Below are 144179 nucleotides of genomic sequence, written 5' to 3'. Positions count from 1 at the left end.
TGACCCATCATATGCATGTAGAACAATGAAGAAATAGATAAACACCACTGTCCTGAATATGCTTTAATAGAATTGTTACAAATAATGGACCTGATTTTTCCTCTCAACGATGCGGCTTTTACAGTATAAGTCCATTGGCTTCAGTGCAGTCCCTCCAGGTTTACACTAGTGTAAGCAAGTGCAGAATCAGGCCCATGAAGCAATAAAGAGCATTGTTGCTACTAGAATCACTTCAAGCTGTTTCGGTGGTCAGAGGAATTGTACTTGAGCAATAAGCTGTGTAAGAATCTGTACCATACGGTTGCTTTTCTGCATATGCAGTTCCTACAAGCAATTGCAAAAGGGAGGGATAGTGCATTGGGCAACAGTCTCTCCAATAAGATGTGGCCTATACTGGAAAGAGAGTGTGAGAACCCCAGATCTCAAATAGTTGAAAATGGTGTCCCCCAGATTGGACTGATCTGGACAGGAATTCTTGGGGGTACCTTCATCCCAGGTTAGCTCTGTGACAGTAACTTGTATTCAAACAGAGAGAACACCCAGGGTTGTCTTTGAGAAGGCAGGACTGAAATGATCACAGATGTTGCAAACAGGATGTTCCCACTTGCCTTAGTGCCGAGTATGTGTCACTGCAGCATGAACACACAGGCATGTGAATGGGAATAAAGTGGGTGTACTCCGGCAGCCTCTATCTGTCATCAGCAGAGCAAAGGACCCCTACAATTAAGAGCACAGGATCTGTCTAGTTTTGGCATCATTCATTCCTAATGGCTGCTGCCACACTGAGTATACAGACGTAGGTGAAATAAAACCTGCACTCAGCATGATATATCGTTTTTATGCAAACTGCTGAGAAGAGAGGTATGCTGCACTGGAATGTGACAAAGTGTCACTCCTGTAAATCTTCAAAAGCTTTGGCAGTTGGAATGAGACTGCCCCAGATTGCTTTGCTGTTAGGGTTTATTTATTTATTTAAAGTAATGAAAATAGCTTTGGAGGGTGAACAGTAAAGATAGCCACAGCTCAGATGGCTAAGATGACAAACTCTGGGGTCCTTATCTATTCCTCTTCACCCTGCAAAGCTGGGCCGGCAATCCTGCAAGAACGGCTACATGTAATATTTTAGCAGATCTGGTCCTGGCCCCAGGAGATCAGAGACGAAAGAACATGGAGAGTGAAAAAGTAACTGATATGAATAAGTTCATGTCTAAAAATTTGGCAAAGGTTTGTTTGTTTGTTTTTTTATACAGGCGAAGAGAAGCTCTTATTTTATCCAGGCTCAGTGGGTCTCTCCACTATGGGTCGTGCAAAGAGTTGGCCTCCTCCGGATAAAGGCAACCCTCATTTGCGTAGTACCTGAGCACCTCCCATTACTCACAAATCAGTCTCTTCTCTCTTCGACACCAGCTCCTTCAGACATGGGCCTTGCAAATAATAGGTGGTGGGAGATATTTCAGTCATACCTCAAAATATAATTATCCCCCCAGCCTAGAACATTCATCCTAACAGGGTTTCTAGGAGTCTGAGCAAAGGGGCTTTTTAAAATTTAAATGTGTGTCAGAAGGTCCCACATCCAAGGACAGGATGAAAGTGGGTCCAAAAAAAAAGCATCCCGGGAGCACCGTTGTCATGTGCAAATACAGGAAAAGTATTCCCTAGTCACATGTCCTGTAGCTGTGGACAGAGTGTCCTGCAAAGAGCCTATTCTCCACTCCCCATGCAGCTAGTTACTCCTTTGACACAGCATTTAGTTAATCATAGATAGGAAGCAAACCAAACCCCTTTGCTGAAGCCCTGCAAGTAGAAGAGATTATTCAGGCACCCTGTGAACACTACTTGCATTTACTGTGCTCTAATTAGGGCCAAACTCCCCTCTCATTTACTTCCAATTAGAGTTGCACCAGACCAGTGTAACAGAGAATAACTTGGCCCTCAGCATACATTATTGGCAGCTGTGTCTTGCCCCACTTCCAGACACATGTACCAGGCCACATTCCCTGGTGAAGGGACAAAGCTGCAGCTCCATTCACTTCAGTGAAGTCGAGCCCCTTATACCGTGAGCTATTAAGGAAAGCTGCAGATACCCAAAGTATTAGATGGCCCACACTACTGTAACGTCTCATAGCCTTTAATGTAGTCAAATGCCAAGGAAGCGCTATTAGATCCATTTTAGAGATGGGGTGTGGAGGCACAGGGAGAACTGAGCTGCCCAAGGCAACACAAGGTGTCTGTGGCAAAGAAGGGTATTGAACCTGGGACTCCTGAGTCACACTTTGGTACCCTAATCAGTGAACCACCCTTCTTCTGTATGCCTGCTCTAATATATGCCCATGACAGCAGGGGCATGGAGTCCGGCAGATTAAGCGCTATACTAGGAGCCTGGAGGCCTTTATTATTTGTTAAGCACTTACAGTGGGCTCAGTCCTGTACACTCCGAACCCAAAAAGCTTCCAGTCCAGAGGAGACCGAACCAAGCAGAGTTCTTGGGCAAGTCACTGCAGCTCCCTGCACCTCAGTTTTGCCATCTGATGCTTACTCACCTTTGGGATGTGCTTTGAGATGTGCAGATGAAGGGCTCTACGTAAGTGCTACGGACAATTTGATATGATTTTGTTCAGCCATCTTGTCAAATCTCTATTAAAGGCCACCAGCATCAAAACAATCAATGGCTCCTCAGACCCAGGCCAGTTCTTGGCAAGACTTAAAGAAAGGATTTATCATCTTAGTTCAAGCAGCAGGGATTGGAGGAGCAGGGTCTGAACCTCGGCTTGGCTTTACAAATGGCCTCAGGCAACCCAGAGTGGGCTGAATCACCAGCATCCCAAAACCCACAATGGAGATCTATATCAGCACAGGGGCAGAATTCCAAAACACACAACCACACTCAAAATCAGTTAATATCATGGGAAAATACACCACCGAGCCCTGTGGGAATAGTGAGCTCATGTCCCTAGCAGGAGGCACAGAACAGATTCATCCCACTTAGAAGTATCTCAAAGGACACCTTCATTTGTACCGAAGATACTTAATTACTGAGGCTGTGAAATGTTTAAGCATTCGTTGACCATAACAATGCAACATATTACACAAATCCTAATCATCAATAAATATGCACTAACCTGTTTAATTAGCCCACAGCACTCCTTTGCAATTGCAACAAGTAGCTAACAGCTTTAGATCTTCGAAAGCTTCTATTCTAACCATGTACTCTATTGGAAACATTGGGAGTTGTGAAGTAATCTCTCTCCTGTTGACATGGCCAAAAGGAGACCTTGGAGGGGTGGGTGAGTCCTTAGCACTGGGTATGTGTACTTGGCAACACTCAAGTCCCCTGCATGTAGGGGAATCCCTGGGTGGAGTAAGGCTGCCAAAGCTGGTTTTGTATCATCTAGTTCCCTCCTGGCCTATGTAAGCACCTACAGGGCATTCCTGGTCAGGCTGGGGATGGAAGGGAGTGCTCTGCTCTGGCAATCCTAGGTGGGTGTCATGGTCTCTAGGGGAACCCTGCAGCTGGGGTGTTGGTGAACACAATGTGAATATTATCATAGGACCCTTCAAAAATGACGTCCGAGGTGCAGGACCACACTCTAACCCATAGTACTGCCACCCCAAAGTGTTTAAAAAAATCATGACTTGAGTCCCAAAAGTCATCAGATTGGTTTAAGAATCATGAGATTAAAACCAAACAAACTCTGGAGCCTTTTTATTTACCTTTTGGGTTTTGAGCTTTAGGGTGCACTCTGGTCACGTTTTCAAGCTTTTCTCCACAACTGTGAGGACACGAAACTTACTTTTAAAAAATGGACGCTGAGAATCTCATATAATCATGGGGCTCCAGGAGCTGGGGCTTAAAAAAAAAAAAAAGACAAATCCCAAATATCACAAGATGTGTGATAAAATCACGAGCATTGGCACCCCTGGCAGGCTGCTTCCTCTTCCCCTGCTGATCAGTTGAGGCTAAGCCTCCTTGTGAATTAGCTTTTTTTCCCCACTACGGATTCACTCTAGTGGTCTCACACACCAAAAATTAAACCCGATTTGGCCATAGGGCCTTTGGCTCCTGGCCAGGACATATATAGCATTTCTCCTTCATTCACTCTTCCTTTCTCTGTTTCCCTCCCCTCAGGGAGAGCCGGCTGTTTCTTTTTTCTTTTAATTCTAGATTTTAACTGATTACAATCATCTTCTTTCAAGTTGTTACATTGTGGCCTTAGGGATCAGAGAAAAGTACAAATTATTTAAGAGAGCGGGGATGGCTGGGGTGGGGAGGGACATTTTAAGGTGCTTTGTTCGGTTGAGACATGAGAAGCAAGATTAGCCTAGCAAGGACTTGGAGGGTGGGGAAGAGGGGGAATTGATATTTGGATACAATGGGTAGGGCCCTACCAAATTTATGGTCCATTTTGGTCAATTTCACGGTCATAGGATTAAAAAATTCGTAAATTACACTATTTCAGCTATTTAAACCTGAAATGTCATGGTGTTGTAATTTTAGGGGTCTTGACATAAAAGAAGCTCTGGGCAGGTCACAAGGTTATTGTAGCAGGGGTTGCGGTACTGGCACCCTTACTTCTGCTCTCCTGCTGGCGGCGGTGCTGCCTTCAGAGCTGGGCAGCTGGAGAGCGGCCTCAGCTGGCGGGGAGCCCAGCTGTGAACTCAGAGCCGCCACCAGCAGCAGCGCAGAAGTAAGGGTGGCACGGTGTGGGATCGCCACTCTTAATTCTGCGCGGCCGCCAGCGGGGCGCTGCCTTCAGAGCTGGGCGCCCGGCCAACAGCCGCGGCTCTCCAGCCACCCAGCTCTGAAGGCAGCGCAGAAGGGTGGCAATATCGTGACCCCCCCCCGAAACTCCCCTTTGGGTCAGGACCTCCCATTGGAGAAATGCTGGTCTCCCCCATGAAATCTGTATAGTATAGAGTAAAAGCACACAAAAGACCAGATTTCACGATCCACGGCGCGTTTTTCATGGCTGTGAATTTGGTAGGGCCCTAACAATAGGAAAGCCCATGATTTTGGGGTCTAGGCTGAGTCCCGGGCAGGTGCCATAGTGCTATCTGAGGAGCTGATAGTGTAAGCGACCCCACGGCAGGGACAGGCTGCGAGGGCTATGGGACACTGGGCCCCTAGATGGCTGGTATGGGGCTGGCCGTACCATCCGCTCAGAAGCTGTGCTGTGCGTGCTCCATACATTAGGCCCTTCTGCTGCTAGCCCTGAGTGGGGTCCCAGCAATGCTCTCGAGGGGATGACTGACTAACGGTTGCAATTACCCTCAGCAGGGTGGCTTCAAAGGTACTAACCGAAGAGATAAACCAAACCTATGGGCAGGCCCAGGCAGGGGCTGTTCCTAAATTACACTGTGCAGTAGGGGGTGGGTGGGTCCTTAATTCTGTGCGTTTGTTTCAGTGTTACCAGGGCAGGTGGGTCTTGAACATCACCCTAAAGTGTGTGATGTAATTTATGGGCAGCCCCTATGAAGGTGGAGCTTTTCAGGCCTAGGGCCAGGGATAAAAACACTAAGCCACCCCGTCCCCAGAGGCAATAGCATGCCTGCGTGCAGACCCATGGCTAGAATCCAGTCCCTTTGGCCGGCACCCATCTCCTTCAGGCCAACCCACATGGTCCCCCTATTTGCAGGCCATTCCCAGCTATCACCTTGCTGCAGGAGGCTGCTTCCCAGCCCAGTTTTCAGCCTCTCTGTCTCAGTTCCGAAGCTGCCTGGCCTCCACTCCACAACCATCCCGCAGGCTCCTACCTCCAGCTCCCATAACACCCACCTTGGCAGCACTTCCCTTCCCGGTACTAGGGATTATGGAGCTCTCTGCTAGCTGGCTGTTAACAGTATCCGGTAAAGAGCCCTTCAGCTGGAGATGGTCCACACAGGGTCACCAGAGCCAATCCCCCTCACAGCCCCACCTTTGAGAAAGTTGGGCTCTGAAGCTCAGACTTCTCTCTCAAAAGGCCTTGAACCAGAACGAGGTGTCTGAACACAGCCCAGCACTGGGGAATTTTGGATTCAGATTGAAATCCACCCCTGCACTCCACAGCATGGGATAAACAAAGAGCTCCTCGCACACCGAGCTCTGCTGAGATGAAAGACATTTCTGGTGACTAAAGGGAGAGGTGTTAATGTGTACCCACTACAGGGGTTAATGGAGAAGAGGTTACTGTACCCAGAACTATCACCACAGGACTGGCTTCTCAAATCATTTAGGGTATGCCTACATGGCAATAAAACACCCATGGCTTGCCCATGTGAGCTGACTGAAGCTGCAGGGCTATAAAACTGCAATGTCGATGAGCAGGCTTGGGCTGGTCCCCAGGCTCTGGGACCCTCCCCACTTCCAGGGTTTCAAAGCCCAGGCTCCAGCCTGAGCCCAACCGTCTACACTGCCAGAATGCTCCCCATAAATCACAGAGCTTCCTCCTCAAGCTTCTAGGAGCCTCTCAGATGAGGCCGTGTTCTGCTTGTTATCAAATCCAGTCAAGTCTCCTTTACATTGTACCTACATTGACATCTAATAAGGCCCGCTGCCCGGCATAAATGAATTGCCCAAAAAACTCAGCCATTTCCTTGAAAAGCTGGCAAGGGAGGAACTCCTTCCTACCCAGCCACCCTTCAGGAGTTCTGCTCCCGGGGACCCAACAGATCCACTGGACCAGGATGCCTCATGGGCCCTGTTGGTTTCTGGGAACTGGCCAGTAACCTGTAACCATCCTAACATATTACAGGTGGTCTGACCCCCTATCAAACACCCCCTTCTCAGTCACACCTCCAGCAAGCAGCGGGAATCTCATGGCTGGTGCTATCTCCACTGGACTCTGACTTGTCATTTTCAAATGGCACAACTTCAGGTCCCTGGCTGGATGGCAGCCCCAGAACACATTGCTAGCAAAAGGCCTTGTCATAAATATAAAGGGAAGGGTAACCACCTTTCTGTATACAGTGCTATAAAATCCCTCCTGGCCAGAGGCAACATCCTGTTACCTGTAAAGGGTTAAGAAGCTCAGCTAACCTGGCTGGCCCCTGACCCAAAGGACCAATAAGGGGACAAGATACTTTCAAATCTTGGGGGGGGGGGGGGGGGGGCTTTTGTTTGTGCTCTTTGTTTACATGGTTGTTCTCTCTTGGGACTGAGAGAGGCCAGACAGAAATCCATCTTCTCCAACCCATCCTAATCCAAGTCTCCAATATTGCAACCAGTATAGGTAAGCCAGGCAAGGCGGATTAGTTTATCTTTTGTTTTATGTGAATTTTCCCTGTGTTAAGAGGGAGGTTTATTCCTGTTTTCTGTAACTTTAAGGTTTTGCCCAGAGAGGGATCCTCTCTGTTTTGAATCTGAATACCCTGTAAAGTATTTTCCATCCTGATTTTACAGAGACGATTTTTACCTTTCTTTCTTTCTTTTTTTTTTTAAATAAAATCCTTCTTTTAAGAACCTGACTGATTTTTCCATTGTTCCAAGATCCAGGGGTTTGGGTCTTTGATGATTTTGTAACCAAATGGTTAGGATATTATTCTCAAGCCTCCCCAGGAAAGGGGGTGTGTAGGGCTTGGGGGGATATTTTGGGGGAAGATGTCTCCAAGTGGGCTTTTTTCCTGTTCTTTGTTTAGAACGCTTGGTGGTGGCAGCATACTGTTTAAGGACAAGGCAAAATTTGTACCGTGTGGAAGTTTTTAACCTAAGCTGGTAAGAATAAGCTTAGGGGGTCTTTCATGCAGGTCCCCACATCTGTACCCTAGAGATCAGAGTAGGGAAGGAACCCTGACAGGTCTAGAACCTGTGGCATTTGATAACAGCCCAGCATAAATAGTCACGCCTGTGAAGACCCCAAGATAAATCTCAGCAGAGGAGGGAAGAAAGATTTGCAGGGGTGGATGGGAGGCAGCTAGAGGAACAGAGTTACTTTTGCAAACCTAAAGGCTTGGGTCCAGCCCAAATAACGTTGAAGCATGCCCCCTCTCTCCCCCAATTGCCTCCAGAGTTGTTCAGCACATTCCTAATCCCAGGGAACACTTCCTGACCCCCGTACATTTCCTGGTCCCACGGAGGCTGTGGAATGGTCTTCTCCCCACCACTGCTGCTGTGGGGCACGTACTGGGTGATTTATCACAGCAGAATATGCCTGGGGAAGGGACTCCCGTGACTAGGGTTTATTAGGGCCAATTAAACAAAACCAACCTTTCCAACAAAGGAGAGGAGATTAAAAAGTGCTGTGATGACTCCGAATGACTCCTTTTCCTTCCTGTCTGTGCCTGCCAGTCCCTCAGGAGCTCCCTGCATTATTAACAGAGACGCCCAATTAGAGCTGCTTGAAAAAAACCAAACCAAAACAATAATCATTTTACAAAACTTGTCTCCCTGTTTTGCAGTGACATTTCACTGCACTGGACATTTTCTGACTAGCTCGGCTGTTAAGCCTTAAAACTAACCTCCATAGGAAGTTGTCCCGAATGGGAGATCTGACCCTAGGGATTCCAACACTCCATTGAGAGCAGCTGATTTGGTTTCTGCATTGGTTTAGTTCATGCATTAAGTCTGAGATTTGTTCTTTGAAATCTACCACAGCTGGAAAGCTCAGATTAACAAATAGGATGGCCCTGATGTTCAGAATTTCATGCGCATTCATGATGATTGCGTGGCATTTACAATTTACAGGTGGAAGCGCACATCTCTTGGTGCTTGCATAATTGCCTGCACACTGTTCTGAAAGTCTGGGCCACAGAGTATAAATATTCTACCGGCGTAGGAAACACCTAAAGCTTTCATAAGTCAGGTTTCAGAGGACGCAGCTGCGGAGATCACTTTAACGTCACCCAGTCTGTAAAGCTGGCTAGCATCCTTCTCCTTCTGTACTCCATGGCTGGGAAACCCAGGGTGCATTCTCCCCATCAGTGTCAGCCAGCCTTGGGCAAGACAGCTGGCATTTTCACTGCATTCGGGACCAGGAGATAACTGGACGAAATGGGAGGGAGGAGAGAACAGTCCCTACAAGCCTCCAAATTTATCATCACAGCAGGGATTGACTGCGGGGGTGATTCCCCGCGGGGATGGGTGGCGATGTGACAGTCAAACCGTATTCAAAATTGCCTTCTTGACAGGGTTCTGAAAGTCTCCATGAACTCATTCCATCTGTCCTTATATTCCCCTACACCCCAGTCTACTCTCCCAACTAGCTTCCATCACCTCCCAGGGACTCCCCACAATAGGCAGGCTCTCTTTCAGCAGGCAACAATTCCTCTCTCCGATCCCAGCATAGCCTTCCTTGGAAATTTAGCCTACAGCTGTTTCCAATGCTACAGATCACTGCCCCTCCCCCTCCACTCCAGAAACTAGCCTGCAAGCATGTTTCCATTTTTGCTGCTTTTCTACTTCTACAAAAGTGGAGCACCATCCCTCAAGTCACAGATAGAGAAACCGAGGCACAGATTGGTTAATTGACTTGTCCAAGAACATGCAGCAAGTCAGCAGCACAAGGGGGATTAGGCCTCCGGCCTCTACCCATCTACTGGGCCACATCTCTTCACATCTCACCTCTCTTGTGTACTGTTATGCTCCTGCCCCTTTCTGGCTGCAGAAAGGGCTATATCCAGCCATAGTGCACCCCCTCTTCTTCTCTTCCCACAGTGTGTTTTGATACTGGGTAGGAAGCTCAGCATATCGCAGCGGACTTTGTATTACACGACTCTGGGACCACTTGAAAGGAAGATCGCAGGCTCCGTGTTTATGTAAGCAGCGCAGGCCAGCCTGGTGAGGAGGGTTGCTATCTGACCCACCACTCACCCCGATCTCAGCACTGAGCACATTTTTGTCCGCTTCTTCCTTTCAAAGAGCAATGACGTTTTACAACATTAAACACCCTCCTGCCCCCCAGGTCAATAATTCTTTCCCTTTCATCACAGTTCCCATCAACCCCTCCCTACCCCGAAACCCGGGACCCTTCCACTCTTCAATAGCACAGTTGGCTGGTGCTGCAGCATTCCTGTTAGCATGGAGCTGTATAATAGGGTCGCTGTTTACGGCCCTTCTCCAAATCAGTCTTAAAAAGTGCAAGCTGCCTGCCTGTGCAGAGCAGCCACAGCTATTGCAAACCGGTTCCCGCAGCGAGGAAGCCAGGGACACAGTCTCATACACTTCTGAAAGTTGGGAATGGGTGTCATAATTAGGGTAGCCATGGCGGTCACGGGGCGAACGCCTCCTGGTAGCCTGGTGCCAAAGGAGCAGTCTGCCTTGACATCACATTGGAGGATTAGGTTTGAGCCTCTCTGTGGGGTGAGAAGGTCTCATTTTATGGGCTCCTCCAGAATGTCATGTCCTTCAGAGTTAATCCCAGCATCCTGTTCTGTGCAATTATCCCAGCAGCCTGCAACATGGTGTTTTCCCAATGCCATATTTTATGGGGTCATTCCATCAACTGGTCCTTGTTCTATGCGGTCATCTGAAAGTCAGGATTTAGAGGGTCTCATCCTGCTCCAGATGTTGGGCTGGGAACAGCAGTATCTCCAGGGGAAAAGAGGAGACAAAACTCAGCTTCAGTAAATGCAAAACAGGTTCTTCCTTGTGGCTGCTGGACAATGGCACATGTTGTGATTCTCCCTGCCTCTCTAGCTTGCACCCGACACACTACCTGTTGCTTAGTGTCCCCACACAGGCATCCCTATGTCCTGGCCTAGACAACAGGCTGCTGGAACAGATGGCTGACCACAATACAAGAACCACGAAGATTAATTTTCCTTTCACCTGGCTGAGAGAAGCTGGCTACTATGTTTGCCCTCTTTTCAAACAGTGGAAACACCATGGAGGGAGAGGAATTGTTTAGGGGATTAACACAAGGGTAACAGAGTCATGGGATGAAAACTTTAAGCCGAAGATTTTGCTTGAATATCAGGGAAAGCTTCATAACGAGGCAATCTCTGTGTGCAGAATTAGCCTCCCAAACGAAATGATGGAAGCGACTTTGCTTTGGCCATGTAAACGTGTACTGGACAATGCACAAGAAGAGAGATGGTGGGGAGCAGAACCATCCTGCAGTGGCCAAGGGAAGAGGGTGGGGGAAGATGGACTAGGTCCTTTAATTGGCCTTTTCCATCCCTCACAGGTTTTTTGACAGAAAATCGGGTTCTTCACTAACATTTGTCCATGAAACATAAGATTTTAGCCTAAACTAGAAATATTTCCTTTCGTACATGCCCTTGTGGAGCCTCATGGGAGTCGTAGTTCAGTTGCCTCATATCTCCATTCTCTTCTAAGGACTGGGCTCCGCAGCTGAACTTCATCTCCCATGGTGCCCATAGGATGTGGGACTCAGGATGATACACTACTTCCCCTCAGAGAGGGAGACCATGATGCATCATGGGAGATGTAGTCTGACCCATAAGCCCACCCTATAGAGAATGGGAGCATGAGGCACCACAGCAGTGGTTTCCAGCTGATGTATTTTGATCTTCGGTTTTTCAGTAAAAAAAAAAAAAAAAAAAAAAAAAAAAAATCAAAATTTTTCTTGGGGGAAAAAACACCATTTTTCTAGCCAGCTCCCTTATCTGATTCATTTTGTTTTATTCATTAAACTGATTGTTTCCTCCTCCAAGTGCTGCCAGGCAGTAGCTAGGGAGTCTGTCAGTACAACATGTCCCACGACTGTTTACAAAGGCAGTGGCAAAGCTTGGAGTCAGCACCCGGCCAAACGATGCAGGAAATGCTGTTTTTTGCAAACCTGAATGGTTGGGAATGGAATGGAAGCCGTTGATCCAAACAAGCAGCTGTGCTTGCCTGAAGGGCTCTGAAGCTACATCTGATGCAGAAATGAATGCTGCGTGACACTGTTTAAATCCGGGGGGATTTATGAGGTTCTCTGATAAAGATTTTATCTCCAGTTGGAATCAGTTACCACCCCCTTTGCTGGAATTTCACTTGGGTTGGTCTGGCTGTTCCCAGCTTTGTTTGCTTCTGGATAGTGTATGGGGTGGCTTTGGTACAGTGTTTTGTAAACATGTGGAGATGGGTCTAATGTTATCTTGTTAATTTATGTTTAAAACGCCACTGAATTGCGAGGGGCTGGTAACTCCCTAGCAGGGGCTACTGGTAGGTAGGAACAAGGAAAGAATAAGACATTAGCCTTCTCCCCCACCGCCATCACGAGCAAGAATGCCACTTTAGCAGTGGTAGCAACACCAGTGTTGGCAATCACTCCAGGTAGCCACCACTGTGTGCTCTAGATACTCAAGGTTACATCATATCAAGTCCATTCCTCTGGGCTTGGTTAGTTGTCAGTCACAGATTTCCAGCATGGGTTCCAGCTATTTTAATATCAACAAAGAAATAAAAGAATTGAAAATAGAGCAAGTGCATATTCCCCATTAGTACAATTAATTCCACATCGGATTTTCAAAATATCAGAGGCACTTCCTCCAGCTGTGTGAATTGTAAATTGACCACAGAAACACAGGCCCTGTCAATTTCAATGGATTGCTCCTAGGGTGACCAGATGTCCCAGTTTTATAGGGACCGTCCTGATCTTTTTCTTATATAGGCTCCTATTACCCCCTACCCCTGTCCCAATCTTTCACATTTGTTGTCTGGTCACCCAAGTTGCTCCTTCCAGCACAATTAATTCCGATAGGACCTTATATACACCATTAGTTTCTCTTTCATTGCCTATCCCATCTCAGCAAGCAAAAAAAAAATCTCGGCTAGAAGGGAAAAAACCACCCAGATTACTTTACGCGTGTGTCCAGCAATTCAAAGATAGTGTAATCTCCAGTAAAATCCTGATGGGCATATAATTATTTACCATTCAGTCAATACAAAGGAACAGAATATAAATGGCTAAATAAATGACTCAGGACCCTGGCCATAGCTGGTGAAACTCTGCTGACTTCATGACAGTTACAGAAGAATCAGATTCATCCCAGATTTTGTTTTTATCAATCCATTTCTTGTCCAGGTAAGAATCTAAACAACAGCAGCTCACTCTTATATAGAACTTTCTGACCACAGATCTCAAAGTGCTTTTCAAAGGAGACAAATATCACGCCGATTTTACAGAACGGGAAACTTCAGCACAGGGAGTCACAATGAAGTGTCCAGGCCCTAAACTGGCCAGGCCAGTTCAGTTCCCTGCCTCTTCAGGATGGCGGTGAGATTTATTTAAAGGGCCAGCATGCCAAGGAACAGCTCTTTAATCAGCAGAAAGTGACAGCACCTTTTAAAGAAGTCAGCCATCAAACTAGATGAAGGCTGGACAATGGAACAAACAAAATGCATTCAGTTAAGTGATACTGTTTGAAGATTACACATTAGCATGTACAGAAAGAGTTCTACGTATCGGTTTATCAGCACTGCTTTAAATTAAAGGTTTCCAGTTGCATTGTCTGTGTGTACTGAGACATGATAGTGATGGAACATTGCAAATTACTTCCAACCGACCGTTCAGAACTGAGAATTAACCCTTTGAGGTAAACTATTGGGAAAGTAGCGCACCGGTCTCTGCGGACAGGAATCAAAACCCTGCAACAATGGCGCCCAGCAACACAGCCTAAATCAGGATAAGCCAGGCCCTGCCATAGCCAAGATCACCTTGCGGTGACTGCCAAGACATCACGGACACACACAAGCACACCTCTCCAGCAGCCGACAGTTCTCTAGGACCACTCGGTGGCCAAGATGAATAATGCAAAGCTGAGCACATTTCGGGAGAGAAGAACTGGAAACTCCAAAGGGGCAAAGCTGCTACTGGAAAGTGAATCACCCTCTCCATTACTGACCAGGACTCTGTGCTAGGTGCATCTTTGGGGAATATATTCAATTATTGCCATTCATACCTTTCACCAAGCCCAGACCGAAAATATTAAGGTTTTTTGTACTTAACATAGACATGCCTATACTGTTTGCACAGAAATTAGAGAGCAGATGACCTAACCGGGGGGATGCTATTCCAGCTCCCTCCATTGCAGGTCATTCCCTACACTGTGAGCCAAGTCGAGGCTAGCGAACCAAATTTCAACTCACCGTCCTTTTGTGTTGGGGGTGCGGAATTAATCCCTACATGAAATGGACAGGGGACTGGCTCATCCATCCAAACCCACCCCAGTCCCAAGATGCTTCCCCCAAGGTAGCAGAACTCCCTCTGCAGCCTTGCTTCCAAGATCTCAGCAGGCCACTACCCTAGCTGCCTCATGCTGGAGGCGTCACTAGGCACATGCTGGGTTAGGCTTCCCTTTGCTCACAATCAGGAGGGGAGCATGTTGATTTCAGATTCTTGGGGTGGCCCAGGTAGAAACAATTCAAAGCAAGACGCTTCTCCTGCTCTTATGATGGTGGATTTCTAACATTTTGGAGAGCAAGTACAACAAGGTGAGAGGGGAAATGACCCATTGGAAGACAGTGAAGATAACTGCAGTGTCAGCTTTTTTACGGTCTGTTCATCAGCACAAAGGATCTCTGGGGCCGTACAGTCAGATCTGGCTTCTGTGCAGGGCTGAGTAATCCAGCACAAACGAGCCTATTCTCCTACAAATGCTCAGGGAGTTAGTCATGTGCTTGGGACCCATTAGTCAGAATGGAGTCATGTGTATCAGCCTCCCGGAGAACTAAATGCACCACCTTTGCTTGCCCTTCTCCAGGTGTGAGCTGGGGAAGACGGTGAAGGAAGCAGAGAGAGGAGGAGAATGATTTGCTGCAACTCGCAAGGGCGCGGCTGGATTTATTTTTAAAAGGTCTTTTTATTAAACGATAAAGACACAAATCCCTCTTCTCGCAGCGTAAAATATCACATTTCCCAGCTCAAGAAAGAGTCAGGGTTGTCAATCTCCACAAGCGAAGAGCTGTGCCAAATATGAACAGATTTTATGCAAAGCCTGCAGATTCTCACTGTTTTTGCTCCACGCCGTTTGAGTGGCAATAGACTCGTTGCTGCTCACTGAGTGTGCCAACTGCCATATTTTCTAATGGCGGTCATGCGAAGATCAAGTTTTTGTTTTTAAAACACTGAAACCTTGTTTGCTGTATTTCACAGAAAAGATAAAACTTTACAGCCAGTACAGAGATGGCAAAAGCAATCCTGAAAGTACCTGTTAGTGCAGCCCTAGTATTATATCTAGATAAACGACATCAGCGTAACAGTTTCCCCTACTGATAAGGTTTGGGAGATGAAACAAAACCAGGGTTCCTCTTCTAGGACTTGATCCAATGCCCGTTGCAGCTGGTGGAAAGACTCCCATTGAGTTCAATGAGCGTAGGATCAAGCCCTCATACCAGGAGCAGCCACTGTTTCACAGAATCTGGCACGTTTCAGCTCTGAGCTTCTGATCAACACATCAAGATTGCAAAATGAAAAGTGAGACTTTTTAAAAAAACCCTCCAGTGGGTTACAACCCACTTTTCTCTCTACTCAGATGACAGTCTCAGATCTACACCCTGCATTCTTAGACCTAGTCTACACCAGCATTTTCCCTAAAACTTGTCTTAAAAGGGGAAGCAGTGGACTCAGGAGACCTGGCTTCTAGTCCTGACTCTGCTACTAGCTTGCTGGGTGACCTTGGGCACGTCACTGCACCCGTGCCTCAGTTTCCTTTTACAAATGGAGATAATGATATTGACCTCCTTTGTAAATCCCTTTAAGTTCTACTGATGAAAAGCACGAGATGAGAGACAGGTAATATTATTATTAGAATCTCCCACAAGTGCTAGCAGCGGTAGAAGTGCTAGTGTAGACAAGGCACAGGTGGCAACTGGTATTTTTATCACCACGTCGCATACACCTCTTGAGCAGGGTTAGTGGGCAAAAATCAGTGGAGTCCTGTCTACATTAGAGCTCCCAGATGTTGCCACCACTAGTGGGGGATTTGCAAAAAAGGCTAGTGTAGACAAAGCCTATGAAAAACCCTTCTTCCTCCCCCTAGCCTCCACCAGCAATATACCTATACCCTGGATATCCAGCTACAAACATACAGAGAGCACAATCACTATTCACAGTCCCAAACTCAGGCCTCCAAATTATCATGGAAGAAGCAGAAAAGTTCCTTTAAACTTGAAGCCAAATAAATAAGACGTCAGAACAAAATGTCCAGAAAGACTAGAGTGCTACCGTGTGTCCTGGAAAACAATATTCAGTTATAATTCAGTCTCTTCACATTTGCTTGATTTTCTAATAGCCACAATCATCGGATGCCAGAGTGATTAAAAACTGCCATTTCTTTGCAATATGTCTAAAAACCTCCTGTTGATCTTGATAATAGCCCTCTTATTCAGCTCAGCGCTTATAGTTCCGCTTGGGGATTTAGGCAGGGGGAACTCCTGCCTGCTATTAAACAATAGTTTACTTCCTAGCAGGAAACGGGTGTGTAATTGGTTTGCCATTGTTTACTCTTGGCTGATTAGTCCTAGATGTAAGTGGGTTGCTTGTTCTCCCTGGGATGCTAAAAGGCAAGCTGTTTCCATCACTAGTGGATTCACTGAATCCTGAATCCCTTCACTTGCCACCCAGATGCGAAGGATGCACATGAGCTGGGAATGTTCTCCCCTTAGTGCCCTGGGATTAACCCTGCTGAGAATTACACACATGGAACAGGCAGCTTTCCCAGCTGGCAGAAAGAAAAACAAAAAACACTGCCAGGCCAAGCTCAATGGTTTGGTCCAAATACCTACCTAGGGAGTCAACGACTCCCATTGCCACCGTAGCTGTGGGCCTCAACATGCACTCAGAAGCTTCACTGAACTATCCCAACGTCCTGAGACTGTTGGAAGTGTCCCAGACGCAGCCTCCCTCCTGAGATTTCTGCCGTGTCCCGCTTTCAGCTGGGCCAGAAACGCCAGCAGAACAGCCCCTGCCATATTCTGCACCTCTGCTCCATACCCCAGAGTTGTATCCCTTTCTACGCCTTCAGCCCCCAACCCTACCTCAGCTGCGGCCACTAAAGCCGCAGCGTCCTCCTGAATCTGTGCCTCTGACCACAGGACATTTATGGCCACGATCCTCCCAGCAGCTCGTTCACACAAATCGCACCGTCGCATACTGGGAGAGTAACAAGCTCCTCGCAAGGAGCGAGGTGCATTGAAACGTGAGCAGCTAGCCTCTGCCAAGGCAGAAACATTCTGGACACAGATACTGAAGTAGCCTCGTTAACACAGATGTCTTTAGGATGCCACTGCCAAGTCCTTGTAAGTAACAGCAAAGAATTTCACAACTTGGTGCAATGTAACCATGTAAGGGCAACCCCGTCCGTCTCGTACAGTACAAGTACAGTTCATTCCCTTTCATGGCTCTGTGGGATCTGAACTATTCTTGTCGCCAGACAACAGAAGGCATTTTACTCTGTTACTGATACTAGAAAGTGCCTTAAGATGTCTCTCTAAAGGGATGCTGTCAAGTACTTCAGGCCCCATATTATGGTTCGGCAGAATAAAATTTTACAGACAAAATTTTACTAACAAACGTCGTCCCCAAACGAAGAGATAGTTAGTGAATGGGGTTTGGATTTAAACATCTCTCTGTCGTAGTGACAGAGTCGTTCTAGTGTTTTAAGTTTCACTTTCTGGTTCGGATTAGAAACAAAAGTGAAAATGATTTGTCTGATTTCATCATGGGAGCTGAGGAAATGCAGGTACAGACACCAGCAAACAGCATAAGTAGTGGAGAATAAATGTTAAGAGTTTTCAGTTTTAGTAATTTCAGATATCGAGAGGAAAGGGCAATTTTGAAAGCATGCATTTCAATTAATTGATACACAGATAGCGGAGAGCCCATGCTGTCTCACATGTACAATTCACAGAGCCATGTGTATAAAGAAGCAGACAATGGGACTTGTTTCCATTAGTCTGTTGCAGCGAGCAGCCTTGCTGTTGTTCATGTTCCCCAAAGTTTATGCACAGAGCTGCCCCCCGTCGGGGCCAAGCCACCTCGTTACCCCACCTAGCTGCAAATTCTCACCTCTGGTCAGCCATCACATTCCAACCGCCACAGAACCTTTGGACTCAGTCTGGTTCCCCGAGGGCCCAGCAATGACTGAAGTTGGTGATATTCTCAACAAAAAGGGCTCTCGGCCATACTTGTAGCTGTTTCCATCACTTTGCACTGACTCAGGTTTCAAGGTAGAGTTGCCAATTTTGGTTGCATGTATTCCTGGAGGTTCATCCCATGACAATCTTTAATTAAAGATTAAGCTTTAATTCCTGGAGACTCCAGGACAATCCTGGAGGATTGGCAACCCTACTTCAAGGTGACAATAACAATCCTGGAAGACTTGTGTTGATGGCAAATGAGGGGTGTGTGGTGTCATGAGGGGCTGTGCGCTTGGGGTTATTGTGCGTGCTAGCTGTGCTGTTTCTGGGTTCTGTTGCACTGGGAGAGTTGTGCAGGTTGCAAATGAGGTGTGTGCTATAGTGAGGGGCTGGGAGTGTGTATGCCGATTGTGTTGCTTTGTGTCTAGGGGGGTTGTGCTGGGAGATTTGTGCAGGTGGCAGTTGGGCCAAGCGTTCCACCATTTGTGCAATTGCCCTTATAAAACCAATAAAATTGTTGCATGCAAATAATCTGCAGAGTTGGGGCGATTGGCTGAGTTACCTATGATATCACAATAGTCTAGGACTCTTGGCATGGCACAGATACATGACTTACTGTAGTTGCACACCATACAGCTGTAATTCGTAAAGTTAAAATGACTGAGAACTTAAAAATTGGATAGTAACAGACCATGAAACCCAGCAATGAATCAACATGGCAATATTCTGAACATGCTTGTAGCTGCTTCCATTGCTTCGCACTGGCTGTACGGACATTTTAGGCTTCTAAGTGACACACAGAGTGACATTTCTGGGATTGTACAGATTAATTAAAATATTAATTTTTATCTGCTTTAAAAAGATAACATATAGGAGACCTCAAGTCTGTCATGGGCTTTTATGTGCCCAGTTCATTTTCCTGGGGGGGGGGGGGGGGGTGTATCTCAGTAAACATGAGATTCTCAGTGGATTAAAATTCATCTCGCTCTTATTAGGTTCAAAAGAAAGTTGTTAATGAAGACTGGGATGGGCCAAGACTAAATCTTTGCTTCAGAGACCGTATTTATCTTTCTGAAGAGTGATTTCTGAAATTGGTCTGCTTGAGTATCTTAAAAAAATATGTAAGATGAAAGCCTATTTGAGCAATTTCTAACCATTCTAAGGGTGCTTCCAGAGCTCAAGGTTCGTGCTGTGTGCTTTAATACATCCATGCAATAGCATATTCTGGGGATCCTATCACATTTTAGTGAGTTCAAAGGTCATATTGAATATACAGTATATCACTGGGGTCCTGTAACGAAACAATCTGCTTTACCTTCCTTAGTACGAGTTCAACTGGAGAGTCTCTGACTGCTACTATAAATACAAGTAAAAAAAGTATCCCACACAAAAAAACCCCCCCATGCCAATTCAGGCTTTCTAAAAAATACAGATGAGCAGCAAGATATCACGTATATTCTGCCAATGTAGACAATCCTTTACAAACAAAATAACGAGACAAGTTCCTTTCTCCAGATTGCCTGAGAAGAGTCCTAGGCTTCAGTTTCCCACACCCACATGAATCCTCAGCAATCTACAAACACACAAGCAGTCTCAATATACAGCTAGATACTAAATGTAAACAGCAGAACACCCCCAGAGAGCTGCTTATAAAACCTGGGAAAACGGCAAACAAACAGTTTTGAATGGCACGATGTGCAGAATCAACATTCTGAAGCACAAAGGGCGCAAGTCTAAAGGAAACACTTAAAAAAGCCCACATGCTATAAAAAATACATCGAAATCTAACTATGCTGGGAAATGCACAAAACAGAAGGTGACCCACGTAGGATCTGGATGTGTTCCACCTTAATTTCTGGAAATACACTCAGCACAACAGGAGCCTTAATGAAACCTGAAATAATAATGAAGATGTTGTCTTCCCTTACACACACTGCACTGGTAGAAGATGGGAAACAATGGATATAAAAACACCTATAATGCCAAATATGACAACACCCGGAAATTATAGCAATACCAGCCATCAGAGAATGGATGGCAAACAACTCCTGTATAGCACTTCTCACTGTTGTAACTGACCTATAGTAATAGGATTACCGTTATGCAACACCAGATTGAAAGTTGAGAGAAATTTTGTCCATGGGGTTTTAAACCTTCCACTCAGTAATATAACAGCACATCTGCAAATGATGGCAGAGCTATTTCTTCCTGATCCCCTTCTGCAAGTTAAATTTTTTTTCCTTGTTGCTTGGAACAAGCCTTGATGGTAAAGAGCTATTCAACCGCTACACCAGCTTTCGTGCTTACAGCTTCCTATGGGGTTATAGCCAAAGTAAACCAGAGTCCAGAGATCAGATTTTTCAGTACATTTGATATTCACTTTAGGTGGATATTCTTCAGCTGGCACCTATCAAATTTCCCAAGCCCCACACAGATTCCTTGGCCCAATTCACCTTCCAACCCTGTTTCCAGCACTCTAGCTCGAGATTTTAGACATGTGGTATTTGAAAGGAAGTAGGCCACTTTTAATCCCCATTATCCCTCCCCCTTCCTAATTTATCCACATTCTTCATTCCTTTCAGTGGCTACTTTTGTAGTAACCATCTATCTTGGTATAATTCAGTATTTCTCAAACTTGCCAGGTTGGTGACCCCTCATTTGAAGTCAACATTTTGCAAGAACCCCTTACATTTAAAAGGTTTCAACGATAAATGATCTAATTTTATCTGTATGTTTCATGGGACAGACTGAATATGGATCCTGAAGGGGAAGGGTGTGCAAGTAATGGGGGAGCAAGATTTTCTTTCCTTTAAGATGTAATCAAATTTTCAATGCCTCACAACTCCTTGATTGCTTTTCATAATTCCCCCCCGCCCTTCCCGGGGTTGAGAAACTGATGTCGTTTATTCGCCGTGAGGGCTCATGTTATACAAGGCAGGGTATGAAACTTGCTTTTTTAGGAACACTGACGGAAGTATTGGCTACTATTTTGATACTAGCATTACAGATACTAGTGAGCAGGGCCAGAATCTAGGTGGATTTACTTTCTGTTTGGTATTTCATTTCTCTACCATCCTTTGTGGCAACAGTACTTCACAGATAAATACCATACTAAGCCCTTACCCCCCAGATCTTATAAATTAAGATTATCTGGATCAATAGGAGAAAGTAAAGTTGTATCTAATCTTTAAAAAGTGCAGTGCATTAAGGTACATGAGGATGGAGCAACTTCAGACACCTGAGAACCATGGCTATCTTGTAAGACTGCATTTATCTTAGTGTATAAAGCAGTTTTGCTGTACTTCTATGATTTCAGATTTGCAGAACAACATTAGAAACTAGACTGGACGTAGGGTTTTGCTGTAGCCTAATACCCCACCCCTCTATCTTGGACCCAAACTGCGAAGTCTGCTTCTATAGCCATCAGATATCTGTACAGTCTGAACCTCAGCCAGCCAATCTCCTTTCACAATGCCAATTTCATCAACCGAGTATTGAGTTTGCATGCTTGCCAGCCATTTGCCATTGAAATAAAACACCTGAGGTATGATAAATAAAACTTGGAAACAATTCTTTCAAAACCTAAAGGCAAGAACAGCTGTGAGCTTCAGGTCAAAAGTGCGATGGGGTGGATATTAGCCAGAGACAGGGAACTGACAGATAACAGAGGCAGTGTCAGCATGTGTATTCTCATTCCAACTGGCTGCACTCCCTATGGGCTCTGTTAGTGAGATAGCTAAAAATAACATGTCAGCAGGTAAAAAATTTAATAGGCCATTAAAGGACCTGTATGCTATGTATTAAAATATTGTTTAGATATTTTAAATGAGTTTCTCAGACAGCATAATGCCCTACTTTTTAACATCTGAGGTCATATGAAAAGTGAAGTTTTCCTGAATATTTTGTCTCTTACAGAGTAATTAATACAGGCAAAGCATGTTAAGAAAATGTAAGCATTTCCTATAAGGACACACGATAAGCTTTCAACAGAAGAGCCAAGATATGAGCACATCAGTGGCAGAAACACATACGGCACCAATATTAGCAGAAGAAAGCTGAGCCTAGACTTTAATAGTCTCAGTCAAATTAACCCACAAGGGCATATCCTACAAAAGCTTTCCTTCTGAAACACATTTCGATGGCAGAGGCAAAATCAAACAATTTCTAAGTGTTTTCAGACTGCTATGCCTGCAAAACATTCAACTCTTGATCTATGTTGTAGAAAGTTAAAGCAAGGGTAATACCACGAGCTAAATTTGCAACATATACTAAATTTGGATGAGAAAGTTTTAAGTTAACAAAAATGCAGACCCAAATTTTCAAATGAGGCACAGTTCTATATATTGGGTTATTAAAAGGTTTCATCTCTAGGTCCTCAGAATTAGTCAGTTCTGTAACTTTCCTGCACAAACATTTGAAGATATTTTAGGCAACTTTAAAAAAACCCACTGGCATTTACGGTTCTGAACTAAAATAAAACACTGCACATCAAATACGTTTAAGCTGTTTATTTTACAACAAAATGTTCCATATCAGAGAGCCTCTTCAGTTAGAAATTCCTGGAAAAGAAAACCAAACAAAATTGTTACAAAATCATAATCTGTTTCAGCAGCTTTAATAAATATTTTTGTGAAACTTCATAAACAGCCTGTAAATCCAGAATACATGTTTTCATCAAGACCCAGAACTTCAGAACCTGGAAAGGAAATCACATTGATAACCTTTGCAAAGATGAGATAAACATACTTACTTGGAAACAATCCCATCATTTTTTGCCAGACGCAGAATAGAATCATCAGATTCACCCTTAAATAGAAAAAAAAATGGAGTTCTGAAACAGTCTATAATCCCTGGTTTCTCATTTTTAAATGTAAAACGAGAGATGTGAGGTGCTCAGCTACTTAACGACATTTCTGGAAGCATCAAAGGTTTCAAGATGTATAAATCTGTTGATGGAATGCTATTTGTGAGAATCAGCTTTTCCAAAAGTATTCAAAATATTCATCAACTTTTTGGCCATCTTGCAGTACCAGAAAGTGTTTTTAACGTCATACATTATGTCACTTGATGCTCAGTGATATATCTTGTTATTACAAACACACAGCGTCCTGATAAAAAAGTGCAGAAAAAGCCTCAGACTGTGTTGGTTTAAAGAAATCTTAGAAGCTGGATTTTTGTGTTGCTTACGAACACCACAGATCCAACACTGCTCTAGAAATTGGTCACTTAGTACACTGGTTGCCACAAAAAAAAAAACAAAAACAAACCCTTCAACTATTTATTTTACTGATTTCATTAGTACAGATTATTGGACAATTCAATTATACATGTTTTAACCAGAAAAAAATATCAGAACAAATAAGTGGAGAAGTTGATTCGGTAATGGAATTTGTTTGTGAAATTCACCTCTCAAATCTAAACAGAATGAATACAAGCTAGGTTTTTGTTTTACATTTAAAACTGATTAAGGTCTCATGAAAGGTACTGGACTGAGAACTTTAGAAACAGAAATCCTCTATCCAGTGAGTAGCACAGGAAGCAACAATACTAACATCCTTACATTCCCCCGACAGTGTGCCTCAGATATGTTCTGGAGGAAGAACAACTTGTGGATAAAGAATAGCAGTGTTTCTATGATGGACTGGCCCTGTACAAACTCCCATTAAAGTCAAGAGTTTTTTTTTCCATTTAAAAAGAAGTTGGATGGGGTCCACTGTCTTTGTTCCCTTTACTGAGTCTGCCAAACAGTGTTCCACATGAGAGGTATGGTTTTTGTGATAGACACAGTAGTCAACTAGGAGTTGGACTGAGATCACAAACTTTTCACAAAGGCCAAACATGAATCACAAGGGGATAAACAGTCCAACCAATCTAAGATGGAGTAAACACATTTCCTAATTTTCAAGAAAATATTCTTACCATCCTACGAATTGCTCCACATATGGCATAAGTTTTGAACTGGCCATTGACTCTGCCTGTGACCTTGTCAACCTACAATTATAATTAGATCATTTTGATTAAGTAGACATGATGGTAGACACACAATTCTTGTAATGCTTTACCCTCTAAAAAAGATCAAGTTTGCAAACAAGAGGTGTCAAAAGGTAAATTGTTTGCAGAGAAATGGATCCAATGGTCAGAATGTCATGAATCACAAAACCTGAGCCAAATGTCCACATTAAAAATGAGAGGTTAGTTTCTCCACTTACATAAAAGGTCCATAGAGTCTGATGGATTTAGGATCAGACAACATAATAGGAATACAATAACCAGTAACAAACTGGTGTATTAACAAAGGTCTGGATAGAAGATAAAGTCAAAGTCTCTTTTGGGACACAAGTACATGTCCAATTTAAAAGTAAGTTTGTGGATTTAGCTGCCTTAATGACAAGCGTGCTCCTCTGGATTTAGTACCATATCAAATTTGGAAGAAACAGTCTTGTTCTGCAGCCAGATAAATGCACAAGAAAAAGGACACAAATGATCTCACTTTTTCAAGTTGTAGGGAAGCTTTCCAGAAAGAGAATGTTGAGCAGTGTAAGATTAAACCCTGCAGAGACCCTTAAAATAGCACAAGGATTTGTTTTTCATTTCTGCTGATCCCCAATCCTTGAATAATGAAATATGGTAAACAAGAGAATTTTTCTCAACATTTAATGGGAAATAAAATCACTTAAAAATGTTCATATTATGGTGATGTAAAAATAAAGTAATTTGCCCAAATCCACACAGTAAGCAAACTGCAGAGACAAAATTGCAAGACTTCCAATTATCAGTCCCATACTTTAACTACTAAGCCACATTTCCTCCATGAATATTAAAAAATGACAAATCCTGTACAAAGCACAACAGAGGCAGATTTGCCAAAACAAGCTGCCAAGATAAACTACATCCAATGCTCTTGAGATGGTATTAGATGTACTTGGAGATATAATACAACAATCACACTGAGCACTTCATAAATGTTAGTGAAACTGAAGGTTCTAAATTTCACAAATAGTTAAAACTCTCTAATTAGATCTACATCTGTCATGAGTTATCTTACCTCAGAAATATTCATTTGAATGGAAGCATGGTCCTTCGCACCGATTATTCGGTTGCTAGCAGAGCTGAGGAAAGAGGTAATATGAAGTTAAAATAAGAAGCATACCAGGAGGGTATTATACTACTCAAAGCCTATTAAAGGCCTATCCACGGTATGGGTGCAGCTGGGCTAGCAGTTTGATGGCGATAGTCAAGGCATCAGACAGCTCAATGATCATACAGTTAAAAATAGGCCTGACACTGGATTTAAACCTGGCTCTTATTTGGCAGTATTGCACTTAGCTATGGCAGTAAATAATCATAATGCTGGTCTATTTCATTATTTTTAGAATGTATTTAGCGCTATGTTCACTGCATGTAAATGAAGATAACGCTCACACTGGAAATATGCATTCATACCTGCTCTGGAAAGCAACTATAAGAAACTGAAATGTAGCTGCCTATGATGTCTGAGAGGAATGCTACTTATTTAGTAACACAGCAGTGGTGGTGATGGAATAGAATCAACTAGCCCTTCCAATAGCATCCAGGTTTATCGGAATTTCTTATTAAAAAAACCTCCCTGTACTTCTGTTTAATTCTTTGCCTATCTTAATCCTAAAAAAGACTAAACATTGTGGAATCCAGATACAGTGAGTAATCATGAGTTCATGGTAAAAACTCTTAAGAACCCAGAAGGAGCTCACGAAACCACTACTGTAGGAAATAAACACATACTCACAAATGAGCAGTTAACTTTATAAGTTTTTGCTCCCCCTTGAAGAAGGTCAGAACAAAATGACACTCAACACCAATCTGGCCACTTGCTAATGTCTATGTGCTTTTGTGAAAGTTACGTTCTTTTCTCTTAAACAGTGAAGGTAACTAACCACTGGAACACTATCAATTGTTGTGGTGAAATCTCCATCAGTGACAAGTTTTAAGTCAAGATTGGATGTTTTTCTAAAAGATATTCTCTAGTTCAATAAAGGAATTATTTTGGAGAAATTTTATGGCCTGTGTTACCCAGGTCAGATTAGATGATCACAATGGTCCTTTCTGACTTTGGAATCTAAGAGGAAGCAGTCATTCAACTAAATTAACCCCTTCATAGAATATAGTGAACTGGTGCTTTGGTTAGCAAGTTTCACGCTTCAGGGCATAAATTGATCCTCACACAGGAACTGCCTTTCACATAGCATCATATACCAGTGAGGTTTATTATGGGGATACTGACACTGTTGGATCCAGGAGGCTGCACAAGACTGACCATTTGAGTCAGCCTAGAAAAACCCATATCCCTATACAACAGCACCAAGAAAAGGCACTCACCATTTACGAGGCACATACAGGTCCACAAATTCCCCAGCGTCGTTCTGCATCTTATTTTTCTATATGCTACCACACAGGGATGTGCAAGAGAAGATACCTAAGGGGACATAAATCACAGAATCATACCCTACCAATCAAGTACTCACATACATGTTCTAACAGCCTAGCCCACTGAGAGCTGTCCAGCTCAGCTTGAGCACACCTCGGTCTATCCATCTTACATTTTATCCTGTAGTATCGGTGTGCCTTCCTCATAAGGTCAATGGCAATAACAAAGCCCCTTGTGAGCTTAATGCAGTCTCTTTCTCCCTTTTTGCAACACATACCACTCTGCTTGCGGTCAAGTCTGCTTTTTGAGCATCTTGCTAGTTTTTGTGGGGATGGATTTTGTGGGCATGTCAGTGTTGTGTGATTCTTCTGGTGGAAAGGCCTTTTCAAAAGGGAAGGTTTTGCAGCGTTTCCCAGAGACAAGCAGGCGTATTTGCCTGCTCTAACAACCAGGGCCCCATGACAAATGCTTCGCCCTCAACCCTCGTGCGCTTCGCCCTGGGCTCGGTGATCTGCGCGGTCCCAACCCGTCAGCCTCATGCACGGGGGCGGATTCTCTGATGTCACTGGGGCCGGAGCCATTAAATCCCCAGCTCCAACCTGGGACCAACGGGCCCAAACCCGGCCCCAGGCACCTCAGCGAGGCGCGAGGCGCGAGACACGGGCCGGGGGGGGGGGCAGGAAAAGCCGGGCCGCCCCACGTGGCTGGGCTCGGGACGGGAAGACAAGCCCCGGTTCGTCTCCCTTGTGCTGGGGGAGGGGGCTTTCTCCGCTGACGGCCGGCCCGGGGCGTGGGACAAGGCGGGAGACCCGACCCCGGGCCGGACCGGGCCGGGCCGGGTCAGGCGGCGGCGGCGGCGGCGGCGGCCGGGGCCGCCCCTCCTCACCCCCAGGGCCGGAAGACGGGCAGGGAACCCAGCGCCGCCGCCCACCGGTATCTCCACAGCCCCCGCGGCCTACAGCCCCACCAGCCCGGCCGCCCCTCGCCTCCTACCTCGCCGCCAGCCCAGACCGGAAAGGGCGGGACCCGCCGCCCGGAAGCGATAACACACAGCGGGGAAAGACACGAGCGCTTCCGGGGCAGCGTCCTTGACGTCACTGGCGGGATGCGGGGCCCGGCGGGGGGCGCGAGGCGCGGTTAGCTGGCGGCCGCTCCAGCCCGCCGGCGGAATCCACCCGCCCCCGCTACCGGGGGGGTTAATAAATCTGAACAGAGCCGAGACCTGAGCTGCCGAGACCAGGGCCGTGTAGCTTCGAGCCGTAGGTGGCAGGAACAGCCTCCCCCACCCCCCCAATATCAGCAGAGCTGGGCGGGGAAGGGGATTTCCGACTGGCGGGAAATCCCAACATAACAACCCCCCCACCCCCAAAATAATAACCTGCCCCTCGAGCTGCACTGTCCGGTTCTGAGACTTCCCCGCTGAAACGCCGACAGACCCCGGTTGTCGGCGGGCGGGATCGAACCAAGGACCTCAGGAGCCTAGTGCATGAGCCTCTACAGCACGAGCTAAAAGCCAACAGGTTCTGAGTAAGGCCCGTCCCAGTGCTGTGGAAACACGAACCCCACGTTGAACCGGCTCCTTCCCTGAGCTCCTGCCATGGCCCTGGCGGGTCGGGTCTTCCGCTCCTCGGTCTCAGGTTCTCACCCTAGCACAGCGGCTCTCCCACGCCGTGGCACGGCGGCCCCCTTCCAACAGCGAACATCACTATACGACCCCAGGCCAGGGGGCAAGCCTGAGCCCAAGGGCTTCAGCCCCAGGCAGTGGGCTTTGGCCCTGGGCCCCAGAAAGTCTGAGCCAGCCCTGATGACCCCATTCAAATGGGGGTGGTGACCCACTTTGGGGTCCTGCTTCACGGTTTGAGAACCGCTGTCCTAGAACAGAACTGCAGTTGTTTGTCTACAGCCAACATAGTTCAAGGCCCTGTATTAGGACGACATTTACTCCAGCTTGAATGGGAGAGCTCCTGTCACTGCTCCCCCTTCTCGCTCCCTAGTGATTGGGAGAAAGCCTGGAAGTGATCTTGAAAATTAGCAGTATGAAATCAATGGGGATTGTGAGGGCTGAGCACCCCTCTGACTCCAACGATACATTCGTGATTGCTTGCCCTTACCTAACTCTCCCCCACCCCTTTTCATACTGGAAACAGTATCTTAGTGGGAGCTGCTTGATAGTGGGACAGCCTTTTAACTAAGCTAAAAACTGTGTCACTGTAGCAATGGAAAATAAGAGTGGGGGAAAGCCTTAGGTGGACATGTGCCTGGCTGCATGGTCCAGGGCCAATAGAACAGGACTGGGACTTGTGCACACTTGTTTTAATCCCATTTCCATCAGTAACTTGAGGTATGATCTTGGGACATCTCAACCTTCTGCCCCTCATTTCCTTTACATCTGTAAAACATTGTAAAGTACTTTGAGATGCACCGGTATGGATGAAAGTACTCTTGAGTGCTGCACATTTATATGAATGACAAGAATGTCTCAGCTTTCTTACTGGACAGCATGAATGCCTTAGCTTTTGGCCTTTACCTCAGTGGATAAGAAACAAGAACAATTAAAACGAAGGGGTAGCTGTTCTGAGGCTTGTTCTGTCTGTCCAATTCCCACACCTATGTTTTTCAGAGAGCATTAGCTATTGTAACTAGCTTTAATCAAGGCAAAAATCCATATGGGATAAAGGAAAAGGGTAGCTTGGAACAACTGCTGCACTCTGCAAATAGTAATGGATGCATCAGAAGTCTAAAGGAAGCTGCCTTGTGTGCCCCCGCCTCTGTTGGGCTGAAGCATGTCTGGATGCTGGTGATTACTTACGTTGGTGGATTAGGCTGTGATCCTAGAGAAGGCTGCAGTACAGAAATCTCAATTCCTGACACGTTAGGATTAATTCTTTTAAAATGTGAGCTGCTGTTAGGATATAGATATTCAGGCCTGTCTGTAAAGGCCTATACTTTAAGAATTTAGGTGTATTCTTATCTTAGCTAGTTATAGAGGTATAAAAGAAAGAATTAAAATCACTGTCTGCCGGCGTAAGGGCCTTTTCTTACTGTGACAGTCTGAGGCCCTGTTCTTAGGCTAAGATCTTTGGCTAAGCAGCAGAGGCAGCCATAAGCTGGGAAGCGTATGGTCACATCCTCCCATTCCAAACTAGTCACATTGAAATAAGGTGCTATTGGGCTGTTAGGAATACACTCCTGTCCTGATAATGCCTATCACCTCCAGAGAAAGAGAAGTGTCTAGAAAATTAAAAGAAAACTTAGTTTAATAGCATTCTGTCTGGCAAGAACTTACTTATTAATAGCTGGGATGTGAAATCCTCATTTTTGTGTTGTTCTATTATTGTAGTCCCCATTTCCCTATTGTCTGTATGAATCTCTGTCTGGTTCTGAGATTGTTTTTGTTTACTGCATATTAATTTTGCTGGGTGTAAACTAATTAAGGTGGTGAGATATAATTGGTTAAATAATCATGTTACAATATGTTAGGATTGGTTAGTTAAATTTTAGTAAAATGATAGGTTAAGGTATAGCTAAGCAGAACTCAAGTTTTACTAGATAGTCTGAAGTTAATCAGGAAGTAAGGGGTGGGGAATAGGAACAGGGACAGAGGTAAGGCTCTGTGGTGTCAGAGCTGGGAAGGGGGATACTAAGGAAGGAAACTGGAATCATGCTTGCTGGAAGTTTACCTCAATAAACATCAAATTATTTGCACCTTTGGACTTCGGGTATTGTTGCTCTCTGTTCATGCGAGAAGGACCAGGGAAGTAAGTGGGTAAAGGAATAAACCCCCTAACAGCTGCTATTAAAAGTAAGGCATTGAAACAAGTGTCTAATTTGACCTGATTAGATTTAGAACTTCACTTTGGAGCCATTTGTGGATTGTTTCTTGTTTTAGCAATTGGCGATCAGCTTGCCGCTGGCTCAAATTCAGAGGCCATGTCTGTGAAACTAAATTAACATTCTACATTATCTATAGTGGGTATATAGTTATGGCTGCCTTTTATTTAACTTACTCATTTGCTGCATGAGTCAAAAGCAGTATTTGAGGCTGCCAGACACGGTAAAAGTTGATTCAAACAGCAATAGCAAAAACCATTATGGACCACACATGACCATTTGATGTCTCTGGATCCGGCCAGGGAATGGCAAAGTGTCTGGACCCCACTTACCATTCCAAGCAAGCACATTATTACTGACCCAAAAAGCCGCTCTCCTGGTTTCGACCTGCTATGCAAACCTTGGACCACTTTCAACTGCATCCAAACAAACCCTGGAAGATGTGGCTACTCAATGCAAAGTGGAAAATCAAAAATTCCCCTTCATGCAACTGGAGTGAGAACATCCAAACCAAACAACACAGTGCCCCAAATACAGATTCAAAGGTGAATTGGATGATATCCACAATGTCACAGAGGAGGGCTTGAAATTCTTGCCTTATGGACATACAACTGCATCTATAGTATGTTGCTCTGCAGATGCCATATACATGTGAAAGTGAGCAAGCAGTAGTTTAGGAAGCAGTTCAGTTTTGGGGACCGGCGGGGAGCGGGGGAGACACACAGAAATAGCAGTCCTTACTTTAAATAGTAGGGGCATGGACAGGAAACTGGAACAACCTTCCAGGGAGAGTAGTGGGGGTAGAAAACTCAACTGGCTTCAAGACTGAGCTTGATAAGTTTATGGAGAAGATGGTACGATGAGACTGCCTGCAATAGCAGGTCTTTGGCAATCACTCCATGCGAGGAGGGTATTTGCTGAGGGGGTTCATTGGTAGGTTTTTTAAGTGTCTGAGGAGCCCAATTCATGCCTTGCAGATTTTCCCACAGAAGTGACAGGTGTAATCTTGGAAGAGACAGTTGTTGGCTGAACTCTTGGGCCCTTTCTTTCCTCCTTTGTCGCTTCTCTGTCTCACAAGCACGTCTGTTCTCAAAGTGAGCTGTGGCACCACTGTTAGTCTCTAAGGTGCCACAAGTACTCCTTTTCTTTTTGTGGCACCACTGTGTTCTGTTCTGTGTGGAGTCCTCCCAGTTTGTACTTTCAGGTGACATATCTCCAATGACCAGTGATCGGACACTAGATATGGAGGACTGCGTTACTACAGAGAATTCTTTCCCAGGTGTCTGGCTGCTGGGTCTTGTCCACATGCTCGGGGGCTAACTGATCACACTATTTGGGATCAGGAAGGAATTTTTTCCAGGGTCAGATTGGCAGAGACCCAGGGTTTTTTTGCCTTCCTTTTTGGGTCAGTTGCAGGTTGAAATGAGTGTAAATGGTGGATTCTCTGTAACAAAGTTTTTAAATCACAATTTGAGGACTTCAGTAACTCAGCCAGAGATTATGGGTCTATTACAGGAGTGTGTGGGCAAGGTTCTGTGGCCTGCAATGAGCAGGTCAGACTAGATCTGTGGTTCTCAACTAGGCGTCCAGGGCACCCTGTGGGGCCACAAGCAGATTTCAGGGGGTCCGCTAAGCAGGGCCTGCGTTAGATTTGCGGGGTGGGGACCCAGGGCAGAAAGCTGAAGCCCCATCGTCTGGGGCTGAAGCCTAGGGCCCTGAGCATTGCCACCCAAGGCTGAAGCTGAAGCTTGAGCAACTTAGCAACATGGCACCCACTGTGCCATGGGCCCTAGGCAGTTGCCCTGCTTGCGACCCTCCAACACTGGCTCTGGCTTTTATATGCAGAAAATAATAGTTGTAGCACAAGGGGGCCGTGGAGTTTTTACAGGATGTTGGGATGGCCTCAGAAAGAAAAAGATTGAGAACCCCTGGACTAGATGATCATGATGGGCCCCTGTGGCCTTAAAGTCTATGAGGTAGTAAGTATCTGCCTTGTTAAATGAATTTGTCCTAGAGCTAAAAGATGTATTAAATGAAGCCTGCCATATAATCACATTTCAGTGTGAAATTTTCCTAGGATTGCTGTAACTGAAAGACTAAATTAATTAGACAGCAATAGTTTCCATGTATGTTTAGTCAGCTTCTCCAGTTTGTGTGGTCCTTTCACACAGTATTTTTTTTTTTTTTTTTTTTTTATATAGGGCATTATTGAAAACCCACAGACATGGGATAAGGATTCAGGGGCAAGTGTAGTACATGAAACTATCCTGAATAGTTTTTTTGCAAACTGACTTGGATTGTCTTTCTGCCAGGAATTTAGAAGGAGGCAAAGGAAAGACTCTTACGGCTAGACTGTTCTTAAAGGAATATTTTCCAGACACAAGCCAAAATATATGTCAAACTTGACTGGTTACAAAATATGTATCAAAACAAATTTTATTTCACAGCTTCTCAATCCCACAATTTCATCAAAAGATTAGACAAATTACAAACAAGAGACTTTAATTTAATTTACCAAGACACAAAACTATAACAGCTTACATAAAAATGTACAGGCTCCTATCAAGAGTCTTTTTGTTGTGCTGAATCTAAGCAGCACCATATTTACATGTGATACATAATTAAACCACACCCCCACATGTAAGAGACCAGCATTTCTCTTTAAAGGAAAAAACGTTTTGTTTTTGCATGAAAAAGTGCAACATCTCTCTTAGAATGTTATGTTGGGTCCCATTTTGGTTTAGACATTGATAATGTTGCAGTAATATTTTCTACCACACAGTGGCAGCTTTTCTATAACCAGATAAATATATCACAATAAGGCTTAACTGAATAGAACTCTAAGCCAATTTAGGGAAGAGAATGCTAACTCCTATAAAACATTACACACACACACGTATGTACGTCACTGCCTTTGCCAAGAGGATCACTATTTCTGTACAGATAAGTCACAGAAAAAGGTACCCAACATACAAGTTGTAGATGGTTGGTTAAAATGACTATTTGGGATCAATAACCCATCTTCAGACTTGAAACAAGATTTCTATAGTGTTACAGAAGAGTTTTCTTCTATTTCTTATAGAAATTTACACAGTGAACACTGTATATAATAGACCATTCCCATGATACAATTTTGAGCCATAATATCTAGGACTTTAGCGCTCAGAGCTTTGGATGTGCACATGCAGAGGTTTAAAATGAGCACCTATTACGGTAAAGCCTTAAAACACGGCTCTGAAGAATACATGCTCTATCTTAGGAAGGTGTCATTTTACATTTTGCTGGTAGAATAAAACCAGCTTGCCCATTTACACACTGACGCAACAACCTGCATCCTTATTCAGGCACAGCTTCCATTCCAGTCTACAATGTCTGAGGAAGGATTGCAGGATTAGACTTTAATGTTTACATTTCAGTCAGAGCATCTTTTCTCTGTTACATATTAGTTTAAAGCAATTTAACTCCTATAATTAAAAACAGGAGCACAAGTTGTCTGGGAGCACTACATTTTTAGACATATTTACAGTAACATGACAAATGATATTATATTTTTTTGGACAAATACCCTGTGAGAAGTTTTACATTTACCACTTCCCCAAACACTTAAGTTCCATATTAAGTTTGTCCATACTTAGATAAAGAAAAGGTACCGCCTGAGAAATCTGTAGCAGATAGTGGACCATTATTAATTGAGTGCACTGTGTTATTTCTTAAAAAAAAAAAAAAAAAGCTAAGTTGGCAAACCATAAGTGTTCGTCTAATACTTTAGTAAAATAGAACTTATAAAACCGGCACTAATTATTCAGTATAGAACATTAGCAAATAACTGAATTTTCTAACCTCTCTTCTGGAAAATAAATTCAATTGGCAAGTTGGATGTTAGCTATCTTCCAATTTGAAAAGTTTGTAAAATTCTCCCAGATTAATAAATCATGCATGTTAAACTTTACAGAGAAGCAGCGTTATAAAATTCATGTCCTGCGCATTGACCAGAAGGTGCATATTTACTTGCACTAAAGTTGTTGTTAAATAGAAGCTACTAGGTTTAGGACTTGAGTGGTATTACTGCAGTTAGATGTATAAAATACCTTTCAAGTGCTGCTTAAGAGAAAGGCTCTACTAAGTTTGCTTCAATTTCACTGAAGTCAAACTGGCCATAGATAAAATGTAGTTGAATAGCAAGACGCCAGTTTTATGTTTGTTCTTATTTAGTGGCCACAACAAACACACAAGGAGCTGAAATTTACAGTACTCCATGTATCAGAGACCAGGTAGCCTTTTTACCTCAGGAAGAGGTCTAGTATCTAAGTTAGTCACAAACAAAGAAATTTTGTATTATTTTTGTCCCTTGGAAACACACACAAACACTTATTTGTATCATAATATTGCTTAGAAAAAAACCCAAGAGCAACTAACTGTATTACTAAAAGTACAACATGTTTCAGAACTGTTTAAACCAAATGTCTGGGCAACAGTGGAAGAAGTTATTTAACCTTTGCATAAACATCAGAGTGCTGCTGAACATTAACCTCTAACTGAATGGCTGATCAAACGTACAACAAATGCCAGTTTCATGAGGGCCATCACACTGGCACAATGCTTGGAAGAACTGAGTAAAAAGTAGCAATTTAACAACTGGACATACTTTGTTTCATTGGCTTAGTTTGGAAGCGATAACAGTACTGGCTGAAACACTTGTGTACAAAGCAGAGAAAGATCACTCATGATAGACATGGTCATGTTTAAAAAGGTGCTTAGTTTCAGACTATAGTAAACAAATCAAAATTATAAATGATAATGCGGTGATTCTCTCACATGTAAGTCAATTTCTTATCTCCAATTGAACAATGAACTACAAGCTGCTTTGCCGCAGCTAACGTGTTCAACAAGTGTGATATTTCACGATAGATTTCCAAACACAATCTTCCTTTCCTTTTTTAAAATAAAACCTTTATTCAGGTATTAATAGTTAAAGAAGTTGAACTAGAATAGTTTCAACTTGCTACCTATAGATCTATAGTACAAATCCCCTCTGTAATATTAGTGCAGATATACTGGAATTGTTTTCACTATATGCAAGGCAAATGCAGGTAAAGGATACATTGCTATTTAAATTCAGGATTCACTATTATGCAACATAAGTAACGTAAAAAGTACTGGTACCAGACCAGTCAGTTTTAGGCACATCTTTAAAAAAATAAAGTATGCATTTTATTAATGTAAAAATGCAAGAAAATTCTCAGATATTCTATTTGAAGTTTATGATTTTTTTGAATGGGAATGATGCTCCCTTTAGTTTCAAGGAAGAAAATAAAGGTTGAAACAATCTAAGAGAATAATAGTGTAGCATCCATTGTAGGGAAGAACTGACCATTTCCTAGTAAAACTGAAAAGGAAAATACAGAATAACCAGCAGCCACAAAGGCAGCTAGTTTGTGACTCATTTGTGCTTTAATGTCCAAAGGAAAATAAAGTTCAAGACAACCCTTTCTGTACCATCTCCTGATACAGATTTGGCACCTGTATCGTTAATGTACATCTTGACTGTTTAAAAATCATGCTGCAGTCTTCAAACTAGCTGTAGGCATGATCTGATGCACACTGTGACATAGAAAAGGTCAGTGGCAAGTGTCAAATTCAGGAGCAAAGTGTTCAGTAATGCTGTTAATCCCCAGAGCCACTGGTGAGCAGCTGGAATGTAGCTTTGGTTAGGCTTGCTGTGTGAGACGCCTATAATGAGGTAAAACTTGGTTTTCAGGAAGGTAGAGGACCAGCTCCAAAGCTACAAGCACGGTAAATTCAAATCCAATGAGATCTCGTCTGTTGAATCTGAATCTTTCTTCTAGTTTCTGCAATGGCATTTTTTGAGAGGGGAGTGGGGAGGGGGAAAAGAGAAGAGGAGAAAATCGGATCAGCAGTTATCCTCAGGATAGCCACTAGATTGTCACAGATCATACCAGCATAAGAAAGAAAAGTAATCATGTTATGGTCTGAGCTGTACATACATACACAATCAAATATGCAGTTGGCTTCCAAAACTAGAAACAGACCAATTTATGGGTTCAACTCTGGTAACTGGGAGCCAAATTACCCAGTTTATGCAAACACACAGGTTTTTGCATACTGAAAGGGACAAGTCCACAAGCTTTACAGGTGCTGTTTGGAGATCAAATAAAGACAAGCCATTCCCCTCCCAAAACAGGCGACTGATTTTAGGATGGGAGCCTAAATTTGGATACTCATTTTTGAAAAAGTCTTGGTCTTAGCTCTTAAAATACAAGATCACAATCTTAATAAAAAGGCAGAGCTTATTTATGACAGTGTATGAAATAATTCAAACTATACTTACATCAAGAAGGTGTTTAACTTCATGTTTCCTGAGATCACTGCTGATCTTGGCTGCAAGCAGCACACAAGCACCAGCACACAGTTTGCGGTTCTGTTTGTTGAGCTTGCCTTGGAGAACAAGCTTCTCGAAGTAAACATACGCCATTGACACAGTAACTGGCTCTAGATTGCACTCTTCACTCAGGTTCCGCATCTCTCTCTTTAAGCTGTGTAGGGACAAAATACCTTTATCACATGAAATGGTTTCTAAAAGACATTAGAAACTCTGCAGTGTGAAGGAATCAAGGATTGGTAAAGGGACTGGAGCCCTGAATTTATGAATCTGTTCATATCTAATCCAGACTAGTTCTCAACAATGCTGTTACCATCTGAAGGCTGTTTGGACAGTGGACAGGCCTGCACAATGCAGAAACGACCATGATTGCTGGCATTAACTGGCACTTTCAGAGGCCAAGGAGACAACCTCCCTGTCTCATGGAGATGGTCCCTCTATATCAGTTTTAAGGCAAATTAGCAGGGCAGTGTGGCAAGCTTGTGGTGCTATTGGTCATGCTGTATCTGTGAAAGATTTCTCTCTAAACATGCAAGAATAGGGAGTAGGAGCTATTGAGGAGAAGAGGGGAACAGGACTTCAGGGCAGGGTGTCTGCATGCAAATACAATACTAGATTTTTCAAATTTAACATCCTCATCTGTAATTCTCCACATCCAAGACACTGTATATTAAATAAAAACTGATGTAATATCTCTGATTGTAAAGAGCTGCAGTGGTTGTACTAAGAAAATTAAGTCCCTAAGAAAATATTCAGTGTGTAAATATAAGAATTAATAGCCAAACAGGAAACTGCCACCTTGACAACTTCATGAAACAGATTAGGGCAGAGAAAATAAGAATTCAAGTCCCAATAAAAATCAGTTCCAAATTTTTTTAGTTAACTGAAAACTCTGTTAAAAGTTTTTTTAAGCAATTTTAAGTGGTGTCTGAATTTCCATAGGGCTCAATTCCGCCAACCCGCCATTCACGGGACTCCTATCGAAATTGATGCTAATGCACAGTCCCACTGAAGTGAATAGGATTAAAGCGCATAAGGGTTTGCAGAGTCAGGGCCTAAGTTTGCTATTTACAGAAGACAGTCTTCCCACTGGGAAGTACAGCACTGTATCATCAAAACTACACCCCTATAAAGAGGGGCTACAGTACCCCTCCCTGAAGACAGAAGTTAATGTGTTCATAGGATATTTCTAAAAATATCTGAAATTATATTTTGAATATCTGTATTTCTTATCACTATTTCACTAAAAGCTACTATAACAAATCACTAGTTCTCTTTAAAGATAATTGCCATATTGTGGCACAGAAAGGTGAAGTTGCCTAGATTTTTTCTTCGTTCTGCAGTTTTCTACAACAATTCAAGACAACAGGATAGTTTCTTGTTACTCAAATAGAAACAGATAGCCATGTGGTCCCAGATGGAGGCACAGACTGCTTATAGAAAAGGTGGAGCACATTGTAGGCTCTGAAGTCCACTTATGTTTTGATCCATAGTTCGCAGAAGGATTGCTGAGTCAGTTGTAATTTGCTAACATTATATTAGTACTAAGTTAACAAGGAAGCAGTATTTGTCTGAAAATAACTTTTTAGGTTGAATTATATGAGGACCATTCCCAGCATCTTAAGTATTCCTGTAATGGCTGCCATTCCACAGCCAGCTTAACTGGTAATAAGAGATCATCAGTATTTAATCATATACACTATTAATAGAATTAATACTTAATTCCATACAAGTGTTAGAGGAAGCAGCTTGTACAAGAGGCTTCAAGGCCATTCACTCTCCCCTTTCTGTTCTCAAGTGCTTGTTTCTTACCTTCTAATTTTGCTCAGTGTTAGCTTGATGTGAGGAAACTTCTCTTTAAAAGTTTCATTCATGTCCTTTTTAAGGTCTGAGGGTTTCACATATTCTATTACTGTGGTCTGAAACAAAAGAGGCAAAATTTTCTATAACATTTGTGGTTTCACGTTCAACAATGCATTATAGGTGCCCTTTAAGCATACCCTCTGTTTGATACAAAGGCAAGACAGACACGTCTTTAATAATATTTTGCACTCCTATAGTGCACACCCAGTGCTTACACAATATTAAAAAAAACTCAGCAATTTGCAAGACAGAATTATCCCCATTTTACAGACTCAAACTGAAACTGGGAGGGTCAGCGACTTGCCCAGTAGATCAGGCTCCCTTTCTAGTATAAGCTTCTCAGAGCCTGACATACAGGCTTCATTAGCTACCCAATGCTTTACCTTCAACAAACAGAGGGCAGTGTGGGGACACTCCTGTGAAGCTAGAACTCAACTGTCAGTGACACCGCTCATCATGAGAACTTCCCTACTAAACTATCACAACAGAGTCATGCCAGTGACCAGTATGGAATGTTAGACACTGTTATAGATGCCTGTTACAGGCCACAACGCCATCAATCTGCTATTAGTCTGTCCACCTCTTCAGAGCATTGTAAAGCTTGTGTATTTAAGAGCCAAGTATTATTTCATGGCCTATATAATGAGAGAGGAAAGAGTTCACTTCTTCCTCAAAGCATTCAGGGTCAATAAATATATGTGAGCAGGGCTATGTGGTCTCATGACAAAGAGGTGCCAGAGAATGAAGTTTGTGCAGGGTAAAGTAAGTCTTCTGGCCTTAAGAGTCGTAACCTGCTGTTACAAACATCAGCATTACATGTGATGCACATAAAGTTAGTGGAGCAGAGTAACTGCTAGACAACCAGTTGAAATAAGGCCATGTCAAGGGAAAGTTGTAGTAATCCCAATCTCACTGCGATGCTTTGAAAAAAATAAAGGAGCCAAAGTGTGGCAAAATGAAGAAATCCTAATTCTAAGACGTGGAGTAGACCATAGCTCCCAAATGACCCAACTACTGTCTTGTTGCTTTGAGTCAGTTTCTCTTGAGGGAAGTGGCAGAGAATCCTACAGCTCCAGTGGACAGCATTCCTGGGAACAGACATCAACAATCCTGAAATCAGTTCTCTCTTTTGTTGTTGGATCTACTCTTTGACCTTTATGCTGTTTCTCTCTATGTAACTAGCATCCATTGTTTTGCAAGATTTCCATGCTCTAAGAGTGCCTTCTAATTTAATAAAATAGAGTTCACTCCTGGAACAAACGGTCAGGAAGACTAATTGCTTTAATGTGTTAAGCAAAGTAGCTGCGTGTAAACTAATCCCAGAGGCTCACAAAATTAACTTTTTGTAGCTGTCACTGATCAACGGTTATAGGTAACAGACAAAATGTTCTAAATGACTGGTATCCAGTCATTTCCACACAGTTCTAATAGACAAGCTTTTGCTGCAACATCTTTAAAATGTGCCTTTGTCCATAATATTGTTTAGGAATAAATTAACTAATTTATGCACGACTGAACATACATTCCTTGCATATTCACTGCAATAGAGTCTATGCTTAACTGGGTCATCACCATCCAATCTCAAACAGAAGTTTAATCTTCCTGAGGACAGAAGATCCTTAGTGCTCTCTGGTAATCTATTACTAATGTAGTGTTTGGCACTGCTCTCTAACTCAGTAGTGCTCAAGTTCAATGCACAACTATGCCTATTTATAGCTTTCCCAATAAGTACTCAAACAGGGCATATTTTATCCAAGGTAGTTCTTTACTGACACTGAGCATCTATGCTCTGAGTACGTATGCATGAAGAGCCAGACAGCTGCTCAGTTAAAATATACCAATTTCTTACCATGTAAGATGCAAAGATGAGGACACGCTTGTGTTTCCCACAGGGCCACTGAGGATCATCCAGGAGATTTGGATTATACTCGGACGACTCACCAACTTCGTTTACTGGAAGAATTAAATACAAAATGAGTTGTAAGATAAACAAAAAAATTAGCTTTAAAGAAAGACTCCTGATGCATCTCTAAGATTAGAGGCAATCTGCAAATGGGAGGAGAAAATTCATTTAACTACACTACTCAATGCCCCAAATTCTTGGGTCTGCAAACTCAAAAGCTGCATGTCACCTACTCATGCTCCAGGAGACACTACAGTACATAATATTCTGACCACAAAGACAGTACTTGTAAGGGGGTGACAACAGGAAACAAAATGCAAGTGCTTTTTTTTTTTTTTTTAAAATAGGTTTGCAATTTTTTTTTTTGCTGCTTAAAAGTAATGCATTGTATGTGGCATACAGCTGTGAAAAAGCATATAAGATCTACCATGAACCAAGTACTCATCCATAGTGCAGACTGAAAAGGAGGATGAGGCACTCACACATTGTTTATAAACATTACGATACCCCATGATCTGAATCGAAAAATACTCAGTCCATAGATATTACAAGGGTTCTAGTGAGAAGAATGAGGAGTGAGAAGACAACCTTATCTCCAACTGTCCAAGTCAAAGATTTCAATGGGATCAGGATCTCTTTTTGCACCTCCCATATTCTGGCTTTAACCAGGGACCTGGCATTTAGCGCAGTCTTGGAGCTGCTTTTTGTTGTGCTGTCTTGTAACAGCCTCTTAGTGGCTATTACACCAGATGAGCATAGCTCGAGTGCACAATACTCTGGCCACACCCTTTCCTTCCTACTTATGCTAGGGCAGGGGCGTGGTAGAAACAGAAGAGAAAAAGAACTCTGCACTATCTAGGAACATGTTACACCAGGATTATTCTGCAAAGGCCACTTCCAGAGTGGCATAAAGGGGCTGGAGCACAAGAAAGAATCTGGCCCCATCTCTACATTTAGAAAGAAGGTGAGCAGTTGTGTGGGGTAGAGGAGTCAGCTGGATGTTTTCATCATTAGTCCTTACACTGCTGAGTTAAAAGGATGCAGTTATTTTTGCCTACTGGCATTCTGCTGCACCTGGTGTTCTATTGTCATGCTACTTATGCTCCACTGAAGTCAGCAGACTGTCCGAGAACACCTCAGGTACATTAGCAGCACAGCAGGTTCCTTCTACCTGGAACATTCAAGCAGCAGAGGTAAAGGCCTGAAAGAAAGTTCCTTTTATAAAAAATGTTATTTATGGGTGTTGCGTAAGGATGCCAGAAATGGCACAGCATTGGAGATTCTAGTTTAGTGGCGGGTGAGAGTAAAGTGGTTACATATGTTGGCCAGAAATACAAAAGTCTATTTTATGTTCTCCCGTTAGAATATTGCTTTCACGTGTGATTATAATCTGAAAAATGACTAAAAATGATATCCATATCATTCCATATTTATATCTGTCCATGGTTCCAAATGTGCTCTTTTAGCAAGCAGAAAGATGAACACTTCAATAGCCAGTCATGCAGCCTTAAATCCGGATCTGAAAGTTCAGCTGAGTTCTTGCCAGCTCATGCATTACCACACGATAAAAGATTCCGCACTTAGAATCACTGATGCATGAGCCAAAACAGAACCCAACTCACTTTCAGAAAGATGTATTGACTCTACAGTATGAACAAGAAGAACACATTTGTTTTGTAAAGCATGTACAGGTAGCAGAGCTGTTGAATTAGCTGTGTCACATTTACACAGTTGCCTTTTTACCACTGAAGCACTGTAAGGTATATTGGTTTCTGGTTTGAACAGCAAGAGCTGGTGAGTTGGGGTGTTTAATTGCTGAGAAAGGGACACTGGAAACATCTTCTGCAAGTAAGATGTCACTTAAATATCAGCGTTGAATAATTTAAATGCTGCTACTTTAGGGAATCTGATACTCCGGTAATTTGTTTCTCTATTTTGAGCAAAACTGACTAGATCTCTTATTCTGTAAGTGTGCAGAAGTTTATTCCCCTCCCTACCTCCGGCACGACCAAAACTTGCACATGTCAAAATTGCAACAGCACCTCCTCACAGATGGCAGAGACAAAATGAACTTGTTTATACTCTTAAAAAATAAAATCTTTTGGGCAGTCAGTTGGACACATGAAGTCTATGGTATTTAGTCTGAATTTAAGAAAATCACTTATCAGTGTTCCTTTAGGTTAGGCCTTGTCACAATACTGGAAGGGCAGGGAGAGTTCTCTTACATTTCCATGTGTTCCAAGTGTTCAAGTAATTCTTCAAAAGTGTTGGGGGGGTGGGGGGGAAGAAACCTATCTTTTACAAAGCCTAGTGTTGTCTCTCCTGATAGGAAATGTAACTAAACTGATTACTCAGAAACAGGTAATAAAATAGCAATTCCAAAGATCAGTGCTGTTCTGTTGTGCAGCCCTTTATCTCCCCTGAGCTTTTCTCTCCTTTGTGCTTAGCTATCTCTAGTCTACTCATTTGATCCTTTCACTAGTCTTTGGCCACAGCTTTAGGGAATGGCCTCCTGAAGAATTCTCAACTTTATCAAATCCTTCCTAAAAGTGCTTTTTGCTGACAGCCTTCAGTTCCTACTGTAATCTAGCCTTGTTCCAGGCAAATGTATTCCTGCCATTTTATAGCATCTTACAAGGAAAAAGGGTATTGCAGTTCCCCTTGCATGCAAGCAGTGCAAAGCCATATGGAGTTTTTACCTATTTCTGTTCCTGATGGTATTGTTTTAGCTGTTACAGTTTTATGTCTTGACCCCATAAGACTCCGTGAAGCACCGAATCGACATGGAGGAACAGCACCATGATTATCAATTTTGCGGCCAACAAGGGCATTGGTTGGATACAAGAACTTTGCATAGGACACAACCTAAATAAAGACAACATGTGTTAGTAATTATAGGAGGGGCTGTGAATTACCTCTATATTTAGGCTAACACTTTCCATTCTAAAAAAAAATGCTTGCAACTGTTTTTGAGTAGCTTCCATTGTTTGCAGCAGGCCTTGGGAAATTCAACAGGGAGAAAGCCAGGGGCCAGAAAAGTATTATTTCTTTGTCCCATTAAATTTCATTTAGGTTTGGCACAAATATAAACTGTTGAGGAGTCACTATTTCTCTTCCAACACTTGCATTGTCAGCTGAATTTTGGCAGCATGCCAAATAACTGAACATGAATATTCTAATCTGAGGCTGGGCCCATATCTGCACCAAAGCAGCAGCATCAGTACACTGCTCTGGGAACCCCAGGAGAAGACATCTTCTCTGTCACTGGGGAGAATGAACTGCACAGGGGCCTCCCCACCAGTCTCACCAGACCCAGCATGATGCTTGTGGCCCATCAGTGCCACACGGGGAAGGTAGCTCTTCTCCACCTCCCGGGACACCTCTCATGAAAAGATCTCAAAGTGCTTTATACACAATAATTAAGCTTCAGCACCTCTGGTGGGATGGACAAGTAAGGCAGGTCACTTAATGTCTATGCCTCATGGTAATATAGTGACAGAGCAGGGAACACCACTTTGAGACCCACCAATCCTCAATTCTCTATTCCACCCGCAGCTCCATTCATTAGCATGGTGGGCTCTACAACAAACAAAATATTTCCTTACCTTGCCATCAGCTCCAAGCTCCACTCCTTCCAATCCAAGAACCATCTCTGAAGAGACTGAAACACCACCAGAAGGATGTCGCTGTTTCTGCCCTTCCATTTTTAGATCACTGTAAATGAAGACGGATACTGAACCGTACTACAAGAAACTGCATTACAAGTCTAATTTCCTCTACAGTAAACACTAGACATGCCATAGCACCGACATTACCACCACTGGAAAAAATTCCACTCTGTCTTCCCATTCCCCCTTTCAAGCAAGCATTAATTTTTAAATACCCTACTCAAAATGTAAGAGATTCACTTAACTAGAGAACAATCTAACAGGACAGAAACTGGTTATTTTTAATTCAACTCAGTATTATTATGCTTACTATCATTTAAACTGAGCCATATGTAATCTTTCTTCACAAGTGTACAACCCATACTGCACTAACAAATGTACAAGTTTTGGGTAGCAAACCCAAGCAGCAAATATGTTTTACATTACTAATTCCCCTCCACTATCAGCTTACTTTTCAGTTGCAGTTTACTGACTTGAGCCCACATTCATAAAGAACACACTGACCGTAAATAGAGATTTCTAGCAGAACTGTACTTTAATAACAATATTCTACATTGCCACCTACTACAGTCTTAAAAAAAAAGTTACTGTATTTTGGTCAAACCATCATCGTCTGACAAAGAAAAGCTGAAAGAAGTGGTACGCTAGTAGCCAGCTATAGAATCCAACTCTTTCAAGTGACCTTGCTGCTTTCCCATCAAGTGAGAGAAACGTTTCCCATTGCCTATTTTTGTAGAAAGTATGTTTGCATACAATACAATTTCCACCACTAAACATCCGTTTCCTTCTTCCATAAGTTATGCACAGGACACAAGTGACAACACAATTGTTTTAGCAAAAGGTGGATTAAAAGTAAATACAATACTTTCTGTAGACTGTGTATGTCAAATGTCCACAGAGCTAACTCAAAGTTCACAAGAGATTCCTACATGGATTTTCCTCTAGTTCTCATCACTTATTATTCCTCATGTGAGTATTTGCAACTGTATTGTGTACATTTTGAACACATTATTACATTTCCAAAATACATTGCATATAGTTTGCCATAAATGGAGTTTTCAGTTCTTGGCAGTAGGCAAAGTCACAGTGGCATGCAGCATTTAATGTTATTTTCAGGGCTTAATATCTTTTTTTTAAAAAAAGAGCATCTTGAAGTATTAATTTATGGCTGAGTTACAAATCCCTGAAAACGAGTCAGGAAAGATAGCAGCTGCCTTTACCTCTAGTGGTACATCAGCTCTAAGGGCAAAATAACGAACAGTATGACCAAAATATTTAAAAAAAAAAAAAAAAAAAAAAGCTAATAGAGCACTGAGCACTACCGCAAACCTTTGAAGAGAACCAACTGCAAACAGTGCAATAAGGCAGGCCAGGATGACCAACCCAATGGAGTTATCCAGTTTCTCTTATCAGGACTGGCAAGTTTACATTTCCTTTAACTTAATAAAGGACTGAAACTTCCCAACTCAAGTTGTTGCTTTTGGTGATAGCTGGCCAAGGTGGTAGCAAATGCGCTTATCACATTATATAAAGGAAAAAACCATTAAAAAAAAACAACCCACTGAAAGCCCAAACAAAAGCACAATTGGTGACAAATACTTAGTGCACTCCATCTTTCCCGATTATTTTTTTGGCCAAGAAAAGTAAACTCAAGGCTCCTGGCTTCAATCTTTTACTATTACTATTAGAGTGGCAGCAAAAGGAGGAAGGAGAGGTAGTTTGACTTTTTGTTTTGAATAAAAAGATTCAAATATTGTGTAAAACCCCTAAAAGTGTAGCATAACTGGTTACCTTGAAAAAAAAAAAGTTTCTGTCCTAACACCACCACCCTTATTCATAATGTCAGGTTTTTGCGACAAGCAAGATGTCTTAGGCCTTGATATTGCAAACATTTAGGCACTTGCTAACCCTGCACACATGAGTAGTCTCATCATAGAATGGTTTCACAAACATGAAGTTAAGCATGTGCGTAAGTGTCTCCAGGAACAGGGCCCCATTTCCCTTTTAAATCCCAAAGCATATACCTCATAAGAACATAACAAGAACATAAGAATGGCCATACTGGGTCAGACCAATGGTCCATCTAGCCCAGTATCCTGTCTTCAAACAGAGCCTGGTGACATGCTTCAGAGGGAATGAACAGAACAGGGCAATTTATTTTTTTATCCTGTCATCCAGTCCCAGCTTCTAGCAGTCAGAAGTCTAGGAACACCCATAGTACAGGGTTGCATTCCTGACCATCTTGGCTAATAGCCATTGATGGATCTTTTCTCTATGAACTTATCTAATTATTTTTTGAACCCAGCTATACTTCTCGCCTTCACAACATTCCCTGGCAATGAATTCCACAGGTTGACTGTGTGTTCTGTGAAGAAATATTTCCTTCTGTTTGTTTTAAACCTGCTGCCTATTAATTTCATTGTGTGACCCTTGTTCAGGTATTATGTGAAGGGGTAAATAACACTTTCTTATTCACTTTCTCCACACCATTCTTGATTTCACTGACCTCTATCTTTCCCCCCCTTATTTGTCTCTTTCCCCAGCTGAATGGTCTCAGTCTTTTTAATCTCTCCTCACATGGAAGCAGTTCCATACCCCTAATCATTTTGTTGCCCTTCTCTGTACTTTTTTCCAGTTCTAATATATTTTTTGAGATGGGACAAATGGAACTCCATGTAGTATTAGCAATGTAGGTGTGCAATGGATCTATATAGTGGCAGTTTGATTGTTTCTGTCTTATCTGTCCCTTTTCTAATGGGTCCTTACATTGTTTGGTTTTTGGTCTGCTGCTGCACACTGAGCGGATGTTTTCAGAGAACTGTCCAGGATGACTCAAGATCTCTTTCTTGAGTGGTAGCAGCTAATTTAGACCCCATCATTTTGTATGCATAGTTGTGATTATGTTTTCCAATGTGCATTACTTTAGATTTATCAACACTGAATTTCATCTGCCATTTTGTTGCCCAGTCACCCAGTTTTGTGAGATCCCTTTGTAACTCTTTGCAGTCAGCTTTGGACTTAACTATCTTGAATACTTTTTTATCATCTATAAACTTTGCTACCTCTCGGTTTACTACTTTTTCCAGATCATTTATAAATATGTTGAACAGCACTAGTCCCTGTATAAATCCTTGGGGGACTCTGCTAGTTACCTCTCCACTGTGAAAACTGACAGTTTATTCCTAACCTTTGTTTCCTATCTTTTAACCAGTTACTGATCCATGAGAGGACATTCCCTCTTATCCCATAACTTCTTACTTTGCTCGAGAGCCTTTGGTGAGGGACCTTGTCAAAGGTTTTCTGAAAGTCCATGTACACTATATCCACTGGATTGTTTGTTGACACCCTCAAATAATTCTAATAGATTGGCGAGGCATGATTTCCTTATACAAAACCAGTGCTGACTCTTCCCCAACACATCGTGTTCATCTCTGTGTCTGATGATTCGGTTTTTTAATTTCAACCAGTCTGCCTGATACTGAAGTTTGGCTCACCAGCCTGTAATTGCTACGACTGCGTTTTGACCCTTTTTTAAAAACACAAGTAGTTCTGCAATTTCGCATCTGAATTCCTTCAGAACTCTTGGTGAATACATTCTGGTCCTGGTGAATTATTACTGTTTAATATATCAATTTATTCCAAAACCTCCTCTACTGATACCTCAATCTGGGACAGCTCCTAAAAAGAATGGCTCAAGTGTGGGAGTCTCCCTCACATTCTCTGCAGTGAAGACTGACACAAAGAATTCATTTGGCTTTTCTGCAACAGTCTTGTCTTACTTGAATGCTCCTTTAGCAGCTTGATCATCCAGTGGCCCCAGTGATTGCTTGGCAGGCTTCCTGCTTCTGATGTACTGAAAAATTTTGCTGTTACTTTGTGTGTCTTTCACTAGTTGCTCTTCAAATTCTTTTTGGCTTGCCTAATTATACGTTTACACTTGACTACCATGCATTGGCTTTTGGCTGATGAAGGGGGTGGGGGGAATTTTACTGACTCTCTATGGGAAGCCTGGTTGAATACTTTAATTGACATTGAATCAATTTGATTTTTATATTTTACTACTCAATGAGTGCACTGCTATTTTGTGCATGCCTTAAGTCTGATAAGCACATTTAAAATATACCCTGAAATAAAAGAAAATGCATACTAAAATGGGCTATGGTATATTACAGCTACATTCACTTATGAGGCTACCTCATTTAATAAATTAGGCTGTTGTATATGGTAACGGACTGGACACTTCAGAGCAGTGCAGATATGTCAAGTTAAAAGTAGAGACTCACCTGATTCGTAAGCTCTCCCCATACGGCAGGATAGAAAAAGCCACACATAAGGTTCGTTTAGCACAGATTAATACTATCCTGAAAGCAGACAAGAAAAGATTAAAGTGAGAACTGAAACAAAAGTTTTCTGCAGCTATAAAACATCAGCCTTGCTAGCAACCCTGTAGTTTCCTATGAAGTGTGCACACAAAGCTTTTTCTTAAATGGCTTCTCTAAAGAACCTAGGATGGTTGTGGAGTTTATATTAAAGAAAGCAACACAAAACCAGAGGGCATTCATATAAGGCTGAGGCCCCACAGGATCAAGGTGTGTAAAGTTCTCAGGAGAGCCAAGAGTGACTCCCATCTTGCAAAAACAACAAGGAGTCCGGTGGCACCTTAAAGACTAACAGATTTATTTGAGCATAAGCTTCCGTGGGTACAAACCCCACTTCTTCAGATGTTGCATCTGAAGAATTGGGGTTTTTACCCACAAAAGCTTATGCTCAAATAAATCTGTTATGGTCTTTAAGGTGCCACCAGACACCTTGTTGTTTTTGTGGATACAGACTAACACGGCTACCCCCTGATACTTGTTCCCATCTTGCAGCTGCTCAGAGTGTTTAGCAGCATAAGTCAGCCACTGTACATGGACTTTTAAAATAGGAAGATAATTTTGTAAACAATATTTGTAGTCATGCATGCTGAGGTAGTGGTAGCAAGCCTATACTTCAGGACCTATGCCGAGCACCTGCTGTTGTCAGGAAACAATCCATCCTCACATAAAGCATCACACAACAGGCCTTCCTCCCACCCCCGTCAGCCATTAGACATTAATTAAGTAATAGCCAACATGGATTTGTTGAGAACAAATCATGCCAAACCAACCTAATGTCCTCCTTTGACTGGGTTACTGGCCTAGTGGAAGGGAGGAAAGCAGTATGTGAGACATCTCTTGATTTTAATAAGGCCCGCAGTACCGCATGACATGCTCTTAACTCAATTAGGGAAATGTGGTCTAGATGAAATAACTATAAAGTGGGTGCATGACTGGTTAAGAGACCATACTCAAAGAGTCGTTATCAATGGTTCACTGTTGAACTGGTGGGATGTGCATAGTGGGGTCCTGCAGGGATCTGTCTTGGGCCCGGTAATATTCGATATTTTCATGAATGATTTGGATAATGGAGTGGAGGGTATGCTTATAAAATGGGTGGATGACATAACACTGGATGAGGCTGTAAGCACTTTGGAGGACAAGCATAGAATTCAGGATGGCCTTGACAAATTAGAGAATTGGTACAAAATCAACAGAATTAAGTAAAGAATATTACACTTAGGAAGGAAAAAAAAATCAAATGTATAGATACAAAGTGGGAAATAAATGGCTAGGTGGAAGTACTGCTAAAAAAGGATCAGGGGGGTATAGTGGATCACAAACTGAATGAGTAAACAGTATGATGCACCTGTATGAAAGACTAATATTCTGGGGTGTATTAACAGGAGTGTTGTATGTACTACACAGGTGGATATTTCTCCCACTCTGTTTGGCACTGGTGAGGCCTCAGCAGGAGTACAGTGTCCAGTTTGGGCACCACACTGTAAGAAAGATGGGGACAAACTGAAGAGAGTCCATAGGAGAACAACAAAAATGCTCAAAAGGTTTAGAGAAAAGCTGACCTAAAAAACTGGTATGTTTAGTTTTGAGAAAAGATGGCTGATGGGGGACTCAACCATAGCCTTCCAATGTGTTAAGATCTGTTATAAAGAGGACGATGATCAATTGTCCTCTATGTCCCCTAAAGGTATGACAAGAAGTAAAATGGCTAAATTTGCAGCAAGGGAGATTTAGATTAGATATTAGAATTTTTTTTCTAACTCTAAGGATAGTTAAGCACAGAAATAGGCTTCCAAGGGAGGTTGTGGAATCCCTGTCATTGGAGGTTTTTAAGATGAGGGTTGGACAAAACATTTGTAAGGGTTGGTATAGGTATACTTGGTCCTGCCTCTGTGCAGGGGGCTGGACTAGATGACCTCTTGAGGTCCCTTCCAACTCTACATTTCTATGGTTCTATTGATAGGGGATACTTGGCTCCTACATAAATCACTTTTCCACCCCCCAGTTCTCATAGAGCTTTACAAGAAGTGGGTACAGATCATCATCTTCATTTTACTGCCCAGGAAACTCAGACACAGAGAGGTTACGTGACTTGCACAAGATCATACAACAAACTGATGAAACAGCCAGGAGCACAACTCAGGTCTCCAGACTTCCATTCCATTCCCTACCCCCTGGAGCATACAGCCTCTCTAATTAGCTGGAGCTAAGGACTACAGTCTAGTATTAAATCTATTAAATAGAAGTAAATAGAACCGTTGAGTTTACTCAAATTTCACAAATAAGAACGATCAGATTTTTTTTTGCATTCATTCTCTCCACTTCAAGAGCTGAAGTCACTAAGTTCTTTTCCGACCCAAACAATTCCCAAGTGTCACATTGCTCAACTATCTGAGGGTCCATGTTGGCTTTTACCCTCACATATCTTAGCAGGCAAACTTGTACGGGTACATTTTACACTTAGAAATAGATGTATATAAAATTTTATAAAAATCTTATTCCCCCGCCCACTATATTTTAGATGATACTGCAGTGTCCAAGAATCATATCTTTGGATAAACCAGCCTATTTCCCCGACTCCAACATTCCTGTGTGTTAAGCTATAATTATTTGTGACCCAAATCTGCCAGCCTTACACATGTAAACTGGTACTTATTCACATATATAGCCCAGCTGAACTCAGAAAGACTACTCACATGAGTTAAGTCCTACTTCATGCAAATAAGGGTGTCAGAGTCAGATCCCAAGTGAATATAAAACATTACCTGCTATTCTTTGTATCATATTGTCTCATATTCTTGATGAAGTGCATCTTCTTCAAGCTTTTGTGTCTTGGAGATCCAGACGTGTGCTTGGTTCTGCAATTAAAAAGAGTTATAAAGTGATCTAAAACAAAGGTGTAGATGTTATGATCAGATGGCGGCACTAGCATGCAGGACCTCAGATATTCAGCTTTGAGGAGGGTGGAGGGAGGAGAGGACTTGCATGCAACGAGTTAAGATTAATGCTGCTTTTGAAAAAGTACCTTCGTACACTGGCACATTCCACTATGTCTTCTAAAAATTCTAGAGAGCAGCGCTGGGAGATAAAACGCCTTCTGTAAAAATGTACAACACCATGAAGAGTGAACAATATTAGTTCATGGCCTTTGAGATAGGAAACTGCAACAGAGAGCTATGAAGTCTTAAGATATTGTACTTCTCACAAAAGATAGCTGAAATATTCAAACCTCAGCATCTTTAAACTTCTGAAGAGGCCAAGAAACTTAGAGTTCCCAAAGCAAGCAGTTTATACTGAGTAAAGGGGTTCATCTTTTTAACAAGTTGGTTCTCTTAACAAAAGGTGTCATTTGACTAATCAAAATACGTAATATATTCTGTAGAACAGAAAAGCCTGCCTGCAAGTTACCACTCTTCAGGAATCTTTGCAATACAAGTTTAAAAGACCCAGTGAGAGGTGTGGGGAAAATCCCTCACCTGGGGTGGGAGAGGGAAAATAAAATTTATCTCATAGCTTGTGTGCTTTTCCTCAATTCAGCAAATAGGACTAGTTACTTTCCCTGTGATACGAGTTTAGATAAACTAAAAAAGCCTTCTTAAACAACAGGTCTGGCTCAATAAAAGCAACAGAAGTACTTTAAGAAAACTATAGAAAGGGCTATTAAAGAGGAAGCTTGGGGTACTTCATGCCCATGTAAAATTCTAAAATGGAAACATGGGGGAAAAAAAATCCACAAGAAACTGAGATGGTGTAATGTTAATGGTGTATCACATTAACATGGGGAAAATGGACCTTGCCCAGAGGAATAGATTCCTATTGTCAAACGCTTAGATCATTCATTAACCAGTGAAAATGAAAACGTGATCAAAGATTTTGAAGCTATATACTCCATAAGAATGATGTGTTCAGACCCAAATGGCACTAAGAAGCCACCTCCAAGTAATAGTACTTCACTGTAACTATTAATATTCTACATCTTCTCCCTCTGTCTTAGTAGCCATAAACACCCCGTGTACTCAGATATTTGAGTTTTTCTTCTGTTCTTCTTGAGAAGGTGTCTGTTAATTCTGTAACATGCACGGTCAGAACTGGATTAATTATATCAAGAGAAGCCAGTTTAGAGACTGTACTAGACAAGTAAGGGGACACTGGTTTAAAAAAAGTTTGGTAAGATTTTAAAGACAGAAAGACAATGGAGTTTCTTTAAAGTATAAGCAAATATCCCTGCATCCCAGGGGAAACAAAATGACAGCAGTGTTTACGTTAAGAACTATGAGAAACAGCAACTGATTTTCTTCTATCAAGACTAATTCTGTAATTGGACATACAGAAGCTAGATATTCTCTTGCACAGCTGGCTCTTATTGACTAAGTATTTTCAGTTAGTCTACTTTTAGGAATTCCATCAAGCACTTAAAAAATAAGCAGCTACACACGTTGGTAAATAAACCAGAAAAAAAGACTAAAGGTCAAAATTGAAAGACAGGAAAAACCCCCAAAAAACCAACAAAACAAAAGAAAAACTACGTCAGCCTGCATTATTATTTGGGTGCCTGAATAGATGTATAGATAAGGCCAGAAGGGACTACTGTGGTCATCTAGTCTGACCTCCTGTACAACAGGCCAAAGGACTTCCCCAAATTAAAAACTACAGCATATGTTTTAGAAAGACATCCAATCTTGATTTTAAAATTGCCAGTCAGAGATGTCATCACAGCCCTGGGTAAATTGTTCCAATGATTAATTACCCTCATTTAAAAATGTGCACTCTATCTTCCATTGAATCTTGCACTCTATCTAGCCATTGAATCTGTCTGCTAGACTGAAGAACCCATCATCAATTTTTTGTTCCCTATCTAGGTATTTACTGATTGTAATAAAGTCACCTTTAAGCCTTCAGTTTGCTAAGATGAATACGTTTAGCTACTTGAATCTATTACTATAAAGGGCTTTTTCCAATCCTTTAATCGTTCTTGTGGCTCTTCTCGGAAATCTCTCCAATTTTTCAACATCCGTCTTGAATTGTGGACACCAGAACTGGACATGGTATTCCAGTAGCCATCGGACCAAGTGCCAAAGACAGAAGTAATATAACCTCCTTACTCATACTTGAGATTCCCATTTATACATCCAAATATGGCTTTAGGTGTCTAACTTTAGGCACTTAACTTTGGAAGTAAAAATGTACTTTTAGAGAATTATAAAAAGATTAAGACGACAAATTTTGATTTCCTCCTCCCCACCCTTGTAGTTACTTTTCTCAACTTCTTTAAAGATACTGTCAGAGCTGCTGATAAAAATGTTAGTCCAGTCACACTTTAAAGTAGTAAATAATCATGTAAAAGTTGCAACTATACAGTGCTTTTCCTGCAAATGCAAGATCTGCAATTTGCATGGTAAGCAAAGACCCTTTATGATGAGAATATCTGCATTTCTATGTTAAATCCTTACCAGTTTTTCCTACTGGAGTTAAAGTAAAAAAAAAGTGTCACTTTTAATAACTGTACAAAGAGAAAGTCTCCAGGAATAGCTCTGCCTACATATTAAGATACCCTGGATAAAGATTTGAAAATTAGACTATTTTCTGTAGTAAGAATTCCAATTAGTAGTTTGCACTTCACTATAAAATGCATCCATCCACTTTGTCCAAATTATTAGAAAACTAAATGCCTTCATACATTGCTGAAACCCAGTTAAAAAAATAATAATCATGATTTACCATTCGTATCTACTTTTTGTAAGAGAGCGTCAAGAGACCCAAGACAAACTACATTACTGTATGCATTTTTCTCCCTTGGCAGTAAAGGGCATCAAAAGCAAATGTGATTAACAACTAATTATGGCTTAAGGAAATATGTAATGACATTCTCCAATACAGAACTTGGCATTTTCACTAGAAAGCAAATCTGACATCTCGAACAACTCCACTAAGAGAAATTAAGGTGTTCTCTGGAAAGAGCAAAGCTCAAGCAAGCACTCAGCTGAAAAATTTGAGTCGCTCCTTGTATACAAGAATGGAAAGAATGTTAAATCTTCTCATGTGTGAGTTAATCAATGTTAGAAACGGTCTTTCTAGCCAGTCAAATGGCTAGAAACTTGGTACATCCACAGGGAATGGATCACCTGTAGTCCCCAAGGTCCTCTGCCAAAATTGCAGTTTTAAAACATTTCTTTGTATAACTCTTTTTAAAGTAGTTTCAATCCTACTCATGGTTATTTTGGAGCCATCACAACCACAAACATGGCTACTGCAGTGGTATTTCAGCATGCAACATCATCCAAGATAGACAGGTGTCCACATAAATCAAACAATTCCTGGTGTGCTGAGAAGGCCATTACACATGATGCAACATTCTCAGATCTGGAATTCAGCCCCTGACCTAAGTTTAGGAAACGTCACAGGACTCACGCTGTAGGGTCTACAGCAGCGGTACTCAAACTGTGGGTCAGAACCCCAAAGTGGGTTGCGGCCCCATTTTAATGGGTTACCAGCGCTGGCATTAGACTTGCTGCGGCCCTGGGCCGAAACTGAAGCCTGAGCCCCACTGCCCAGGGACAAAGCCCAAAGGCTTCAGCCTTGGGTGGCAGGGCTCAGGTTACAGGCCCCCCACCTGGGGCAGGCTCAGGCTTCAGTCCACCCTTGTGGGGTCATGTAGTAATTTTTATTGTCAGAAGGGTGTAACAGTGCAATGCAGTTTGAAAACTCCTTGGGTCTACAGCATCAAGCCCATCAGGATGTGATGAAACACGATTAGCCCCGTCCCCCATTAATTTGGTTTTCTCCATGTCTAACAAAACTCGTACAGACGTAGATTGCTGATTCTATCTGTGTGTGTGTGCACATGCAGGTGCACGTGTGGTGGTGGTGGGGGAATAGTTGCATAAAAGGGTGTTGGTTTAGCCAATTAATACAGGAAGACACAATCCCCACCTGTAGGAATCTATGGCCAAAGCCACCTTGGTGAAAGTGTAGAGTACCACAGGGATATGCAAATACAAGTTCTCCTTGCTTGGCTGCATGAAGCCCACTTAAAAGGCGGGCACCAGGAAGGAAAGAGCTTGTTCTTTATTCCAGGAAGGTCTGTAAAATTAACTCTCTAGGATTATGAAGTACAGCGAGAATATCTGCTTCCTGGAGATAGCACCTGTACTTATTGCTCTGAACATTATGGAAAGATTCAAGGTTTTGGTGTGTGTGATATATTCAGCATGTTTAGGAGGGTAGCACTAAGTCCTCTGTATTATTTTTTAAAACATCAATAGATGTTGGTTAGAATCAGCAAGTCTAAGGGTCTCCAAAACCTATTTATTTGGATGCTTAGTGAGAGGTATTCTCCATCACTAGTTATGCTAGGGCAGAGCAAAAAGGTCTTGGGCTCACTTTTGGATTGTCTACTTGCATTCATGTCCAAGTGGTGGCTAGGGAGCAAATGCTAGTCCCACTTGCCATGCCCAACTCCAGCCAGAAGAGGAAAACCACCTGTTTGGAAGCAGCCAGCCCACCTTGGAAGGTGCATTTTCGGAGCCTGTGCAGGATAACAGGAAGCATTACGATAGTGAAGCATACTGCTCTGGGAAAAGCTGGCCAAGTCCACTGATGTTTAGATGTTGAAAGGAGAAGGGCCTCACACTCACTGTCTGAAATTGGACCATATAATTCACAGGAAATCAGATCTGCTGACAGCCTGCTTCTGCACTAGGAGCAAAAACCCAGACACTACAATAAGAATTTCTAGTCAGATTTGCTTGGTTCAGTCTTCCAAACCTCTGGCTTCTGCCCTTAGCCCATACTTCAGTTTGCTGGGCTTGCTCGGAGCTCATGTTTGCTGCTTGACACATTAAATGTGAAAATTAAAGCAAGAGGAACCTCACTTTAGGGCCAGGGGAAGCTTACACAACTGAAGTTTATTTTTTCCTAAATAAAATAATCAATCTCAGTCCATTTGACTCAATGTTAAGCATGGAGAGAGCACGTGTCTAGGTGATCCACTTTAAAAGACTGCATTTTGACAAGAAATGAAAAAGGTGTTTGCATTAATACCTTCCTCTGTCCCTCCCAAGCTCAGGAACTTGATGATGTGCTTTGCCTGCACATTGAAGAGGTGTCAGGAATACTACCCATTCTTGAATATCACAAAGCTTTACTTCCCACAGTTGCAGTTTCTTGAAGTTGAGAAGGTCAGGAAGAGATATCTGAACCAGTACACACAGAGAAACACTACAGCATAGGAAGATCCCACCCCATACTCTGAACCACAAACAATACAACCCGAGTACTGAGGTGGAGGAACAGATGGAATGCCTACCACTGTTCTAAGTGCAAGATCAAGGACTGGGTTAGTCACTGCAGACAATTACTGCCTCAAATCTACACCCAACTCACCTGAGCAAGGAGGGAAGAGGTCAGTGGGGGTGTGAAAAGAAGCTAGTTAAGGACAGATCAAAAGGTGGAAACCCAACTCTCTTCAGCTCTTATTCTTAAAGTAGCAGGAACACATCTCCTCCCATTCCCTTTCATTTTAAGGATGCGTGTATTTACGTTGAAGATTCAGTTTGTTCTTTAAGCTGTAGATTTCTGATGACCAAATCATGTTTAAGCTGGTGAATGCAGCTGTCATCTTGACAATTCACGACATTATTTCCTTCCCGGTATCTCCATTGGCTTGCATATTACTGCCAAGGTATGTGAATTGATTCACTTCCTGTATTCCTTTGCCTTCCAGTGTAATGTCTCAATTGAGTTGGGAGTTGTTGGGGATCTCATTGGATTTGTTTTTTTGTAACCGATTATTAACCCCATCTTTCTTGCAATGCTGTTCAGCCTTCAGTCTTTGTTTGCATGTTAGTTCAAGTGTCACTTAGAAGGGTGTTATATCAGCAGAAGTATACTAAAAGATTTAGATTCTGTTAAACCATGGCCATGTTGGATCCATCTACACTTGTTCTCATAATGAAGTCAATAGCAAAGCTAAACAGGAGAGGTTCCTTGTTTGACATCAGTGTCCATGTTAAACTATTCCCTCAAGTCTGTGTTCACTTTAACTGTGTATGCTGCACCTTGATATGCAGGCTTGATGATGATAATTATTTCTATTGCCATACGATAATACAGATGTGCCAGAGTGAATAGCAATGGAGGTTGTCAAATCCTCCCTTAAAAATCTATGATGACAGGTTTCAGAGTGGTAGCCATGTTAGTCTGTATCAGCAGAAAGAACGAGTACGTGCCACAAGTAGTCCTCGTTCGTTCTTTAAAAAAAAAAAATCTATGAAGTTTATGCGAAGTGCATTTTGCCACTTGATGCTCTCCTTCAATGATTATTCTTAGGGTGAAAATGTGGTTAAGACATGATCTTCTGGGTGGAAATCCAGCCTGCTCTTCCCTTAGCTTTGCCTCAACTGCTTCCTTTATTCTGCAGAAGCCTTTGCCTGTCATTGAAAGGGAGTACAATATCTTGCCAGATACTGAAGTCGCCTAGCTTTGGTATTTTGAATATACAGCCATTTTTCCATTGTTTTTGAGCCTCTTCTCGATTCCACACGTTGTTGAAAAATTCAGTGATTTTATCAATGGTTGTATCACATTGTCACTTCCCCAGTGACTTGATCCTCACCTTCTGCTTTAAAATTTTTTTACTGCATCTTTTATTTCTTTGTTTGTGATGCAAGATGGTCTAGTTCTGGGTGTTCAATTTCTTTGTCAAAATCACCAATAGCTTCCTGTAGTGCTGGTTAGCACTTCTTAGAAGTGCTCTGTCCATCACAGCTGTTCTCGTTTTGTGTTAGGGTTTTTCCTCTGGCTGGAGTAAACTTGCCAGTTAGAACACCGCTGAGTTGATTTACTACCACCTTTTTTAGCAGTTGCTTCAGCATTGTTGGTGATGACAGGTTTCAGAGCAGCAGCCGTGTTAGTCTGTATCCGCAAAAAGAAAAGGAGGACTGTGGCACCTTAGAGACTAACCAATTTATTTGAGCATAAGCTTTCGTGAGCTACAGCTCACTGCATCCGATGAAGTGAGCTATAGCTCACAAAAGCTTATGCTCAAATTTGTTAGTCTAAGGTGCCACAAGTCCTCCTTTTCTTATTGTTGGTGATGTTATCTAAATAGTTCCTCGTCTCTTCTCATACTGCTTTTTACTGCTGTAACTTTTGTTTTATACCAATGTTGTGTTTATTCTTTTTCTGAAAGTGTGTGAGAAGTTTGCTTTATCTTGTTAAAAAAGGTTACAATATATTTACTGGGGAAAAGGTTACATGCTCTCATGTTCAGCACGGGCTGATGAGAATTTCAGGGGGAGATTAATGCTTGCACCTCTCCTGATATATGGTGTTTCCCACAGCAGTAGCAAAGTGAAACAGTTTGTACAGGAGCTAGTACAATGAGTTCCCAAGCACTACTAGAATTTAGGCATGATACAGGATCCTTGCCAGTTTCATGGAGCTTCTCCTGTGGGGAGGGGAAGAGAGCAAGAAAGAAAAGGGGGAAGCATAAGTCCGATACTATAGTGGGGGGGAGGGAAGAATAGTTTCCCTTACTTATAGTCTCCCTCCTGCACCAAGCAGTAAGAGAATTATGTTTACCTATCTGCTCTCACACATACTGTAGCACTTCAAAAGCAGGAGCAGTGGAGTCAAACTCACTAGGACCAACATTAGTTTAACTCTGTGGGTCTGTTGGAGAAGAGCTCCTTTGTATTCAGCATTGGCACAGAATAATGCTTTGTCTACACTACAGAGTTTTGTTGACAAAACAGTGGAGGTGTACACACTACAATGCTCCTTCCCCCGACAAAACTCTCCTACTTTGCAGACAAAATAAAACCACCTTGACAGAGACAGAGCTTTTTGCAGAAAAGTTATATCAACAAAGTGTCAGCACAGACACTGCGCTTGGTTATGTCACTGTAAATGGCCTCCAGGAGGTGTCCCACAATGCCCATCTGGACCACTCTGGTCAGCAGTTTGAACTCCACTGCCTAGCACCCAAGTACACAGGCATCTTCCCTTCCCCCTTTAAAGACTGGGAATTTTTGAAATTCCACTTCCTGTTTCCTCAGCCTGGAGAGCTCACATCGCATCTTCTCAGCTGACCACAGCAGCTCCACGCAGCAAATACTCTCCTGCTTGGAGTACACCTGAGTTGCTGGATCTGCTGGTGCTGTGGGGAGAGGAGGTTGTGCAGTCCTAGCTCTACTCTAGCCGTAGGAACTTTTCTCGTGGCATGTTGGATAAGGGCTACGAACGGGGCACAAATCAGTGCTGTGTGAAGATAAAGGAGCTGAGGCAGGTGTACCAGAAGGCAAGGAAGTCAAACCTTCACTCTGGTGCTGTGCCAAAGACCTGCTGCTTCTAAGGTGCCATTCTCAGTGGCAGCCCCACCTCCAGACCTCCAAAAGCCCCCTGGATACTTCCCATTGATGCTCGGTTATATGAGGTAGAGCTGTCCTTGGCTTTGTATATTCTAGAAGTGGGTGAAGGGATAGAAATGTACAAGACTATCCGTGTTTGTGTGTCTTCACAATCCTCTGTGCAGATAACCACAGCACACCAAGATTTTCACGGGCATCCTCCAGAGAGATCTCTAGAAAACTCTTCTGGAGGTACCTGCCAGTCCTCTCCAAAGGTTCCTTGGCACAGCTGCTTTGTTCCTTCCCCCATTGTAGGAAGCGTTCCCACACCAATCAGCAACCACTTGTGCAGGGACCAAAGCAGCACACAGGCGAGGAACATAGGGACCTGGTCTGAAGCCACACGCATGCAGGAGATGCACCCTTGCATACTCTCAGGAGTGAAATATCGACTTCAATGACCCACGCCTGTGAAAAATTGCGGCAGAATTTACAATATTGTCTTTAATCACCAGCAGTGATCCCCTTAAAAAACCAGAGACTCTTTGCCCCATCTTGAGCACCCCCCAGATTGCTGTATAGAATGACACATGGCTCTCATTGTCAAAATGGTGCCTCAAAGCCTCCCTGATTCAAATAGCCCCCCCGTTGCGCCCTCTAATAGCCCTGGTATCGGCTGCTCAAAAAATCAGTCGCCAGGTGATCCACCTCTGCGCTCCACCCCAGGAGAAACTTTTCACCTTTAGCATCACAAATATGGGGTACACAGCAGGCTACTACAACCATGGGAATATTTTTCTCATTTAGGTCTAACCTCCCATAAAGGCAACGCCAGCATGCTTTTAATCTGCCAAAGGCACATTTATGGTCATTCTGCACTTGCTCAGCCTATTGTTGAAGCGCTCCTTGCTGCTGTCCAGATTTCCTGTGTAAGGCTTCATGAGCCACGGACGTAAAGGATATGCTGGGTCTCCTAGGATCACTATGGGCATTTCAATATCCCCTACTGGAATTTTCTGGTCTGGAAAGAAAGTCCCTGCTTGCAGCTTTCTCTAAAGGCCAGTGTTCCTGAAGATGCGTGCATCATGCACCTTCCCAGATCACCCTGCGTTATGTCATTGAAACAGCTGTCGTGATCCACAAGTGCCTGTAATACCAGAGAAGCACCCCTTTCCATTGATGTACTCAATTGCAAGATGGTCCAGGGCCAGAATTGGGATATATGTGCCATCTATCGCCCCGCTGCAGTTAGGGAATCCTATTGCCACAAAGCCACCCACTATTTTACGCACACTGACAAAAGTCACAGTCCTTCATAACAGGATGCGATTAATGGCCCTGCACATTTGTGTTAACGCAGCCCCAACGGTGGACTTCCCGACTCTGAACTGATTTGCAACCAAGCAGTAGCAGTCTAGAGTCACCAGCTTCCACACAGCCATCGCCACGCGATTCTACACCGAGAGGGCAGCTCTCATTTTGGTGTCCTTGCGTCATAGTGCTGGGGCGAGCTCCACATATAGTTCCAGAAAGGTGGCTTTTTTTTTTTTTTTTTTAAAACATCCGAAAACTCTGCAGACACTGCTTGTCATACCAGACCTACATAATGATACAATCCCACCACTCAGCGCTTGTTTCCCAAGCCCAAAAGCAACAGTCCACTGTGTGCAGCTGCTCCTTGAATGCCAAAAGTAATGTGGTGTTTCTTTCCATGGCACACAACAGGCCAGGTATCTCTGATTTCTGTTCATATTGGGTGCTCATGATATACTGCATCACCAGCCATGGTGTGTTCATAAGAGTGACCACAGCAGTGCAGGATCCATCCATTCAGACATAGCTGGTGGGCGCACAGTAAATAGGGGCCATTGAAAAATGCCACGAAACGCAGTTGGAAGGCAATTAACTTAGGAGGAAAAGCTTTCTGGCACATTGCCTAGATATTAATTGCTTTGTTCAACATTGTTCCTCCTTGAAGAGCAGTAGACTTTTCACTTTAATCATCAAAGAAGATGCATCAAATTAGCACAAAGGAATGAACTATAAGTTTCTGTACAAAGTAGAAAACTGGATTAGAAACTAGTGTTAAAATGAATAATAAAGGGTAAGAGGGACTGAACTGGTTATAGGAGATATGCTATTTTTATTTCTATATATACACACATGCGTGCCCTACAACTAACAATTCCAGTTTGGCATGTGCTGTTAGGCTCTTGTCAACACAGCAATGACACGGACCATATAATCTGACAGCTATTTTTGAGGGGTAAATTGGGGAAGAGAATGAGGGCAAATGGGTAAATGTATTAATTAGTGCTGTGAGATGCTATATTTAAATCATGGTTATTACTATAAAAAGTTCTGACAAGTGCATCATTAAAATGAACATATAGATTTTCTAGGACATAGAAATCCACATATATAATGAAGACTTAGCCCATGAAATTTAATGGCATATTATACATTGGATATAAATGTCTAACTTCAGGAAAAATAAGGCTTCAACAGTAGTTCAGTATCAGCCAAGACCAGCTACCAACAATTTTTGAGATTCAAAAGGTTGAAGCTACCCCTCACTTTTAAAAAAAGGGTCCCCACATAGCCCTTCAAAAACATGTCTAGTACAGAGAAACAGTTAACTTCATTTAAGAGTGTTATAGTCAGAAGCCAATGTGTAGTTCAACTATTTTGGAAGTCACTTCTTAGCGTTACCGTACAGTTATATACCGGTTAGGGTATCTTTTATAAACTCTTTGCTAAGGATGTGCTGATGGAGCAAGTTCTCTTGAGTTACTACTATTGTGAGGGGCATATCATTGGTAGAGACCAGTGGAATGGCAATAATTTGAGATGCTGCAGCTCCATGATCATACAGTTTCTAGAATCTGAACTGCACCAGATTCTTGACTTCCTCCCATGTTCAGTGTGACATTAGCTTTTAGTTTATCATGCCATGTATTGGAGAGACACTGTTCAAAGGATAAGGACAGAGGGGGCTCATCCACTATCCTAGAAGAATATTAAATGCTAATGCAGCCAATATTTCATCACCTCTCTAACATGCCAGACCCTTTTTGAGGATGCTCTAACGAATTTGTATTCCGAAAACCCATTTGTGGCTAATTTACTTATTATCTGGTCAGAATTAATCTACATTTAAACATGTATTCCACACAAGAATTCAGCTTCTTAGATAACACTACAAATTAACTGCCATAAAAGGAAAGCAAATTATTAGTTTGTTCTTGCTTCCATCACCGTGGAAGCTTAACTTGTGACAAATTAATGTTTGACATTTTTAAACCATCCATAACAGACAGGAGAAAGTCCAAATAGAACTTCATAGGATTGTAGGACTGGAAGGGCCCTCATCATCTAGTCCAGTCCCCTGCACTCATGGCAGGACTACGTATTATCTAATTATAATATCCACCAACTATAATAATTTAGCAAAGTTTCATCAACCACCAAATGCTTTATCAAAGAGATGGTTTGCATTACAACAGGAAGTTCAACAAACTCGGTGTCTGGTGAACCATCAGATGGCAACTTCTACAGTCATGGACTCTACTACAAAGATACCCTTACTTCAGTTCAGAAAATTACTTTCCTTCTGAGTTCTTCAGTGATACAGCGAAAGGATTTAAACGCACACTCTCCCTATCTCCTCCAAACCATGATTACCTTTCAACTGTTTGACAGAACCTAAGGCAGGATTATCACGATATTAAGGTGTGAAATTACCATCATTATGCATTCACGGACAAAAAATTGACCTAGTTGTTTGTGCCTGTGATTGCTCAATTCTGTCTGTCTATTTAGATTGGCCAAATCACCTTGGTAACCAAGCACAATTTGTACAGCTAACTATGGTAACTGCAAGCTCAAGTCATGTAACCAATGGAACGCCCAGTTTTAAATTCTGCACACAATAACATAGTGAAGAAATCAATTTTAGTGACCATATTGACATTCACTAAGTCAAGTTTCACTAACTGTTTACAACTCAATATTTGCATCATACGCCATTCAAACTGGATGTACAACACTGAGAACCAGACCAACCATGTATATCTCAACCTCTATTATTACGAGACTGATTACAGCCTTCACAGGCAACCTTTAAAATTGTACGAATGATATAAATTGGTTCACACAGACAGCGATGTATTTAAATAGTCAAACTTCTCTCTTCACCATGTCTTTTCTGCTTATCTTCAGTTATTCACATAGCTGAAGTTGCGTAATTTAGATCGATCCCGCCCCGTAGTGTAGACCAGCCCTAAAGCTCTGACAATCATTTGCTCCAAATACAAGAAAAAAGTTACAGCGCACACCAAGACCACATTTCACAACTACATAAGGCCTAATGCTTAGAAATAACATGCTCAAAGTTCACTGCATTTCATATATCATGCAGTTTTGGTGCTGAGTGTGTAGACAATTCAAGGATTAAATAATGCTTTGCAAGTAAGTATTATGAAAGCCATCTGTTGTAACAAAACCACCAAAATGGCTGTCTGCAGTCCTCTAAAGCATGCCTAGTGTTCTGAGAATTCCAACTATTCCTCAGAGAGCCACCATCACATGCTGGGAGAGATATAACTTATCACTAAAACTCCATTAAAATGCCGTGTGCTTTTTCTGCCTTTCCTTTCCCATTTCTGCCAATTTCCATATATATATGCATAACTGAAAATTCTCAAAAAGAAAAGGAGTACTTGTGGCACCTTAGAGACTAACAAATTTATTTGAGCATAAGCTTTCGTGGGCTACAGCTCACTTCATCGGATGCTCAAATAAATTTGTTAATCTCTAAGGTGCCACAAGTCCTCCTTTTCTTTTTGCAGATACAGACTAACAAGGCTGCTACTCTGAAACCTGAAAATTCTCAGATTGACTCCTCCTCTACAGTACAATCCATTCAGTCTGTGTTGAAGACACAGAAATGAGGCATCTTTGACCAAAACAAGCAGCAGCAAGTCAGTTATAAGAGGAAAGTCTTGTGGTCAGGTGGCAGTGACAGTAAATGAAATACAAAGAAAACATTCTTTTTTAGTGAAATGCATATTTGCCAGAATGGATATTTGTTTTGGTTACCAGAGACAATTCACATGAATACACTACTGTGAAAGCCAACTTGCACTCCGCTGGTAGAATAAATGGTTGCTCATTCACATCTCATTAAAACAAAAGCACCCAATACAGTAGAACTGCAGCATCTCCAAGCATTTGACTGAGAAAGGCACTTGTACGCAACACATTTGTAAAGAGATTTCATTCTAGTTGTTTTATACACAACCCCACCATCTTTCCATCAAACCAATATCCCCTACCCTCTAGACCAGAGGTGGGCAAACTACGGCCCGCAGGACCATCCCGCCCGGCCCCTGAGAGGAGGTTCGGGGGGGGGGAGGGTCGGGGGGGAACAAGGGGGGTTAGATAGGCATGGGAGTCCCAGGGGGCCTGTCAGGGGGGCTTGGATAGGGGGTGGGGTCCTAGGGGGCGGGGGTGTGGATAGGGGTTGGGGCAGTGAGGGGACAGGGAGCAGGGGGAGGTTGGATGGGGCAGAGGTTCTGGGGGGGGAGGGTCAGGGGACGGGGAACAGGGGAGGTTGGATAGTCATGGGAGTCCCGGGGGGCCTGTCAGGAGTGTGGATAGGGGGTGGGGTCCCGAGGGGCGGTAGGGGACAAGGAGCATGGGGGGTTGGATGGGTCAGGGGTTCTGAGGGGGGCAGTCAGGGGGCAGGAAGTGGAAGGGAGTGGCTAGGGGGTGGGGACCAGGCTGTGTGGGGAGGCACAGCCTTCCCTACCCAGCCCTCAATACAGTTTTGCACCCCGATGTGGCCCTCAGGCCAAAAAGTTTGCCCACCCCTGCTCTAGACCAGCGGCTCTCAAACTTTAACAAGCCAAGGACCCCCATTTTGATTTTAAATTTTTTGTGAACCCCCAAGCCCCACCCCCACTCTACCTCTTCTGCCAAGGACCCGACCCACCCCACCTCTTCCTACCCCCCGCTCATTCCATCTCTCCCTTCCTCAGTTGCTTGCTCTCCCCCACCCTCACTCACTTTTACCAGGCTGGAGCAGAGGTTTGCAGGAGGGAGTGCGGGCTCTGGGAGGGAGTTTGGGTGTGGGCTCTGGGCTGGGGTGCAGGCTCTGGCCAGGCAGCACTTACCTTGGGCAGCTCCCAAAAGCGACCGGCACATCTCTCTGGCAGCGGCTCCTAGGTGGGGGGAGGAGGAGGGAGTCTCTGCATGCTGCCTCAGCGCATAAGAACTGCCCCCACAGCTCCCATTGGCCGCAGTTCCTGGCCAATGGGAGCTGCGGAGTCGGGGCAGGGGCAGTGCATGGAAACGCTCTGGCCCACCCCTAGGGGCCACAGAGACATGCCAGCCACTTCCGAGAGCAGCACGAAGCCAGGGCAGACAGGGAGCCTGCCTTAGCCCCGCTGCACTGCCAGACTTTTAGTGCCTAAAATCTCCCAGTTTGGCTTCAGTAGCCTCCAGGAGATACAGGAAGGGGGAGGAGTTGATCAGCGGGGCTTGCAGACCCCCTGGAGTCCCCTCGGGGACCTCAAGGGTTCCACAGACCCCAGTTTGAGAAATGCTGCTCTAGACCCACACAAACACAAGGTTCTAGCCTCACCACCAACCCTGGTTCTTTTCAAACTCAAGTCCAGATGCCACCTTTTACCTGCTAGCACCTAGAAAGATTGCTGGGAGCCAGTATTTCCTCAGGCTAACACTGGGCATTGGTGCACTTGCAAAAATTGTTCTTGCACCGGTGCAATTGCAAAAATGGGATTTACAAAGCTATTTAGATTGCACTGATTCCTCTAAACAGCACTGGATGAAAGACAATAATGTTAGAACCTTCTCTCCAAACCCCACTGCACCCCACACTGGCATCTATGTAGGTCTGTCCATACACAAAGCATAGAACACATATTGTCACATTATTTGGGTCACTCAAAATACAGACTACATTTAGAAATAAAACTTAAAAAACAAAACAAAAAACAATTTAGGGCCTCAGCGTGGGACACACTGAGAATAGCGCTTGACGTATGTGTCACATTAAAAAACTATGTTAAAAGGATGTTATTTAGGATTATGGTTGCATGGAAACCGTACTTCTGACATTTCCCCAACTTTCAAATACTCGGGGGTTGGACTAGATGACCTTCTGGGGTCCCTTCCAACCCTGATATTCTATGATTCTATGACCTTCTTTTCAACCTAAATATTCTTTTAGCTTGTTCTGAATGCAATTTCCTAGGGTTTGTTTTTTTTTTTTTAAATGAAGGAAAATGATTAAAAACAAGGTTATATACAATTGTAACAATCTTCCCATCATGCAGCATAAGCAGCATTTGAACTCTGAATCCTGCAACTGAGGGTTGATCTTCACTACGGGGAGATGGACACTGCTGCAGCAGGGCTCAATTTAGCGGGTCTAGTGAAGACCCAGTAAATTGACAGCAGAGCTCTCTCTCTGGTCGACCCTGGTACTCCAGCTCTCCAAGAGGAATAGGGGAAATCGACTGGAGAGCGTCTCCCGTCGACGCACCCTGGTGTCTTCACTGCGCTAAGTCGACCTAAGCTACATCGACTCCAACTACCTTATTCACGTAGCTAGAGTAGAGTAACTTAGGTTGACTTACCCCCATAATAGTGAAGACAAGTCCAGAGACTTCTACCACTTAAGCCATAGGACTATCCATGTCCACTAGAAGCTGGAGAATGTTGCTTTCTCAGAGGTGGAAATGGGCTGCTGTGATCATGTGCTGGGTCTGAGGAGGGGTGCATCCAGCCCAACTCTTCCCCCACTACCGTGCCAGCAGCTCCCAATGAAATGTGCGCTACTGCTTTGGCAGCAGTGCGAGCCAGGCCTCAGAATGTTAAGCTCAGTTATCACCTTGGCTTGTTGTTAAAGCTTTCTAGAGGAACACACACCACACAAGTGTTGTTTTAAAACACAAATTTACCTCTCACCCAAACCTGAATGGAATTTAACAGGACAAAGAAAAAGCACTTCTCTAACCCTTGCTGGATTTTGAAGGCCTGCTGAAAACAACGACTGTGTTAAAACTTCTCAGGAAAAGATTACCAGAATCTTTTATAATGAAAAGAGTTAGGCAACCTAAATATAGGGATTGTTACCAGTGCCCCCAGTGGCTCACTAACGCATGGGCCCTGGCCAATTTGGGAGCCCCCACAGGAGCACTGGGCCCTGGGTAAAGGGGGGGGGGGGGAAGGAGGAAAAAGGGGGGCGCACCGGTGCCGGAACTGCGGCCCTGCCTCTGGCCAGGCTGGAAACTGGAGTCAGGAAGTGGTGCCTGAGGGAGCCCAGCCCACTGTGTAGAGCCCCAGATCCTCTTCCTGCCCTAGATGGGGGTCAGGGTGCCCAAGAGCAGCCCCCAGACTGTGTCCCCGCTCCCCAGGGCATGCCGCTGCTGTTGGGACTGAAGGGCAAGGGATCCAGTCCGGCTTCCTGCCCTGCCCTTCGGGCCTGCAGACACGCTCTGCGGGTAGAGGAGGCCCTGCCCCAGCTGGGAGGTTCACTGGCTGCGAGGAGCCGGGCAGGGAGGACTCCTCCAGTGCAGCTCCTATTGCTCCTGGCCCAGCCTCAGTGGCTACTGCATTCTCCCCAGGCTCACTCAGAGCTTGCACCCAGCTCCAAGACTACCCCCGCTATCACCTGGGCTTTGTGCCCGAGGCAACAACCATGCGTGGCACTGCTTCTCCTGTCACCTCTAGCCCAAGGCTTGCAGTTTGTGGGGGCAACACCCCTCGGCCCCCCCCCCACAAACTAAGCCCATGTCGCTGCTGCTCTGCCCGATGCTACTACGCCCATGTTAAAGAGTGGGGGGGATGACCCCCTACCTTTTAAAAAGTGTGGGGAGGCATGGCCCCCCTAACCCCTCCGGTTCTGGCCCCCCTGAGTCCCGCAGAGTGTTTTTTTTGTGCCTAGGGCCATAATAAATCTTAATCCACTTCTGAGCGCACCCTATAATTTTTTAAGGGCACGGATTTGGGGGGGATGAGTGTCCCTCTACTATAATTACTTTGTTTACAAGGTAACAATTAAAGATCTTCAATTTAACATCTGCTTTCTGAGGGTAAAACTGTAATAGCAGTTTACAATAGACCATAAACTCAATAGCTAGAAGCCAAAGATTAGCTATGTAGGAGTTTAAGAGCTCTACATTTGAAGAATGCCAGAATGTTTTTAGCTCAGGGCAATCAGTACGTAGTTACCTGCTTTATCAGAAATACTCCACGTTTGTTACACAATCTAAATTTCATTATGTTTGCTTATGTGACTGAGGACAAAGCATTTTTAAACTCTGAATAAACCACAGAGCCAAAATATTTCTATGAAGGATCACAGGCATCTCCAGGCATGCTTAGCTTGACAGTTTCACAGCTTTAACTATTTGGGAAAGATATACAGGGTAGATGCTGAAGTTTTATTCCAGCTAACCAAACAATAAAACCATTTATTCAGGGGAAGTTTATAGAGCTACAGAAAAGACACTGGCTAGCTGATACTCTTATTGCAAAAGAGGTCAGAGAGCCAATTCATATTTGTAATTTGAAGGAGCTCTCTGAACTGGTGGTAAATAACCTGCACTACCTGCCTCATCTCCGTATTAGTGAATAGCTTGCAACAAATGGAAATACACATCCCAGTGCTATTAAGCTAACACTTCACATGGACTGGTTTTATGATTACCCACAATAACTTCCCATATCCTATGTCAACAGTATACAGCAGCACTGGGGCATGCAATTCAAATATAGACAAGGTGGAATGGCCATCAGTTCAATCAGCTTAGCAGTTGTAAGTCTGAACAGTCCACTTATCTGCAGTTATTGAGAAGAGAGACTCCTGCTCTAAAACTTGTTTTGGTAAAAAGCATCTGACAGTCTAAACATTGACTCATCACACACACAAACACAGTTCTCAGAAATGGTACAACTGTTGCGTACCAGGAAGACACTAGTTCACCACCTCAGGTTTCTTGGGAAAAGATATTCTTTTAAAGGTGAATTGAATAGATTTTGTTTTAAAAAAATAAACAGATCCCGAACAGATTTCAAAGCTAGAGGATACATTTTAAAACACAATGCAGTAAAAACCTCACTAGTTTGCTGAGTAGGGATGGGGGAAGAACACTGAAAATCACTGAATGCTGTAAGTTCTCAAGTAAGCTGTTAACCTCCCCACGAATACTGCAACACTACATATATATTGGACAATTATAATTTATGGTATTTCAACAAGTATATTTATAGCAGACTACCGTGAAAATAATGAAGTCCTGGTCACATGAGACTTTGCTACAGAATCTGCTAGGATATTTTTGCTGAGAAATTGGGATGAAATTTTTTGTTGTAAATTATAAAGTGTTTAGATTAATATTGCTCATGAGTACATATCAATTGGCAGGGTTCATTTTTTATTGTCTCAGAAAAGGGCAAGGATTTCACTTGTATTGGTTTCACTTCTAGCAGTGGTTTCTCCAGAACAGGGATGATGCCCTGCCTGTAACTTGCATGTGGGGTAAAAAATGATATAAAAGGCACGGCTGTGTCTTTTCTAGCATATACTTGATTCTAATGTACTTGTCAATGACATTTTCAAAAGCAATTAATTGCTTTGAAAAATTACAGCAACTGCATGCAGATAAGAACAATTGCAAGTATAATTAAGTCTACACATAGATTTCCCGTGATTGGGATCTTAAAATATATTTTTAAAAGCTGCTGGTCCCCTTTAGAAGATGTCAAATGATCTCATAGGTCAGTCACAATGGAAATTTTGCCAAAGGACTCTTTGACTAGAGTGCAGAGCACATCAAGGCATATTTTTTTCTGCAGGCTAGCTTCTCTTTTATAGACATATGTTACACAGTGGGTTTTTGTTGTTTTGTTTGGCGAATTGTGAACATGAATATTAGGATGATTGGTGGGCACAACGGACGCTAGCCATGCAAACATTAATCTTTATACCCGCAATTTGTTTGCTGCTGCAAAGAAGGCAGGCACAAGTTATGTGCGTGAAAATGGTACTTGCTAAACGGGGACTGGGCTAATGCCTAGCTAACATTTAGACAAACGAACAAAGTGTAAATTGTGAATTTATTCATTTCAGCTATACAACGCACATGCCACTACTGTACTTGTGCTGGCAGATTGCAAGCTCTGCAAAAGCTGGGGACTTTGTTCTTTGTTTGGAACCATAAACTCACTGAACATTAAATCGCACCAAATGAGGGTAAACCCATCCTCATCATCATATCCACTCACTATACTCCACACGTGAACATAGCCATTATATGAACAACATACCCCCATATCTCAATGTCTGTACTTTGACCCGTTAACCTTTTACCCCCAATCGGGGATATTGCAGATTATGTATTCCTTACGCCACCCAATCCTAAACAAAACTTTGCACCCCTTAATAATCTGTACCTTATTCCCCGATAACCAGAAACTTCTACGCTTAAACTCTGTACCATTTTTTAAATTTTAACATCTTAATAAAGTTATTAAATCTTTTGCTTCTTGTAAAATACTGTGTGTGCTCAGTGCACTATCAAAATATATCTGAAGTCTTACAAAATTAAAACTAAACAACATAGACTGCTTTCTATGCCATGATTTTAATATCTGCTTGGGTCTCAGTCATGACCTCATTTGAAACATTTTTCAAAAGATTTTTAACAAAATGTTGCCCCATCCATATGGATCAAACATGTATGTTTGCAGAAATGGCTTAAAGATAAAACGTTTCTTCAATACGAATGATGGTGCTGCAAAGCACGACATCAACAGTCACAGATATAGATGCTTGGTGGGATATTTCTGCCCTTTTACATACTGAATTAATTTTATGGTGACTATCAATATGACACACAATTAATAGCAGCTATTTAGAAAAACCTGTCAGCCTTAACTATAAATCATATATTGATATCATCCACCTATAAAGATGATCTAAATCAATTTAAGACATTTCTCATTTATCAGCAATCACACACCGCACATCAGCATTTTGAACAGTTCCCCCAATTGCTAAGACAAAGACAGCTTAATTTGGGAAAGAAAGAAAGTGACTGCATGCAGAATGTGAAATGGAATTGACTGCTGAGGCTTTAATCTGGCCAGATATTTGTTTGCAGGCTAAACTAAATGCACAGCAGATATATTTGACTGTTATTCCCTGCATTGGTGCCATACCAAAACCTCACAAGTGCATAATAAACAATGTCATGTATACTTTTTGCTCCCATTCTTCACACTTTCATAACTTGGCTATTTTCAGAGCCCTCAGTTATCTGCTTCCACGGCAAACTGTCAATTTGAGGCCCAGCTGCAGAAATTCAATAAGATCTGGCAATGCTGCTCTATTCACCTCCTCCCTCTCGTTAGCCTTATTCTTTGAAAGAACAAAAGAACAGAGTAAGACGGAGAAACAGAGAGGGAGGAGGGATGACCAACAGAAAAAGGAAGGTGGTGAAAAAGCGTGTTTGTAATTTTAGATATTCTACCAGACCACATGCACAAAAGACAAAGGCTTTCAACCTTCAATCTTTCTTTTAAATGTACCATGTATAGACAGCAGCATTTTAAAATTGGGTATTGAGATCTATAAAGCAGCTCAAGAAAGAAAACTCTATTAGCGTATTCTGTCAGGCTAAATATTAATAAGCGGTATGTGTTGGAACTTTCCACCCTACCGGCTTGTCCTTACTAGACAACTGTACAGCAACTGTGAGTAACTGAACATCGTATCACTGACCAGTCAACTAGGACCTGAGCAAACTGTGTTCAGCATAATGTTAGCCAATATTCATTAAACCCTTCATCTAGTAGAGTTTAATCATGATTTGCCCCAGTCTATACTGATCAGACATGTCAGCTATCTTCTGTTTGCCAGAAGCTGGGAATGCGCAACAGGGGATGGATCACTTGAGGATTACCTATTCTGTTAATTCCCTCTGAAGCACCTGGCATTGGCCACTGTTGGAAGACAGGATACTGGGTAGATGGACCTTTGGTCTGACCCAGTATGGCCATTCTTATGTTCTTACCTTGGCTCTTCTCAATAGCATCCAAACATTAACAAGTTCTTGAGGGAAGCCACATTCTAGTTAGCAACACTGTACAAATACATTTAGAATGTTCTCTGTAATTATATGGGTGACAGTGCCATGGAATCAACAGCTGTGCCACAATATTACAGGGGCATTGGATGTGTTATGAATACATCGATTTGGAGCTTATTTACATGACATAAATAGTTTAATCCATTTGAGTGAGCACCACCATATAGCAAAAACTGATTATGTAATGTGTTACACAGAATATCTACTATTTAAATTCCAGAGTCCCACTAAAATGACCACAATTGTTTTCCCCATTGTTTTGCAGAAGATTGGGATGCTAGAAAAAACATGCAACTATTGTGAAATATTTTCTGTTCCATATTATACAGAGGATACAGTGGCTGGTGCATATGATGGAATAAAAAAACCCATTCTACGTGGATAATAGAAACCTGTTCCACTGAAAACATACAGCAGAAATTTTCATTCTTTGCAGACACACGGACTACTTCTCAAGACGCAAGGCTGAACCTAGTTATTTAGTACAACACCGTAGATGTGCATGGTGCCGTACAGACAAACAATGTGACCAGTCACTGACCTAAGAAGATTACCATCTGAATTAGATACTGAATAGGGAGAAATGACCTCAGACAAGAGGAGGGAGATGTGATAAGGAAAGGAATGTTTACATACTATAAGGTCACATGGCTGTTTGTGTAATACATATTGTGTTAGTTCCTTATAATTAACTTGGCACATGAAGGGGAGGAGTCACCGAACAGTTAATTTACATATCCAGTTGTATTTCTTCAGCCTCCATTGGCGTACATATGCAAAACTTCATGCACACAATTTTGCTCCTGTGTCTGTAGCATGCAAGACACCTACAGGTACATAGGGCTCTATACCTACAAAGTGCAGGGGCACGTTAGTGCTTATACAAGCAGAGAGCCAGGTGGAAATTTCCCTCAAGAGATTTAGCTATGATTTTAAAAGTCAAAAGGAAGTGCACACAACCAGAACATCTCCTGTTACTTGTATCTTCCTTGAAAAATGAAGAACTGCTTGTTATTAATGTGCACCTGCGAGAAAAATACTGTTGATCAACACTGTTGTTTCTAGAGAGCTAACATGGAGAGGGCAGCCTGGTCCTGCATATAAAGACTTTGTGGACAACACATGGTCTACAGGTGTGTTGTGCAGGAAGATGTTGCGGAGCAACATTGTTTCTTTAGATCTTATGCAATAACAATATTTTGTACAGTAATCTGCAGTGTGTAAAAAGCCAAACATGACAGTTGGGCCTTCTCTCCCTCTTCCTAAGGGAACTGAGATAGGACCTGTCACTACTTTATTGGGGGCAGAGGAGATAGGAAAGTGGGAGTGGAGGAGTAAAGAAAGGACAGGACAGGACAACTGACGTGGGTCACTCATCCTAAAAGGACTTGTGTAGCCATCTTCATTGATGCTGGAGCCTTCATGTGTCCTGGTAACACTGTCCTATGGATCATAGGACATATCCATTACTTTCAGCTGCACTGAACAAGTACATTGGTCAGATGCGTCAGAGAAGCTGTCTGGCATTACAGCTTGAGTAACAACATTCCTATTTAAGCACTGCAATCAACTTCTGAAGTTAGCAAACCACTGACCATGACTAAGGGGCTCATATCTCTTTGTACTATTGTTTCCGCCACTCCGTAGACTAAGTGGGACAGTTAACACTGTATGGCTATTTGTGTGAGCAAGATGACTAGAATAATCATTAATTAGATCATCAATAATTAGATAATCCAAATTTCAGAACAGTAAGAGTTCTCCTAAACACAGTCCAGTCATATTTCTTTACTGAAACACAATGTACCCATCTCTGAAGTTCACCCAAGGGCGCCTATAGCATACCAGCCATTGATTAATATTGCTCATTAAATAATAGTGTAAACAAGAAGTAGACAATTAAAACAAGGTACAAAGAACTGAGATTAAGGGGAGCAAATTATAGCTCTATCTAGGACACATTCACTGGCACAAAGTTGTGCTTAATTAATTGTATCAGCATGATCTGAGGGGGGAAAAAAACATGTTTCTGAACAGTTGAAAACCTATGATCACTAAAAACATAATACAGGATTTGCATTACTTCAAACTCTAACAGCTTGTTTTCTGATTGAAATATGTTGCAAAACAACCCCTTACCCCGCAAAAATGCTTTTTAAGAGCCTGACCACTCATTGCATCTGTATCACTGTGCTATCAAATAACTAAGCATTAGCCACTTACAGACTTTTGTAAGGCTTAAAGGAAAAAAAAAGCTTTTCTGCAAGGAGCATGCCTGCTAGTATCAACATATCAAGTCAGTTAAGAGTACAGAAACACAGACCAGCTGGTTTGTGCCCAGCCTTAAAGAAGACAGATGTCAAAAGGACCTCCTAGATCTCAGGCTGATAAGGAACCCCCCCCCAAAGTTCACTGGCTGGCTCTGATGGAGAGAGAGAGAGAGAGAGAGAGAGAGAGAGAGAAAGAAAGGGAAAGAAAGGGAAACAGGCTCCCACTCCCATACCAATAAGCATGAGGACAAAGGGATCAGTAGTCTTGAACCAAACCAAACCCCCCAACACACTTCCTATCGCTTTTATGAAGACAAGCCACTCAGCTAAGAGCTTTCTCCTAACGAACCTCAACAAAAGACAGAGGGATACGATCTAGGAACTATTCGGGTACCGGCATAGGAAGGCGCCAGACCTTTGGCGCACCCCCTTCCCCCATCTCTCCCCCGCACCCCCGGGAGGTGCTCCCAACTTTCCCAGGCTGGCTCTCAGCCCCCTCTCACCCCGTGATTTCCATAGCACTGACATGCCTCCTGCTTGCTCTGAGGCTGGAGATTAGCTCGCGGGGTGGGGAGGGACCGGGGAACAGGGTCTCAGCTAAGCCCCCCTTCGGGACGGGACTCTCCCAGGCCCGTGCCTTGGCCAGGGGTGAGCGCCGGGCTGGGGGGTGGTGCTAGGGGCTCACCCCACATTCTCCTTCGGGGGGGGATGAGGTGTCCCCTGCGCGGTCTCAGCCCAGAGACCCGGGGGGCGGGGAGGGGGGGTCCCGCCTGCTCCGACCCTCCGTCCAGGGCAGGCGAGCGCGGCGGGGACACGGCCACCCCCCACACTGGGGGAGGGACCCAGGAGTCCAGGACCCCCCCCGCCGGGCGCTCACCTTTGCCGCTGCACCTCCAGCGTGAATCCGCCGCCGCCGCCTCCTGGGACCAGCTGCGTGGGGCTGAGCAGCCCCGGGGGGCCAGCGGGCGGCGTGGGGGGCGGGGGCCCGAGCTGGCCGCCCAGGAGCAGCTGGGGCAGGAACGGGGGCAGCCCGGCCGGCTCCGCCTCGCCCTTGGCCCCGCTGGGAGGCAGCGGGGCGGGAAGGAGCCGGGTGAGGGCTCCGGCCGGCTCCGCCGCCGCCTCCTCCCCGGCCGGGGCCGAGGGGGGCGGCGGCGGCTTGTGCGGGGCCAGGCCGGGGGGCCGCCCGTCGAGGGAGATGTTGTTGAGGAAGTAGAGGGCTGCCTGCCTGCGCCGGGAGTCGCCCCGCTTCCGCGGCGGGGGCTGCTCCCGGGACGGGCGGCTGGCGGGGGACCCGCACGCCGCGGCCGCCGCCATCCTCTTCCTCCGCCGCTGGCTGCGCGGCCGCCTCAGCCAGCCGCCGCCCCCATTGGCCGCTTCGCGCCGGTATGCAAATGAGGAACGGGCCGCGGCGTGCGCTCATTGGCTCAGCCTGTCCGCCGGTTCCCATTGTCGATCCCGCCCCACTGGCCCTGCGGGCTCTACTGGGTCCTAAAGCCGGCGATAGCGCAGGGCGCATAAAGGGGGAGCCAAGGGGAGTCACAAGGGACAGCGGCCCTAGGGGCGGGGGCACACGGCGACCAGCCCCCCCGGGGTGGGGGCACAAGGAAACACTCCCCAAGTATGGGAGACAAAGAGACACATCCCCGGGGGTCCAAGGGGTCCCACCCCTGGGGATGGAGGTACAAGGAGACACACTGCTGGGGGGGAGCACAGAAAGCACCTGCCCCCTGGGGCCAGACACACAAAGGGCACCATCTCCATGAGGAGCCAGAGGGATGTGTCGTGCAGATGGGGGCAGGGATAGCTCAGTGGTTTGAGCATTGGCCTGCTCAGTCCCAGGGTTGTGAGCTCAATCCTTGAGGGGGCCATTTAGGGATCAGGGGCTAAAGGTCCCTTCCAACCCTGATATTCTATGACCTGTTGTAACTAGGGCTGGCTGTGGGTCCTTTTGCAAGTCTCCTACCCTCCCTGTATCTGAGCTTCTCCCGCATGGAACCGTGATTCTAATCTGCCCCCCCAAGCAGGGAGTTGAAGGGCTAATGCATTAACATGCCTGCTGTGCTTTGAAAGTAGCAGTATTTTTCCTATGTTATTTATTTATTTATTAGCTAGATCCCTTGATGTGCTCAGAACTGTAGGTGGTGCTTAAATTGGGGAAGGGGGGGTTTCAAGGGGGTCAGAGACCTGGTTTAAAATAAATAAAAATAAATAAAAAAAAATCAAGCTGGTTTGCGAAGGAGTGAACTTTAAACTCAGTTTCACCAAAGCTGCTGCTCCCAGTCTATTATAGCCCACCTCCCCCCACACTATACACACACTTTTTCCAGAACACTTTCAGCACTGAGGGCAGGTGACAGAAACAAATGCAGCCTCTGCTCAGAGGGTTTTACAGCGTCCAGTTGCGTTCAAGGGGGTTTGGTTATTTTGTTTGACATGTTTTCTCCATCACTGGACATTTTAAAATCAAGGTTGGCTGTTTTTGTTTTTGTTTTTACAAGATGTCTAGGAATTATTTTGGGGGAGTTATATTGCCGGTATTATACAGGAGGTCAGACTAGATAGTCACAATGGTCCCTTCTTGCCTGGGAATCTGTGTATCTGTAACTATGTGGTTCTTGTGTTTCCCCAAATAAACAACATTTGGGGTCCACATTCCTAAGGATTCCTGAGTGCTTGTAAGTGGGGTAGAAACACCTGTAAAGGTGACTGGGCTGTGTTTGTGTGTTAGGTTGTTAGTTCCTTTAACCTGGGAGTGGGTAAGGTTTCAGACAGGGTCTCATTTTTTGTTTTAATCAGAGCCCCTAGACAGCACTGAACATGGCCCTTCTTACTGCTATATCACCAGGCAGAAGGATAACATTTTGGGGACTTGTCCGGCAGTTGAACCTAGGACCACTGGATCTAAAAGCACGCAGTGTTACGCTTTAGCTGAAAGACTCACCTCTGCTTGCATGAAAGCTGTAGCAGACTCATAAACCTCTATGTGTTCCAGCCGCTTGGGGGGCAGCGAAGAGTAACGCAGTGGAGTGTGGGTTACATGTTGAGAAGACTCACTGGGAGACTTAAAAGGGTGAAGACTTAGGCCCTAGTACCACAAATGCAGAATGCCAGTTGTTCCATTAAGGTCAGTGGAATTACTCAGATGCTTAAAATTAAGCAGGTACATAAGTATTCACAGGATCAAGGCCTTGGAATGTTGAATTTCATTTTCCAATAATACCAAACAGGGCCACATTTTTAAAGAGGCTTCACACCAACTTTTAATACCATGCCTGCAACTGTGCACCTGCAATCAAATCGATGTCTAACTACATGATTTGTAGATGCTAAACTATGGGCACAAGATTAAAGGCAGATTTTTTTTATATGGCCCATAAACCACTATATAAACACTAAATATTATTATCGTAGATCTTTCATAAACTCTATTTTTTGCATACTGTCCTAAATAAAACATTTGTGTTATAAAATTAATAGCATTTAATAATAACAAAGGAAACACAAGGCACAAAACATCTATTTTTTAAAAAAAGCCATTGCAAAAAAAATCACTAATACGGTGTTATAAAAAAAAATCAGAGAATCAAGAGAAAACTCCCTATTATTTATGACAGTCAGTGTAGGTCAGGTTTTGGCCTAAATCATTTGGCAGCATACTTTATCAGGAAAGATACCAAAAACATAATTTGGGTTAAAAATAATTTCAAGCTCCATTGTTATCAATCTCATCAATGAAGCCAAGGGATGAATGGGCACGGAGACTCAGCTAGCCTTTCTCTGCCGTACTCCAGAGCCTAAGATGTGAATTAAAATGGAAATAATTTTTCTTGTCTTCTGTTGGCAAAAACAGCTGTACAATGTAACCAGTCCCACGGAGTCAACCGAAAGACTGAAACAATAGCACAGAGAGAAATGAACTTCCACAGTTACCTTGATGGGTTGCTATCTTCAAAGCCCAATTAAAGAGTTTGAATGCCAATGCTGTTAAAGCTTTAATACCAGGGAGCTTTCCTGATCCACCCAACAAGTGTGCTCCTTCAGTGTGGATGAATGTAGCATGTATGCCCTCATGTTTCATTCAGGTTGTTACTAGAACACAGGGGCATTCCATCAGCAGTGAAGGCATTTACACAAATGAGGATAACTGGATCCACCCCATGTCAGTCTTCCCTTCCTTGGCCTCCCTACTTCCATCCCCCAAACAAGGAGTCACAGTGGACTTGGAAAGGGGAAGGGACACCCCAGTTTCAGTGGATTTGGGAAGGGACACCCCAGTTTCAATTTAACCTATCAGTACAATATTACTTAAGTACAAGATAGTGTTATGGCAAAAAGCCCAACAGACTATGTTGCTGAGCAGTATGCTCCAGTTCTGACTTCAGGCACATTTGACTCTTAAGTGCCACAGAGTCTCTATGATGAACACTAGGGCTGGCTGATTTATATTTACAAGAGCATAGATGTAAAGTGCCATTTTTAAAATGCATCTTAAAGTGCCTCTTTTGCACTTTGCCCACTAATCCATCTCCCTGGCACTTACTCTTATATCCAAAACCTTTGAGCCAGCCATGACTGATTGGCAGCTTTCAGCTTTCACTGGTGCATTAATCACATGACCTGAAGTGATGTTCCTGTGATCTTGTCTGACTACAGTCACTTTCACTTGGGAGTTGTGTTCCCTCTTGACACCTACCGGAGCAGAACGGACATTTCCCCCAGAACCCTAACTGAGATGCATTCATCAATGCAGGTATTTTTTTATGCTTTTCGGTCACTGCTAGTTTCCAGTTAGAAGCATAATGACAGGCCAGCCTCAGGGGAAAATGTTACGGAGTGGACCACAGTGCCAATTGCGGTATGCCTTGGAAAATGATTCAAGCTTTCACTGCAACAGAAAGTGTTTAAAAAAGGCTGAGCTGATTGATTTAATCATATAACTCTCCACCAGGGAGGGTTATGTGCTCACTTCATGCAAAATGTATGTGGCACTTACGTGAGGATTTGTGACTGAATGAATCAAAACCTTTACTTAACCGCATGGCACAGGAACTGCAATATGGATTGTTACTAACAGACCAGTAACTTTCTTGGGGCGATCTTGTAAAATTTGTCTTCTGAATAAGTAGCAAAAAAATCAGCATTCAGAATAGATATTCAGTGTTCAGCATAGACATTGGCCCGCTTGGTAAAGAGCAGGACACAATCAGGGCAGGGATGGGGAAGTCAGAAAGGCACTGAGGGAGAGAAGAAAACAGAGTGCCCAGGGGTGCGTGGGGAAGACCAGTGTAGGTTGCCTCAAGAAGCCTGATATGATGACCCCCCAGGTCAAGGACCACATCAGAGTAACTCACTAACTAATCGCCTTCCCAGATCTACCCAAATCCATGCTACCATCAATTATCCCCCCACAATCCATCGATCACATCATAATATATCTCACTTCCAGCCCTGTCCCATCTTTCCTCCTCTCCAGCACATCACTGATCCAGTCCCTTTCAGTCCACCAATTCTCCTTGTTCACCTTCAGCATCTTGACAGGCTGCTGTTCCCATCCTCACTCAGTGCCAGCCTCCTCTTCACAGCAGGGGCTGCCTCATCTTCCCTCCCAGGTGCATCACTGTGTGGGAAAATGGAGCTGCCCTTCTGGCAGCACAGGGATTCTCTGCTTCCAATCCCCATATCTTCTCCCCACAGCTCTGTGGGGTGACATGGACAAGGAGCAAGAAATGGCAGGAGACAGAGAACCTATTGCAGGGCTGGAAGGAGTCTGCCTGGCAGATCTGTCTTCTGCTCACCCAGCAGCTGAGAAATCCCAGTGACAGGCAGGAGCTGAAGACTAAAAATGCTAGTTGATCTGCTAGGAGAGCTGGAGATGCTGGGGGTGTTGGCTAAGGAGCAGGGTGAAGGTTTGCTTCTCCACTCAAAAGCTGGGCACTGGGAAGTCCGGTGAGGGGTGAGTTGTTCTCATGGCTCATTACAGTTGTGCATTACACTTCTTGGGTTAGCTAAAAAGCCTCATAATATGATCAACATTTTGAATTCATGAACCAAAATTTCAAAACCAGCCTCTACATTTGCACATGTAGATTAGTATACACAATGCGTCTGTGTCTGAAAAATACAGGCCTTGTGCCTGGAAGCAGCCTTTGTGCCATGCTGCTCAGGGAGGCAGACAACTGCTTGATCTGCATGCACACATGAATTGTGTCTTGGGGGGTGGGCACTCGATTTGTGCACACAGAACTGCAGCCACAGAGTTAAAGATGGGGAGGAGCCCTTTTGAAAACTTGGACCTGGCTACATTTTTGAAAACTAGACACCCAAGATGAGATTGTCAAGAGTGACGAGTGAGGCTGGGTGTCTTGACATCTGGGTACTCAATAAACATCTTCAAGGGGGCTGATTTTCCAAAAGTGCTGAGCACCTGCCCTCTCGAGTACAAACCCCTTTGCAATTGGGCACCCCAAAAGCAAGGCATTCAAAATCACTAGTCACTGCTGAAAATCTTGCCCCCAAATTTTTGCTAATAATATACTATATGTGCCCACACATGCAAACCATCCCATCCAAATGTGCAGCTGCACACGTAGAACCAGCAATTGGATACTGCAATTTTGACTTTTTATGCAGGTACTTGTTTGTATGTGCAAGTACATACTTGTGCGCACAGGGTGAAATTCACCCTGAGCAGAGCTCCTGCACAAGGCCTAGGTATCACTCACATCCCACTGAAATCCTTAACACTTAAGTGGCATTTAAACATTGCATAGATTGCATGCCAGCCCTCTGCACAGGATGAATTGCACCTGCAGTGAACCAGTGAATGAGGCTGCATTCTTATTATTTGCAGGCATTACTGACTGAATCAGACCCAATTTAAATGAGAAAGTTCCTCTTTATGGAGGAATCGGTGATCAGCATGATGAAAAAAGGCATGTGTTAAAAGAAAAGGATAAGGGAATGGATATTTGTGAAAATCCTGTGTTACTGAAAATTTCCTTGAGTGTGCAGTAATTTCTTCAAGTTTAATGTTTTTAAGGATTTTATCTTTAAAGAGGTTAAACAAAACATCCCCAACATGCTGTAGCCACGTAACTAATGACATTTTAGAATATTGAAAAAAAGATTAAGAATCTTATTTGCCTTTCACTGTTTACGCTTCTTTACTTTCTGCATTTCATTCAGCTCACACAATAAGGAAAACATTTGAGCTAGTTTCACTCTGCTTCTAGTCAGCTTAACTTCCTGGTTTCCACACTTGAATGTAGCACTGGAATGTTTGAATTACAAATATACTCCAGAGAAACCTTTGTGTAGGGTTTAATTTTGTTGTTGTTTTAAGATAGAAATGTCTATCAATTGTCAAGATTTGTAAAATCTTTGCATTTTACAACACCTACATTTTGGGACTAGAGACAACCTGAAAATGTCCCTTTACTGCCGAGTTGGACAAGAAGCTGATTGGCAGTAATAGAATAAGGGTGTTTGATATGTGTTTCCAGGACATGCAAGCTGACAGCAGAGTTGCACACTGTAAGTATGATCCAATATATATGAGTGCGTGAGGATCAACAAGCAAAAAATTGCAACAGTCTGTTATTGGAATCTGGATTTTCATAGCAGGAAATAAGGGAGACAGTCCTTGCTATTTATAATGGAATAAAACGAGACCCTAAGCACAGATCTAAACACTCTTACAGTTTATGGAATTTCAGATCCAGATCCTTATCTAGTAGAAACCAACTGGTTAAGACGTGAACGAGTTCCTTTCGGAAAACCAGTTCATGATTCCAACCATTATATTAGAATTTCCTTATTGATGGTGTCAGAGCTATAATTTAGCCAAGCTAAATAAACAAGAGCTGTCAACCTGCTAGAAGTCCTCGTCCTTCAGCGGGACAGCTTCTGCATTACTTCACTGCTCCATTGTCAGTATGTAGGATCTTTTGGGGAGAATTTTCAAAGACCCCTGAACCTGGCCCACAAAACTGTGGGTGCAGATTTTTTTCCTGCTCATTCTGTGCATGCTAAAATTTAGATTTGCACCCTATAAGGTGCGGTATTCCTTGATCACTCAGAGCTAAAAGTACCTGCAAGATAGAGCTCTGCTTATTCTGAGTCTGGTTCCAAATAGCTATGCGAAACAAGAGCTTCCCAGCGACCGACACATACTCTGCCACAATACCTGATATGCATAGGCCAAGCTTACAAACAAAAAACTGCAGGTGCAATTTCAATGGATGTTTTTTGTTTTTTTTAAAAAAAGGACCTTCCTGTCTTCAATATAAATTTAGCTGAAAAAATGGTTTTATTTAACTTGCAGACTATTTGGTCTTGTAGATATGTGCACGTCGTAAAACAACTCCCATTCAAGTTAACAAAAGACTGCCATAGACTCCAACAGGAATTGGATTGGCCCCATAGGACTAAATCTTTTTCTCTTTAAAGCATTCAAATAGTCTCATTAACTTCAGTCAAGATGAGCAGGATTGGGTCCCTATGCGGAAAATCTCATCGTGATGACATTTTGTCATCACCAGTTCCTGGTGTAGTCTCACATTGCCTTCTTATAGGAGAAGATTTCCAATATCAGGTCTACAGCATCACTAATGCTGCCAAATCAATATGCATAGTTTGGCTGTCAAGAATTACCAGTAAGTTAATGAGAGGCTGAGGGGCATAATTACAAAAATTAATGGATTTCAACAATTATTCATGTTTTCAAAGCTAATGCAGGGCAGGAACACGTATCTCTGAGGATTGTAGCTAGTTTTATGCAGTTAGATGGATTGCAGCATATAAAGGTTTATTTTACTTGAGGAATGTGCTCAGAGAAGCAGTTTGCTCAAACCTCGCACATCTATCTTTTGGTTTTACGGTTTTGGGTTACTGGGGCTTTCTGAAATACTGTGTCCCTGCCAGGCTTCCCAAAAGGATGGAGGTACCAGGACATCAGCTGAAAAATCCTGTTGAAACAAGTCAGACTCTGGACAAAAAGCCAACAGAAAAGACAGTAAAAGAAGAATACAGTAAAACAAAGGTTCGTTATGTGACGACGTTCTGCTGTCAGTGGAAAAAAAATTAGGAGTTTGTTATCATTGGCAGGACTTTTACACGCTTCCCTTGCCAAGGAAGTGTAGGCATGTATCAGGGCAGTTACTTTATATTAAGAAATGAATTCCATCTTTCATTAAATTTTTTGGCTCTCAGCGTGTCTCCATCCAGTTTGGTGGCAGGGCTGGATTAAATCAGGGGCTTTAGGGGCTGCAGCCCAGGGCCCCGGGCTAAGGGAAGCCCCTGCGCAACCGGGCTCAGGCAGGCTGCCTGCATGCCGTGGCCCTATGCTGCTCCCGGAAGTGGCCGGCTGCTGGTACATCTCTGCGGCCCCTGGCGGAGGGAGGAGGCTCCGCGTGCTGCCCCCACCTCCAGCACCACCCCCACAGCTCCCATTGGCCGGCAGGGGCAGCACTTGTGGGTGCGGGCAGCGCACGGAGACACGCTGTCCCCCTCCCTCCAGGTGCGTGCAGAGATGTACCAGCAGCTGGCTGCTTCCCGGAGAAGCATGGGGATATGGCAGGAAGGCAGGCAGCCTGCCTGAGCCCTGCTGTGCTGCCGGCCGGGAGCTGCCTGTGGTAAGCGTCTCCAGGCTGGAGCCTGCACCTCGCACCCCCTCCTGCACCCCAACCCCTTGTTCCAAGTCAGAATCCCCTCCTGCATCCAAACTCCCTCCCAGAGCCCGCACCCCTCTCCTGCCCCCCAACACTCTGCCCCAGCCTGGAGCCCCCTCCTGCACTCAAACTCCCTCCCAGAAAGAAACTCATATAACAGCTGTTCTAAGGTAAGAAGTGGGCTATTTTGAATTAACTTAACTGTATTCTATATGTTTTAAGACTGAAATGTTACCACAGAACCGCTTTATGTTAATTAAAAGGCAAGTTTAGTATAGCGTTAATAGCCTCGATGCCACAATTGTGATAATTTTGTTTTAAATTAGGAAAAAAGACTTGCATACAGAGGCACTACAAAATCTAATAGCCCCAGGCCCATAGGAGAGTTAATCTGGCCCTGTTTGGTGGGCTTTCTTTGCAGCAATGCATAAGTACATTTTTTCCTAATGGGTCTTTCGAAAGAGGTCAGCTTGCGCCATGCCTAATACAGCCAGACCCCTCCTTTGGGGCTTATTACAGCCCCACAATCCTGCCCAAGTAAGGGGCAGCACAGAGCTTCACCGCCACAGGTGCTAGGCCGGAACCGGAATTGGACTCTGAGTCTCAGCCTAGAACTGCCAGCTTCCCACTGCTACATCAAGGCTCTCCCCAGTGCTGTCCCGACCCACTCACTGTGCAGGAAGGGGATTTTCAGCCCTCTTCTCACATCCCTACCACACAGGCTCCAGCATCCTGAAGCACTGATAGCCCATGCAGGGGGAAAGGGTCCACTTATACTCCCTTGCCCAGGCATGCAGCAGGGCTCCCCTTCGACAGAGCCCTGGAAGCACTGGTGCTCAGGATGCACTCCCTTCACAACACCAGGGCCTGATCCCACACCCCTGCCTCACATCAGCGTGACTGGCACCACTCCCATGAGTGAGGGCTGTGAGACCAGGCCTGCGCCTATGGCGATGTTCCTGGTTAGGGGGAAGGCAAACTTTTGTTTATAGATACAGTTTGTGGGTGAAGGGTGATTCTTTGCTACCAACAACCAGACGTGCAGAAAATAAAGATGACAAACTCCAGAGCAGCACTGGAAACCCCACATAGTGCGATGGGGGTGCAGCTGAGAGCAGGCTTGGGCCCCAAACTGGGCCTAGTTTCTGTTCTCATCATGCTGGGCGTATAGAGAAGATGCAAATCCTCATACATGGGAGACAAGCACCACTGCGACCCTTCCACAATCCTGCTTGCTCTCGTTGAATCAGAGAGGAGCCCGAACCCAAACCTTGCATCGGCGCAACCCCAAACAATAGGGTGCCTGTACTCTGGACCTGCTTCTGAATTCTGTGCCTTCATCCCATCTCTCCTTTGGATGCAGCCCTCAGACATCAACTGCCTGACACTACCCCCATCCTCGGCTTTGAAGAGCGTGGGATGCTAGCTAGATCCTTGAGAAAATGTGCTGTGAGAGTGTGTAGGCTTGGCCCTCAACTAGTATCTGGGTGAGAATCTTCTCCTTCATCTCCCGTCTCTCCTGCCTCTGCATCCTCTACCCCTCTGCCCATCAGCCCCCTCCCCAGGCAGGGTCCTTATAATTTCATCTGGTAATGAGAAATCGACAGCACACTCAGTGCCGATGACAGAGGAAGCTACTCTCTTATTTGGATCTGTTGCTGTTTAATGACCTGAATGTCTGAAGCACTTTTGAACAGAGGAGCTAAGCACATTGATTTCCACAATGCCCACTGCTAGTGGGGTGCTGTAGCTGACAAGCAGCGATTCAGTTCCTGGTCTCGGAGCAGAGCGATTGAAAGGATTGAGATCTGCTGCGAACAAAGGCGCTTCTTTGGCTTCGCAGGGCGACCAGTCAGAAAACCCTCTCAAGAGTTTCTGTGATGAGCTAGCTGTAGCTAGAATATACCGTAGCACAGTTGAGCAGGGTGCAAGTTCCTCAGTGGTAATTCTGCTTGACAACCCTTTAAGCCAAAGCCCAGTGATTTCAGTTCTGGGCCTCTGCTACGCACAGGCTGCCAACTGTGCTGAGCTGTGTCTGAATGCGCGGTGGAAAAGCACCAGCGAGGAACTGGGCTGAGATCCCTAATTGAAAGATTACATGGCATCAGGGCTTCTTGTTGATACTTCCATAAGGTGGGAATTTGCTAATCTGCGCTTCACTAATCCACACGCTGCATAATTTGCACTGACAGAAATGTCACCAGCTCCTGCCCACTTCTCAGCAAAGGTTTTAAAAGCGACTGCGCTCCTGTGGTGCCAGGACTTCTTTTTGTTAGTGAAATAGAGCTCAGTGTCTTTCCTATAACAGCCTCAAAAAGTAGGGCCCGATCCTTGGATTGAACTGAGCTGTGCTTGATGCAGAACCAAGGATGGGGAGTTAGAAGAGGTAGTCTCAGTCACCTTTCTGCTTGGCCAGTCCTGGGGCTGGCTGGGGGCCAGTTTAGCTGCTCTAAATCACTCCAGCTATAGCAGTTCCTAGGGACCATCCTACAACCTGGGATAACCATAGTCTCTGCCTGCCATGTTCCCTCTTCTCCCTCCCACTTCTCCATGCCGGATTGCCAGGAGCAGGTGAGGCAGACGTGGCTATGCCACTTGGAGATTCCCCTGTGCAGAGACCTGATCCAGATGTCTTACTCTGGTAGCTACCCAATGAAGAGGCCAGTTCCTGAGCTGTCGTGAATCAGCATGGCTCCACTGACTTCAGTCCCTCACAGGATTAGGCCCTTCATTAACAGTGTGCTCCTATAACAATACTTAGCACTTTGCATCCTTTGACCTCAAAGCACAAAGATACGTAAGTGCCATTAGCTCCATTTCATTGGTGACTCATAGAGAGATAACTCCCCCAAATCACATAATGGAACCAGGCATAGCCATCACATCTCCCGATTCACAGCCCGGTGCGCTACCTATCAGGCCACACTCGCCTTTCCGCACACTAAGCACTGGACTGCTCCAAAGTTCCCTTTCATTTGCAAACACCTGGTTAACTGAGCTACATATTCCAAATTTCCATCAGAGGCACTTTGTCACAAAGGACATATGGGACTGAGCTTTGTGTCCTGTGACTCTTCCCAGCCTCCATTTAGGACATGTGTTTGGTTTTTTTTACATGATATAACTTGAGGCATATGACACTTTAAGAGGAAGATTTGCAAATAATCTACCCTGGTTCTTACCATGCTATCCCAGGATTAGCCAGGGTTATCTGAGAACATTAAATTAACGTCTGCATGACATCTGCTCCCATTTCCTTAACTCAATGATAGTCTTCTTCCAGCAAACACACACGGAGAGAGCCTCCACACTATGAAAAAAGGTGGGGGTTTAAGCACATGGTAACTACTACGTGCTAATATCCTAGTGTGGACAAGGCTGTAGCAGTTTTAACACCTGACAGCGGGTCGAGGTAAACCCTAAGGGAGGGCCCTAGATTCTACCATGTATTAATTACCACAGTTCAGGTAGGGCAAAAACATACCTCTTTTCTTAATGCAGACAAGGCCATGTGGTGAAATTCTGGCCTCATTTAAGTCAATGGGAGTTTTTCCATGGACATCAGTGGAACCAGGATTTCACACCCATAGAACAGAAATTCACCCCTGGTCAGAGGGCCAGCGCAAAGTCTGTGCACCACTTAAACCTTTGATGGTTCTCCAGATGCTTGACAATAACGATGTCTTAGATGTTAGGCTGGTTCACGATTTGTGCTTGACATAAAATTGGAATGATGAGTTATCCTGTTTATGGACAGATTTGTGCACTATAGGCACCTAGCTATTAACCCCTTCAATAAGGCTGCAATTTAAAAAAAAAGAAAAGAAAAAAGGATTGCCATTAGGTGCCTAAATCCATAATTAGGGTCCTAAATAAGTGGTTTGATTTTCAAAATGCTGTGTAACCATAGAGCCTCTTGACTTTAGTAGGAGATGTTGGATATTCAGCTCTTTTGAGAATCAGGCCATTGATTTAGGAGCCTAGTTTCAGGCTCCTGTTTTAGAAAATTTAGGCTTAAATGTACTCTTGATTCAATCTACGGCTATGTCTTCACTAGAAATGCTGCAGCTGTGTCATTTTAGTGCTTCAGTGTAGCCACTCACTGCAGCAACTGGAGGGGATCTCCTGTCTCTGTAGTTAAACCACCTCTCCCCTAAGAGGCAGTAGCTAGGTTGATGGAAGAATTCTTCTGTCGACCTTGCGCTGTCTACACGGGCTGTTAGGCTGGCTTAATTACATCACTCAGAGGTGTGGATTTTTCACGCCACTGAGCAACGTAGCGGAGTTGACCTAACTTTTGAGTATAGACTTCTACCATTCAGAATTAATGAAACTAGGTGCTAGCATGTTTTCCCCACCAGGTGGCAGTGCCAGACTAAAAGACAAGCCTCCTCTAGGGCTGCTAACCTATTTCAAAAACAAGGGGCTGTTTTCTTAGCACCCCCCTCCCACTCCTCCTCCCAATATTATCATCATCATCATTAGTACTGTTATTAACAACAACAGTAATAATAACAACCAGTACTCACCTACGTTTGACAGGGGTATTTCTTGCTGATTTTTGCATCACTATCAGCAACTCCTGATCTTGTTGTACAGAGATGAAAAAATAGGGGCGTTCCAGATAATAAGGGACTGTTGGCAATGCTACAGGGGCTTATTTCCTTCTCCTATACATACTTGTTTGATCTGGTCACGTGGGCCGCCTGCAGTGACTGCGTTTTTCCACCACCCAGAGAACACCCAGGACCCTTGCCAAGGCCCTGAGCTCCAGCGGGGCGGATGTGACGGGGCATTCCCCCCAGGTGCAGGGGTGGTGGTCCTGGGGCCGCAGTGCTAGAGCTTGGGCACACCCCATCCACCCGGGATGTTTTGCTGTTTCTCCTCCCCCAGTGCCGTCGGTATTATTGTCTATCTCAGGGCCTTTGTTCTTGTCAGCTTTGGCTGCCATTTATCTCACTACCGCTTTATTAGCTGATATACCCTGCTGCTATGGAGAAGGCAGGCAGCCCTATGAGCCCCAGATCCATGCTGAGAGCTCAGGGTATGGAACAGAGTGATATGAACTAAACCCTCCCAGCCCAGAGACTGAGCATCGACTCTGCCCTTGATCCAGGCAGCTCCGCTCTCCCTCTGAAACAAGGGCCCCATTGTTGCTGCTTAAGCTAGTTTTCCATATGATAACGTACTGGTGTCTTTCATTAAACCATATAGACAATCCCAAATCAGATTCCCCCCACCTCCATTTTCTTTAAACACATAAGGGACACATGGGCTTTATACAGCATTAGGACCCAAGGGCCAACACCCTATAGGGCAGGACCTGGGAACTGCGAGAGCAGGGGAACAACCTCTGTCACTTCTCAGGCTCTGAGGCTACTTCTTGGGATGCTTCCACACCTTCAAGCCAATGCACAGTCTTCAAAGACAGAAGGGGCACGGTCCAGAGTGAAGCAACTCAATTTCCCCACCCCGAGAACTGCTGTTCAAAGTAAAGCAACTAACTTTGCTAATTGCTCCTGTAGTGTCTCAAAAGGAAGCCAGTCAAAGACCTGAGTGTGGCACAAACTCCTGCTCAGTGCTGCTGTCCTTGCACACTCCAGGAGGGACTCAGGGAAATTCCAACCTTATGCATGGCAGAGTCCCTCCTTGCAATAATGGCCAAAATGAATATGCTTGTTCAGCATCGACTAGGTGGGAAGATGAACCCTGCTTGCCTGACACTGAAGGAAAACGTCTTTATACCTCACACATTGGAAAACTTGTTCATGAACAGTTTCTCCAGGAGAAAATAAGACGCCAGTGATGCTGCCAAAGTCAGTGTGACCTGCTGAGTAAGTGCTGCTCATGCAAGCTGCAGTTTTGACTTATAGACCTGACCTTTCCAGGGATCTAGTACATTTTGCAGGAGAGCATATGTGCAGCCTCTCCCCTTTCCATCCTGTTCTCTCCCCCTTCTCTTTTTGACGTGCATCCCACCCCATCATTCCTCCCTCTGCTCCCTTCCACAGCCAGCTTTCCTGCCACATGCATTGAACTGGAAAAGGGAAAACACCAGCTTCGTACAATGCAAACAACAGAACCGCCTATTATAGTCAACCTGTGCAGCGATTTAATCAATGCAGGCTGTACATGTGGGGAGAAGGGAGCCTGAGCATATTTAATTGTGCAACGTGTTCTGCTTGTCACCTTCTTTTATCCTACAGCAGAAACTCACAAATGGGATGTTTAACATGTATATCCCTGTTACCATCAGCTTGTCTTTGTAATTACCCCCTTGAAGTGCTTCTCCTTGTATGAAATGCCATGACATTGCATCCTCTAAAGTCTCTGCTCCTTGTCCTGACTCCAGCACTCCAAAGCAGCGCTGCATTTAAGGCCTTAATTCTCCTCTCGCAGACAGCAGCACGAGGGCCTGATCCAGCAAGGTGCAGCATCAGGCCGTAAACCGGTAGTGACTCAGTGTGGGAGTGACACCAGCGTGGAATTGGTGTGCTGGAGAAGAGAATCAGACCCAGAGGCACCAGCAGCGAGACTGCTTCTAACAACACCAGCTGTGTCAGCCCTGTGCCATCAAGGACAGGCATCACCAGCTCTTGTTTTCCAGTGAGGTTCTGCTCTCATCTGAGAGTGTGAAAAACACCGAGCTGTTTGTTCTGCAGGCCTTGTGTAAAACTAGTGGAAGCTCAGCTGTGTTGCTCAGGCTCCCATGGAGTTCACCTTTGCCGTGATACATGGACCTCAGCTCTATGCCCATCAATAATACTTAGAACTTCATAAGGATCTTCAAAGTGGTTTCCACATTGTTGGGAATTAGTCCCCCCGAAGCCCCCCACGAGCTAACAAAATGTCTTTATCCCCATTTCATGGGCAGGGAGACCAAAGGAGAGCGGTTATGTGACTTGCCCAAGTTATAGAATCATAGAATCATAGACTATCAGGGTTGGAAGGGACCTCAGGAGGTCATCTAGTCCAACCCCCTGCTCAAAGCAGGACCAATCCCCAACATAGAACCATAGAATATCAGGGTTGGAAGGGACCTCAGGAGGGAGTCACTATCAGAGCTGGGGTTCAAACACTGGGTTCTCTGGCTCCCTGTCCAAGCCTCTTCCTGCAGTCCACACGGTCTGGGATATTACTGCCTGTTGCAGTTTTCAGTTAGTTCTCCTCAAAGATGTTTTTGCCGCAAGCAGGGCTGTTGTGCTCCATTTCCTTTGTAATTTCTGCTGCATCAGCCGGTGCTTGGGGAGCTTTGATTTTCCTTCTTCCTCTCACTGACTTCTTATATGCTGTTAATAGGAAGAGGACCACAGGCGTTAACCACATGGCAATGGACTGTTCAGACCACTATTAATGGGATATGGTCAACAATTTCTAGGCCCAAACTATCATTTGTTTAAACCAAAATGAGGCTTAGCAAACTACAGAGGAATAGAAACCGTTTTTAGTTTTGTTTTAAACATCCACAAACGCAGGTGTTTTAATGAGATTTCAATATCCCTCATGGGCTTGCGAACCTGAAAAACAGCAGCAAGAGTGGATGGGAAGAAGAAAGAGAACTTGACTCTGAAACAAAAGTGCAACTAATCGAATGAGTTTTAGGGACGGATTTTTCAGGCAGCCTCAATCCAGTCTTGCACATCCACTTTTTGAGTGCGCCACCGATAGTGTGTACGTCTCTTTTGTATGTGCCAAGCCCCCATTGGCCTCAGACTGGCAGATCTGCAATTAATTATTTGGTGTATGAGAAATTGTTTGGTGTATGAAAGACTGGGTTGTGTCCATTTTGGGGCAGATAATTCATTGCACATGCAAAAGTGAGGGTCAGAGGCTGGAAGTCTCAGCAGTGTATTATATTTAATTGTTGACATAGTGCATATGTACAGAAAGCTGCGAGATGCCTGCCCCTGCATTTGTCTGCAAAGCCTACTTGTTGTTTGCACAGACTGGGCAATTGTGTGCAAAGAGGCATTTGCACGTGCAAAGCTTTCCTTGGATGTGTGTACTCAAATGTAGCCAGGTGTGTAAGTGTTCATTTTGAATAGGTACAAATGGGTCTTGGCTCTTGGTAAATGTGGCCCTTATTTTCCATGGTGAGTCAGATGCTAAAAGGAATCAGTAAACGAGTGAAGAGAAAATTAGGGGCTGGATTTTCACAATCTGAATGTCCAAAATGTGCTCCGAACTTGTGTTCAGAGTTATCATGACGACATGTGAAAGTCAGCTATCTGCATGCACAAGTGGTCAATTCAGATGCAGCAGAGTGTACAGCCAGTCGCATTGCACCCTTCAAATGAAAATCTGGCACCGGATTTTACAAAAATTCTGCCAATGTGTTTGTATCACCTGGCTGTGCAATCTGAACCCCTGACAGCAAGGCTGGACAAAGCACTGCAAACAGCCTAGCACCAGCTGGTGTCTGGATGTATGCCAGGAAATGCTCAAATACAGCAAAGATGATTGTGTATCAATAATCCCTGACCGATAGCCCTCAGAGATCTTGTCTGTCTCCAAACTCTGTACAACTTTGCCCAATCCCACGCTGCAGGATCAGGCCTTTTAAGATTCTCAGCAGCTCTGGCAGTGCCATTTCCACATCCGCCCTTGGTTTGACAAGCTTCCAAAGCTCGGCTCTGGTGTTTGTTTTTAAGAGGAGCTCCTTTATTGTTTGAGCAAGTTTTCATTTGCTGCCTCTGTAGGTATCTCAGGAAGGCCAGGGGGTGAGGTGAGAGGTGGCTGTTGCTTGTTATACAAGCCTCCTTTTAAGCTCGGGTGACAGCTGTCTATACATTTTTCAATCGGTCAACGCCGGCCTTTCTTTTTTGACTGCACAAAGAGGGCTACTAGCAAGCCATTTATGATGGAGCAGTATTTACGGCTTGGCAGGCCTGCTGCTATAGACCTCCCCTTATTGATAATAATTTTCTGCTTACTCACCTGTAGGAAATACCGGTACAACACATTCCATTGTTAGCAAGGTGAGACCTCTACGGCCACGCTTAAAGATCAACAGCGGTTGTGTGAAAGCTTTCTCCGAATGTCAATAACGCTTTGTGGAGTATTTCGCCTAGTCTGTCAATCAGCAGTTCTTAGTATTGGCTAAACAAACACTACAGTTTACACCTATTAGCTTAGGTGTTAAGACGTGCTCTCTCAGCCACTCCTATCCCAAGCTGGCTTGGCTAACCATTAGCAAGGGCTTCCCTGTTTGGAGATACACTAGTTACCAATATACAGTGTAGCGTGTCTTATCATAAGGAACCAACTGTATCACCTTGGGCAAACATTTGTGTAGTGTGAAATTCACTTAGTGGGAAGCAAACACGCCCACGGTGGGTCAAGGAATAGGGTTGCATGCCCCTCATGTATTTCTCTTAAAATGCTAATTAATCAAGTGTGGGTCATTGGAATAGTTGTATGGGGGCCTGATCCAAATCTCATGGAAGTTAAAGCACAGAACAAAGGACCAGGATGGAGAATATTATCATGCCATTCTACAAATCAGGAGAACACCTGCATCTGGATACTGCGCACAGTGCTGACATGGGTTCGGAGAAGGGCAATGAGAAGGATCAGAGGCCAGGAAAAACGCCTCCGAAGTAAGACTGAAAAGGTTGGGATTGTTACCTTAGAAGGGAGACGAGTAGGAGGTGACATGATAAAAGTATATACAGGAATGAATGGTCTAGAAGGCAAGAGGCTGGGGTGGGGGGTGGATGTTGTTTGTTAAACAAGCCCCATTTCAAGCTTAGGTGACAGCCCAAGAAGGGAGAGCAGGAGCTTCTGTTCTCCCTGTCTCATAACGCAAGAACAAGGGGACATTCAATGAAATTGAAAGGTAGCAAAGTCAAAACTGATCAGTGCATAACTAGACTGTGGAACTCATTGCCACAGGATGTCGTTGAGGACAACATCTCATAAGAGTCAAAGAGGGATTGGCTGTTTATATGGACACGAAGAATACCCAGCGTTATAACATTTAATGCAAACAGCGAGTTTTGGAAAGGATAAAAATGTCATGTTTCAGGGGCTAAGCCAATCTGTAACTACTAGGGATCAGGATGAGTCCTTCATGGGTGCTGATTATACCACATCTGACTGTTGTGGGGTTTTTGCACATTTCTCTGAAACATCTGGTGCTGGCTACAGTTGGACACAGGATATTGGACTAGATAGACCTCGACTCTGATCCAGTCTGGCAATTCCTATATTCCTATGGAGCAGGCCCATACTGGCTAGTTGTAGCTAAACAACAGGGGACTTCTGACAGTCTGGCTCCATTGTATTTACTGACACTCAGCATTTGCAAACAATATCTCACCCCACTAACATTTCCATCGCTCACAGTTCCAGACCTCCAGAGACTGGAGAGGTCTGTGCCACAAGTTTGTTTGCTGCTCATGACATTCAAGAATTTGCCAAGGGAAAAATCATACAGAAAAGGAAGAAAAATAAAATGTTTCCATTCCCAGATGCCCATTTTCTCCCTTGTATTATCACCAATTAAATGTTTTTTCAAAAAAATATTTTCTCATGCCCATTTGCAGCTTCTAAAACCCTGTCCATACTCTTATTTCCCACCCATCACCATGGCATCTGGTGTGGGAAGTCCTCTCTGTATCCACAGCACCAGGCAGCGGCAGTGCAAGATTTAACTCACTACACCTCTGCCTTGGCTTGGAAGGACCTCCTCTAGAGTGCAGAACCGCAGGAGCCCAGCAGGACTCCAAATCTTGTAAGCTTGGCAGGAACTTCACAACCGTGACCTTCCAGTTCCTCCAAGATCAATTACTCAAGCCCTCTCCTCTCACCACACCAGTATCCAAAACAGGGTCATGACCCTTGCTAATGTTGAGGGACATGGCTGCGATTCAGGTAGCAGGGGGATTCATATCAGTTAGCTTCAGACAATGCAAGCTGGGCTCTATTAGCAGGTCCTTTCCGAGCAGGCCCTCTTTCTGCGTACCTTTTGTCCCTGGACCCTGCCCTCTTTTCCTTTTCTTTTGCAAGACCTCACCCTTGTCCTCTTTGCACAAATGTTCTCCTTCTGCATGTTCTTCTGGGTGGGTTTCATGTTCATAAGTGGCAGCCACCTAGACAAATCAGAAAACCGGTCAGTGTTTGGCCCACCGGACTCCTGATGACCCATCCTGTCACTCTTGGATTCACTGCCATCCCTTACATCACAGTGCTAACTTGCAATTGTTTGTGAATTTGATGCTCACAATGATCCCAGGACTTTGCCCTTCTCTAGTGTCACCCAAGGAGCTCAAAGCACTTTGCAAATATTAAACCCAAGATTGCCAAAGTGGATGATCAGCGTAATGTGCCAGAAAGGGGCCTGACTTTCAGCAAGTACTGAGCACTCACCCTTGAAAAACAGCCCCCTTTAATGTTTGCCAAGTTGAGCCCTCCCTGTAGGGTTGCCAACTTTCTAATCGCACAAAACCAAACACCCTAGCCCCGCCTCTTCCCCGAGGCCCTGCCCCCTGCTCACTACATTCCCCCTCCCTCGGTGGCTCGCTCTCCCCCACCCTCACTCACTTTCACTGGGCTGGGTTAGGGGGTTGGGGTGCAGGGGGGTGAGGGCTCCGACTGGGGGTGCAGGCCCTGGGGTGGGTCCAGGGATGAGGGATTTGGGGTCCAGTCTGGGGGATGGAGCAGATGGATTTGGAATGTGGGAGGGGGCTGCAGATTGAGGCAGGGGTGTGGGGTGTGGGGGGTATGGGCTCTAGGCTGGGGGTTCGGGCTCTCGGGTGGGTCTGGGGATGAGGGGTTCAGGGTGTGGGAGGGGGCTCTGGGCTGGGGCAGAGGGTTGGGGGGCGGGAGGGGGGTGAGGGCTCTGGCTGGGGGTGCAGGCTCTGGGTTGGGGCCAGGGATGAGGGGTTTGGGATGCAGGAGGGGCCCTGGGTTTGGGGGGGCTCAGGACTGGGGCAGCAGGTTGGGGTTGGGGTGCTGGCTTACCTCTGGTGACTCCCGGTCAGTGGCACAGCAGGGGACTAAGGCAGGCTTCCTGCTTGTCCTGACTCCATGCTGCGCCCTGGAAGCAACCAGCAGCAGGTCCGGCTCCTAAGCGGAGGCACCGCAGGCAACTCTGTGCGCTGCTCTTGCCCGCAAGCACCGCCCCAGCAGCTCCCATTGGCCGTGGTTCTGGCCAATAGAAGTGTGGAGCCAGTGCTCGGGTGGGGGAAGCATGCGGAGCCCCATGCTCCCCCCACCTAGGAGCCAGACCTGCTAGCTGCTTCTGGGGCACAGCGCAGAGCCAGGACAGGCAGGGACTTAGCTGCCTTAGCTCCACAGCACCGCCAACCGGACTTTTAACGGCCCGGTCGGCGGTGCTGACCGGAGCTGCCAGGGTCCCTTTTTGACCGGATGTTCCGGTCACAAACTGGACACCTGGTCACCCTACCTCCCTGCTGTTGGTGTGTGGAGACCATTGCCTGCCATGCTGACCAATACTGTCTCATGGTTTCCTTGTGCTCCCCATCCATCTCTATCTATCTGTTGTCTTTTCTCTTATACTTAGATGTTATACTCTTTGGGGCAGACGCTATCTTTTTGTTCTATGTTTGTACAGTGCCTAGCACAGTGGGGTCCTGGTCTGCGACTAGGGCAACTTGGCACTACAATATTATTATTATTTTAGTATTTATCTTGGCCTAATTGACTCATCCTTCAGCACCCCCCCACCTCCACTGGCACCTTCATCAGGCAGCCAAGTTTCCCATCTGGATATTCTGTGCCTGTGCAATGGCTTGTAACTGCTGGTGCGACCATCCCACGGCAGGATTCAGGGGCCTGCTAAACAGACCCACCTCTCTGCCAGGGAAACACCAGGTTGTGATAATGTGATATTCCCGGAAAAGTACAGCATCTTCCTCTTATCTTTGGACATGCCGTATTTCTTCATGAGGTCAATATGTTACCAGTGTTACCGAACTAGGCTAAAGGCAAGGGATACCCCTATGGTGCGAGAAAGACTTTTGTCTCTATAAAGAGTTGTGCCGCATGTCTGGGATTTCCTCAGACAAAACCGGGCACAGGAAATGACATCAGGTGTGGAATCTGCATCAGTTATTGATGGGCTGGGAACCAGGGAGTGAGGGGGGATGGGACGGGAGAGAGATATCTGAGCATCTGATGGAGGACAAGCTGCCATCTCAGCAGGAGCGTGACTTCCTTTTATCTTAATCGTGCAGGAAAAACTGCATGAGAAAGCAAAAACAGAACTTTTCTGCAACCCAGAGACAGCACCTGAGCCCACTCCAGCCTGGGGAAATAGTATTTGTGTTGCCTTTTTCGTCTCATTTTCTATTGGAAACCGTAGCATCTCTCTGCCTTACAGGAGTAGCCTGTGCTCTTCAAAGGGGCCCAGCTCCCACAAACTTTCACCACTGAAATTCACAGCCTTAAAGAGGAACCAGACTTGGACTGCTCTTGGGGGGAGGGATAGCTCAGCGATTTGAGCATTGGCCTGCTAAACCCAGGATTGTGAGTTCAATCCTTGAGGGGGCCATTTAGGGATTTGGGGCAAAAATTGGGATTGGTCCTGCTTTGAGCAGGGGGTTGGACTAGATGACCTCCTGAGGTCCCTTCCAATCCTGATATTCTATGATTCTTGGTGCATGTGTCAGTCAAAGGAAGCGAACCTCGCTGTCCGACGTGTCGGGCTCATCGGAATCCTGCTTCACAGACTCTGCATCGTCTTCCTCTAGGGAAACAGATAGGGGAAGGTTAACTGATCGGCTTTGGCAGTAACAATTCCTAGCCCCCTCACAGACATCACACAGAACCATAGTCACAGCTCCGGTCACTGAGACATCAAAATGAACGACATTTCAAAATGAAAAGGCAAGAAATGCTGGCACAACTCAGAGACCAGCGGCCAAGCTCACCAGTACTCTCCGGCTGCCCAGTGCCACACAGCAGCCGTAAATACTGGCCAGGAAAGCTGGATTTATGGCTGCCTTGCATTGCTGGAGTAGAACCAAGTAACTGGAGCGTACTGGTGAGTCTGGCCCAGAGCTGAGCTAAGCAAAAGTCTGACCCAGTAATAAACTGGGTTCTAAAGCAAAGTCACCACAGCGTACATGCTGCTGAGTTTTTAGCAGGAGGCCCAAGTCCCAAGTGTGTGTGGTTTGGTGGCATAGGGGGACTGATTTTCAGAATACCAATATAAAAGAAATGACTGTGGGGAACACAATTTACAGTAAACTTCCATCAATTGCACCCTGCTGTATCTATGTAGCAATCCCTCACTGAAGTCAATAGCTATGTCTAGATTGGGAAGAGAAGTTGTGTGATTTTTAAATACAACCTATCTTCCTAGGCTAGACAGGGCCAATGAGAATTTTGCTTGTGTACGGACTGCAGGATCAGAGCCAGAATGAACCAGAGCAGATGTTCCAAATGGTTTCAAAACAATTCCTGCAATGGACAAACTGCAAAACTGGTTGCAATGAAATCTCCACTGTAGTGAGTCTGTTCTGTGAAAAAAAACAAAACTGACTTCACTGCAAAAGGATTCCATTGTATATTGGGCCAGATGTTACAAAATTCAGGCATGTAATTGCATACACCAAATGCACACCTAATGTATGCATACAATTACTGGGATTGCAGCTAACCAGGACATGTAAATGACCAAATCTAGTTGTTTGGGAGCACAATTACCCAATCGGCACTCACAATGGCAGATTTATGGAGGCATAAAGGTCAGTTACTCACTGAAATCCAGTAGGAGTTGGGCACCTAAACTGTCCTTGGTGCCTAACCCCTAACTTCTAAGGTACATCTTACTGCTCTTTGGAGGGGAGAGTGGCTGCTGGCAACAAAGGGCCACAATTTAATTAATTGTTAATTACATTGTTAATTAAAAGGTCAAAAGAGTGAAATGCCTGCAAGCTGCATGGAAACTATTTAAAAACACCATAATAGAGGCTCAAACTAAATGTATTCCCCAAATAAAATAATAATAAATAAAATAAAAAAATAATAAATCATAATAATTAATAATAAAAAAAAACAGTTCACCTGGTCCATCCCCCGTGCCTACTAAAGTATTTCATATAAACAGGATTTCCCCCCCCCATTTTTGTGATGAATATAGTTGTAGCTGATGGCTCCGTATTCCATTCCCAATGTTCCCCAAAGCATTCATTCCCCCATTTGATAAGCAGCTATTTATCTTCATTGCTGGTCCAGATCATAGACCCAGTTCTGGTAGCACAAAGACGCTGGAAAATTGAAAGCTCTAGCGCACTTCATGGGGGAATCCTTGAATGACTTTGAGCCACTGCATGGCTCCTATGCCACTTACCCTTCTGGCCCCTGGTATAGAGACATGCCTATTGGAAAGGGAGCATAGCCAGGGCATCTGTGCATGCTGGGTGTGATTCCTGGCTGCAGGAACAGCCTTTTGGGGTCTGTTGATGACTGACACAAAGTACAGCAGTCCTGAGGCTTCTCTGTTTTATGTCATGGAGCTGCCGATATTCGACACCTTTGACAATCAGGCCACTTCCATTTAGGTACCTAGATATGAATTGAGGAGTCTCACGTTGAGACATGCAGGTCTGAAAATTGTAGACTTGAGGAGCGGTTTTCTGAGGCATAAATGGGAGTTAAGCATCCAACTCCGCTGACTGCCATGGGAGTTTGGTGCCCAGGTGACCTTTGTGCCTTTGAAAGTCTTCCTCTTGGAATTTACAATAAAAAATTTAAAACAATTGCCTCATATTGCATGCATGTTTAGGAAGCCCTGTCCATAGACTTTCCAGTGCTAAGGAGATCAGCACACCAGACTCAAAACACTGTCTGCTCCTGCGTTCTCAAATGTTGCTTTTCCATGGGGCTTTTTACCTGTTTGAGCACCTGGTTCTCGCTTCTGTGCCCTAGGAGACACTCTCACCCTAATCTCTGAATCTGTTGCAGGATCATATGATGGTAGCTTGCCAGCGGGTTGTCCTTGTGGAGAAGGGACCTGTAACACATGACAATAGCTGTATTATTTACAAACCAATGGGAAGAACTGCCAATGCCTTTATTGCTAGAGATGTTGCCTTCTCCTAAGGTGGTGAAAAAAACTGGTGCCCCACTCCAGCCTGGCAATGAGTATAACTGCAAAGATGCACATCTCCCCCTGGACACATCAGATAGGGGTTTCTGTGTATTTGTGGGACATTGCCACAGAACCTGATGTCCCCTATGCACAGATTCAGCAGGGATAGTGGCAGTCTCTCGATGCACCTTAATCCTAACCCGGAGGAATAAAACCCTGAGGCTTAGAGGGTAGTTACTTCCCATGGTCCATTCAGTCCTGGGTTTCCTCTGAGACTGAGAGCAAGGATGCTGATCAGTGCTCATTGTGGTTGTCGTTTTGCAATGTGAAAATCTGTCCACTAGGGACAGGACTGGCACCACCAACCTGTTTCACACGCTGTGGGCCACAGTAAGAGCCATCAGGTCAGAACTTTCAGCAATGGTGCTGATGCCCATTTTAAACTGCGATCAGCCCAGCAAGCTGACTGCTGACCACAGCCTCCCTGCAGAGGAAAAACGGATGCCAGTGCAAGATGTACTCACCAAAGGTGCCGCAAGGGCCTCTTGCTCTTTGGCACTGAACTGCTCAGTCTCATTGCCGATTTGCAGCGGTTTGGCCACAGGGAGCTGGCTGCAGGCTAGGTGGGAGTTCTCATGCTCTACTCTTGGCAGCATGCTGGAGCTCTGGCCTGTCTGAAGCGTGGGGCTTTCCGGACAGATTGGACTTGGACTGTCAGCCTCACGCTGTTTGGAGGATTTGTGCCAGCTGGCAGGTTTCAGGTTTTCATTCCTTCTGCCATAATCTGACAGGTCCAGAGGTGTGTCCAGGAGACATTCTCTTGCTGCCTCTGCCTCCTCCCTTTGCTCCACATTGTCCCTGTTTATCCAAACAACTTTCACTTCTCCAGGTTTCTCCAGGTACGACCTCTCTTCTTTGCACCCCATGGTCGCACTCAGCTGCAGGGAAAGGGGCCTTTCCTCAGGAGCAGCTGGAACTGGAGTTGCATTTTGGTCGCCTTCTGTCCTGGCCCTGAATCCCTGCTGATGCTCTTGTGCCAGGAGATACTGGAGCCTCTCTCTGTGCTTAAGAAATGGAAGCCTCCCCTCCAAATGCTGGTCCCGCACGTACACCACAGCTCCAGGGAGTTCTAAAATGGCGGCCTGATCTTCCCATTCCTCCTGCAGCCTCGTTCTGTCTTCAGCCTCTCTGGCCTGTAGCAAGTGACTTGGCAAACTATTGTCCCTATCAGCAGCAGCGCTGTTACTCCTGAGTCCAAACTGGTGCAGAGAGAAATGTTTGTTAAGGAGGCAGAGCTGCTCCTGCCTGGTGGTCAGCTGTAGAGTTCCATAGGACGAAGTGGCTTTGTGGGAATCTGGTTTGTTTGTTCTTAAGCAACTAAATGAAACAAACAAAAATCATCAAACACATCAAAGGCAAGTTTCCAGGTGGGTCACCTCACTATCACAGTGTCTGTTTTTAGCACCTGGTTTCCATGTGCTGCCACTGATTGGCCAGATATGCTGCTGATGTAAATTTGCATAGCTCTGTTGAAATCAGTGGAGCTCTGGCAGTTTACACTAGCAGAAAATGATACGTTGGAGCAAAGTTTGCATGCCCACTTTTGCACACATACAATAGGTCACCCACATAGTGATTACATCTGTGCAAAATCTGCATTTGGGTGTGCAAAGCAAGTAGCTGGCTGCACAACTACGCTGTCTGCATGTCTGCAAAAATGGGTGTGCGCCTACTGGCTGTAGATGGGCCAATCAGTTGTGCACTAAAGCTTGTGTGATGGCCACCATCTTGTCTGCCACACCAAAGACTGAAATAGGGACCTCCAGAAACAAGCGGCTCCAGCTTGAGCTAAAAAGCCAGGTCTCTCTAGCTGGCTCAGAGCCTCTATGGACAAAACACAGGGGGACCTCTAACACCAGGGGGTTACACAGACACGAGCAAGTGAAGCCTGAAAATGCAGTCCAGTTGAAGATAGAGCTCTAGGCTGCCAAAACCTGACAGTTTTACATTGCTGATAGAGTCTTTCCTCCTTCCTTCAACATACTCACTTGTAGAGTTTTACAGCCACATTTAAAGAGACCTGAGCAATGGGTGAGCTGTGCAAACTGTGTTCAGAAAACCCTGCCTATATAAATCGAGTCCCCGCTTGTGACCATTCCTCGGCATTTGGCAGTGCCTGGCTTCACAGAGAACGCATCCAAGCAAGGCGTTTGCTGGGGGGAACTTATAGTCTCTGAATGAGTCTGTAGGTCTCACTCAGCCCTAATTGCCACTAAAGTTAATGGGAAGTGAGGCGCTCAGATGCTACTGTGATGAGCGCCACAGAAAAGCCAGTTGGATTAGATAAGGAGCAGTGGGAATCTCTGCCCAGTGTTCATATCAAACATTTTTTTCTTTATGTGGAGATCTCTGCAATTCTCAGTGCTGGCCAATTGCAGAAGGTCAGAGATACTCTGACAGACTGTTTTCTAGGGGCCTGATTCTCCTCTCATTTGCCCTGCTGTAGATCAGGAGTAAACTCGTTAAGGTTGATGGAACAACAACAACACAGCATAAGAACCAGGTTCCTGGTGTTTTCTGCCTGGGATAGTTGCAGAAAATAGTGGGAATCTCAAGAAAAAGTTTGTTCTTGTGAGATTTCCAGCCTGGTTTGCTGGAGTTATGAGGTTTGGAGGTCTTATCCAAGCCTAAGCGCCAAAATTTGTGAGGATTGGATATTCCTGGTTCAAAGACCATGGTGGGGCTTATGTTCTGGCTGGAAGAACTGGCTTGTGATGGAGAGAGAGAAGCTAAAAGAAAACCCACCAGTAACACAACAGCTGCTTGATACAAAGCCCTGGAAGTCAATGAGAATTCTTCCATTGATTTCAGTGGGCTCTGGATCAGGCCCAAGGAGACTATGATGTTGGAGATATATCAATACTGAGACGATGCTACTCACGCCTCACGGCTGGGGCTGCGCTCACGCTCCAGGAACAGTGAGGTTTTTCTTGCTGGTGGTGACGTTGCTCTCCTGGCAGAGATTTTTTCAGGGAGGCATGGTCTGGAGCCAGGTCTCACCAAAGCGATGGTTCCATGCAGCTGGTTAGCTATCCTCTGGGAAGTCTAAAGGCAGAGGAGAAAAGTTTGCATGTCCAGGGCTATTGGGCTTAAAGCTCAGCTTGGTCTAACGGGCTCTCAGAAATGATCCCCAGGTGAAAGAAGCCTAGCTGACTAGAGAACAATGACAGCAGAAAACCCTGCTTAGTAGTGGTTTTTGTTAGTGAGGCTACATTTTGTCTTATATCCATTTACATTCAAGGGGTGATAAAAATGAGTTGCTAAGTTTCCAGTGAACAGCTGAATGCTTCTTCAATACAGTGTTGGAATTTTAAATAATAATCAGCCATGCATTTCCCCAAGAAGGCTCCAATCCAATGCAGCATCATATTTTTCAGCAAGTCCTAATTTATTCCTTATTTTCCAGCTACATTGATTTACAGAGTCATGTAACTTGTCTAAGGTTAAGCCAAGAGTCAGTGGCTTAGCCAAGATCGGTCAGTTTCCCAGTCCTTTGGTCAAACTATTAGACCCTATTTGCATGAGTTTACAGAGTCCATTTGCTTCACTGGCTTATTTCCAGGGGAGGCTCCTATTCTGCAGCCAGTACAGAATAATCTTTCTGCTGTTGTAAAAAGGCTCTGAATAAGCCCTTACTCAACATTTTTGCCTACCCACTTTCCGATGACACCAGCCTCTACTGTTTATCTTCATTAACTACTCTCACAGCCCGCCTGCAGCCTCACCAAAACCCCCTTCACTTGCTGTTTCATATTTATATGGAGTTCAGATTACTGGATCCAGTGCCAGTATTAAGCACGTGTGTGTCTGAGTTCCCACCATGAGACCAGTGCTATGGCCCCTGAGCTATGGGGACACGACGTCTGGCACTCCATCCCACTCTGGATCCCTCGGCTGAAATGCACTTTCAGTTTCAAAGGGGTGGAAAGTTGGGAAAGGTACAAGCTCAAAACAGACAGTAGCAGGGATTCCCCCTCTCTCTGAAAATATCCCACAGGATAAGGCTGTATCCAAATGTGGGCCTGTGCAATACCCCTATGGTTCAGTCCTAAGAGATTTCTCCAACTACCTATTTAAAAGGGGAGTCAGTGTGATTTGAAGAGGAATGAATGCTGTCACAGCATAATGACCAACTGCTGCTAGGCAAGTTCTGAGGCTCCTAGGGAATATAAATGTGAAAGCAAAGCTGGGACGTTGACTTTATCAGCAGGAGACACAATAGGAGATTTCTTCTCTTTCCAGTTCTGCCAGTGATGACCTTGGCAAGTCACTTCACCCCATGTGCCTCCATTTCATTCCTTGTCCCATCCCTTTCACAGCTTATCCAGCATCAGGTCCCCACGGGAATGATGCCCAACTTGACGAGGACAGCCTGACAGTGCTAAATATCCGCAGGGAACTCTTACCATTTCCAGAGCATGTGCTTCTTGGAGAACAGCACTTGAAGACATCCTACTGCCCAGAGAACGTCTCTGTCCTGCAGACTTCTCTGAAAACAAAGGCAATAGCCAGTCATTGCGAAAGCTGTGCAGAGTTCCGTTGCGGCTGCTCTACGGTTCTTCCATCTGCACGTGGCGCTGTAATGCAGCAGCCTAAAAAGTCTGGTCAACCAGTCTGATAACCTGGATATCAATCAGCAGATCGCAGCTACAAAAAGCTGGCAGGGCACCAAGTGCTTCCTAAGGAAGATTTCTATCTCTTTGGAGCCAAATTTTCTGTCAGACTCAAGCCAGCCTCTGAATGTGTATGCTCTGTTGCATGTGCAATTGACAATGGGGGCAGGGGAGGGGGAAGGAACCAAATGCATGAACAGGTGCTTTGTGTGTGTAAATCAGTGGCCTGGTTTGTTGTGCAAAAGGCTGCCTGCACATTAATGGGAGTGTGCCCGGTACGGGGGGTGGGGGGGAGTACAATCAGCGGCATGTGTAACAGTGGGCATGTGAATAGGGAGGCGAATGCTGAAAAGGGAAGCCTTTTGTCTCTCTTTTGATTCCAGATGGAGCCCTAGGGGCTCTCTGCAAGGAGGCTGCCAGGAATAAAGGGAAAAGACTCGCACTTCCCACACATCATCTGTGATGGATGACACTGGATCACCTCAGGGGAATATTTTCCACTAAAGCACTGCAGCTCATGTATTATTTCCATGCAATCCAGATATTATGCTCTAGATTGATGTCCATCCTGGGGTTTTGATGACTTCGGCTCTTGCTCCCATTTGATCTAATCAGAATCCTTTGCCAGAATAACTCGCTGCTGCAGCCCAGTCATTGGTCCCTACACCCCCTATACTGGAGCCAGCAGTATATACCTTCTCCCAGCTGTTGGCCAGGCTGTTCATGATACCCTTCTTCTGCTTCTCTGCTAGTTGCTTTGTCTGTGCTGAGCTTCTGGCTTACTGGAGAGAGTAAAGCCAATGGTGAGTCCGGGATGGAGCTGCTTTCTCTGGGGAGGGCTCTTTGGTGCTTTGTTCTGTCACTGTTGCAGTGAAAAGGAAACAAATGAATGGAAAAAGAAATGAGATGGGAACCACAAGTTTAAAGGCTGCCCTGGTGTGAGCTCTGAGCGCCGGTGTTTCGTCTTAACGGAATGTGCAACAACTCAAAAGCCCTGGGAAACAAAGTGATGGGGCTTCCTGAGCGCTCACGGAAACATCTTCTTCCATTTCAGCTCATCACAACTGAATTGGACTCCAAGGTTTGCTCTGAACCAATACACCATCGGCCCAGAGCGGAGGGCAAAATGGGCAGTTTACCCCAGGCCGCCTGTTTGAGAGAGCTCCCAAAGTGATGGAGGGGTGGCCAGGCCAAATTTGAGTGAGAGTCATTGTGACTTGGCACATGGGGTTGCAGTGCCACTCGAGTTTGGCACCTGCCATCAAGTTGCCCTCCCCGGCCAGTCCCAGATTCCTCTGTCACCACCATTAGCCTCATCATGCTGAGCCTGAGGTGACCTACCAGGCCAAGAGTCTGGTGGTAGGAGCAGGGTCAAGTATTGGGGACACCACTCACAACAGTGCTGGAGCTCAGGGAGAGGTGGGACCAGGAGTGGCCCCCGCCTGAACACAGGGCAGTCTCCCCATCCACACAGGGAAGGCAGTGACCCCACACACCTGGGCTTTCTCTGTCCTTCCATCCCCTCCCCTCTTCTTCAACTCTTTCATATCCATGGCAATGTTTTTGGAAGGGTGTGGGGGGTGTGTGTCTCAGTTTCAGATTTTGCCCTAGGCACCCGAAAACCCCTGTGCAGCCCTGACACCTTCTCAAAGCAGAACTCAGTCGAAGCAGCTGAGTTTCCTCTTAGTCTGCTATGCAAAATTTCACGGGAAGCCATGACATTGGTGTGAATTCAATGCAGACCAACGACTGGCCCATATGCTCTGAAAGTTCTGTGACAAACTTGGTAACTCTGGCAGGGATTTCAGTTTAGCCATATAAGGCCCCAACGCAGGGAGGTTTTGCAACAAACTTTTGCACAGCTCTAGTTCAGTAAGTCAAGCTAGTTCCAGGTCTAGAAACCTCTGCAGTCATTTGAGAGATGCTAGATACGAGAATTTGTGTTAAACTGAGGAAACGTTTGGGTTCCAAAGCAAGCATGTTTCTCTACTGATCTCTTTGTGATAATTTCTATGGACTTTAAACCCCTAAGGAATGAGCTGATTTGTATATGTTGGCTAACCTGACATGTTACTTGGGTTTCACCAAAGTGCTCTGCTAGGTTATTACTTATAGCAAACATCCTCTCCCCTCCTAATCCCTCTTGATTCTCTTTCTCACAGTTCATTTTCCCATGTGAAATGTGATCCATTCCCTGCAGATCCACGTTAATGGATCAGCATTCTGCCTTTGCCCAATGTCCCAATGGCTTTGCCAAGAGGTGTTAGATCTAGATAGGTGTCTCTACAGATTTACTGAGTGCGTGAACGGTGATGAAGCTGGTGATAATAAAAACCAAGAGTTAAATCCTGCCCCCATTGAACTCAATGACAAAACTCCCATTTCACATCAGTGGGGCCAGGATTTCACCCCACACAATTAGTATGTTAGCAGAAGTGCACTATGTGTAACGAGTGCCATTTAGTCCTCACGTCTCAGAGACAAGGGGTTCAGCATACACTTGCAGTCAGAGTAGGGGTTCTCTCTCCCATTCACTAGTGGGGCAATCACTATTTAGTCAAAGAACCAGACTAAAGGGGAGCCAGGGTCAGGAAACTCCCTGAACTTTCCATGATCTCCCTCCCCATTTCACTCCATGACATCACCAGTGCCAAGCACCAATCCTGCCTGGTTCCAATGAGGCTGAAGATGAAGGGGCCTCTATTATATGCAGGTGGACTGATGGGTGAGGGAAGGAACCAGAAGCTCATACTAGGAAGTTGGAATAAAAACAATGATGAAGACTGTACAGGCATCTCCACTCCCTTGGCCAGGAGGTTCTCATGCTGGGCTGGTTCAACCGTGACCAGGAGAGTGCCAGGGTCCCCGGGGAACCACCTGGCCAGCCCTACACCACCCAATGAATGAAACCCAGAACAAAGCTTACTCCAGGCTTCGTAGCCTCTTCAGTTCTTCCTTCAGGTTTTTACTTTCCTCCTTCAGCCTGTTCATTTCATTAGCTGCAGAGAGAGACAGTGAGTGCAGCAGGTTAGGGATCAGACATGGATTTAGCTGGGCAAGATGCTGGGAGATGAATGCTGCCCTGCGGAGACAGCCTTGGATGGGCAGGATTATGATGAGCATTTAAAAAACCCCAACGGATTCCAAATAGAGGTGCCAGCTTTACAACAAGGCACAGATCGGCCATGATTGCAGGGCAGTTGGTGAAATCGCTCCTGCCACCCGCCATCGAAATTTTAACCCCTCCAGAGATGAAATGCCAGGTTCTCTGCAGCTGAAGTGGCTCAGAAGGGCCAGTGCGCAAGTTCTCAGCATCCCTCCAACAAGGCCTCTTCAAAACGCTGTTTAAGGTCAAGCGCTTGCAGATTTTTTCCTCCCCATTAGAAATGTGCATAGCGAGCATTCGAGCACCCTGTGGCAAAGGTGGGAATTTCTACCTTAAATACCGAGCAACATGAACTTCCCTGCTGTACTAGACCTGGCTGTTCATTGCCCTCCGTCTCCCCCTACTGGAGCATTACAAGAGACATAGACTAAAATCATAGAATCATAGAATCATAGAATATCAGGGTTGGAAGGGACCCCAGAAGGTCATCTAGTCCAACCCCCTGCTCGAAGCAGGACCAATTCCCAGTTAAATCATCCCAGCCAGGGCTTTGTCAAGCCTGACCTTAAAAACCTCTAAGGAAGGAGATTCTACCACCTCCCTAGGTAACGCATTCCAGTGTTTCACCACCCTCTTAGTGAAAAAGTTTTTCCTAATATCCAATCTAAACCTCCCCCATTGCAACTTGAGACCATTACTCCTCGTTCTGTCATCTGCTACCATTGAGAACAGTCTAGAGCCATCCTCTTTGGAACCCCCTTTCAGGTAGTTGAAAGCAGCTATCAAATCCCCCCTCATTCTTCTCTTCCGCAGACTAAACAATCCCAGCTCCCTCAGCCTCTCTTCATAAGTCATGTGCTCTAGACCCCTAATCATTTTTGTTGCCCTTCGCTGGACTCTCTCCAATTTATCCACATCCTTCTTGTAGTGTGGGGCCCAAAACTGGACACAGTACTCCAGATGAGGCCTCACCAGTGTCGAATAGAGGGGAACGATCACGTCCCTCGATCTGCTCGCTATGCCCCTACTTATACATCCCAAAATGCCATTGGCCTTCTTGGCAACAAGGGCACACTGTTGACTCATATCCAGCTTCTCGTCCACTGTCACCCCCAGGTCTGCTGGTGTCTGCCTTCGGGTACACATTATTATCCACGTTGATGTCACAGCTGGGAGTCATAACTCTTGAAGGCAGCATGCCCTCTGAGAATGGCCTTAGAGCATCCGTCAGTGAGTCTGGCTCTATAATGTCTCTCCTGCAAGCATCATCTTCAGGAGATGATCCTTCCAGGAACGGGCAGTAACTAGGAAATGCAGGTTGAACCCTATTAGTAAACAGCATCTCCTCTCCATCAGAGCACCTGATACCCCCAGGAGCTGACCCTCATACTGATGGCACCCTTCGCTGTAAAGTACAGGTACCTGCCTCTTTGCAATGGTAGTTAAGGCATGTGCTTGCTGTGTAACGTGGGTATGAAAGTATGTGAAGTATGATAAGGAATTCCTCGGAGTTTACTCTGGGTGGGTCTTTGGGATGAGAACTTAAAACAGAGACCTGCTTTGTCTACCAGGACATTAAGAGCCAGATTTCCAAAGGAGTCTCAACTCCCTTTCCCTCTCCCAAAGAACTCTGGGATCTGTAGGGTGAAAATGCTTCTTCTGATTGCTACAAGCCAAGTGGCAATGAAGGGTAGAGGGGACAGACAGCTACAGTGCAAAGGAGATATATGACCAACCAGTGCCTGGCTTTTACACCTCTGTGTGAAAGTGACACTTGAGGTACAGGGTGTGAGGAAGATCAAACTCATAATGAAGAAATAAACACACAGTTGCTGACACTGTTCTCTTTCTTCCAAAGGAAAGCAAAACAAAATATCAAAATCCCTAGGGATAGTCAGAGACAGAGAGAAAAATACCCTTGGCTTGTGCAGTGCTCAGGTGCTGCCAAAGACTCAGGAGAAGATTAATTGTACGTGTTCCTTGATTTTTCTTTACCAGTGCAGAGCTGCTGCTGTATATTTCCTGTGTATTGTCCAGAGTGTTGCTTCTACCTTGCCAAATGGATCTTTTTATAAGTGGCTGACGTTGCCCGGCCCATATGCACATGCTGTAGCAAAGTCCTGTGTTGCAATCTCTCAGGTAAAATCTCTAGTGTTTATAGGAAATGTTGATTTTCCTAGGTCCAGATGTTCAGATCTGCACCCCCCGACATGTGCCCATTGGACATGTGCCCCCAGGATTGCACATACGATTGTGCCCGAATGATCAGCAGACACTTAAGGTGCAAAAGTGCAAAATGCCAGCAGGGCAAAGCTGAAGGTCTATTTAGCCGCTATACTTACTGAGGATGAAGATGTGCTGGAGACTCTGGAAATGGGAGTTCTCATACTCATTCTGCTTCTTCTTGGCGAGCTCCTGGGCAACCATGCATCTGTCACAGAGACCTGCTCTCAGCCTTAACAAAAAACCCCAGAGCCAAGAAGCTAAGTTATCCATACATGGCTATACAAGCAAATGAAACCAAACCCCACCTGCACTTGGGAGGCAGATCTACAGCATCAGGACAAGGTCGAAATCTGGCATTCATTACAAGATGACAGTGACATGCTGGGCAAAAATCCACTTCTACTTTAGTGAGCTTTTGGACACAGCATGTAGAGATACACAATTCTTCCCTATGGCAATCAGGTGGAGATATGAATTTTCAAAGCTGATAGTAATTCAAGTGAAAGAAGTTTCGATAAACTCCATGGCCCAGATTCTGCTCTTGGTTACACAGGATCATAGAAATATAGGGCTGAAAGGACCTCAAAAGATCATCTAGTCCATCCCCCTGTGCTGAGTCAGGAACAAGTAAACCTAGACCATCTCTGACAGGCGTTTGTCCAACCTGTTCTTATAAACCACCAGTGAGGGGGATTCCACAACCTCCCTTGGAAGCCTATTCCAGCACTTAACTACCCTTATAGTTAAAAAGTTTCCCCTAATATCTATCCTAAATCTCCCTTGCTGTAGAGTAAGCCCATTACTTAGGAACATAAGAACAGCCATACCGGGTCAGAGCAATGGTCCATCTAGCCCAGTATCCTGTCTTCTGTCAGTGGCTGGTGCCAGATGCTTCAGAGGGAACAGAACAGGGAATTATCGAGTGATCCATCCCCTGTCACTCAGTCCCACCTCCTGGCAGTCAGAGGTTTAGGGACACTGATAGTATCGGGTTGCTTCCCTGACCATCTTGGCTAATAGCCTTTGATGGACCTAACCTCCATGAACTTATTTAATTCTTTTGTGAACCCAGTTATACTTTTGGCCTTCACAACATTCCCTGGCAACGAGTTCCACAGGTGGACTGCGCATTGTGTGAAGAAGTATTTCCTTCTGTTTGTTTTAAATCTGCTGCCTATTAATTTCATTAGATGACCCTGGTTTGTGTTTTATATGAAGGGGTAAATAACACTTCCTTATTCACTTTTCCTACACCATTCATGATTTCATAGGCCTCTATCATATCCCTGTATCATATCCCTAGTCATCTCTTGTCTAACCTGAAGAGTCCCCGTCTTTTTAATCTCTCCTCATATGGAAATTGTTCTATACCCCTAGTCATTTTTGTTGCTCTTCTCTGTGCTTTTGTCCAGTTCTAATATATCTTTTTTTGAGAGAGGCAACCAGAACTGCACGCAGTAGTCAAAGTGTAGGCATACCGTGGATTTATTAGCTATCTTCCAGTGATCTGGTACAGAGGCTGATTTAACCAATAGGCTACATACCACAGATAGTTCTGCAATTTCATATTTGAGTTCTTTCAGAACTCTTCGGTGAATACCATCTGGTCATGGTGACTTATTACTTCTTGGCCTACCTTCAGCAGACATGGAGAACAATTGATCACTGTTGTCCTTATAACAGCCCTTAACATATTTGAAGCCCCCCTTCAGTCAAGACTAAACATGCCCCCTTTTTTTAACCTTTCCCTATAAGTCAGGTTTTCTAAACCCTTTTATCATTTTTGTTGCTTTCCTCTAGATTCTCTCCAATTTGTCAAATGTGACACCCAAAGCTGGTCAGCGTAGTCCAGCTGAGATCTCACCAATGTCAAGAAGAGTGGGACAATTACCTCCTGTGTATTACACATGGCACGCCTGTTAATCACATCACTGCAAATGCAACAACTCCCTTAATTTCAATGGATTTACTGCATTTACACTGGTGTAACTGAGAGCAGAGTCTGGCCCGATGGGTTCTCAATTTGCTAACACTAGTTAGCGAGAAAAAAAGGTTTCTGTGCTATATTCCACTCATTGCAAAGACATTGAAAAGCAAGCTCTGTGTAGGCATGTGTACTATTGGGCACAAAACAGCATTAGGTCTCCCAATCAATCAATCAATCAATCAAACACCTCTTACCTGTTTTCTAACACCTTTACATTTTCTTTAAGGACCTTCTGCTGTTCCCTTAGCTGGTGGTTTTTAGCAAACAGCTCTTCAATTCTCTGTGCATCTCTAATTCAGGAGAGAGCATGGGACAAAACAAGAAGGTCATTGGATTTGCCCCAAGTATCTGCTGCTTTCTTCTCAATGTACTGTCAGCAGGCAGGATTTATACACTAGCCCAGTCATGCCACTCACACTATTTCTATTACTAAACTACTGTTGCTTTGTGTAGCAGTAAGTGCATTGGATGGATGGGGATATAAATATATTAAATGCTGGCACCAGAGCAATTTGGTGGAAGGTTAACAATTCCCATTAGATAAACAGGATGGAACACAAAAGGGTACAGACTCCTCTCAGCTCAAAAATGGATGAACCAGAAGGGCACTGATGACAGACTCTTAACAACAGGGGATGGCATCTGACTCAAAGCCCAGGGATACATGATGAAAACTTCAATAGGATAGAGGTCTTGGATACCACTGCTTTGTCTGTCACTTCCATATATTTAGGCTTGGAAGGAATAGATTTTTATTGGTGAATGTTGATAAATGTCAATTTCACTGTACACACAAACCAATGAAAAAATATTTCCATTGACAATAATCAAAATTTACAGATAGGCAAGGTAAAAAAATGCCTCTTGAGAATATATTATAATTTTATTTAAGACTATTGACGATGTATATTTTGGCATGTGATGTTGACAATTTGTGTTTTTTGAATATCGTCTACGGTCATAAAATCATTATTGTCTGACACTTCCCTCATAATTTCCTGCAATTGTGAAAGTTTAAATTGGTACAAATCAGAAAAAAATGCTTAAAACCATAATTCTTCACAACTTTAAAATTTAAATTGATAAAAATAAAAGAAATGCTTAAAGTAAACCTTGATATTATCCATCAAAATTATTTAAAAAAATCAAATACAGCCCAGCCTATATATATTGTATTACAACAACACCAACCCCGTACCCCCAACCCAAACCTATGCGTGCACCTTAAGGTTACAAAGTCACACACTTAAAAGTTAGGAAATGTCAGACTTGGGGTAGGGTGGGAGAAGAATATCTCTGGCTTAATCTGATTGGATGTGTTGCGAAGAGTATTTAAACTCTTATGCCACACCAGGGCAGGAGGCTCAGAAGAGGACCTTTATGTGCCCCACAGTATCCACAAAGTCTTGATCAATTCTGAGTGGACAGCTTGGTAAGTCTGAACTGCCCCTGCTAGGTGGGTGATTCAAGACCTTTCCAGGGTAAGGACATTGCTGATTGCTTTACGGATTAAATTAAAAGAAGACAGTGAGTTTGCTTTTGGGCTTGCCTTTTTGTTCCAGTTTGTGGGTTTTTAACAGATGTTAAGGGTGCCAACAGCCTAGGGCAGATGCCTTCAATGTTATGAGTAAATAGTTTCAGAGTAACAGCCGTGTTAGTCTGTATTCGCAAAAAGAAAAGGAGTACTTGTGGCACCTTAAAGACTAACCAATTTATTTGAGCATAAGCTTTCGTGAGCTACAGCTCACATCCGATGAAGTGAGCTGTAGCTCACGAAAGCTTATGCTCGGATAAATTGGTTAGTCTTTAAGGTGCCACAAGTACTCCTTTTCTTTTTGAGTAAATAGTGCAGCCCTTCCCCATCCCTCCAACAGAACTTTACCACCACAGCCTGGAGTAGAGAACCAAACTTGCTTTACTCACCGACACTTCTCTGTTGTCAGCTCTGTTAGCTTTGTTTGCAGTCCTGGAATAATTAATGAAGGCTCAGGAGATGGGTATTTATTGCAAATTATGTGACAGTTCAGAAACAGAATGTACTATCATAACTTTTAGCAGACCATGGCAACTTAAAAGGAAACTGTTAGTTTAAAAATCTCATTTCTGAAAAACAAGGTTCCCTGCCCATGTTCTTAGTTTATTTCCTTTTCACCATTTACTATTTTTGCATTCCCCTCTGCTGGGACGATGAAAGCAGTCTAGTGAGTTTTACTTTTATTTCTAGTTAGTTACAAAACCTAATTCTCACTAGAGCTGGGCAAAATATTTTCAGTGCAGAGTAAAAAAAAAAAATTGCATTTTTCAGGTCACTGAATTCTGGGTTGAATTTGGCAAATAGTTTTGGCCAAAAAAATTGTTTATGAACAAAACAAAACATTTAGATGTTTCCTTTAGAAATTTAGCTATATTTATGTATTAAAACAAAACAAAACAGGGCAATAAACACTCCAAAATGAAACCAAATGAAAATCGGAAAAAAATCATTTTGTTTCATTTTCTTTTTTTGTTTCATTTTGGATGCTTTTCACTCTGAACCGATTTTTTTGTTTGGCTGCTGAACCAAAAAATCAGTGGTTCACTCAGCTCTAGTTCTCATGCTAGCACAATTCTGCACGCTTTGGTTGCAAACCATGTTGGCAATATTTATAGCCCAACTAGTATTCTTTCCCTCAATTGATCTGCAGACAATTATGCAATATCTAAATTTGGGGTCTGAGTTGCTTAAGAGTATCCTTTAAAACAGTGGTTCTCAACCAAGGGTACATGTACCCCTGGAGGTACGCAGACGTCTTTCAGATGTACATCAACTTATATAGATATTTGCCTAGTTTTTTACAACAGGCTACATAAATAGCACTAGCGAAGTCAGTACAAACGAAAATTTAGTACAGGCGACTTGTTTATAGTGCTCCATATAGTGTACGCTGAAATGTAAGTACAATATTTATATTCCAATTGCTTTATTTTATAATTATATGGTAAAAATGAGAAGTCAGCAATTTTTCAGTAATAGTGTGCTGTGACACTTTTGTATTTTTATGTCTGATTTTGTAAGCAAGGAGTTTTTAAGTGAGGTGAAACTTGGAGGTATGCAAGACAAATCAGACTCCTGAAAGGGGAACAGTAGTCTGGAGAGGTTGAGAGGTTTAAAACATCACAGGGTGTAGAATTACAGAGGGTGAGACTGTATTTATAACCCAGGATAGTGTAAAATATAACACCTGGGTCGACAACCTTCGGCATGCGGCCCATCAGCTTTCCGCAGCTCCCATTGGCCAGGAACGGCGAACTGTGGCCACTGGGAGCTCCGGGGGGCTGTGCCTGCGGACAGTCAACGTAAAAAAAATGTCTCGCGGCCCGCCAGCAGATTACCCTGATGGGCCGCGTGCCGAAGGTTGCAGACCCCTGATATAACAGTTTTATCCAGAAAGTTGATGCTGGAAATGCCTTTATACCAGGAGAATGGGAAGTAGTAGCATGCATTTTCTTTCCTTAATGGCCTGGCTTCTAATAATGTACAAGTTGTTAATGCTTTAAAGAAACAAACTATCCATCCTCACTCTAAATTTTACTGTAACAAAGACTTCTCACCCCTGCTAATTCTGAGCTATCTTCAGGATGGATTTTTGCTTCTTTCCTCTTCCTCTTTGATCATTTACTATTCAAATGAGTGTCCAATGACTGCCTCACCTGAAGTCAGATATCAGTGTCCTAATAGGTAAATTACTTCCCATTTACACTCTCCTGCCAACTCCTTATTTATTACCCTTATTATTATTGTTATCCTAGACCAGTTTGATGGCCCAGCTGATAACATCTAGTGCTTCCAACATAGGACATTCAGACAACACAGACCACAAAGCAGGAGGAGGGTAGGAGTAGGATCCTCAGTGCTGTGTTTTGCTTGGGTGGGAGTATTTTAGGAAAGATTCATTCTGCACTGCTTTGAGCACCTCCCTCTCACCTCCCAAATGGCTGGTGAGGGACGTATAATTGCATCATACCATGTTGAAAGGACTCCAGAGGACAGGGAAATCAGACAGCATGAAAATAACAGTCACCATGAGTTTCTTTTTGTGGTATGAAGTGTTGCTGATTTCCACAGTAAACCTTATGTTCTGTAAGGCTCCCAGGGCTCCATCTGGTACACTTGTCATCCAGGCTATTTTAGCAGTGCTTAGATATTGGCACCAAACCCCCAAGGTGCTCAGATTTGCATCCGGAAACATCGAAACCCTAGAGCTTCCTGAAGACCAAGTGGCGTGGCACCCACACCACCAGCCTCTTCATTTTCTAGAGGCCCATGATCTAATCCTGCCTCTGTGCCTCCCACTGACCCCGAGAAATGACACTTCAGCTGAGCTGTGGGTTCCTTTCCCAGGCTCTCTAATTGGCAGACACACCTCCCCAGCTCAGGTTAATTGGAGCTAAACAGAAGGGTTTTCACTCTTAGCTTTAAAAAAGAAATTGACTTTTGCCTCTCTACAGCAATGATCCCGAGTTTCTTCTTACCTAGGACCTCTTTCTCATGGATTTCCTTGAGCTTATTCAAGAAGTCTGCAAAACTTTCTGTGGCCATGTTCAGGGTCTTCCCACATGCCTTGGGGGTATGTGAATCTTCTGCTTCCCATTCAAAGTTGTTGGTTTTCTTATTGTTCAGTTCTTAGCCCAAAACAAAAACCACACAATAAGATAATTAGTAGCGTCCCATCAATATCTTATGTTTCATGTTTTTGCCAAGGTTTAAAAACATGACAAACATCTAAGCTATCCAAATGAAGAAAGCAAACTCGTTTACTCAACCATTAAAAAAAATAGCAAGTACATTCAGAGTCAGATTTTCAAAGCCTGGGTTCCCTTTTTGTGCCCACAGTTAGTTCGGGGGTACAAATAATGGCAGGCACAAATTTTGCACCACAACTTGCACTCACAGATGCTCTAGAGGACATTAAAATGTCCCCGTACCTGACTGCATCTGCAAATTGGGGACTTTCAGCACTGAAATGACATGACTTCTACCACCGCAATTAGTTGCTGCCATAAAACTGGACTGGGAATTATTTGTAACAGCTAAGTTATGGCTTGGAAAGGGAGACCTACTTAAGGCTCAGCTAAAAATCAGGTCCTTTTTCTACAGGTAGAGCCGATCAATTTGTGTTGTCCTCTAAGTGAGTTGGCTGAGAGAGGGTAGGCAGCTGTCTGTGGAAAGGAGTGATGGGCCCTGCATGCATTTACGTGGGTACCATGTTTAGCGTGCCCATGATATTGCTGCTGATTGAAGAACCAGAATCCGAAGAAAGTTACGATAGCAGACTATCTCATCACCTGCCCGACAGAAGGGATCTGAAATGCTGCCCGCTCACTTATCTCCTGCCTGCGGGGTGAAGCAGACATGGACAGTCAATACAACTGCTGCTTTGCTTTACTATGTCATCTTCCATGCGGGGCTCTTGGAACTGCCTGAGAGACGTTAATGAATTCAGCCTCCTAACACCCCTATAAGATAGGGAGCGAAGAGTTATCAGCCCATTTTACAGACAGGCACAGAGAGACTAAGTGAACTGCCCCAGGTCACATAGCAAGCCTGGAAGGTAGAGACAGCATCAGCTTGAGTTCTAGTTAATTAAAAAACATGAATTAAAAAGCAGTTTCCTCTTCACCTGCCCCTCAGTAATTGTGGTTTTACACCCACATTAAAGAGGAGGACGGTCCATTGGTTGGAGCACTAACCTGGCAACTGGGAGACAAAGATTCATTTCTCTGCCCCACCACAGCCTCTGAACCCCTCCGTGCTTCAGGTCCCTGTCTGTAAAATGGGGATAATCCTTTCCTGCCTTACAGGGTGTCGGGAGGATAAATACCTTACAGATTGCAAGCTGACCCTCTCTCCTTACGGGGTCCCAGAGCCTGGGCTCCAAGTCCAAATGTCTACACTACAATTTTATAACACTCTCCCCGTCCGAACCCTGCAAGCTAGAGTCAGCTCACATGAGCCAGCCGCAGGTGTTTCATTGCAGTGTAGACAGGCCCCTTCTGGCCCCTCCCTCGGGGCACTGTTCATAACTCAAACTCACCACATAACCCAAACCAAAGCTATTCTCCTGACCCAAACAGGCAGCAAGGGCCCAGAGGCCTTGCCCTTTGCACAACTCTCCAGAAAATGCACATACCCTTTCTTTAAATCCCTGCTGAATCACGTGACAGGCCAGTAGCCCAGCTCTTTCCTGGCTGTCCTACTCTGTCACAGACCCATGGGGAGAGGGGAAAATGACTTGATATACCGGGGCAAGTAAAACTCATTAGACACCGGATGTTGTCAGGGTCATAAAATAAACAAATAACCCAGAAGAAAAATGTTATTTACTCTGGCCTCAACGGTCATAATCGTTGGAAGTTACAGGCAACTATATTTGGTTAAAACTTTTAAGATAAGAATAATTTAAAAGTTGACAAATATTTAATCACTGAAGATATTTATGTTGGCATAAACTCTCTCTCCCATTACCCAACCCACAAGTGCGTATAAAATATAGAGCACTGAAATACAGTAGTTACGTGCACCACTTCCCTCTGCTGGATGGGATCAGTACTGATCAGTTAAGTTTGTTGTAAGACCTGTGTATATAGCAGCTAATGGAGATTCCCCTTTAGCTGAAGCAGGAGTCACATTCTAGCCCTGCTGTAGCTGGGATGTTTTGGCTGACCATGATGTGCCGCCTAAAAACAACTATAGAATTCTCAGGTAGCCAAGGATTTATTCAGTATCCTCCATGATTTGTGAAACTGAGAAAATGAACTTTATGAAAGGAAAGATGACACAGGCTTTTGTTGTGTGAGCATTCAGATTACCACAAAGGTTCATATTCTCTTTGCTGAAAATCTCAGTGGAGTCTTGATACACCTATGTTAATTCCCATGCAGAATAAAATGAACACAGCAAGTAGGAATGCAGCCATTAACGGAGCGTAAAGTAGTGAAATTAAATATTAGAGAGTGAAAGAGAATACAGATCCATCAATATTTCTGAAAAGAAAGACATTAAAATAGACTATAAGTCATAATTTTTCTTTAGCAGCCTTCAGTATTTTGTACCCACTTTTTTCACGCACATCGAATTGATCTCATCAGTGACTACACATTAGAGCTACCTGTTTTGCATGTACAGTTATCTGCATTCATAAAACAGGTGCGTCCCCTAAACAGCTACATATGCAAAACATGGGCACGCAAAATAGCAGTGAGAGTTTGAAAAGGTGTCTGTAAAGGGCCTGATTTTCAAGAAATGAGGACTGCGGTTGTGAGCACAAATGACATGTTTAATTTGCATGGATTTACCATGTTGACACATGCAAAATGGGGACCTGCACGTGCAACTGACCAATTAGATGTATAGTTGGTCATGGTAATTGTAACCACAGATTAGACCAGAGGTGGGCAACCTGCGGCCCACAGGCTGCACGCGGCCAGTCAGGGTAATCTGCTGGCGGGCCCCAAGATGGTTTGTTTACATTGACCGTCAGGAGGCACAGCTGCCCGCAGCTCCCATTGGCAAGGAATGGTGAACAGCAGCCACTGGGAGCTGTGGGTGGCCGTGCCTGCGGATGGTCAATGTAAACAAACCGTCTCGCAGCCCACCAGCGGATTATTCTGATGGGCCGCAGGTTGCCCACCACTGGATTAGACACTAAACTACATACCTAAGCTCTTTGAATGCTAGTTTCCAAATGTCTCATTTGCTCTATAAGCAGCAGGGAACACACTGTCTTGGGGGAAAATGCTTTAAAATGATCATTTGCATTTGCAACCACTTTCCAAAGACAATAAATAACCCACCACCTGAAGCCCAGTTATCCAGGTGTGCCTGCCCCTCTTCGAGGGTGTAACACACACAAGGTGTGTGTGCAGCCAGCCTAAACACACACCTTGCTGCGTGCTGCAGCTCACATAGCTAACATATTTATTTGGAATTAATAACCACAAAACAGAATTAGGAACAGATGTGTTAGAAGCTAGTTAAACCTAAATAACATGTATTAATAATGAGCCCTTGTAACATGAATTATCTCATTAAAGCCTCTATTAAATGATATCAGCAGAAGTTACAGCCGTGTGTCCAAGGGCAGAACTGGATCCTTCATTTTAAAGTGTGAGCAAAACTTCCTGAGCTGCCTGTGTGGAAAAGCAGCATGGGCTAGGAAACAGAGCAGGGGTGGAAAAAAAAACAAAAAAACCCAGGAGTCCTTGTGGCACCTTAGAGACTAACAAATTTATTTGGGCATAAGCTTTCGTGGGCTAAAATCATTAAAAAAATCATTTTGATTTTGAGCAATGAGTATGTTTTACAGTTTAAATAAAATGAAAGGAATTTTTTTTTAAAAAGTTGTAAGTTTATGTCCAAATAAATTTGTTAGTCTCTAAGGTGCCACAAGTCCTCCTTGTTTTTTTTTTTGCTGATACAGACTAACATGGCTGCCGCTCTGAGAGCAGGGGTGGTAGCCAGAGACACCTGAGAAGAACTGGGTGAATTTTTGCAACTGAAACGTTTCTTTCAGCAAATGATGCAGATTCAGTGACAAAGAAATGGTTTGAGAATTTGTGACTATTTCGCTGAATTTTCCATTATGAAAAACCTGCCTCCCAGCCTCACCCCCAAAATATCTGGAAAAAAAATCAAAATGTTTCATTTTGACTTTTTCAAAACACAACGTTCAACTGAGTCAAAACAACTTTTTTAAAAAAAATTCCTTTCATTTTATTTAAACTGTAAAACATGTTCACTGCTCAAAATCAAAATGATTTTTTTTTACTTTTTCGATTTGCTGAAAATTTTCCTTTTCAGTTTGACCCCAAACAATTTCCCCCAATTTTTTAGACTTTCCAGAGACTGAAAAATCCATTATTTGCCAAACTGTATCCTGAGCACTACGCCCAACCCTTCTTCTGAGTCACAGGATAGCCTTGGAAAGTCTCTCCATATATCCCCCGCATTGGGATAATGTGACTAACCCCTACCTGCTTCCTCAGGACTGGAATAATGAATTCTTGGTTGTAAAATGCTTTGAAGAGCTAAAGGGCTAAGTGCTATTAATTATTATTATTTCATTTATAAAATGATTAACTGCAGTGCAGGCAAGGCCTGGAATATCCTGCTGAGGAAGCGTTTGCTGTTGGGGACAGAGTAGGGAAAGACCAGGTGAATTCCAGTTCCTTCCCATTCCTCAGGTCCTGGCAGACGGATCTGTGCAGCGTCACGGCTTCCACTGCATCTGAAGCATGAGGTTATAAGTACAACAGGACAGCTTGTTTGCTACACATCACTGCTTGTGCAAACAATGGGAGTTGCATGGGACTCCTGCATCAAGAGTGGCGCCAAGGGAAATAATGGTTTGTCCCAGCCCCTCTCCCCGTGTGCTTTCAATGGGTTCACCTATCAATGTTTTGATCCATTATTTTGGAAGGGGAAAAAAATGTGGCAACAGCCATATGGTTGTAAACAGATCAAGTTCCTAGAACCAGTCTGCATCCGATGAAGTGAGCTGTAGCTCACGAAAGCTTATGCTCAAATAAATTGGTTAGTCTCTAAGGTGCCACAAGTACTCCTTTTCTTTTTAGAACCAGTCTGATAACTTTATGGAGCACAGAGTCAGGGATCTGGAGTATTTTAGGCCTGGCAATGCCTCATGTTAAAATGGTAAAGTCAGCCTTGGATGTGGGAAGAATGAAGTGAGTGATAATGAACAACCAGGTATTCAGCTATCCCTGACACCCGTGTGGGTTGGGTTAAGTGCTTTCAAGAACCTGAGGAATGTGTCTTACTGATCTGGGTCTGTGTGCTGCACTTTCACATGTTTGTGTGGAGTGTGGACAACAGCCCACCAGATGGACACTCTCCCATCTGCCCTCAACCCCCCACAGCTCTGCCAATGCAGCTGAGGCCCGGGCTGCATCCTAGGACTGCATCCATGCCAACTAGGGACTGGAATGATACCATCACACTCATTTGCACTTGTAACCTGAATAGGGATTTGATTCCAGGCCTTCAGATGTGAAGAGTTACCCCATGATCCCACTTCTACTTCAAGAGCCCTCCCCTTTATGATGCATGACACAATCAGAGCTCTATGTCCATTTTGGTTTTGGGAATGTGGTAATCTCGTGTTAAACAAACCCGATGAGGGACTCTTTGATTTTCCCTTTTATAGAAATCTACCATGATGACTAAAGTAGGAAATGAAAGATAGACTCAGAATAATAGAAATATAGGGCTGAAAAGGATCTCAAGGAGTCATCTAATCCAGCCCCCCATGCTGAGGGTGGGCCAGGTATACCTAGACTATCCTTGAGAGGTGCTTGTCCAACCTGTTCTTAAAAACCTTCAGTGATGTGAATTCCAAAGAGCTTAACTATCTTTACAGTTAGAAAGCTTGTCCTAATATCTGACTTAAATATCCCTTGATGCAGTTTAAGCCCATTGCTTCTTGTCCTAGTGGACACGGGGAACAATTGATCACTGTCCTCTTTATAACAGCCCTTAACATATTTGAAGACTGTTATCGGGTCCCGCCCTCAGTTTTCTTTTCTCAAGACTAAACATGCCCAGTTTTTTTTTACCCTTTCCTCATGGGTCAGGGTTTCTAAATTTTGTAGTATTTGTTTTAGTCTCTTCTGGATTCTTTCCAACATGTCCACATCTTTCTTAAAGTGTGTCACTAGTACTAGGCTCAGGACAAACTCCTGCAGGATTTAACTATGTCCCCCCAGTTTGACAGTGAACTATTGATAACTGCCCCTTGAGTAAGGTCTTTCAACCGGTTGTGTACCCACTTTATAGTTATTTCATCTAGATGAATTTCTCCAGTATTCTTATGTGAATGACATGTGGGACTATGTCAAAAGCCTTACTAAAATCAAGATATATCACATCCACTGCTTGCACCTACCTACTGGGCCAGTAACCTTGTCAAAGAAGGAAATTGGTTTGGTTTGGCATGGTTTGTTCTTGACAAATCCACAATGCTTAATTTGTAATGAAAGTGGTGCCGGGGCTCAAGTAATTAGATCCCGGGGCTCAAGCAATTTTTTTACTTTCATAACTGAGGCAGCAAGCCCAGAGGTGCTGGGGCTATGAACTGCCAAGCGTATAGGTGCCAGAAGTCCTGGCACAAATTAAGCATTGCAAATCCATGTTGGCTCATACTATTAGCCTCTAGGTGTTTACGAATTGATTGTTTAATCATTTGTTCCAGTATCGTTCCAGGTATCGATGTTAGGCTGACTAGTCTATAATTCCCCGGGTCCACTTTGTTCCTCCTTTTAAAGTTTTGTACTATGGTTGTCCTTCTCGGGTCTTCTGGGACCCAACCTGCCCTTCATAAGTTCCCAAGGATAATTGCTAATGGCTCTGAGATTGCTTCAGTTAGGTCCTTAAGTACCCTATGGTGAATTTCATCAAGCCCTGCTGACTTGAATGCATCTAACTTATTCTTTAACCTGTTGAAGATGTTGCATGACTCCCAAAAGACATCAGTGTACTTAGATCACTGGCCAGTATGTGTTATACCAGTCTGCTACAGTTCCCAGCTGGGGATTCAGGCCCTGATCTGCAAGGGGCCTAACTCCTATTGATTGTAATGGGAGTTAGGGGCCTAAATACATTTTAGGATCTGGACCTTTAGCTCAAGTTGTAAAGGCTCCTCCTGTTAACTCAAAGGTCCCTGGTGATGACCAAGATAACAGTTGCTACATGTACACCCCACTCCCTTCTTCTAAAGAATCCAAGCCAGTGTCTGCTTTTTGTAATGACTAGCATAGTTTGCCTGAGACTCTGGGTCACACCTGGAGCTGATGCTGTTGCACCGTGGTTGGATTTGGCCTGCAGGCTCTGAAGAACAAGTCCTTACGCACCTTCAGGCTCTCCTGGAAAACACAGGCATCCCTACTTGTTGAGCTCATCCGCTTTGCTTTCTTTTCCCTTCACCGTAGACAGACTGTGATGTCATGCCCAGAACCCCTCTCCCCCACAGACTCCCCATTCCTTTGACACCTGCATAAGCTCCTCCATTTTCTCCATGCATTGGCTTTGCAGTTTGGGAGAATTTATTGAGGGAGATGAATTGATGAAGACCAGACGACAAAGGACCTGAGTATTAGGTTCACTCCTCCAAACAATGATTTCATTTATAGCCCCGAGCCTTCTTTAGAACTGTCACTTTAATATATACCAGTCCACCCTTCAACATAGTGCTGGAGTGGGAGCCTTTTGAAGCGCTGTCGAAGCGGAACCGGTCATATTTCACAATGACGGGGCACTTGCTAAACACATCCTCAGTGTTGGAAGCGAGCTCATTGTTTCGAAGATGGAACCCTGCCCTTACACCTCTAGGCTGTCTCCATAACTGCAGCCAGGTTCAGAAAAGCTACGCCTGAGGAAAGCTAGAGCCGCTCGAGGGAGCATCTCTCGGGGCAGAGGCGCCTGGCTGGATGCGGTAGCAGTGTGGGAGCGCAATGACGTTAGATAGATCAGAGAGTGTGAATTTTCTGGCTCACCAGGTGAGTTTTCCATCTGGCCTTTCCCGACAGTGCAACCAAAACACCATCTTAGGGGCATCCATGGAACAATGTTCCACTGCCATGCCTGCTGCTCTCTGCACCTTCACTTCCCATGCGCTTAATAATGTTCTCCGGAACCTGGCTTTGGGTCCTTATTTACCTCCCAGGAAAGAAAGATGCAAGTCCTCCCATTGTGCGGCCCTGGTGGGAGGAGCCCCATTCACTTCAGTGGGACCCCCTGAAGGAGTAAGCACTGCTCAGCGTGAGCAACGGTTGCAGAACCAAGACCTGGGAGAAATCTTAGCCCCAATGAGCTCAATGGGAGTTTTGCCACTGACTTCAATGGAGTGAGGATTTCACTTCCAGGGGTTGCCTTAGCCTTTCCTAGGGTCTACCACCATGTAGCCTCTCTCTGTGTCACACACACATTGCTTTGTGTGGGGGACACTTCAAAGTTACACTCATACTCCTGGCTGGAGAGAGGAGTTAGGATCTTCTTGAAGCCACATGGTTTTCTCATCTTCTTCCTCTGAACTCCTGGAGCCAAATTCAACCCTGATGTAAGTGGGTAGAATGGCTTTCAAGTCCCTAGTGTTTATTTGCTTGTCTTAACTTCTTCCTATCTCCAAGCACATCCCTAATGGGAAAGCTGGTAGGTTTCTGTAGACATTGCTCTAATAGAAGAATCTAATAGAGAATGACATAATTTCTATTGGTTTTTGACCCATCCAATAGAATTCTATAGCAGACATATTATTCGCTAATAAATTCTACAGGATGGGTCAATAGACCAATAGGAAAGTTCCCCCTTTCTGTTCAATTCTATAGGACTTTTCCGTAGACTCTAGCTTACAACCAGTACTCCACTTAAAGGCACAGCCACCTCTTCAAAGCATTCATATTCACCAAGTTCCACAAGTCCTGACACAGATGCACGCTTTGCCTTTTAATCTTTTACCAAATTTTGAAAGACAGGGGCCCAATTGTTGCTCCCTCCCCACCCCCGACCTGTGCTTGCAGCTACAAACCTTACACATGCTCAAGTAAATCAGGTAATTCTGCTCTTAACTACCCACTGTCATGCACAATTACCACATTTGTGGACGTCCTCTGGACTGCTGCCTTTGACACCATAACACTGAGTGGTTTCCGGTTCCCTGGTGATTTTCCCAGCCTGTCATTAATTTTAATGGCAGTGTCAGTCTCATTCAGAGGGAGCAGCCGGACCCTATGGGAATCTGCAGGAGGGCAGGACTTCCATGAAGCTCAGGTTGCAGATTGTGCCAGTGGCAAGAACTCCACCCTGAGCAGTGTTTGCTTTCAAAAGGAAGCGCCTAGCTGAATACGCTGAAGTATTTAAAACACAAATGAACTTGAAGTTTGCAGGGCTCGGAGGCTTTCACACTGTGGGATGTAGCGGCTTTACCATCAGCAGTTCTCCGGTGTCAGAACAGATTTACATAATACGCATGCAGAGGCCTTCTGACATATGATTCCTAGACAGGAACTACTCTTGCTAGTCAGACTTTCATTTCTTGGCTCCCCCTACCTGATCTTCCTCTAATTTTAGAGCTCTAAATTGGATTTGTACTGAGAGAGGCTGGAGGATCAGTCACGGAGGGCCAGGGCCAGCAGGAGTACTTTGTAGTCCAGAGTGAGACTGTTTTGCTTTTCTGATGCACTGCACCCTCTGCAGCTTTGCTGGGCGTTTATTTTATTTATTGATTTTATTTATCTATTTATTGTTGCAACAGACTTAAGGCGGCACAGAGTGCCCGCAAATGGTGCTCCTGGCTTGCACTCCACAAGCTATTTTCCTACGCTGGTGTTGCAAAGGCCCAGGGACGTTGCAAAGGCCCAGGGAAGTTGCAAAGAGGAACTCAGCAGCTGCGATATGAAGAGGCATATGGCTTGCCTATGCCTACCCTGGGAGCAGGATTCTTTGTGGTGCAAAATGCTGCCAGGCACAATATAGCAGGGCTGTCATCCGACTTGGTGGGTTGGAATGATGGTGGGAATGGGTGCTTGAGGGGTGGGGCCGGGCGGAGCAGTGTAGAACAGGCCCTGGGTTTGTTTGCACCCGTGAAGCATGACCTTGGTGCTCCATCCGTACAACTCCGGCCTGCAGATTCACCTCCCCCGCGTAAAACGAGACTTGCGTCCATTTGCAACCTCTTCGCTAGGACTCTGCAGTGCTAGTGCAGTTACACCAGTGCTAAAAGCCCCTGTGCAGACAAACCGCTGCTTCGGTGGCTGGATCCAGGTCATAAATACATAAAAATGAGGTTGCTGTGTATCATCATGATTGCTTCAAAACAAGCGAAACTTGAATGGCAAGACGGTTAGTTTACAGCTGGGCTGCCCAGAACAGCAGGCTTTGGCAGAGTCGCTGCTCCTATTTCTTTAGATTCAGTATTTTAGTGCAAGCGAAAACCGAAAGCAAATCCAGCTAGAGAAAGCTGAGGTTTCAAGTCCCAGCCTGCACGTCCACTGATTTACTTCAATCCTGTGACATCTGTTTTGCCATAATACATCAATGGAAACCATTATAAAAAAAAAAAAGGCACCCTGGTGTTCGGGATTGCCCATGTATATTGCTATGATTTGCTTTGACCACTGTGGAAAATGTCCAGGTCTATATTTCCCTTGCTATGCTAGCCCTTCCCCCCGTCCTGGGCATGATCAGCCACTGAGGGGGATAAGACCCTTTATTGTTCAATAGGTTCACCTTATCCCTGCTCCAATATAGCAGTGCAGGGCAGTTTCTCATGTATCCTCATCACAGGCCTCACTTTGGGCCCAATCCCGCAGCTTTACACAGTTAAATAGTCATGGAGCTGTAGGATCGGACTCTTTATGCCAAATCACAGCCAAAGCATTTGTAACACCGAGACCCCGGTCATCGGCGGGGCAGGATCGAACCTGGGACCTTTGGAGCTAAATACATGAGCCTCTACTGCAGTGGTCACCAACCGGTCGATCGCAACTGACTGGTCGATCCTAGAGGATCTCACAGTCGATCGCGATCTCTGGTGGTACAGCGTGACTGCCGCTAAGGCAGACTCCCTACCCTTGCCCCACGCCGCTCCCAGACGCGGTCAGTGCAGCCCTGGGGTGGAGGGAGGCAGTGGTCTTCCTCTGCGCACTGCTTTTGCCTGCAAGCACCACCCCCGCAGCTCCCATTGGCTGGGAGAGCTGCGGGGGTGGTGCTTGCAGAGAAGGGCAGCACGCGGAGCCACGTGTCCCCTGCCCCTCCCCAGGGGCCGCAGGAGAGTGTTGGCCCCTTCTGGGAGTGGTGTGGGGCCGGGGTAGGCAGGGAGCCTGCCTTAGCCTTACTCTGCTTAATATTAATATATTAAGCTTTGTTCTTCTATATCTGGGGATAACACCCTACCCTCCAAACATTAATTAATTGGGCCTCAATCCTTTGTGAAGTTGGTAGGGAACTGTTGTTACCCACATTTTATAGGGGGGTAAACTGAGGAGCACAAAGATTAAGGGACAAGACTAAGGCCACAGAGAGAGGCAAGAGCCGAGCCAGGAACAGAATTCAGAACACCTGACTCACACACCTATATTCTAACCCTTAGCTACAGTCCCTCCCCTTAACCAACTCTCTCTGTTTTGGAAATCAGGTTGAAAATAACCTGGAAAGACTTTTAATAAGTTTGATAACAATGCACATTACAGTATCAGGCAATATACACACTATTGTCTTATCAAGGTAACCCTATTCAGTCATCAGTGAGAGATTTTAAATTTTTGGTGCAGAAGAATATTCCACTGCCCTCTCTTGGATAGAACCGCTCAGCTCAGTGCCATAGACCCCGCACTGCTAACAACTAATGGAGATTCTCCTTCAGCTCAAGTGGCAGTGGCCTGTGTTTTTGGACAAGATGGCTGTCATGGTCTAGGGAGGAGTTTGATACTCGCTGAAGGGTTTGCCTGTTCCAAGTTTGTTTCAGCCTCTTTTAAAATATCATTTCTAAAGGCCACATGTTCATAACCAGATACAGGCAAAAGTACTTGTGCACCAGTTAAACTCCGTATTTCCATGCCTGGCTATTGGAAGACCAAGAATCCTCTTGCATTCCTGATCCCACATATGCATGCCAGTTTATGTATGCAAATAGGGCTTATGTGGGGGGAGGAGTGCATGAACATTTTGGAAGAGGAAACCTTTGCATGTTACATTGACGATTTGGCCCTAGCCCTCATTTTGCTTAGCTCTCTTTTAGCCCACAAAATTTATGCACTGTGGCTAATTGAATTGTGGGTAGCCAAGTTACTTGCACTTTGAAATTCTTGGTTGGCACTTTAGAGCTGATAGGTGGGTGGTTGAATGGCAGGCATTAAAAATGTGTCTTGCAAATTTGGCAAGCACAGCTAGGAACAATGGTCTCCATAGGGCTCAAAAATGCAATTCCCTCCTCATTCCAGCTCTTACTCTGCTCCCCACATGTCTTATTCCACAAACGATGCCTGGGCTTGTACAATTAAGGAAGAATAAAGCTTTTTGTCACAAGAATGAATTGTATCTGTGCTGTTATAAACTAGCAACTTCTGTTGCTGCTGAGTAATGCCAGGTTCGTGCATCTTGAGTCTGGGTAGTGAACATGCAAATAAACAGAAAAAATTTCTGCCCATTGGGCACGACGCAGATAATGAAGTCCTTAATTGAACTGGCTTTTTTCTGCAACATTATTTATAAGAATGGCGTGTGCTCCAGTGTTTCAGACTTACAAAGCAGAACCAAATATTTGGTACTCCCTTGCGCTGCCCGGCTAGCTTTCCCTACTGAAAAGTTCCAAATTAAAGCATCTTTTAAAAACAGGGAGGGTCACACTAAAGGTAGTCAGGAGCAGCTGGCATTGTTATTGTCAGGCAGGTGGAAATGAATGGAAGGATGTCCCGGTTTTCAACAAAACGACTCTTTTCTCGGAATTGACAGAAAGCATCTACTAACAGGTTAATATTAGTCAGACTTTGCTCCTCTTTGCAGGTTGCCTGTCGGCTTCTTCTTGACTCTTAACAACCTTTGTGCCAGGCCTCAGATTTCTTAGGGCCAAGAATTAAGACAAGTCTTGGTGTTAAGGCAAAGAGAGACTAGCTGGATTGAACACATTCATTCTGTCTGCCTAAAAAGATCTGAAGTTTCCCAAGCCCTGCAGATATTAAACCTGGAATGGATTATTTGTGAGTTGTCTCTCAAAGAGCACTAGCACCATCCTTATTCCCACACCTCCTTTTTCTGTGATCTTGTTGACTCTTGAGCTAAGTAGGGTCAAACCAGGGGAGCCTTGATTTGGGAAATCTCTCATCACGAACCAGGTGCTGCTGGAAGCAGGGTTGGTAATCTGGTGTGTGACATTCTGAGTCAGTATGGAGCCAGAGCTCCGGGCACTGTGCTGCTAGAGGTAAGATAAGAGGCTGTGTGGGGTGTCAGGGAGCCAGCTCCAGCTTCCTCATTCTTGGGCCAGTCTTGATGAATTTTAAAGCTGCTGCCAGGCAGCTTTATAGCCTGCCACTGGAATGAAGCCTAACCAGTGGAAGCCCTCTTCTGCCCCCGACACCTCCTCTACACCAGTAGCAGGAGGGCAGAGAAGCAAGATCTGGCTGCAGTGCAGATGCACCAGTGGAGGAGGCCATTTGCAGCTGGATTATAACCCCTTCGTGCCACCTCACAAAGAGCCCACCACACTGGCTAGAGCTGAAGTCTTTATGGTCAGGAAATATTTCCCTTTTCACAACAGCAGGGGTGATAAACCCCAGAGTCCTGGTCCAGTGCCATCTTGGGTCATTACATTCTGCCCCCATAAAATCCGACTGTCATTTCCAGTGACTAGTCCTCTTCACTTCAGTATAGCTTCATATTCACTCAACAACCCCCAAAACAGAATCATTTTGGTAAGTAATATTCCTACTGCGTAAGGGGGATAGAGGTTAGAATCTGGAAAAATACCCCATCATTCTTGCTCACAGAAGAAAGGGTAAGCAACAGCCCAATGCACCTCACTCCCCTTCACCCCCCGCATGCTCGGATCGATCCGTTTCTTCTTATTGGTACAGCTACCAGAACTGCCCATCACCATGGCATCTAGGCTAGCATTCCCAGAGCGACAAGATAGCTGCTGATCAGAAGCCTCCTCTATGTCTTGCAAGTGCAAATGGCTAGTCAATACTTGGAAAGAGCTTTGACGACTTAAAGCACCCTATTGGCTTATTCATTATTTAAATAAACTCAGCACAAAAACCCTGCAATCCTTTTAGCTAGGCATTTATACTGGTCAGCAAAATCCAGAGAATAACTAGCTAGGAAAGCGTTCTCTCTTTTATGAACACACACATGCACTCTGCATTGCTGCCTGGCACAGTACATTGCTGTCAGGCAGGGCTAGGTCAATGCTATCCTGGGTGAAGTATACTGTTTCCTTCAATACCATCCCCATCTCATCCCTGCTCTGGCCACCTCCCTGCCTCTCAGGGCTGCTCGCTCAGGTGGTTGTGTAATACATTGCTGTGATCTGCCCGAGATGCTCTGCATCAAAAAACCTTCCCTTTCTCAGACCTCCTTGGGACTGTTTATTAGCTGCATGTTCCTTCAGGTTAATGGAATGTGATAGCATGAAGTGCAGAACAGGTCCACAGGGCCATAAAGAAGCCTTGTCGCCAAGCGCACCTACACAATACACATACCAGGGCACTCAAGCAGTTACTCATAGTAAGATTTGCTCGAGTCTACAGTGTTCATATGATTCTATAATCATAGAATATCAGGGTTGGAAGGGACCTCAGGAGGTCATCTAGTCCAACCCCCTGCTCAAAGCAGGACCAATCCCCAATCAAATCATCCCAGCCAAGGCTTTGTCAAGCCTGACCTTAAAAACTTCCAAGGAAGGAGATTCTACCACCTCCCTAGGTAACGCATTCCAGTGTTTCACCACCCTCCTAGAGAAAAAGTTTTTCCTAATATCCAACCTAAACCTCCCCCACTGCAACTTGAGACCATTACTCCTTGTCCTGTCCTCTTCTACCACTGAGAATAGTCTAGAACCATCCTCTCTGGAACCACCTCTCAGGTAGTTGAAAGCAGCTATCAAATCCCCCCTCATTCTTCTCTTCTGCAGACTAAACAATCCCAGTTCCCTCAGCCTCTCCTCATAAGTCATGTGTTCCAGACCCCTAATCATTTTTGTTGCCCTTCGCTGGACTCTCTCCAATTTATCCACATCCTTCTTGTAGTGTGGGGCCCAAAACTGGACACAGTACTCCAGATGAGGCCTCACCAATGTCGAATAGAGGGGAACGATCACGTCCCTCGATCTGCTCGCTATGCCCCTACTTATACATCCCAAAATGCCATTGGCCTTCTTGGCAACAAGGGCACACTGCTGACTCATATCCAGCTTCTCATCCACTGTAACCCCTAGGTCCTTTTCCGCAGAACTGCTGCCTAGCCATTCGGTCCCTAGTCTGTAGCTGTGCATTGGGTTCTTCCATCCTAAGTGCAGGACCCTGCACTTATCCTTATTGAACCGCATCAGGTTTCTTTTGGCCCAATCCTCCAATTTGTCTAGGTCCCTCTGTATCCTATCCCTGCCCTCCAGCGTATCTACCACTCCTCCCAGTTTAGTATCATCCGCAAATTTGCTGAGAGTGCAATCCACACCATCCTCCAGATCATTTATGAAGATATTGAACAAAACCGGCCCCAGGACCGACCCCTGGGGCACTCCACTTGACACCAGCTGCCAACTAGACATGGAGCCATTGATCACTACCCGTTGAGCCCGACAATCTAGCCAACTTTCTACCCACCTTATAGTGCATTCATCCAGCCCATACTTCTTTAACTTGCTGACAAGTATAATGTTGGGCAAGCTCTTATATTTTCATGCTTCCATCACGTTCACAGGATTCTTCAAATGCAAACAATGGAGTCAGTGTTCTGATTAATGCTTTTTGTTCTAAATGCAGCTTTCGGTTCATTCGTGAGGAGCGATGGCAGAATTTAGGGCCTGATCCTGCGAGGTATTAAGCACTGTCATGGGCCTGCAGTCTAGTGGGTCAAACACGGGGCTGGGAGTAAAGATGTCTGAGTTCTATTTCCACCTCTGCCATTTACTCACTGTGTGATCTTGGGCAAGCCACTGAACCTCTCTGCGCCTCAGTTTCCCTCTCAACTGGATGGGAAGAAGAATACTTTTTGGCAGGGTGTAGTGAGAATGAGTGACTGTTTCTAAAAGTGCTTGATTGAAAGACACTAAGTATCCTTACTGTCTGTCCATTGCAGAGGCACATACAGCTACTGTTAAACAAGTTGGAGATTCTACTTCTTGTGGGTAAGATGGCTCACTTCTCTGGTTTAGAAAACAAAAGGCTTGATTTTGCATTTGTTGGAGCAGTAAGCCAGCCTGCAAACCAAAGTTACTACTACAAAGCTAATCTAGTCAGATGTTAAACTGAAGTTGTCCTAATGCACTGCATATTTGCTGACTGGTTAGAACATGTTCATCCCATTCCCTTTCTCACCAAATTTTAGGAGGCAAAGACATTTGTATTAGGCCATGTTTGAATAAGGCTTTAGGAGTCCAAATTTTCTCTTCCCCCATGTTCTGACCCAGTCCGCCAGGCAAATTAAATTCCCTATTCAGCAAGATACTTTAGCACATGCCCATGGACATCACAGGGACAATTCACATGCTTACAGTTCGGCATGTGCTTAAATATCTTGCTGAATAGGTGCCTTAGCTGTGTCATTGACAGTGTGGTAAAAACAGCCATGCAATCCTATGGCTAGATGATACTGCAGACTGGAAACAAGCTGCTATACAAGAATAGGATTTGGGGGGTCATAGTGGATCACAAGCTAAATATGAGTCAACAGTGTAACACTGTTGCAAAAAAAGCAAACATCATTCTGGGATGTATTAGCAGGAGTGTATTAAAGAAGACATGAGACGTAATTCTTCCTTTCGACTCCACATTGATTAGGCCTCAGCTGGAGTATTGTGTCCAGTTCTCGGTGCCACATTTCAGGAAAGATGTGGAGAAACTGGAGAAAGTCCAGAGAAAAGCAGCAAAAGTTATTAAAGATCTAGAAAACATGACCTATGAGGAAAGATTGAAAAAACTGGGTTTGTTTAGTCTGGAGAAGAGAAGACTGAGAGGGGACATGATAACAGTTTTCAGAACTGTTAAGGTTGTTACAAGGAGGAGGGAGAAAAATTGTTCTCCTTAACTTCTGAGGGTAGGACAAGAAGCAATGGGCTTAAATTGCAGCAAGGGTGGTTTAGGTTGGACATTAAGAAAAACTTCCTGTCAGGGTGGTTAGGCACCAGAATAAATTGCCTAGGGAGGTTGTGGAATCTCCATCACTGGAGATTTTTAAGAGCAGGTTAGACAAACACCTGTCAGGGATGGTCTAGGTAATACTCAGTCCTGCCATGAGTGCAGGGGACTGGACTAGATGACCTCTCGAGGTGCCTTCCAGGCCTACGATTCTATGAATATCTCAACTCAAACTGGGAGAAAGAAGTGTGTCTGACACCATGGAAGGTGTGGGAGAACCTTCTTCCCACCACAGTCAACCAGCCCTAACAGTACATTTACCTCTCTAAGGTCCAGTTCCTCCAGTGCTCCTCCTGGGGCAGTGAGATTTGAACGGGTCCTGGGAACAGATTATCTCTGCTAGCTAGTTTCCTTTTGGGACATTGTAATGATGTGCCCCAGTGCAAACCCCACAGCCAAACATCCTCAGAGTTTCAGGGCTTTGGAATCCAGGTCTGCAGTTGGCAGTTTGAGCTCCTCTGTACACGATCCATGCTGGAAATTCAGTTGTTTCTCTTTCTAGGCATTAAATAGCTTTTCTGATGAAAAATTCACCACACCTCTACCCAGCCTAACAATAGCAGAGTGGATAATACAATACAGACGATGCTGAGAAGCGGGAATCTAATATCCTACCAATGATGAAAAGACATCTCTATGCTAAAGAAAATGACAAAGATTGTCTGACTATTACAACATTCATTTAAAAAGTGATTTCCCCAACTCCAACACATTCATTCTTTCTCCAGCACAGCTCTTTGATTTCCTCTCCTAGGAAGGATGGCAACTGATGGTTTATGCAAGGATTTGTGACTTCTGAAAAGTGTGAAAGAAAAGCTTTGCAAGAGCCACTACTATTGAGTCAGGTAGTCACTGAAGGAGTCCTCTGCTTGTGCCCTTCTAGCCAACTGCACAGAAGATAACGGGCAGTCATCAATTTCTATGATGTCCCCCAAGGTTCAATCCTTGGTGTCCTCAGCCTATGAATTTTAATACCTTCTAGGGCTCCCATTAACAAGGCATCTCAGTAATGCCAAGATTTTCAAAACTAATAGGCCAGATTCTCCCTTCACTTACACCTGTTTTACCCCAGTGGAACTCCATTGATGTCAGTGGATTTACTGCTGATGATTTACACTGGCATAGGAAGGGCAGAATAAAGCCCTGTTAGTTTGCTTAAGGTATTTTCCCACCCATCTATGTGGGCTTCCATTTACTGCTGCCATGGCAAGTGAGTGCAGCTCATGCATTAAGGGGTGTGTCATAAACATACAGCTAAGGGTAGCATAAAATCCCTTCTTGACCTGTAAGGGGTTAAGAAGCTCAAATAACCTGGTTGGCACCTGACCAAAAGGACCAATAAGGGAAGAAGATCCTTTCAAATCTGGGGGGGGAGGTTTTGTTTTGTGTTTTCTTTTGTTGTTCTCTCTGGGACAGAGAGGGACGAGGGCAGGAAAAACCATCTCCTACAACGCTACCTGAAATAAGCATCCAAGATTACAAAAATTGTAAGTAATAGCAAGGAAATGCGTTAGCTTATCTTTTGTTTTAGCTTGTGAATTTTCCCTATGCTAAGAGGGAGGTTTATTCCCGTTTTTTTGTAACTTTAAGGTTTTGCCGAGAGGGGAATCCTCTGTGTTTTAAATCTATTACCCTATAAAATTACCTTCCATCCTGATTTTACAGAGGTGTTTCTTTTACTTTTTTCTTTATAATAAAGTTCTGTTTTTAAGAACCTGATTGGTTTTTAGTGTCCTAAAAACCCAAGGGTCTGGTCTGTGCTCACCTTGTTTACCTATTTGGTTGGTATACTATTCTCAAGCCTCCCCAGGAAAGGGGGTGAAGGGGCTTGGGGGGATATTTTGGGGAAACAGGAACTCCAAGTGGTCCTTTTCCTGAATCTTTGTCTAACTCACTTGGTGGTGGCATCGATACCGTCCAAGGACAAGGAAGAATTTGTGCCTTGGGGAAGTTTTTAACCTAAGCTGGTAGAATTAAGCTTAGGGGGTCTTTCATGCGGGTCCCCACATCTGTACCCCAGAGTTCAGAGTGGGGAGGGAACCCTGACAGGGTGCCATTCTGAGAGGGATCCCTGCCAGGGCTTGATGTGCATGAACATAGTTACGCACTGTGGCTTCCCTGCCTGCCATGAATGCTCAATATAACATATGCTTTTAATGTTAAAAGACATCTTTTATGAATAGTGCCTGTCCATGTCCAGAGCCTCAATACACATTGCCTGTGGGACACACAGAGGGGTGTGAATTAATCTGAGCACAGGACTGGGAGCAGGAACCCCTGAACTCTACTCCCAGCTCTGACACTGGCTCCTTTGGGCAAATCAATTAACCTGCCTGCCTGAGTTTCTCCAGATGAGTATTAGGGATAATAATGCTTACCCTGCCGCACAGGGTGGATTGTAAAGAGTAATTTTTTGGTATCATAAAGCCTGTCTCCTCCTCTGCAGATGTAGAATGGCCTACAGTTATTTTATTTATAGGCACTTCCAGGGCACATATCACCACAATACTGGCAGGGTTTCTTCAATCCTGCCAGTACACAGAATGGAGGGGAGAAGGCTATGGGAGAGTCTAGCCCACCTGGGCAAAACTGCCATGCATGACAGAGTGCACAGTGGACACCACCTCTACTAGAGCAGCAATTTCACTGGTGGCTTCCTTCTTCCTGCTGGGAGGATGGGGGATGAGGAAAGGGAAGATCCCATCCATGCACCCCCACAGAAGCATCTTGCATAAAGCCCATTGACTGCCCCTTGCACAGGAGTCCAGGTTTTGGACCCTAGCATTTGCAAAGCAATTATAAGCTCTACAGTGCTATATAACTGCCCAGTGTTTTTACTGCCCCAATGAGCATTGTCCAGCAGACACACTGAGGGTGCTGGACCTGGCAGCAGGGAGATACCACACTGGGATGTGCTGAGGGTGTGGGAATCTCACAGCATTGTGAGCATGGGAAAGAAACCACAGCAATCTGATGTCCAGTTCTCTGTAGGGGAAAGGAGAGCAAACTCCTTTCTATCCAGGAACAAAGAGACGATTGATTTAGGGTAGGGAAGAGAGACAGGTAAGAAAACCCCAATGATCCAGCTTTAAGTTATTTGTTATCAAGTGCATTCATGGTTTGGTTTGGCGCAATACTTGAATCAGCTAAATACTTTCTGTAAAACTTGTTGGATTTAAAACAGTGCAAATGGAGCAATAGAAATGTTGCATTTAATAATGTCTATCTCTTCCATAGAGCACTTCATCCTTAGATCTCAGAGCTCTTTACAAAGGAAAGAAACAACATTGTCCCCCATTTTGCAGATGGGGAAACTGAGGCACACAGCATGGAAAGCGACTTGCCCAAATTCAGTCAGAACTGTGAAAAGAATCTAGGCCTTGTGAGTCCCAACCCATTGCCCCATCCACTAGCCCACACTGCCTGCTGTGTTAAAACACTTCCGTAACAATTCCTGGCTGTGCAATGTTGTGAGCGGTCAGCGCTATACAGAAAGGAAACAGAAAGGTGAGAAAGCAAGTTTTGTTTTCTTGGACCCTTCAAGCCACAAAAGCAAAAGTATTCCAAGAAAGCTGCCACCTTGGCCCTACAGAGAGCCACCTCATTGTGATTGCAGCACCCATGCTATTAAAGTCCACCCACTCCTCAGAGACCTCTGCGGTACAGCAGGGGAGTTGTGGATGGAGTGGACAATGACTCAGTGCCCACTGCAGCTGTTTAACATAGAATCCAGTAGACAACAGCTGTCCTTTGTTTTTTGTTTTTTGTTTACACTTTTCCCATCCTGTCCCAGTTGTTCCAGTGCCATTCTGCATGGGCTTCTCCAAAGGTCCCGACCCATGTTTTCCAAACACTGGCATCCATGAACAAGCCTGTTAGTGTAGGTTGTAGCAGCCTGTTCAGATCCCTAACCCAGTGGCAAATCTGTTTATTTCAGTTTGATTTAGATTTGATTGACATGTTCTGAATTTGAAATTCCAGTGACATTTCACACCAAAATTTCAAACATAGTTTTGTTTGTGAAAATCTCCCTCTCCTTGCCCCTAATTTTTGACTAGCTGGAGCTCGATTTAGCAAAAGGACCAACATGGACAACCAAGACCAAAAACCAGAGAAATGGAATTACGACTCAATGTGGATCTCTGCTGGCTTGGTTAGCTCATGTGCTTTTCCAAGCTGTCTCCCTCTCCCTTTGCAGCAGGCAATGAATCCAGCTGATGCAGTAGAAATCCAACTTTCTCTAGATCTCCTACCAAAACTGGAAGGAGGGAAAAAACCCTTCTGGATTATAGCCCTGAATCCCTGAACAGCTCCACACATTCAGTTAAAGATTGAACAGGACCTGATACAAGGTACTGAGTGACAGGTCTATACTCCTGAGCGCATAAGTGCTTTCCCTCCGCAACTCTTCCTCCATTGTGGGCACAAAACTAGTCAGCTCTTTCCCCGCTTGCTCTGTGACATTGCACGGGATGTCGTGGATAGATAAAGGTCACTCCATGCACAATATTACTCACGCTGTGTTACTGCTCCTCTCTCTCTCTCGACTCCTCCGGCAGTCGCTTGTGTTAAGTCGTGGACAATCGCCAGTCATTTGGTACACGGGAGATAGACGTGAGCAGTGTGGGTGAACTTGCACAGACAATAAGCCATAATTTTTTCTTTTCAGTCCAACTTGCTCTACTGGTTTACGTTTCTTTAACCCAGCAGCAGAAAGGCGGCACCGCTTAATCAAAGCTGTCAAACAGGTTCTGCTATAATACAAAAAAGTGGCAAGACCAGTTTGTTATGAACTCAGATAGAGATTTGATTGTTTTCCCATAATTATAGTTCAACTTGTGCTCTTGGTTGAACTCAGTCGTGTTAACAAACTGGCCCACTGAAATAATGCATCTGCCGTTAAGGTGGGATTTTTTTCTTCTTTTTACATAAGGTAGCTGTTTCAGAGAGAAAGCACAACGGCATCCTGTTTAATCCTTCTACTCACATTCAGTTGGTACAAGCTGCTTAAAAGGCCTCCGACTCCACCGTTCTGTGCACATTAGGGATTTTTTGGGGAAAATTATTATTGTTACAATAGAGCCACGCAGCCCCAGTTGTGATGGGGGGCCCACTGTGCTAAGAGAGACAGTCATTGTACCAGAGAGCTTACAATCTACACAGAAAAGAAAGACAAAAGGTGTGGGGGAAACTGAGGCACAGAGAAGCAAAGGACCCACCCAAGGCCATTGGCAGAGCTTGAATTACAACACCGGTCTCCTGACTCCCCAGCAAGTGCACAATCCACTAAACCATGTTCTCCTAATCACTTGTGGTCGCACCGCCTTTGGTGCCCCTCCAAGAGTGGGAATGCTAGTGAAGACAGACAGGACCATATTTTTAACCACCCTACCCACCTATCCCTTCCCAGAGAAGGTTTTGATGGCATGGCAGTCAAAACATCGGGGAGCCCTATCTGCACGAGACCTTCCACCGTTGCTAACACCAATGACACAGTACTGTAGGTAGCGTCAGAGTGGGCTGCTCTGTAAAAAATAATAGCGTAGACCAGGCTTTTGAGGCAGAAATCTGGTCTTCATCTCTGTATGGAAAACAAGTAGCTCACTGTAAAAAATAACAAATAATCTCTTGCTTACAAGCATGAAACCAAGATCCATTTCCTGTTTACTTGACAGTAGATTTCTCCATTGCAGGAGGACTGATTTGCTTTTGGAGGGTTGCTCATTAGGACAGTGCAAATGTGCAAAACATGTATTTACAGTCTAAAGGACTTTGACTTCAGATTAAGGAGAACAGCCAAGAAAGAAAGGATGACTATAAAGTCTCTGCAAGACACAGCGAGAGAATGACAGAGAGCGCAAACAGGGACTCGCCCTTTAACATTCTGCATCTGAACTGAAACACAACGTGGTAACTGCCTCTGCAGCAGGCTGGCAGACTCTTCTGCATCTAAAAGTACATGGCAAAGATCGCCTTTCAGTTACACAGCGGCACCCTTGGAGCTAAAGGCGCGTGAAAGCATCTGTCTAAGTAAACCAAACATCCACAAAAGCCATCACCACAATGGGTACAAACTGGCAAATGCTCAGAGAAGCCCAGGACTAAACGGACATGGAGATTAAACTCCCCTCTTGCCCCCGAAGTAGGTTCCTCTAAATAGGATAGCGGTATTTTGGTGGAGCAGGGTGGGGAAGGTTACACTGCTGTTGCCCATATCACACCTGTTCTGTAGATACACACAGGATCTCAGCCTCTAGCTCATAGGCAGGATCCTCAGCTGGTATAAACTGGCATAGGTCCATTGATGTCAATGTTGCTACACTGATTTACACCAGCTGAGGATCTGGCTCACTCAGAGTGTCCAATTTCGAGCGAACCATCCATGGCAGTGTTCCTAAAGGCACTTTATCAATCACACAGGCAGCCTCCACTGATTCCTTATGCAATACCTTGACTTTGCACTTCACTGGTGTAATGTCAGGCTGTACTGGGTGCTGAGGTGCTGCTGTTCCAAAGCAAATGGTTGCACACCTGTATTATGTAAGTAGCAGGCTGGGGAAACAAGCCACCCGATCAGCCGTGGTCCTTCGGGGACCTATCGGGACTGTTTGTTGCACCACGTGGAGGGAACTCTTCGCTTGCTCTTTGTGCAAGAGGGATACGTAACAAGGTGACTCAGGGATCATTACTATTGATCCAGGGCTCCGCAGGAACATTCCGAAAGAGCAAACAGCTACAAAGCATCTTTGGCTCCTTTAATCATTGCTCATTCCCTACAGATAGTTTATTTTGCTGAGGGATATGTCAATTAGGGGTTGACTGACTGATACAGTGAAATATGCCGGGCTGGTGAATCCAATAATGTAAATAATGGCAACTGCTCTGAAGAAAGATCTTTACTTGGACTGGTGCAGTACTCTAGTGGGAACTGCTATGGGGTAACCTTTAGGAGCACAGGTTTGCAAGATAGCCATCACCAACTGAAGGTCGAGTCTCTTAAGGTTGGCAGCATGATGGCAGTTATAGTGGGCATTATTAAAATCTTGACTTCTTCTGCCTACAGAAGTGACAGTCACTGTGGTATCTGTAAAAAGAAAAGGAGGACTTGTGGCACCTTAGAGACTAACAAATTTATTTGAGCATAAGCTTTCATGAGTTACAGCTCACTTCATCGGATGCATGCAGTGGAAAATACAGTGGGGAGATTTATATACACAGAGAACATGAAACAATGGGTGTTACCATATACACTGTAACTAGAGTGATCAGGTAATGTGAGCTATTACCAGCAGGAGAGCGGAGTGGGGGGGACGGGATGGGACCCTTTGTAGTGATAGTCCATGTGGGCCATTTCCAGCAGTTGACAAGAACATGTGAGGAACAGTAGGGGGGGAAATAAACATGGGGAAATAGTTTTACTTTGTGTAATGACACATCCACTCCCACTCTTTATTCAAGCCTAAGTTAATTGTATCCAGTTTGCAAATTAATTCCAATTCAGCAGTCTCTCCTTGGAGTCTGTTTTTGAAGTTTTTTTGTTGAAGAATTGCCACTTTTAGGTTTGTAATCGAGTGACGAAAGAGATTGAAGTGTTCTCCGACTGGTTTCTGAATGTTATAATTCTTGACGTCTGATTTGTGTCCATTTATTCTTTTACGTAGAGACTGTCCAGTTTGGCCAATGTACATGGCAGAGGGGCATTGCTGACACATGATGGCATATATCACATTGGTAGATATGCAGGTGAACGAGCCTCTGATAGTGTGGCTGATGTGATTAGGCCCTATGATGGTGTCCCCTGAATAGATATGTGGACACAGTTGGCAACGGGCTTTGTTGCAAGGATAGGTTCCTGGGTTAGTGGTTCTGTTGTGTGGTGTGTGGTTGCTGGTGAGTATTTGCTTCAGGTTGGGGGGCTGTCTGTAAGCAAGGACTGGCCTGTCTCCCAAGATCTGTGAGAGTGATGGGTCGTCCTTCAGGATAGGTTGTAGATCCTTGATGATGCGTTGGAGAGGTTTTAGTTGGGGGCTGAAGGTGATGGCTAGTGGCGTTCTGTTATTTCCTTTGTTGGGCCTGTCCTGTAGTAGGTGACTTCTGGGTACTCTTCTGGCTCTGTCAATCTGGTTCTTCACTTCAGCAGGTGGGTATTGTAGTTGTAAGAATGCTTGGTGGAGATCTTGTAGGTATTTGTCTCTGTTTCCCATTCCAAGTATTGGAAATACTGCACTACCACTAGAAAGGTAAATACAATGAGATTTTAATGGCACTCACTGTGTGCCTCTAATCTGTGAGTGGACAGGGTGCAAGATCTACCTTCTTTCCTCCACACAGGAAAGCTACAGAGCAGCTGATGTGACTTTCAAACTGCTGTTGGAAATACAGAGAATGTTGCTGTATGGGAGTGTGGGATGAGGAGACAATGCATGGAAGAATAATCATGCACTGAGCACACAGTGGACTGTAGCATCCAGAATGACGGTAGTATTTCCAGACTAACTCAAATGAAACAGGAGTACTTGTCGCACCTTAGAGACTAACAAATTTATTTGAGCACAAGCTTCCGTGAGCTACAGCTCACTTCATCGAGCTTATGCTCAAATAAATTTGTTAGTCTCTAAGGTGCCACAAGTCCTCCTTTTCTTTTTGCGGATACAGACTAACACGGCTGCTACTCTGAAACCTGTCAAATGAAACAGAAACTCCCCCACCCCTAAACTAACACCCAAGGCTAAATGCTGCTGATAGTCACACTGGTGTAATTGTTTCCCATAGAATCACTTTGGATTTACAGTGTCGTTACTGACAGAAGAGGTAAGTTTTCCAGCCCATCTTATCCCTCTGGGTTCTGTTTAAGTATTAGGCAATATTATTGCATGGGTTCCTTGTGCTCCCCTGTCTATCTGTCTGTATCCACCTGTTGTCTCTTGTCTTACACTTAGATTGTCAGCTCTTTGGATTGGGGGGGGACCATCTTTTTCTTCTGTGTTTGTAAAACGCCTAGCACAATGGGGTTCCGGTCCATGACTGTGGTCCCTAGCCACTATCACAATACAAATAATAATACATGACAAATATGGATTTGGTCTAAATCAGTTCACACTTGCACTGCTTCATTAGGGACAATGTAGAATTAAGGATGAAGGAGTAGAATTCCAAATGTCTTTGTTTCATGGTTTGAAGTCAGACTCCCAGCCTTCCTGTAGCATTTCTTGTTAGTGCGCTCTGTTTTTTCTTGTTAATAGGCTTATCGATGGAGGTTTAAGAAACATTTCTATAGGCCATCAATCATCAAAGACCATGTCAGCCTGGGCTCCAGG

At 44.4% G+C, this 144179-nt stretch overlaps 3 protein-coding genes across 3 annotated transcripts; all 3 read right to left on the bottom strand.

Annotated features, from left to right (window-relative positions):
• Window positions 1-22488: 22488 nt before the first annotated feature.
• Window positions 22489-27454, bottom strand: RPS21 (ribosomal protein S21). Its single transcript, XM_074969384.1, has 6 exons — window positions 27393-27454; window positions 26351-26447; window positions 25041-25104; window positions 23915-23986; window positions 22746-22801; window positions 22489-22554 (listed from the first exon to the last, which is right to left on the bottom strand). Exons 2-6 carry the CDS (start codon window positions 26398-26400, stop codon window positions 22545-22547), a joined length of 252 nt encoding a protein of 83 aa, XP_074825485.1. The 5' UTR covers window positions 26401-26447; window positions 27393-27454; the 3' UTR covers window positions 22489-22544.
• A 3830-nt stretch (window positions 27455-31284) lies between these two features.
• On the bottom strand, window positions 31285-76556 carry CABLES2 (Cdk5 and Abl enzyme substrate 2). The gene is made up of 10 exons (XM_074969642.1): window positions 76120-76556; window positions 51469-51540; window positions 51209-51301; window positions 48348-48425; window positions 44002-44110; window positions 43096-43261; window positions 40343-40446; window positions 38443-38549; window positions 36580-36784; window positions 31285-36079 (listed from the first exon to the last, which is right to left on the bottom strand). The coding sequence occupies exons 1-10, from the start codon at window positions 76554-76556 to the stop codon at window positions 35939-35941; spliced, it is 1512 nt and encodes a 503-aa protein (XP_074825743.1). The 3' UTR covers window positions 31285-35938.
• A 15231-nt stretch (window positions 76557-91787) lies between these two features.
• RBBP8NL (RBBP8 N-terminal like) lies at window positions 91788-139560 on the bottom strand. Its single transcript, XM_074969593.1, has 14 exons — window positions 139380-139560; window positions 117475-117624; window positions 114886-114928; window positions 113157-113252; window positions 111092-111204; window positions 108570-108642; window positions 106339-106505; window positions 105437-105519; window positions 103912-104075; window positions 101495-102347; window positions 100772-100892; window positions 98560-98621; window positions 95877-96003; window positions 91788-92199 (listed from the first exon to the last, which is right to left on the bottom strand). The coding sequence occupies exons 2-14, from the start codon at window positions 117539-117541 to the stop codon at window positions 92069-92071; spliced, it is 2100 nt and encodes a 699-aa protein (XP_074825694.1). The 5' UTR covers window positions 117542-117624; window positions 139380-139560; the 3' UTR covers window positions 91788-92068.
• Between the last annotated feature and the right edge of the window lie 4619 nt (window positions 139561-144179).

This window comes from Natator depressus, chromosome 13, assembly GCF_965152275.1.
Source record: "Natator depressus isolate rNatDep1 chromosome 13, rNatDep2.hap1, whole genome shotgun sequence".
Taxonomy (NCBI): Eukaryota; Metazoa; Chordata; order Testudines; family Cheloniidae; genus Natator; species Natator depressus.
The sequence above is the reverse complement of the archived record's forward strand: the minus strand, read 5'-3'. Positions and strand labels throughout refer to the sequence as shown.

Bases quoted from the DNA above. Each gene is read 5' to 3' on its own strand.
- RPS21 (XM_074969384.1), bottom strand. From the start codon at position 26,400: ATGCAGAACGACGCTGGGGAATTTGTGGACCTGTATGTGCCTCGTAAA. The intron at 23,987-25,040 runs GTAAGATAACTC...TTATAATTGTAG, and splicing joins TTCAAATGAATATTTCTGAG to GTTGACAAGGTCACAGGCAG. The intron at 22,802-23,914 runs GTAAGAATATTT...TTTCTATTTAAG, and splicing joins GTGGAGCAATTCGTAGGATG to GGTGAATCTGATGATTCTAT.
- RBBP8NL (XM_074969593.1), bottom strand. From the start codon at position 117,541: ATGGCCACAGAAAGTTTTGCAGACTTCTTGAATAAGCTCAAGGAAATC. The intron at 113,253-114,885 runs GTGAGTAAAGCA...CTCCTGAATTAG, and splicing joins CTGACAACAGAGAAGTGTCG to AGATGCACAGAGAATTGAAG. The intron at 105,520-106,338 runs GTATATACTGCT...CTTTGTTTTCAG, and splicing joins TGGCCAACAGCTGGGAGAAG to AGAAGTCTGCAGGACAGAGA.
- CABLES2 (XM_074969642.1), bottom strand. From the start codon at position 76,556: ATGGCGGCGGCCGCGGCGTGCGGGTCCCCCGCCAGCCGCCCGTCCCGG. The intron at 36,785-38,442 runs GTAAGAAACAAG...GTCCCTACACAG, and splicing joins ACACTGAGCAAAATTAGAAG to CTTAAAGAGAGAGATGCGGA. The intron at 36,080-36,579 runs GTAAGTATAGTT...ATGCCATTGCAG, and splicing joins AAGTTAAACACCTTCTTGAT to AAACTAGAAGAAAGATTCAG.